This window comes from Amblyomma maculatum, chromosome 5, assembly GCF_055883805.1.
Source record: "Amblyomma maculatum isolate TAMU_Amacu chromosome 5, ASM5588380v1, whole genome shotgun sequence".
NCBI classification, from domain to species: domain Eukaryota; kingdom Metazoa; phylum Arthropoda; class Arachnida; order Ixodida; family Ixodidae; genus Amblyomma; species Amblyomma maculatum.
In genome coordinates this window covers 45,179,594-45,323,772 of record NC_139348.1, presented here as the reverse complement: position 1 = coordinate 45,323,772, position 144,179 = coordinate 45,179,594, and the positions used below count along the sequence as shown (strand labels likewise).

Here is a 144,179-nt window from a genome sequence, read left to right as displayed (position 1 = left end):
GCACAAAACCGCATTTTCGAAAGTAAATCCGGGCACCATAAATACTTTTAAAATACCCCTCAAAACCTCATACCTGTTGTATTCCCACAATGCCCTATGCTTCTTTATCCCGGCATTCCTTCGCCCTTTGGCCTTAAGTGATTGCTCATGCGTTCCAATGTATACCAATCCTTCGTTTACCCATACTCCCAGATATTTATAATCTGCTACTCTGGGTATTTCATGGCCTTGTATTTTAAGACGCTGATCAGTTGAGCCGTTGAAAATCATCAGACCCGACGTAACTGCGCTAAAACTGAAGCCTAGAGCGTCCCCTTTATCTCCGCAATATTTAACTAGAGTTTGCAATTCTTCCAGACTCTCAGATAGCAGCACAATATCGTCTGCATACTTCAAACCGGGGAGGCGCTGTTCTACCGCCTTTCCACCTAATCTATATGACAGGTTAAAACCTAGGTTACTGTCTTGTATCCTCCGTTCCAGGTTTATCATATAAAGCATGAACAGCAGCGGTGACAGAGGACAGCCTTGCCTTAATACTTTGCATACTTTGACATCTTCCGTATTTCTTATTCCTTCCCATGTAATTTCTACTGTGGTATCCCGGTATATTTCCCGTAGGAAATCTATTATCTCGTAATCGATACCTTCCACAGGAGTTCCCTAATTACGTTGTCGTACGCCCCGTTTATGCTCAGGAAGGCCAAATACAAAGGTATATTTTCCACTCTAAATATTTCAATGCATTGGGTAAGCACGAACAGGCTATCATCTAAGCGGCTACCATTTCTAAAGCCGTTCTGAAGTTCTCCGAGTATCTTGTTACTTTCTACCCACGCTTTTGCACCTTTAATTTCACGGCCTGCTTGGCCAACCTGTACCTAACAGATGTGATGGTAATCGGCCTGTAAGATTTTATGTGCATCCTTTCTCCTTTCTCTTTATAAATCAAATTCATTTTACTCTGCCACCAGCTATCCGGAATTTGCTTATTCGTTACGACTGCTTCCAGAGCTTTCAACAACATTTCCTACTTTTTGGACCAAGTTCATTAATCAGCTTGAGCGGAATTCCATCTATTCCTGTAGATGTGTTCTAGGAATATTTTTTCTGCCTTTTTCCAGTTTAGATTGGTCAGTTCTAAGCTGCTTTGTATTCTGCTACCTTGTGTTGCTTTCTGATTTGCGGAGATTACCCTATCGTCGCTTGTGCGATTACCCTATGTGCACTTGTGCGATTTTGTCTGCTTTTTAAATGAAAGCGTAGTGAGAACGACGTTATTATCGGGTTTCGTAAAGCGCTTAACGGCGCACACCGTCGCAAAGACCCTCTTCAAAAAAACGGCCCCGTCGCGTTTTGATGATGATGATGAAAACATTTATTGACATTGGCTTAGATTAAGGGAAGGCTGGTAGGGTCCCTAGTCCGGGACACCGTTGGTAAAAACCGCTACCCGTGCTCTTTCGACGAGGGCTCGTTGTTCCTCGAGGTCTGAGCTGTACAGCCAGCCCTCCAACATTGGCTGATTTATAATGTGTAAGCACTCAAAGTAAGGTGATTGAGAAATTAACGGTATATTTGGTATTTTTCACTAGTCACAAATTCAAATCAACTTTTCGGAAGACGGATCGATTAACAAGCATATTTCAATCGTATAGATGTTTTCGCAAAGCCTCTCTAAAACCAAAACCGCATATCTTGCAGTAAGTCATACGTCCCCATTTTCAATTCAGGGGTGTTACAGGCATGTGTTATACCTTGGGCCGCTGCTAAGCGCAAGTTTTTCTTTTAGTGCTTTTGCGGTCCGTTTTGTATACCGCTGGTAAATAGGTTTACAGGCAATGTCCTGAGTGACGGGCCTGTTCCAGTAGTTGGTAACGAGACTTTGTCGAAGAAAGGCTGTGGTGACGGCCCCAAAAATGGGAATGTGTGAGCGTGGCAGCTAGTGAGGCGCTTTCTAAAAACGGAATGATATTGAATATTGAAATGATATTGGTGAATGCGTGACCCGAGAGACTGGCGTCAACGTAAAATGCATGGCTGGTGAAAAACGCACGATCCGTGAATGAGCGACCTATAGAGATAACACGAAGAGTTTGAAATTTCGTGAGCCTTCCATAACGGCGTCTTTTGTCTCAAGATGATTTTAGGCCACATTTTCGGCGCACACAACCAAAATGGTAGTTGCAGTGCGAAGAGTGCACTAAAATTGTGGGGAACAACTCTAAGCTTTTCATAGCTGTTGCATTTTAATAGGACAGTGTCTAAATGTAACTGATCGATACCTATAATATGCCTCATTAGCGATTCAGCCGGCACTGACATCAGCACAATACTTGCCTTTGATGACTGCGGGTAATTAAAGCTCCCTAACAGTGCTGCTACGTAAAAGTCTGCTATCCACGGCCTGTCTGCCTATCCCCCTCCCCCTCACCTCACATACCAGTACCAGTACGCGCGCGTACTTACGCTGCTTACCCAAATGCATATAACCGCTGCCCTATGAGGCTCATTGAAGTCATCAAGAAAACGTGTGGTGGAAGGGTGTGGCGCGTTCCTGTAGGCATTTTATGAGAGAAAAAAAATTACCTACGCAGAGACATGGTAATTCAACAAAATGAGGCAAATGTTGAGAAAAGCTACGCGGATTAACATTTTCATTGTCATTGCTAGCATGGACATTTTGATTGCAAATGAAGCACGCACGACGGCGACGGTTTCTGATGCTTAAGACGCGAACGTAGCGTCATATACATGCGGAGTTAGACACTGCTTTAGGCAGCAACGATTGCAGCACGCTTTAATGTGCGCTCGCATCATGCCCCATAAGAAATTACACATGCATAAAAATTCTACTTCGGAGGCTGCCTTGCTTAGCTGCTCATCGCTAGAGTCCCAACAAGCCCTGGCCAACGGGCAGTGCTGACAGCTTTCTCCAGCGGCCTCCCATACTAGGCACTCCACTCATGCACAGGGCACTTGGCCTGCACTCTTTCGTTTTAGTTTTTTCATTAAACGTTTTCACCCTCACTATTCCGTGGCAGACTGAAAGCGCCGTCAGCTACCACGGCGCGCTCCTTAAGCTAGGGCCAAGATTTCCTATGTATAGGTACCAGCTGTCCTCAAGCTAGGCATCCACTGTCTCAATGTGTATGTTAAGACAACTCTGAACATGTTTGGTCTTAAACAAGTCTTGACTTACTAAAGGCACTGTTTAAGTCTAGACTTAGCTAGGACTTTATCGTGCAAGCGGGCACTGCTTTAGACGAAGTAATCTTAGAGCATAGGGCTGCGGTGTGCGTACAAACTGATCCCGACTTGCTATATGCAACAAATGCGGGCGGAACAGCGCCACCGGATGCGATCGCAAATGAAGAACAAGACACCACAGCTGATGTTTCAGTGAAGCGATTGCGAGAAGTAAAATTGCCGAGATCAGAGACTATGCGTTGACCGCATCTGTAGTCTCAGCAGCTCGCGAACCCCACACGCTTCATGATGCGATGAGTCCCTCTTTCGAATTCAAGCGTTAAGCATGCTGCATGTTTGCTGACCTACACGAGCCGCACGATGCGGCGCCCCTGCCTAGCTCTAACGAGTGTCGAGACAAAACAAATTATCCACTTGATAAGTACTATCTTCTGGGCGAGTTGGTTAATATTAACAAAAGGAAATAAACTTGAGCAAATAGTCACGTCCCTTTCTTCTTCTACTTTTTGCGCAAGTTTATTTCGTTCTCCACTTGAGCCTGAGCAGCGTTACGTCATCGGGCGTGAGCAGTCTCGCTCATCTGAGCACCGACGTGTGTGTGCTTGTTTACAACGATTGACCAGCAAGGTGTTCCAGCAACGCTGCGCCAGAAGCACCTCCGTGAAATGTACGGAGGGCAGAACGTCAAGAACTGACAGCTGTTGCGAGTGTGGTCCACACTGTGCAGTGACTGAGCACAATATATGTGCTTGTGAACTTTGTGTATAAAGACCAGCGACCTATCGTGAATGTGATCTGTGCCACCCAAGGACTGTGAACAGAAACTGTGCATGTAAATTGCGTTGTAGCGGACGGAAAGTCGCGGCCTTTTGTATGTATTCAGCTTGGCTGGTCAAAAAGGCCCAGCAATCCTCTTATCATGGGGCGTGTAAGGCCGCAGTTGCCTATTCTCTGCGGCGGCGCGCGCGCCGCAGAAAGCGGCGTTGGAAAGTTCGACCAGGGACCGAATTACAGACGGCTCACACTCACAATCACACTTAAACTCTTCCTATTGGCCAGCGGCAACACGGCTGGAGTGGCCGTCATTTACATCATCGACGTCTGCTGTTTACGCCATGAACACACTTCAAGTGATGACGTTGGGTACGGGCTAATTGTGAGCAAGGGTTGTGAGCGACGCGCGCCGCTCACAAAGGGAAAATGGCGGCGATCTTTGCGGCGGCCGTCGTTCTCGTGAGGCAGTAGCGGCGGCTCCCCGACGCGATCATTGGCGAAAGACGGTGTACGAAGACTGTTTGACGTGCCCGGCGAGATGTTTCGACGCATGTTGCTACTCGAGAAGGATATAGTACAGTGACTGTGCGACGCGATGGACTGAGATAGGTGTGTGCGGCCGAGTGCGCTGTCTGTGCGGCGGTAGATAATGTGTGCACCGCGCTTTTTCCGAACTGCTAGTGGCTTCCAAGCCGCTACTGGCAACGAAGCGAACATCGGCCTCGCGCAGCAGGCAGTTCGAAAGCGTTTGCGGCGGCGTGCAGCTAGGGTGGCGGAGAAGAAAGGCTTCCTTCGCCACGGCAGCATACCCGTCGTCGTCGGGTTTGTCGACGGCACATCGGTCGTCTACGAGTAGCCTTGTGATGTCCCTGTTTCAGATATGAGATGCCAACATGATTTTGGCCATGAACCTCCCTAACTGGGATCTTGGCATGATGCTTTCTTCTGGCGACACTCTCGGCTGCACACAGGCATGATACAGGTCGATGCCGGCCTGCTGCGAGACGTCGAATTCACGACACTGAGCCGCGCTGCTCTTTGCAAGATAAGTTACGGTAGGCACCACATGCCTCACATGTATTACCGTTCTTGGGCTTTTATAAAAGCTAGAACATAAGACACTAGTACATTGTTTAAATGCCTTCGTAAGAAACGAAGATGGGAATGTGTGTGTTTGATGCCTGTATTGAGTAGGAATGGGACATCATTTATACCTCTATGAAGTGCAAGGCTGTCCTTACAGCAGTGTTGCTGAAACGTTCAATCATTCATTGTCTGCACGCCCATGAATGTCATCGTCAGCAAAACCTGGCAATGAGCTACTTGATGCGCCTCTTCCATTGTGTCAGTAAGGCTGTTAGTTTATGAGGCTGTTGAGGTGGACAACGACGTGACGAAGAATTTGCTTAACAGCGTGCCATTTTCTGTTATGCTGGTCAGAGGGGCACCTGTTGGAGACATGGCTGCCAGTGCCATCGAATCCTGGTCCGGACTTTCCATAACGGTTATAGAACAACGTATACACATCCGCAAGGTTAATGGTGGATAACTGCATCGGCGTGCTCAAGACCCGCTTCCAGTGCTTGCAAAAATACTAGACGTTCCCCTACCAGCCAGAGCGTGTAGCATGTGCTTGTTGCATAACTTCTTTGGATGTCCTCCTGCCTGCCTGCAGACAAGGAGGGTGCTGCTGGCTTGGACAAGAAAGGGTCACACCTGTGCACTGGCTACTTGGAAGTGGGATCACTATTGTCATGCATACCTCTAGTGAAAAGCCATACAGAATCATGTTGTGATCCTGTTGCACAGAACCTACCACCAGAGGCTAGCACAGCTGCCCATGGTGCGGCAACCGCTTTGGCGTCAATTCCAGCACAGCAATCGGCCGTGATATACCACACGTACCTGATCAACTCATCACAGTCAGCCAGGTGCAGCGTCTTCTCGTTTCATGTCTGTGCCAGAAACCGGTTGTGATAAAGATGCATCTTCTCGAACCATGCGTTAAAATATCTCATCTGTCAAGTCAAATTTGGCTTCGTACACCCCCCTTCACTGTTGCTTGCAACCGTGTATGTTGGTGTTTGTGTGTGTGCATGTGTTTGAGTACATAATGAAAGTTTTTCACAACGAGGCAGCAATTGTGATGCCTATCGGAATGGGAAAGCCTCACAGAAGTATTTTTAGAAGCACGTGTATCCACTGTGCACCTTTATTTTCCTGCAGCATTTCACACGCTTGAATATGCAGCAGCGAAACCAATTGCCTGCAGTAGCATCGGCAGTTATTTGATGTGCTGCACAATTGTGCTACACAGAGAGGACACAAAAGAATAAATTTTAGAGCCTGTAAGCTGGCACAGTACTCATCGCAGGTGTGACATGCTTCAGAAGCAAGAAATGAAAGTATTGTGCATAAAACTGCGACACAGAGGCAAGACACAAAATATTAGTTGCTTAATGGTTACAGACTTGTATAGTAGTTGTCATAGGTTTGGCACATTTCAGGACCAGGAAACAAAGTATGGCACTTAGCAGTGCAGAAACATGACACAAGTAGTGCTATGTACACTGTTTGCATAGGGCAGTCTCCATTAGTGAGCCTTTCAGAACTATAGGCCTGCATATACCGTTAGGATGCATAGAACGCATTTGCTTAATGCTAAACAGTGTAAAGCTGACAAATTGAATGCATAATATTGCGAGTTTTAGTTCTCATAAGTAGAAACTTCCATAGGTATAGAAACAAAGCAAATGGTGTGTGGGCAGAAGGTATCGCTTAAAAGCAAAGCAACCCAGTCATGGAGAACAAAGAAAAAAATACAGAGCACACTAGAATGAACACTACATCGAAAGCCCTGTGACGGTGGCACTGCAGTGAATGAAGACTTCAGGTTCAGTCCCGGCAGATGTGGGAGCATTCCCATGATCATGTTCTTTTCTAAACTATGCATCTACATACAAACAGATGATCTTGCAACCACGGAGCTTCATTTTGGCCTACACTACATGCTTCACAGTCGTCTTGCATCTCCTAAAGAGAAACAAATAACCACACAGCTTGCACGTTACACTTTCAGCACTTTTCTCAGCGATACTAGTAGGCGCCGACCGAAAACACTTCCGCAAGTTTTCTTTTTCCATTTCTGTGTCAAGCGCTCTATGAAATTTTATCGCTGCAGGCTCCGAACTTCGACTGCATTCTATTAGATTTTCAACATGCTCACGGCACCCGCACGGTGCTTCGATTTCAGACGACGCTTAAAAAAAGCAGCACCTTCTCGGGCAGTCAGCTGTTTGCTTGCAGGCCGCCATGTGCGCGCCATGACGCCGCCGGCGCACCCTCGCGGCAGCCAAAAGTTACCTAATAGCACGCATAATTACAAAACTAAGAACGCTTCTACTTGAGCTTATTGTTATTCAATAATAAAAATAGTACCTTGCCAAAATAAACCTTTGTCTGTTTTATTTATTGCATAATAATTGCGTCGTGTTACAAAAAGTTAGGCGACGGTCCCTGCTCAGTTTTGTGCCACACTGTGGCAACAGCGTTTGCCGAGGATTCAGAACTACCGGGGCGGATCCACGCTAAAAGTCACTGGTAATTGGACGATTTCGTATACTCGTCACGATTGACGTTTTAAGGCTGCGTCACAGCTCCGTAATTTTGACTTCACGCTCACAAACTTGTGAACGGAGTCCGTAATTCGGCCCCAGCTTCCATACGGCGACACGACCGACTGCGCAATCTCGGCCACCGCGCTGCCCCTCTTCGCCGTCGTCGACATGGGCTGACTCACGCGTGCATTCCCCCACACGGACCTGGCCCTCCTCCTCACCCTCCTTCTCACTTCGCGCGGGAAGGCAGGAAGGCAGCACGTGCTGATGATGGCTTTCTACTAGCTTCCATTTCTTTCTAGAAAGCCGAGGGCGAAAGGCATATCTTTGGCAGCGCTAAGCTGTTTTCGCTCTTCCTACGCTTCCGGAGAATTCGGCGGCTGCTATTTAAGAGCGTGCCGTGTAGCCATCGGTGGTTCTAGTTCTGATTCTCGCTCGGAGAAGCTAGCGGTAGCAGCAGTCCCTGACTTAGCAGTCGTAAAAAGAGCAAAGAGGTCATGTTGCTGTCAGCGTGTCAGCTCGTTGTGCTACGCCTAGTCATCATTCAGTCAGCCTCTCTTGAAATGTATACAGTCGCCTCTCTGGTATATATGTTTTCGGTATCATGTGTTTGTGTCGTATAAAGCCAAGTTGCGTAGTGTTAGTTCAAGTGCGTCGTCGTACGTCTCATTGTGCCTGTGTGCGTGAACTACACGTCGCCGGCCGAATCAACGAGCACCTTGGAGACGTGCATAAGATTTGAAGACAACCAAGAACCTGGTAGTTTTACTGCAGGCGTCTGCAAAAATGCGTACTGTTGCATCGATATTGCTGCTAGGTTATTGATATATAGAAAGAAAAGAATTGTATCCAGCAGTGTGCCCTGTGGCAAGGCAGATAACACTTCTGCCAAATCCGACTGGCTGTTTTTGGGTAGAGAAATTGATGCCGACAGTTTAAATAAGCTTTCAACCAATTGATGATTGTTTCATTACCAAGAAGTCAAGCAACCTTTACAGCAGTTTGGAATAAAATATCTGGTCGAAGGCTTTTGATAAATCAAGAAATACCATATCTGTTAGCCTTCTTTTATCGATTGTAATCGGAAGGTCATGGAGCATTTCGAGCAATTGCGGTGTCGTAGACAAACCTTTTTGGAAGCCATGCTGATTGGAAATTATGAAATTCTGGTCTTCGGCAATCGTTGTAACATGCTTCAAAATTGATTTGGTTTGGTTTGTGGGGTTTAACGTCCCAAAGCGACTAAGGCTATGAGAGACGCGCGTAGTGGAGTGGAATTAAATGTTCTAGGATTCTAAAAGGCCTACACGTAAGACAAACAGGCCCATAGTTGGCAACATTGGCTGGGTCTCCCGATTTATGTATCGGGATCACTGTAAAAGAAGAGACATCTGGGCGAGTTGGTATGGTGACATGATAGAAAAACAGCGCAAAAGACGTGCACAGAGGTGAAGAACAGACAGGACGGGCGCTGACTCACAACTGAAGTTTATTGAAAAAAAAAAAAACACAGATATATAACCCAGCCAAGCAGCACCAAACCGCACATTAAACAAGAGAATCACGATGACCCCCCACACACAGCAAGTTCAAGAAACTCAACATCATTATCTGTTAAAGCGATTGACGGTTCACTAACGCAATTTGCACCCAATCGAATGATATGCCTGACCTCAATGATTTCCCGGTTAATCTGTGCCGGATGGGAATCAAAAATAACTGTCTTTGTTAGGAATGATGGCAGCCATCACATCCCTTACAATGTACAACTAGATTAGATCCTCTACCAATCTCTAATGATCTCTCGTGCTCTCGTAACGCGACATTGATACATCTGCCTGTTTGACCCACATACACTTTATCACAAGATAACGGAGTCTTATATATCAGTCCTACTTTACATGGAACATAGGAAAAGTTATGCTTCACCCGACACGTGTTTGTTTCCCGGACTTTTTTCGCTGCTTTGTTCTTAACAATGCTACATATTTTTGACAGTTTATTTTATTACGAGAAAACTAACACTAACATTAAACCTTCTGGCTACATTTTTCAAATTGTGTGAAAGGCCATGCACGTATGGCAGGGCCACAAATCTTTTTGTATCCCTCTGTCCAGCCCCTTCCTGCTCCTGTGAACCCGCGCACGACTGTTTTACTTTTGTGATTAATTTATCACAAACTCTTAATATGAAGTGAACAAGAAATCCTGCATTCGCTAGCCTCGACAGTTGTTCATTAAAGCTTATTCGCATATTATGAAAGCATTGCTTAGACAAGACCGCCCCCAGGCTGGACAAAGCAATGCCATTTTACTAGCTTAGAATGTTGCGATCCATAATCTAGCAGAGGCTTTGCACTCCTAGGCGAATACCGCCAACAAACATGATGGGCACAAAACTTCAAAGTGAGGTCTAGAAAACGCAGTTCGTTCTCTTGTGACATTCGTTCAAATGTAAATCTCAGTCCCAGCCCTTGCTCTTGAAAAACTTTAAGAACATTCATTGGTGTTGAGCCACTATTGCAACCTTTGTAAAAGACCAGGAAATCATCAACATACCGAAAGGTTCTTATTCCCAGCCCTTGCAAGTTATTGGCAATGAATTCGTCTACTCTGCTTAGAAAAATGTCACTTAGAACAGGAGCGACCTTTGAACCAATACAGATGCCTGATTTCTGGGTGTACACGGCACTGCCAAATTCAACAAACATACTTTTTAAGTAAAAAGAAGTCAATTCCAAAAAAGACCCAGTTGATATACCACAGCTGTTACCAAAAGCTATTTCATCATTTTGTTCCGAAATGCACATTCGCAGACTGGTCATGAGAACTTCATGAGAGATCGAATAAAATAGATCCTCAACATCGGTGCTAACTGCCGAGCACTCCCCTGGATTTTCTATTTTCAAGTACTCTACCACTTTCTCAGAGTTTTTTACGAGATACGGATCTTCAAAAATCAAAGTAGACAAGTGTTTCTGCAAATAGTTTGAAACGACACATTGCCAGGAGCCTTTCTCAGAAATTATTGCCCTAAAAGGTTCCCCGGGTTTATGAGTTTTCACAGAAAAGGATATGTCCAGACACCCTGATTTAGCGTCTCTTACATCAGTAGCCAATTTGCCTAAATTCATTTCTCCTAACAGGCGCAAAGCCTCTCTCTTGACCTTCGTAGTGTCCGTTGACACCACCCTAAAATTTCTCTCAACAGCCTCTAGCGCCTTCTGGTTGTACACATGCCCAGACAATATAACGAAACGACCGTCTTTATCTGAGAGAGCCACCTTAAGATTCCTGTTGACCATGTAATCAACCACATGCCTATACCCCGTCCTGTCATGTTCTTCACCTCCATGCACGTCTTTTGCGCTGTTTTTCTATCATATCGGGATCACTTTTTCTATTTTCCACATTTCTGGTAGTTTTGCAGTTTCTATTGATTTATTGCATATAACTAGCAAGTGTTTTGAAATTTATTGAGCATACCTTTTCAGAAATGGATTTGATATACTGTCTGACCAGTCAATTTCCTTGTTTGAATACAGAGTAGCAACGCCAATATTCCTTCTTCAATAAATGTTATTTCCTCGAGTATATTGCTGTTGTCATAACTTTGGGATTCTAGCACATGGATGATTTATCATCAAGCGAAAACACAGATGTAAAGTAAATGTTAAAGGGTGTGGCTGTGTTTGGTGCTACATTGGGATAATTTTTACTCTTTTCAGACCTTGAGTTCAGATACAACCAGAATTTATGAGGAGCTGTCCTGATAAAATTAGTTAATGTGACATTAAAATCTCATGCTTCGCTGCTTTCACGGCTTGTTTTAGTGCTTGGTAATGGCTGCGGATTTTACCAGCGTAACGTGGTATCTGAAGTCGATAATCGAGCTATGTTGCGTTTAAGATGTATATTTGATCTTGTTATTTATGCTTTGCTCGGTGTATTGGCTTCGTTTTCTTCGGTATATACCTAGATAAGCAATCTTGCACCATATTTACAAGTGTCAGCCATAACTAGTTTACAGACACTGTGGCAATTTGAGAACTGGAATAAAATGTGAGTATGAAAGTTCCAAATGGTCAAGTATACTGACATCGTCCGCTTTGGACCAGGCGAAAATCCATGCATTTCGTCTATGAACGGAACTCGGTTTGCTTAATGGCAGGGTGCATAATGTAGCCTTGTGATATGAAACACAGCATACTACCTCGCATGAATAGTTAGCTAAATGAACTTTGTCGCTAATAAACGTAAGGTCAAGAGTACTGGTGCTTGTATTCGTAACGAGCATTGGGTCCCGGATTACTTGAATAAGACCGAACTTAAAAAAGATATCAAGCAGCACTTTTGAGCGCAGTGCATCTATGTTACCATGGTGAAGGTTTTCCCAGTTGATGCAAGGAAGTTTAACCCTTTAACTGGCAAGACCAGATAGAGCGATGCTGTATTTTTTCCTTGGTTTGTATTAGTTTTTATTCGTCTAAATGTACATAAAAAAAAATGGGAATGCGTTTGAAAAATGGGAATGCGTTTGAACAAGGATTTCAAAAAATACAGTATGCCAACAATTTTGTTGATCTCCCAAGATAGGGAGCACAAAGCTGGCAAACTGACATGCATCAGTCATGTCCTACTTGAGGTGGAATTGAAGAAAACAGTTGTTGCCGCTTTTCAGGCACAAAAAGACGTCACATTTGGGGCACCTAAAGCCTGACACACCGTTATGGCAGAGAGCACAGCGCCCTCTGACCTGCTGTGTTCAATGCGACTTCCATAAAACAGCGTTGTTTCCATGGCTATAAGAAGATAAGTATGTTACTTGCCGGCAAAAGAAAACCAAAAGATAAGTGATGAAAAGCTAACGTTCCGCAGTGCTCATTTCACCTTTATATGAACACGAGTACTCAAATTCCCACCATAAACCCTTCCCTACAAAAACAAGTGACCTTGAGCAGCTCATATACAAGCGGCAATGCAGAGCTAGTTCTAAACAAAGTTTCTGTGTACATTTACGTGTCCTGTATCACGTTCAAACCAATTGTGGATATAAAAACAAACAGCCGACTGCACATCATTGACGGTAAATTTTTACCTTGTTCTGGCAGCTCAACAATTTTGTAGACTATATATTTTGTCCTGCACTGCCGCTTCTGTTGCAAACTAGGTTATACAATTCTGCAAGAGCCACGTTTAGAGACGCCTCTACAAAGAAATAAAATTGTCGCCACCCTTACCTTCGTATACCGGCTGCTGTTGAGGCCAGAACGCTGCCAACGTGGCGCGCGCGCAAAGAAGAAGACTGCACTTTGAGGTTGAACACGGTCATTACGGGCTATCTATTTACGACTCATACATCTTTATTTTAGAGCCTACTTCACAAAAAGGCTAAATTTAGATGATCAGCTTCTAAATTTTAGGGAGAGGCCTTTTGTGGCTGACTATAGTGGGTCAACAATATTGTTGGTCTGCTGGTTAAAGGGTTAAAATTGCCTCTGAGAACATCATTTTTTGATCACTTAAGTGATGTTCCATGTAGTCTGCCATCAGGCATAACGGTTCGGGTGGCCGATACATCGGCCTAAATAAATTACGCATTGTGTCCAACAGTGACTTTACACCACAGCGCTTCAACGCCGTCTACAGCTTGCATGGACGTCGCATGTGTACTAACATTGATCAAGATTGCCACTCTACTGCCGCGTGCACCTCCGTCTTTAAGCATGAATTATAGTCAGGAGGGAAAATATTCACATCAGATATACTTGGAGAAAGCCAAGTTTCTGTTATGGGGATAACGTCAGGGTTACGTTCGATAAAAAAGGCTTCGATTTCTGTTGCTTTATTGACGACACTTCTGGAATTTATATTGGCAGCTGTTTTGCTGCGTGTTGCATGTTTCTTTCCAAAAGCTACTTTCGTTTCATTATCATCTTAGGTGTACAGCACATCGTAAACTTTAATCTTGTCAAAGACCAAAGAAACTTTGCCGCCTTTATCTTTGTTTGGTTTTCAGCTGTCCTAAATCCTTGTTCGGGTGCTACGCAGTCGTGGCGAAAAAGCTTCGCTTGCTTATATTCCGGAATCCTTCAATCTATAGCAGTTTTGGGAGATTTTAGCTTTGTTACAAAAATTGAACAACTTCAGGATGACAGGTCGGATTTTGTTGGCTCTTGCTGCGCCTAGACAATGAATTCTTTCAACTCCCCTGATTGTCACACCTATGCTGGTAGCTATAACGCCCTCTATTACTTCAGTCTTGAGGTCCTGAGTAGTTTATTTCTTTATCCTGTAGACAAAATGCATTGCACCTCCTACTCATGTTGTGTAGGTAATCAACTTGAAGTAGTAATTTGTTCACGCTGCTTTCTAGACACCTCTCTTTATTCAATGCCAGATATTCTACATTCTAGAAGGGATAACGAGTCGAGCTTCGTGCGGATTGCTTGTAAGTACTCGTTAGTGGCCCTGTTTTTGTTTTTATTCTCATTTCCATCAGTAGCAATCTTGCGCACTTCACTCGGCACATCTTGCAAAGTATAGCCTGGATTAGATTCCAAATCGCCGGCAAACAGCAGCGGGCACATTAAAAAGGTGAGGCATTCAAACATGTTAGAGCAGGTGTGCCGTGGGAACGGGAGCACTAAAAGAAATAGGTTATTACTAGGAAACATTTACCGAAACGGTTTCTTGGGCTTCCTGGCGCTTTCGAGAAATTCAAGCTGGTTGAGCACCCTGTAGTAAGCTGTCCGATTCCACGGATCGATGTACTGCTGATCACGCAGCACAGTGGACTGCATCAGTACTCCTTAGGGGATCCGGACACCGTAGGCAAAAGTAAAGGGCCTGAAAAAAGAACGAGAGGGTTACTGCTCCTCATCTCAGCTGTGCTGCTGGCACGCTCAATGCTGAGGTAGGGCGGGTCCCCGTATCTATAGGCAGGTGACATCGATGCCGCTTTGCTTCATGGCGCGCTTCCGGGCGGCGCACTGCTAAGAAATTCCAGCTGGTTGAACATCCTGTAGTAAGCAGTCCGGATCCACGGATCAATGTTGCGCTGGTAACCCAGAAAAACGGACGGCGTCAGTACCCCGGAAGGGATCCGTACACCGTATAGGCACAGTCGTTGACATAAAGCCAAAAGCATAGGGTCTGAATGAAGAAAACGAGAGGGTTACTGCTCATCAACCCAACTGTGCTGTCTTGCCCAATAACTAAATAAAAAATTTCCGGGCACGTCGTCAGCGCCGAGGGAGCCCGGCGAGACCCGCAGAAAATTTCTTTCGTAGCGGACTTTGCGGTCCCCACTGATAAACAAAGCCATCTGAGATTTCGAGGCATTTGTTTGTACTACCACTTTTTATCAAAACGTTTGCTACGCTGGCTAGTTCTCTGACGCGCTCGACTGAAGATGAGGAGCCATTTTTGTAGGGCACTGATCAACAAGCTGTTTTTGACCATCTATGACGTCGGCTACAGTCACCGCCATTGCTTGACATTTCGACGACAATACTGCCAAGGACGCCAGCAATATCGGCCCTGGAGCGATCTAGTTGAGTGCCAGAAACACGCTGAAAAATTAATTGCTTATGGTAGCCACACACTTTCTACAACCAGAATGTAATTTTAGGCCTGCACAAAGATCCCCCTATCTGGACGGCTGGCAGTTTCAGGTTATAACAGACCGCCACTCGTTGTGCTGGTTGACGAATTTGAAGGAACCATGTGGTCGGCTAGATCATTCGGCCTTGCGTTTAGAGGAATATAATTTCACTATCTCTTACCCTACTGGCCGCAGACACACCGACGCTGACAGCGTGTCACGCGCATGCGTGCAGCTTTACCAAGACAACGCAGAAGAGAACGCGTTCCTTGATGCATTCACATCGTCTGAAATCATCGCAAAACAAATTGTGGACGGAGGATGGATTCTGCTCAGAAAGCACATAGAAGGTCACCATCGATCGGTATCCTCTCTCCTGGCGCGCGGACTTCCGTCCCTCTGCTTCGATCTGGTGTGTTTTACAATAAAAACTACGCCTCCACTGGTAAACATTACGTCCTGGTAATACCAGCCGCCCTCCGCGATGAGATCCTCCTCGCTTCTCATGACAAGTGACCTCCGGGCACCATGGATTCGCGCGAATATTTACTAGAGTGCGGCAGAAATACTACTGCCTCAAGCTTGCCTGGTGTATAAAGCGATACCTTGGATGTGCCATGAGTGCCAGCTTATACAACGACGTCACCTCTGAACCCGCCCGGCATATTACAGTCTATCAAGCACCCTTAACACCGTTTGAACCTGTCTCCATGGACCCTCTCGGACCATTTCTTATTTTTTTCTGGAGGAAAGAGGTGAACGGATGTTGCGACATATTACAGCTACATGTCTGAAAGAGGAGCTTCGTGCATAAGACATTGATGTCGTCCATCTGGTCCCGAAGAAAGAGAAAATACACCTAAAGATTGTTGTTAATTTCGTTTTCAGGGGCCGAATTGCGGACCTCTCTACAATTGAGAGCGCTCAAAAACGCCCGCTTTTATTGGTCGCTGTCGCCATCATGAAACGTTGCGTCACGGGATGCTGCGATTGTGTCGCGGAGGCAAGAAACAGATAACGTCGCACGTCTAAATATGCCCTTGGTTTTAGAGTACTCCTGTAGAGCGCAATGAGGCGGTGTAAAACGTTTTAGAGCGCAAATGGCGGCAGCATCTTTGGTGGAGTTGTGGCTGCAGTGTTGAAGCAGCAACGCTGGCGCGAGCAACAATGAAGGCCTGTGTGCGAGAATGCGTTCCACTTGTCCGGTGAGTTGTACCGAATCTTATTGTCACTTGAAAATGCGAAAGCTGAATGATCGTGCGACGAATTTACCGATGAAGTGTGATGAAGCTCACGATCGAACGCTCTGTCGGTGCGGCAGTAAGTGGCATACGTGGTCCGATTTTTTTTGCCTCCGGAGGATTTCAAGTCTCAGCATACTGTCGGCCTCTCATAACCGACGCTGAGCAAATGTGTGCTTCCAATGCCGGAACCTATCTACTGCATCATTGGTGCACTGAGGGGTACACTGAAGCAAAATGTGGCGGCGAAGGCCACATACAGTACAAAACGAATGAAAATGAGTGAGGTTGGTAGTGTACGCTCCACCGCGTTGCTTTTTTCCTGTGCTCATTTTAACTGAAGAATTCGTGTCTGAGACTTTCGTGTGGCCATAAAAAGTTTACCTTGGCCAATGGAACGTGCTCGATCCAGTCGATCTTCCTTTTGTTTGAATTCCCCCCCCCCCCCTAAAAAAAAAACATCCCCGATTACACTGCTTTCGATTAGGTTTCTCCGTGCATTTAGGACCACCACACAGTTCCTTGACTTCATGCTATGAAAATTGCGATTCATATATATCATATTTAGGCTAGCTAAATTACGTTTGATTCAGCCTATTTCAATTTCTAGATGAAAACAGAGCAGACATATTACCTGGCTGTCTGTTAGCTTCCATGATGCAGCATTTGCATTTCTCTTGAGGATTCTCTGGATTGGCCTCCTTCTACGCGTCACTTACGTAGATGCACGGAGAAGGCACATGTGAACTGCGAAGGTCTAAACCATTCTAACAATTTACCGCCTTTCCTATTTGCCAAGTATCTCATGTCCACATTCTTTCCTCAAGGGATTTCAGATGTGGCCTGCTAACTGTAGCTACAAATTCTGAAGCACTACATCGTGTTAGTAACGCTACAGGTAAAGCAACTAAAATAAGTTCTCAAAATACTGTTTATGTAACGTAGCGCAAGTAGCAAGTGGTGTCTCATGCATGCGAACTTGTTATTGGGGAGAAACACTATGCACAAATTTTAAATGTATCAATGCCAGCGCTTGTCGCACCCATTAAGTGACCACTGTCGTTAATAACAAGCTTACTTTACCCAGTATACATTTGATACCGTGATCGCTGGCTTCTGTCTCCATAACACACATACATATCATGGACTGATAACGCCGCTTCGGATGACGCAAAACGGAGTCTCGTTAACAATGCCTCGCTGTGTACGACCACAACTTCCCGCACTCGATACAAGGAATTCCCGCACACATCTAGAAGAGTTACGAGTAAGAGCGAGGCCCAAACTCGCGTCTCGCTTGAATGCACTAGGTATCATTATGTATTCGAAGCCAGCAAACCTGCTCTAGATACGTGCTCTCCTTTTTCGCGTATCCAAGGTCCAGCATTGGGCACAAATGTAGGGTGGTAGGTTTCCTATTAATAAAATGGACTGCACCGATCAGTAATAAACGAAAAAACTTGCGACGGCATCAGTGACGCGGTGGCTATCAGTGGTTACGGCACTCGACTACTGTTCCCAAGGATGCGGGATTAATTCCCGGCCTCGGTTGCCGCCCTTCGTTGGAGGCGGAAAGCAAGGTGATTGTTTGCTGTGCGATGTCTGTGCATATTAACGAACCCCAGGTGGTCGAAATTTTATTAAACGTCAGAAACTATAATCATCTTGTCGTTAAGGGCGATACCACACCTTTGAGGTGAGGCCGGAAATCTGTGCAACGATTACACACCGCACATACACGCTGATGATCGGTGCAATTTTTATCTATCTGAAGGTTGCGTTTACGTTGGCTTTTCGTGCAGCCAACGACGGCTTAATGTCGCCCGACGAGTAGCTCTTGTAAATGTTTGCACCTCACTAAAACTAATCATTAACGGCACAATCAAGCGCTACGCACAAATGAACACGCACGCGGTGTATTTTGAGACACGTTTCCCTCACATGTGCCCCTCTCTGGAAAACTTGTGCAACTCATACCAGGAGGTTGTTGCAGTTGCTGTTAAATGCCAAAAGCAAATGTTGTGGTAGTGCCTTTTTACGTCAGGCCAGCAGGTGGCTCTCCCTCACGTATTAATCTGGGCTGGTTGTGGACTGTGCGTAGGAAATACCCCAGTTTCCCGATTTTAGTGGGAGGCGAATTCAATCCTCCACACCAAGATTAGGGGTATACTACTCAAGCCCTCGTGGTAGGCGTGTGCGGAACGCCTTCGCTGAAGCGTTTTTTACACTTCTGAGCAATCCCGGCACAGCAACGCGGACTGTTTGCAACAGCAGCACTGCCACATATGCTCCTGATCTGACGTGGTAGTCTGGCCCTGGCCCTTCCTCGTGACGCATTGGACCTGACTGCTGCGGGAGTGACCATCACCCAATCATCATTGGTGTTCATCCATCACGAGCCGGCCGGTTATGCCGTAAATGCACGGTGGTCAACAGGGATAGCTTCCGCACTATTCAGCATGATCTTCCTGTGGATTCGTCACCACTGCTTGTTGACCGCATAAAATGCGCGTTAGACAAGGCTACAACTAGTGCATGGACAGATGTCGATCGACCGGTTCCTGACACCGGTCTGCTCAACTTGTGGGCGGCTTGACGACAAGCTGAGCTGGCAGCTTCACGAGACCCTAATGAGCTCAGGCACGCACAAGGGCGAACGATATTACAGCTAAGGCTCGCAAGTATGAACGGGATCTAGCACGATGGCAGTGGTATACTTGGTGTGAGCAGTTTAATACCAAATCATCAAATGCATCTCTCTGGTGAACTTTCCGGGAAATGGAACAAGGTCACCGTCGTCCCGAAACAGCGACTACCGCATGCTCCGCAGCTAACATGTCTTCGGACGATTTTGCCAGAGGAGGGGCACGGAAGGTTTTTCCAAAATATGATGTGCTGCCTCCCTCAAATACCATTTCTAACATTGTAGGGATTCCAGCACACATAGGCAGACTGCCAACAGCAGACAACACCGATGATTTTGCCAGTCCTTTCTTCATGCCTGAGTTGTTTGCGGCAATAGATGAGGCCTAACGGAAGACATCACCTAGTCCGGGTGCCATTCCATGTGAAGTTTACAAAAACCTGAGTAACGCTGTACTACCTCAACTTCTGGACATCATTAACAAGGTATGGCTAGACGGCTCTGTACCCGAGGCCTGCAATCAGTCATTGGGATCTCAATTCCCAAATAAGGCAAGCCACCATTGGATCTCGGCTGTATCGGACACCTGTAGTGACTGTTATCAGCGACGATGCGTATCAGTATTGCACAGTAGAGACAGCGCGCGTATTCGTGCCTTTATAAACTGTGCTGGCAATAAACGTCGTCATTCTTGCACCGACCGTGCTGCTGTACGCGTCGTCCCTTCAAGCGGCTACAAGGTGTCAGAAGTGGCCCTTTGAAGCCTGAAGGAAATCGTTCCCGAGTCCGGTGCGCCATGGCCCTGCTGAAGACACGGGAGCCTTTGCGGCTGACTGGTAATGTAACAGAAAATTGGAAGCGTTTTGAGCAGAAGTTTGAGTTATATCTGCAGGCGACGGCACCTACGGACCAGCCGAAAACAGAAGCAGCCAAGGCAGCACTCCTGTTGAGCGTTGCGGGCGACGACGCTTTGGACGTCTTCAACAACTTCCAGTTCGAGTTGAATGAAGAAAATGACTACAGCACCGTGGTGAGAAAATTTGATGCCTATTGTGCCGAAGTTAGCAACGAAGTGCAGGAGAGATACGTATTCCGTTCAAGAAAGCAAGCGGAGGACGAACCATTTGAAAAGTTTATTCGCGGCCTGAAAAAGCAAGCAGCACAGTGTAACTTTGGCACGTCGCAAGAATCAATGATAAGGGACCAGATAGTGTTCGGTACGCTTAATCATCGACTACGCGAGAAAATACTTCGAGATAACCAACTGACTTTGCAAAAAGCAGACGAAATGTGCCGAGCAGCAGAAACGGTAGCCCAGCGGAACGAAATATGGCGCAAAGCGGACGAATGTGTCGACACGATTTCGAAGCGCCCGGCTCCTGCAAATGAGCGGAAAGAAGTTAAACCATCTTTTCACTGTAGTAAGTGCAACCGCTGGCACAAGCCCAAACAATGCCCAGCCTTTGGAAAGAAGTGTCGCTTGTGTCACAAGGCGAACCATTTTGCAAGTGCCTGTGCGTCAGCAATGGTTAGCGAAGTAAGAGAACTGGAAGACGAGGACTTTGACATTTTAGAGGTCACCACCGCAAGACGAGAAAGGGATTGGATGGTCAAGGCTCAAGTTCGTAACTGCGAGGTTAGATTTAAAGTAGACACCGGATCGCAGGCAAGCCTGCTTCCCATGTCTGTTTACAAAAACTGCGGGGAGCAGAAGAGCTGTAGCCGGCTAATTCGGTCCTGCGGGCGTATAACGGTGGCACTATAACGGTGCAGAGGTGGCGTAGCGGTAGAACATCCGCCTCGCATGCAAGAGGACCGGGGTTCAAATCCCGGTGCCGCGCAATTCTCCACCGGATAAAAAAAAAAGTCCGCGTGTCGATGGAATTGCATAAACAGGTTTGGGGAGCGACCTGATGCCGGTGAACACCTCCGGCAACGCACTCCCTCAGCAGAACAGGAGTTGGCCACCCTGGTGCAGTAATTGGCCACAACCTCCTATGATAAGCTCCATAAAACCCCGGCCCACACTCACCAGCGGCTGCAGAACAACTGACCACGGCGGCGGTCAGACCTGTGACGCAGCAGGGGGTGCTAAGAAAGCCTGGCTCCGCTGGACAGGACGCCATTAGAAACTGACCCTGGCAACGTTTAATGCTAGAACCCTAGCTAGTGAAGCTAGTTTAGCAGTGCTGTTAGAGGAACTAGAGGGAATGAAATGGGATTTCATAGGGCTTAGTGAGGTTAGGAGGCCGAATGAGGCATATACTGTACTGGAGGATGGGCATGTACTGTGTTATCGAGGTTTACCGGAGAGGCGACAACTATGAGTAGGTTTCCTTGTCAATAAGTATATAGCTGGTAGTATAGATGAATTCTATAGTAATAATGAGAGGGTTGCAGGCATCGTAATTAGGCCTAATAAGCGGTATAAAGTGAAGGTTGTACAGGCCTATGCACCTACATGTATTTATGATGACCAGGCAGTTGAAAATTTCTATGAAGATGTAGAATCGGCAATGCGAAAAGTAAAAACTTAGTATAGTGTGCTAATGGGCGACTTCAATGCCAAGATAGGGAAACAACAGGCAGGAGACAAGGCAGTAGGTGACTATGGCATTGGTTCTAGGAATAGCAGGGGGGAGTTACTAGTTGAGTTTGCAGAGCGCAATAACTTACGAATCATGAATACCTTCTTCAGCAAACGGAAGAACCGGAAATGGACATGGAAAAGTCCTAACGGAGAGACTAAAAATGAAATCGACTTCATATTGTGTTCAACCCCCGCCATTGTGCAGGATGTAGAGGTAATCGGGAAAGTGCGATGCAGTGACCACAGGATGGTGATTTCCCGAATTAGCCTAAATCTGAAGAAGGAACGCAATATATTAGTAAGAAAGAAACCCATCGACGAATTAGCGGTGAGGGGGAGGGCAGAAGAGTTCAGGATCTCGCTACAGAATAGGGTTTCAGCTCTAACTGAGGATGGCGACATTACCCTAGAAGCAAGGAACAATAATTTCAGAAATATCTTTACTGAGTGCGCGGTAGAGGTAGGCGGTAGGATAGTTAGAGAGGATACCGGTAAGCTGTCTAAGGAGACGAAAGATTTGATTAAGAAACGCCAGAGTATGAAAGCTTCCAATCCAACAGACAAGATCGAATTGGCCGAGATATCAAAGCTAATCAATAAGCGCAAGGTGGCCGATATAAGGAAGTATAACATGGACAAAATTGAGCATGCTGTAAAAAACGGGGGAAGCCTTAAAGCGGTAAAGAAGAAATTGGGCATAGGCAAAAACCAGATGTATGCGATAAGGGAAAAGGCGGGCAACGTCATCACTAATATGGACAAGATAGTCAAAGTAGCCGAGGAGTTCTATACAGATCTCTACAGTAGCCAAAGTAGTCAGGACCGTAATGAGATTGGCGGTAGGGAAAAACAGTCAGACGTTCCACCAGTGACGAAGGACGAGGCCACGAAAGCACTAGAAACTATGAAAAGGGGGAAATCAGCTGGAGAGGATAAGATAACTACAGATTTGCTGAAGGAAGGGGGGATATCGTGCTAGAAAAACTGGCCACACTGTATACGCAGTGCCTGGTGTCATCGACGGTACCGGCACCATGGAAGAACGCAAACATTATCCTCATTCACAAGAAAGGGGACTCTAAGAACCTTAAAAATTACAAACCAATAAGCTTACTGTCTGTTACGTATAAGGTATTTACTAAGGTAATCACTAATAAAATCAGGACAACCTTAGACTGCAATCAAGCAAAGGATCAAGCAGGGTTTCGGAAACGGTACTCTACTATCGATCATATCCATACCATCAATCAGATGATAGAAAAATGCTCGGAATATAACCAGCCCTTACACATAGCATTCATTGATTACGAAAAAGCATTTGACTCCGTTGAAACCTCGGCGGTGATGCAGGCATTGCGAAATCAGGGGGTAGACGAGCCGTACGTGAAAGTGCTGGAAGATATATATAGTGGCTGCACAGCAACCATAGTTCTGCATAAAGAAAGTAACAAAATTCCCGTAAAGAAAGGTATTAGACAAGGAGACACAATCTCCCCGGTACTATTCACAGCTTGTTTAGAGGAAGTATTCAGAGACATGGAATGAGAGCAGTTAGGGATAAGGGTAGATGGAGAATACCTCAGTAATCTGCGATTTGCTGATGACATTGCCTTGCTTAGCAACTCGGGGGATGAACTGCAAATAATTATTGATGACTTTGACAAAAAAAGTAGAAAGGCAGGCTTGAAAACCAATATGCAGAAGACTAAGGTAATGTTCAACAGCCTCGGGAAGGAACAGCAGTTTACATTAGATAGCGAAATACTGGAAGTAGTAGGTGAATATGTCTACTTAGGACAGATAGTAACCGCAGATCCGGACCATGAAAAGGAATTAACAAGAAGAATAAGATTGGGATGGAGCGCTTTTGGCAAGCACTCGCAGATTATGACTAGCAGCTTACCGGTATCGCTCAAGAGGAAAGTATACAACAGTTGCATCTTGCCTGTACTCAGCTATGGGGCTGAAACGTGGAGGCTAACCAAAAGAGTTCTAGTTAAGTTGAGGACAATCCAGAGGGCTATGGAACGAAAAAAGGTAGGGGTAACATTAAGAGATAGAAAGCGTGCAGAGTGGGTCAGAGAAATAACTCGAGTTACCGACATTCTAGTGGAATTTAAGAAGAAATGGACATGGGCAGGACATGTAATGCGAAGAGAGGATAACCGATGGTCGCTGAGGGTAACAAACTGAATTCGAAGGGAAGGAAAGCGTAGCAGGGGGCGGCAGAAAGTTAGGTGGCCGGGTGAGATTAAGAAGTTCGCAGGGGTCAAGTGGATGCAGGTAGCACAGAACCGGGTTAAGTGGAGAAATATGGGAGAGGCCTTCGCCCTGCAGTGGGTATAATCAGGCTGAGGATGATGATGATGATGATGATAACGTGTTTTGGAACGTGTACGCTAGAAGTACACCAAACGAACACGTCTGCTACAGTGAAGTTTTTTGTGGTGAAAAACGAACGGCAGGCCATACTCGGAATAGAAGCAAGTGAAGCTCTTGGGCTAGTTCAGCGTAAAGTATGTGCCATAGACAAGACTTCATACGACGCCCTTCTAAACAATTTTAGGCACGTTTTTCATGGCCTCCGTTGTTTGAAGCAGTCGTACAGCATGGTTCTTTCATCTGATGTGGTTCCTGTAGTGCAACCAGCTCGACGAGTTCCAGTGGCGCTAGAAGAACCCCTAAAGAAGGAACTTGAAAAATGGTACGTGCTGGTATAATTGTCAGGATGGACGAACCTACGTACTCGGTCTGCCTTTTAGTGTTAGCAAAAAAAGAAAGAAGGCGCAATACGGGTTTGCATTGATCCCAGAGCTATAAACAAGTACATAAAGCGGCAGCATTTCCTGCTTCCTAGGCGAGAGGATTTGAAAGCCCGTTTAACCAATGCAAAGTACTTCAGCTGTCTTGACGCAAACTCTGGCTATCATCAGATACCGCTTGATGAGTGGACTTCTAAAATCGGCACTTTTTCTTCACCGTTTGGGAGATACCATTTTCTCCGTTTGCCCTTCGGCATTTCTTGCTCACCGGAAGCATTTCAACAAAGCATGATTGAAGTATTTGATGGCTTACCGGGCGTACTGATATATGTTGACGATATTTTAGTATGGGGTTGCAGTAAGCAAGAACACGATGAGTGGTTGATAGTAGTGCTTAAGGCTGCCGAGAAAGCAGGCTTAACTTTTAATGCCCAGAAATGTAAATTTGGGTTGAATGAAGTGAAATTCCTTGATGTCATAAGCCGAACCGGAATATCACCTGACCCAAAGCTAATCAAAAGCTTGATGAAAATGCCAACATCAACGTCCAAGAATGACATCCAGCGAATGTTGGGTGTGGTTATCTATTACAGCGAATCTGTGCCACATTTGTCCGAGCGGACAACTCTTCTGCGTGAGCTTGTCAAATCTCGGTCAGAGTTCCATTGGACCGAAAATCATGCGCTGGAGTGGAAAAAGTTAACTCAAATCTTGACCACCGCCCCCTACTTGCAATCTTTGATTCGCAGAAACAAACTGAGATTAGTTGCGATGCATCGAAGGATGGTGCAGCGTTACTGCAATGCTACCACGGTGAATGGAGGCCTGTAGCGTACGCATCTCGTGTCTTAACGCAAGCCGAAAAAAACTATTCACAAATCGAAAAATAAGCGCTTGGAATATGTTTTGGCTGCGAAAGGTTTCACGAGTTTGTGTACGGAAGAAAGGTGCTTATCGAAACTGATCACGAGCCGCTGGTGGCGATAGCACGGAAAGAAATTGCTAACATGCCACCACGAGTGCAACGATTCTTTTTGCGTTCGATAAAATATGACTTTATCTTGCAGTACATTCCAGGAAAGCAGCTGCTGCTCGCTGACATGTTGCCACGGTCAATGGTGGAACAGGGAGAAGACCAAGTTCGCACAACAAATGTTGAGGTTCAAGCGGTGCAGTCCTTGGGCTACATGGTCACCCCCGAAACACAACGGTCACTGCAGCTGGAAACTTGTCGAGATGCCTTCCTGCAGACAGTGATTGCATACTTGGTGAGCGGGCAGCCGGTGACAGGTGAACTCAAGCCATGTTCGACAGAACTATCTGTCGTTAATGGAGTTGTACTAAAGGGTGCAAAAGTTGAAAGGTGAAAGGGTGCAAAAGGGTGCAAGAGTATGCGACGACTCATGCTGGAAAGCATTCATGCGGGTCACCTCGGGTTGCAAAAGTCCAAGGAGAGGGCGCGAAAACTCTTATTTTGGCCTGGTATGAATGGAGACATCGCTACCCGTGTAGAAAGCTGCGCAACGTGCAGAAAATACGCGCACAGACAGCCACAGGAACCACTTCTGATGCGGCCAGTTCCGAAATGTGCTTGGTACAGGGTTGGAGTGGACATCTTTTCGTATGCGGGCAAGTCGTACGTGGTTGCTTATGATGCCTTTTCCAATTTTCCTGAGGTCGACATTCTAGAAGACACAACCGCGGAAACCACAATTGCAGCCCTTAGTGCCATGTTCGCCAGGCACGGCGTACCAGTAGAAGCCTGTACGGATAACGGACCCCAGTTCTCGAGCCGCGAATTTACCCTGTTTGCTAAAACGTACGACTTTCATCACATAACCTCGAGACCCCGTTATCCACAGTCCAACGGCTTGGCTGAAAAGGGTGTGCAGGTCGTCAAGCGTATCCTGAAAAATCATCGCATCATCATCGCATGTTGCGGCGAAACCGCCGGCATCTGATTACGACAAAGGAGCAGTATAGCAGTAGTAAAAGCGATGACGACGGGGAAAGTTGCACAGGCTCCCAGTCCCCGACACAGCAGCCTACAAGCGGAGCTGAACAAATTGCACAATCCTCGGGAGTCTCTTCACAAAACGGCGTGGGATCGACGCTACCAGCAAGTGGCCGTGATTCTCCGCCGAGCATCCCATCGCCACCTCCTGTGAGAAGGTCAACTCGTAGCACCCGGCCCCCAAAGAAGTTACACTATGACGGACAATTCAATCAAGTGCCATAGTTGTGCTCGCTGGTTATATTTTTACAAGTGTGCAAATGTCCTAAGGGAGGATGTATCGGACACGTGTAGTGACTGTTATCAGCGCCGATGCGTATCAGTGATGCACAGTAGAGACAGCGCGTTGTTCGTGCCTATATAAACTGTGCTGGCAATAAACGTCGTCATTCTTGCACTGACCGTGCTGCTGTACGCGTCGTCCCTTCAAGCGGCTACATCGGCAACGTTCGGCCGATTTCTTTAACATCGAAAACATGTTAGCCACACTAGCCACACGACTGTCCTGGTGGCTGGAGCAGCAGTTTCTACCCCCCCCCCCCCCCCGCACAAATTGGCTTCCGTTCATCCATAGGCACTGAAGATGGGCTGGCTGTTTTGGCCTCGCAAGTTCTGTCGCCAACTCGCAGCCGCAGTGTGCTCACCATTCTCGCGATGGATGCCGAAAAGGCGTATGATAACATTAGCCACGACGCCATTTTAAACTGACACGCTGCATTTCCCTCTTAGGGTACGCAGTTTCGTAAAATCCTTCCTTAAAAACCGAAGATTTGCAATACGGCTTAATGGCGATTGCATGGGATCATTTGTCCCTGTTCGCGGTGTACCCCAGGGCTCGGTACTGTCACCAACGCTGTTTAATATTGCCTTCATTTCCCTTACTTGGCGCTCACATAATGTCCCTGAGGTCACCTTTTGATCTATGCTGATGATATTACGGTGTGGAGTACACACCATGACATGTTTACTCAAGAGGCAGCCTTGCAGTCAGCCTTGAAGATTACTGCCAACTATGGTAAATCTGTCGGCCTGGAGCTTTCCAGGAGCAAAACTATGTTCACGTCGGTCACAAGCCGCTGCGGTCGCCTTAAACTCGCGGCGACGCCGATCCATCTGAAACTATCTGGAATCCCCCACCACGAATGTGACACATTAGAAATTTTGGGATTATCGATTCATCAGTCGGGAAAGGGCTTTCTCCTGGCTTTCTCAGGCTAAAAAGCAGGAGATGCAGACCTTGAGCCCAATAAGACGTATTGCTCCTAAATCCGGTGGCGCTCGCTCCCACGTCGCACGGCATCTGGTGACAGCGGTTCAGCAGCCACGCCTCATTTATCAAATTCAGATATGTGGCGCAAAAAACACAAACACAAGATAAGATACACAACACACGCGCACACTACCAACTGTAAATAGAATTTGAAAACACTTCCTCTTCACCACGCCGCCTCTTCTACACTCAGGCACAATTTCATCTTCCTCTTCTTCTCATCTTCCTATTCTTTGCCAAGGGGATAATGGCACTCTCTTCCTCGGAGACCTTAACATCGTCCAAACATGGTGATGACCAATCTCATCTTCCTCTTCTTCTCTTTTTCCTCTTCTTTATCAGGGAGATAGTGGCACTTTGTTCCTCGCAGACCATATACCTCGTCCAAACATGACAGTCACAAATTCTCACTGTCTTGTTACCGCACACCTCTGCTTTGCCCAGTAACTCATACCACGCTGGACAAGCAAATATCACCACATTGTCACATAGTCATACGCTAAACACCACCGCCACACAAATCCAGTAGGACATGTCCATCCACACCACATAACTTGTGTCCAAGAATAACAACTTTAGGCAAAGAATAACAGCTTGAGGCCCGATAGTAATCTCGTTCTTTGCATTACTCAGGAGGTTTGCTCAATAAAATTAAATTCTTTTATACGTAAACTCAACGAAGCTTCACTAATGCATCTCTCTTCTTTCTTCTGTATCCAATACGCCTCTAAAATTTCGCGTGCCATCTTATCCCGACTCTTGCCTAAAATGTTTAGCCTGCTAAAGTACGGCTCACACTTGCACTTTTGGCAGTGCAAGGCTAAATTTGACCATTTGCCATTTTCTATGGACTTCTCGTGTTCCCTCATTCTATCATTACCACATCTTTCTGTTTGCCCAATATATACTTTACCGCACGTCAGAGGAACCTTATAAATCACTCCCACCTGACATCCAATAAAACTCTTAACATGCTTCTTATCGCATTGGCCTTTCTTTTTCCTCCCTATTAATGCACACAACCCACCCAGGTTTTTGGGGGCAGAAAACACAACTGGCACCTCAAACCTACCAGCCACCTTTTTCAGGCAGTGTGCAACTCTATTTATATAGGAAATCACTTGTGGTCTTTTATTTCTCAACTTATCTGGCGATCTTCTTTTCCCTTTCATTTTCTGAAGCAAAGACTCTCCAACCCCACATATAATCATAACCAGGAAATCAGCCACCTGAAGCCTTCGTAATTGATTATTGAAGCTTTCCTCTGCCATATGTACACATGATTTTAACAAGGCCGACTCCAAACAAAGGGAAGCTATCCCTCTTTTTATAGTCTGAGAATGGGCTGATCCATATGGAAGTAGCTCTCTTTTAGCCCTGGGAAAATATTTCCAACACACTTCCCCATTACAAATTTTCATATTTAAAACAAGAAGCTGCAATTTGTTATCCACCGGTAGCTCATGATTAAATTAAGCCCTTTTCCTTGTAGCTTAAAAATAGAAAGCACACTTTCCACAATTAGACTCACTGCAGAGCCCTTATCCACAATGACAAAGAAATCGTCCACATATCTAAATATTTTAAAACCTGAACCAATAAGGGATATATAAATTGCTCTGTCAACACAGGATAAAAAGATGTTACATAGAACTGGGGCAACACATGACCCTATACAAATACCCCTTCTCTGCACCTACAAATCAGACCCAAGCGACACAACAGTGGACTTAAGGTAAAACTCGAGTAGGGCTAGAAAATTGTCCACATTGACACCAGCAGAGTTCTGAAAGTCTATAGTCCCATTACTTTCAATGCATTCCCGCACCGATTCAAACAATTCTAAATGTGGCACGGAATAGAACAAATCCTCTACATCAATAGAAAAAAAAGTACCCAAGATTGGTTTGATCTTTTAAAAAAATGATCCAGTTCTGCTTACCAAAGTGGCCCACTTGGCACTCTCATAGCAGCGGGAGGCCTCAACCCAGAAGGCCTCCCGTACACCCATTGAAAGTTTGAGAATAGGTTGAGGACGTTTCGACCCCAATGCCTCTAATCATTCGCTTTACCAGGTATGACTGCTCTCCCATCGAGCGCCAGCTATCCTGAGCGAAACTTCGGAGGGAACCAGCTACTAGATGGTTCGGTTGGTCTTTCGCCCATATACCCGGATCGGACGACCGATTTGCACGTCAGAATCGCTTCGGATCTCCACCAGAGTTTCCTCTGGCCTCGTCCTGCCCGGGCATAGTGTTTTCTGCCCCAAAAAAACTGGGTGGGTTATGTGCCTTAATAGGGAGGAAAAAGAAAGGCCAATGCGATAAAAAGCTTGTTAAGAGTTTTATTGGATGTCAGGTGGGAGTGATTTATGAGGTTCCTCTGGCGTGCGGTAAAGTATATATTGGGCAAACAGGAAGATGTGTTAATGATAGAATGAGGGAACACGAGAAGTCCATAGAAAATGGCAAAGGGTCAAATTTAGCCTTGCACTGCCAAAAGTGCAAGTGTGAGCCGTACTTTAGCAGGCTAAACATTTTAGGCAAGAGTCGGGATAAGATGGCACGCGAAATTTTAGAGGTGTATTGGATACAGAAGAAAGAAGAGAGATGCATTAGTGAAGCTTCGTTGAGTTTCCGTAGAAAAGAATTTAATTTTATGGAGCAAACCACCTGAGTAATGCAAAGAACGAGATTACTATCGGGCCCCAAGCTGTTATTCTTTGCCTAAAGTTGTTATTCTTGGACACAAGTTATGTGGTGTGGATGGACATGTCCTACTGGATTTGTGTGGCGGTGGTGTTAGGCGTATGACTATGTGACAATGTGGTGATATTTGCTTGTCCAGCGTATTATGAGTTACTGGGCAAAGCAGAGGTGTGCGGCAACAAGACAGTGAGAATTTGTGACGGTCATGTTTGAACGAGGTATATGGTCTGCGAGGAACAAAGTGCCACTATCTCCCTGATAAAGAAGAGGAAGATGAGATTGGTCAACACCATGTTTGGACGATGTTAAGGTCTCCGAGGAAGAGTGTGCCATTATCCCCTTGGCAAAGAGGAAGATGAGAAGAAGAGGAAGATGAAATTGTGCCTGAGTGTAGAAGAGGAGGCGTGGTGAAGAGGAAGTGTTTTGAAATTCTATTTACAGTTGGTAGTGTGCGCGTGTGTTGTGTATCTTATCTTTTGTTTGTGTTTTTTACGCCACATATCTGAATACGATGCAGCACCAACTAGCCCCGCAAGCCGTTATTTTAAGACTCATTTATCAAGCTCAGTTTTAGGACTTGACAAGAGCTCAATGGGATCGTCTAGAAGCAGTAAATTGAGAGACTATGAGACTCGCCCCTGCATCACACCGGTCGTAGCACTACAAGAGAACGCTCAGCTTAACACATTAGATGAACTAGTACAGCAACGCCGTGATTCTCGTAGCCTTGAGGCGACCCTCTTGCATTCACCGCGAGCTTTTCGGGCCTATGCTACATTGCACACCATATTGCCACCGACATCGCCAGTTCTACCACCATGGAATTTTGACCTTCATAGACCAACGACATCTTATTTGGCATCATCCCTTCGTGAAAGGATCGCAGAGCAACACACCAAGCTGCCGCAAGGCTCTATAAATGCATAAGTAGATGCCAGCATTGACGGATGGGAAACGACAACTGCAATTCATTGTACTTGTGTGCTCTAATAGCACATCCAGATATCTATTTGCAGAACCTCCTTCTATTTGTGCTCAACTGGTTGCTGTCAAAGAGGCTCTTCGCTCTCTCTCCGTCACGACCTTACTACCTACAGCCGAAATTGTCCGCACCAACACCCTACAAGCAATACGTCTTCTCCGACACGTCAGTCGCAGCCCAGAAATCTGCCAGAATATACATCGCCTGGCGACTCGCATTTCGCAAACCATTCAAGTTGAGTGGGTCCTACGTGACCTACTCAATTTGCAAATCTCTGCAGATTCTGCAACCCGCCAGGCGACTCTACCTTCATCAATGACACGCTTCCTCACTATGAATGGGGCCACTCTGCTTCTCACAAGACTGGAGAACCTCTGGCACCACACACATGTTCTTGTCCCACAATGTGCAGTAACCCTCCCCAGCGGTCTTACCTGCGCTGAGAAGGTTGCGCTCTACAGAGGATCCCGGTCGGGGTTGCCCTCACACCTGCAGTGACACGAACATGACCGCAATATTGATATTTATATCAACGTCCAGGATGTTCTGTCTGCAAGTCACCAGATCACGCGGCAGATATTCACCACTTGTGGGTTTACCCGGCACTGAAGCACACGAGAATTCAGCACCTTACGACTGTGGCACTTTCGCCGAACAACTCATCTTCATGCATTGCATGCATTCAAGGGCCTTAAGCTAACCTTTTTTCTTTCATTTATTATCCCTGTAAGGAAGAAGATGATACAGCGCCGAAGCTAACGACGATGAAGACGCTGATCATCTGGTGCGCGCACAGAGAGCTCAGACCGTCTTGTTCGGACGATATTGTGCTTCGCTCTAACTGAATCTAACTACACCGACACAGAAAAGGAGTGTCTTGCAATCGTGTGGGGCTTAACAAAGTTTCGCCCTTGCTTATATGGCCACCGCTTCAACGTCATTGCCGAGCACCATGCCCTCTGCTGGTTGGCTTCCCTGAAAGACCCTTCTGGGCGCCTTGGCCGCTGGGCTCTCCGCCTTCAAGACTGACTTTGACGTGATATACGATCGGGACGCAACTCAGACGCTGACGCCTTGTCGCGCTCGCCGCTGCCTCCTTCTGCACCCTCGCACTCGATATCCGAACCCTCCGTTGCAGCCCTCACTTCCGACGACCCGCCTTTTGAACAACGCCGGGATCCCTGGATATCTTCGCTCCTAGACGTCCTCACCGCGTCTTCAACGTCTTCATTCCCGCGAGCCCTTCGTCGCCAAGCTTCCCATTTTACGATCCGGGGTGGTCTGCTGTATCGCAAAAGCTATCGCCCGGATGGTCACAACTGGCTCTTGGCCATTCCTCGCCATCTTCGCACAGAAATTTGTACCCATCACCATGCCGACCCGCAAAGCGCACATGCTGGCCTGTTGAAGACATACGAGCGTCTTTGCTAGCGGTACTATACTGGCGGGGAATGTGCAACTTTGCGCGCCGCTATATTCGCTCCTGTACTGCTTGTCAGCAGCGGAAGTCGTCTCCGCGCCCTTCCGCCGGCCCTTTACAACCATTGCCTTGTCCAGAGCGACCGTTTGATCGTGTTGGCATCGACCTCTATGGCCCCCTTCCACCTTCGATATCAGGCAACCACTGGATAATAGTCGCCGTGGTTCACCTCACTCGCTACGCGGAGACTGCAGCCCTGTCTACGGCTAGTGCTCGTGACGTCGCCTCCTTCATCCTGCGTCACTTCGTTCTACGTCATGGGGCTCCTCGTGAACTTCTCAGTGACCGCGGCAGCGTCTTTCTATATCAAGTGGTCAACGAGCTGTTGGAAGCTTGCCAAACAATACATCGAAATAATACAGCTTACCATCCTCAAACCATGGCCTCACAGAAAGGTTTAACCGAACTCTTGGTGACATGCTCGCATGTACATTTCTTCTCACGCGTCTAATTGGGATCATGTGCTTCCGTACATCACCTATGCCTGTAAAACGGCATCTCAGGCAACGACTGGATTTTCCCCCTTCTTTCTCCTATACGGCCATGAGCCTTCCTGTCTACTGGATACCATACTTCCTTACCACCCCGACAGTTGAGAGTACACTTTTCTTTCTGCTGTTGCCCGTAATGCTGAGCAGTGCCGTCAGCTGGCTCGCTCATTCACGTCGGACATTCAAGATCTTCGCCGACATGAGAGCGGTCCCGGAAAGCCCGTACTGACTTTCCTACCAACACCCTCGTTTGGCTGTGTGCTCCGGCTGATTACAAATTCTCTGCAAAGTGTAATGGCCTTTATCGTGTATTTGAACCAGTTAACTACGTCGTGGAGCCGACAACGCCTTCTTCAGACCACCGTCGCCACGGGCGAGAAGTTATCCACGTCAGTCGACTTAAGCCGTACTACGACCCCCTTGTCATACCCTCGCCCTAAGTCGCCAGGATGGCTCCCTCTTTCCGCCGGGGCAATTGTAAGGAAGATGATACAGCGCCGAAGATAACGACGATGAAGATGCCTATCAGCTGGCGCGCTCACAGAGAGCTCGGACCGTCTTGTTCGGACGATATTGTGCGTCTTGTGTCACCGGTCGCCGTCTCCAGACCTCCGCATAACCCCCAATAAACCCCTCTTCACGCCATTTAATTTTTACATTATCCATTATGCCCTGAGTCAATAAACAATGTTGTTAAAAAATAAACACGCACACTCGTCAAGGCCATGCCTTGCTTCCCGCCGTCCACGCCGAGAGTGGCACCTGGGCGCGAGAGTAGGAGAGAACCGGCACTCTGCTTGCGAGGCTAAAATAATCTGGTCAATTCCAAAGAATCGAAAGAGAACGGAACACTGTTGCACTGTAGACAGCAGCGCGCGCGATAAACTGGATTCAAGTGCAGACGGCGCTGGGATCGATGAATGCCACCTTATTGTAAGCGTCATAAAGATCGTCTAGTAGGGCGTGCGTGTTGATATCGTTCGGTGCGAGGAAAGTTTTCAGCATATATGCTTGTGCCATTTGATTGACAGCATCGCGAGGAATGTAGCCTGCGTGGTCGCACGTTGCACCACACGAGAAGATTTTGAGACGTACCCAGCCAACACCCCCAAGACAGGCTAGGAGGTGTTGACAGAATGAATCGCTAGACTAGTGGTTGTACAACTGGCGTATTAGCACATACTTAAGGGATCTTTTCAAGACACAGTCGTCCTAGGGGACGTGTCATACTCCTCCACTTTCTTATTCAAAGTACTCAACAACTTTACTGACTGGCAGCCTTCATTTTTTCTTCTGTAAAATGAAAAATATGTTTTCGATTAATGTTGCCTGCGTACGTTTCTGTGGACAGCGCTCCTGACCCGTACTCGAAAGCGTTTCGCGGCTTTTTAAATATACTCCATCTTCAAAGTGAGGTTTCAGAGTTTTGCAATCTGTTCTAGTGCTTTTATTATTGCTCTGAAGTAAACGGCGACACCGCAGACTGACACTGAAATCAAAAAAGTGGTTTAAAAACTTTCGCTTCCATGCATCCATACGGGAACTAAGCACAATCCCCCCCTTCCCCATTCGGCTCAGGCCCTCCCCGCATTCTTGCTTATGTCACAGATCGGTGTCGATCTTAAAACGCATCAAGAACCGATTTATTTTCTATTCCGCTGAGTAATAGGCATGGCTCGTAACGTAGCCCTTAGTTACCAAGTGCTGTTTTTCAGATTCTATCATGCTACACTGATTCCACATAAATAACGTTTTCTCTACTGTCGAAGTATTTAACTGGAGCAAAAGCACGCGATTCCTCTCTTTTTATTTCATTATTCACTGAATAGGCTAAATTGGCGAACTATCCACGTTTTAGCTCCCTGCTGATGGAATGCCTGTTTCAGCACACGGTGTTTAAGGGGCGGTGTCAACCATAAAAACTCCCCCTTACATCCATTCTAGCTGTAGTGTACCTGGCGACGGGGCACGAAAGGAAAATTATCGATAAAGATAAATCTGGCTGAAGAAGAAAGGCAGTATGCAGTGTATACCTTTGTGGAAGTACACAAATTAGAGCGTGTTCAATCATCACGAAAAGGTCAATCGTACGCACTCGCTATCGAGACCGAAAGCTTCCCTTTTTGTGGCAGTGCCATAAAATATTGTTACGTGGTGGCATGACAAGCGATGGAACACGGTGATACAAAGGAAACAAAACGACGTGATGACAGGACGATGAAATATGCTTTAATGGCCAGCGGACCTGGCGCGAGCGCTCCGCGCCGCACCGCTGCCCGCTTCGTCGTCTTCGTAGCATTACTCAGGGCCACCGAAAGATCGTTCCGATCGATTGCTAGAAATCCAATGCATGACGTGACGATGAACACAGACACAGGATTAGGAAATGAAACGCTGGACACCACAATGAATGCGAAGATGAGAGGAATGCTTGCACCGGAGCATCAAGTCCATTCCTCACCGTTTGCCGAAGGCCAAGGCTCATGGACATGCCGAACGGCTTGGGCGGGGGTGCTGTCTTCGCTCTAGTGGTCGTGAGGTCGCTTCGTCGTGGGGTCGGTAGGGTCAGTAGGGTAGGCTTTGGGCTCTTCCTGGTCGTCGTGCGTTGTGCAAGGCGGTTGGCTTCGGCTGTGCAAAGCGAGAATGGGGATGAACCGCACCTCCAACCAAATGTTACGTTCATGATGGAAAATAGCGCGAAAGTGCACGAAGGACGGAAGGAAGTAAGACACGGACAAGCGCTAACACGCAACTGCAGGGTTTATTGCTGAAGCACGCGATAAATACAGGGGACATGAAAAAAATAACATAAAATCAAAAGGAGAGAGAAGCAGCCTCCCAAATGGGAAGATAGGTCATAACATAGGCAGTAACACACAGTAACACGTGCCACTCAATGCTGGGGAGGGAAGAAAAAAAAGGAAAATACACCTAAGTATAGATAAGTAAAGTCAATGTAAATTAGAGGCTAAGAAATCAAATTCGTCATCTACAAAGTTAACCGACGGCTCGCTGACACACAAACTTTGACATTTTTAATTATGGTAAGCCTCCATAATTTCAAGAACAAGCTTGTAACGATGTCTAAAAAGAACGGTGGCCATAGAAAAAAGCGGTGTGCAGTTTTGTTTCCCTTATGGGTCTTTTTAATGCTACAAGCGCGGCAATGCTCCGGAAGATTCCCAGACTGTTCTTTTAAGGAGTAGTGGTGTTCCCCTAACCTAATGTTGAGACACCACCCCGTTTGTCCTATGTAAACGCCTCAGCAAGACAAAGGCAGCTTATACACCACGCCGATCCCACAGGGTACAAACGGCGAGCGGTGTTTAACGGAGCAACCACGCCTCTTTTTCTTGTCGCCGCCAGTTTCCTGCCGATTTCGAATATGTCAGCACAAACTGTTCAATTTTGTCGGTCCAGAAAAAACACAGAAACACCATAGCGGCTTCCCACCTTCTTTAGTCCGTGTGCCATCCTATGGACATACGGCACGACGCCAACCTTTTGAAGCTGCCGTGTAACAAGTTTCGACTTATGGCTTGCCTCAATCCAATGCACCAGTTTTCCACAAGTCATCTTAATATCATGCATGGGATAGCCAGATTCCTTCAACCTGTTAACTTGTGTACAGACGCTCTTTTTTAAGGAATGAATGCAGGATTTTGTGATTGCTGCTTTGAGACAGGACGCCGCGATACAATTCTTAATAATTTTTGAATGTCCAGAGGCAAAATTAAGAAGTGCTTTGGCAGATCGGGGGCTCTAAGCCCAACAAACGTGATCCCGGCATACGGACAAGGATAAGTCGAGGAACCGTAAAGCCAAATCTTTACGGTGAACTTCAAGCCTGAGCTCCAATCTATAAAAACCTTCAAAATGTCAGGAATGATATGATTTAGATCAGAATGAACAGCAAACACTAGATAGTCATCCACATATCTGCAAATATTATAAACCAATCCAATTAAATTATGAAGAATGTTCCTGTCCACCTGCGCGAGAAAAATATTGCTTAGTACGGGGGCAACCCACGAACCAATACAAACACCAGTGTGTTGAATGTAGCAGCTACCTTCCCAACCGATAACTGTAGATGATAGATAAAAGGACAGAATTTCCATGAATATGTCTGTAAGGCCGCAGTGAAAAGCGACTCACACGTGGAGTCGAACTGGCGGTCGAACCCCCCACGCGCCGAGGCCAAGGGCGTGAGCGCTGTTGTTTTTTTTCTCCGTTTCTCCCCTCTTCTTGGGCGCGGGCTAGCGCGAAGCTTGGTTTGTTTTGTCCCTTCGCCCCGAGGCGTCGCCAAGAAGCGAACGGCAGACGCATCCAATTATCAGTCGAGAACAACAGCGGCACGCTTTTGCGAACCACTTTACGGCCGGCTCGTGCAGCGATGGCCCACCGTGGCGCCAAGCATGGGTGCAGGAAGATGCCGTTAATGAAGCTTTTTGCACTGCCACAAGCGCTCACTAAATGTCCTGCAGAAGGCGACAATAGGCGCGACCCTTGGCCTTTCCAAGTAGGCAATCAGCCCAGCGATCTCCCGCTGTGTCGCGAAACATCGGGGCACAGAGACCCCGATAATGAAGCCGTTTTGCCCTGCCCGAAGCGCTCACTAAACACCCTGTAGAAGGCGACAATAGGCGCGGCACTTGGCCCCCACGCAGCGGCTCATCGGGTCCGAGCAACGGCGACTGTACACTGCTCTGGGACAGTGCCCCCCCCCCCCTTTTCCTCGAACGGGACGGCGGGGTGGCCTCGTCCCGAGTTCCCCCGCGGCGTTTCTTTCACAAAGGCGCCAGCTGCAAGGTCGCGTCGCAAACACACTGAGGAGGGGAGGCAAAGACAGGTGCCGCGTGAGAGAGTTTGGGGACCAGTGAGTGGAAAGGGTGTCTTTTGAATGTTGTATTTTAATTTGACGTAATTAAGGACCTGGGTCCCAGATTATTCCCAACCCACTGGGGTTGTGGCATGTTTTTAAATAATTTGATTGGCTGCTTCATTTTCGGGGCGGATCACCTAAGGTGACCTCCCTTGGGTCTTTGTTGATGTCTGGTATCAAAAAGCGGTCCTCGGACCATGTTCGACAGTCAAGATTAAGGCTCCGTGCTTATCACGTATTTACACCCCCTAGGCGTTAACCGAAACGCTCGGTAGGAAAGTAGGCCTGTAAAGTGACTTCTCTGTGTGAGAGTCTTCCTTTTCTTTTAGGTTACAGTTGTCTGTGTGACTTGTTGCTGTAACTTTGCCTATGTATACTATTTTGCTTCCGTAAATATATAACTCCTCCTGACCATCATCAGATCGTCGTCTTCTGCTTCTTACCTGCCGAAGACGGTTAATCATCACTGGCGCAGCACGACAGGGTTCGGCAACCAGCGACCACGAGCATCACCCAGTGCACCCAGGCCCTGGGAACCCACTAGGCAACAAGCGTCCGCACGTCCAGCCAGAGGCAGCAAGGTGGTCCAGGCCCCGAACTAGAGGCAGCGTTCTGGGGAAGGACTCCGACGAGGCTGCGGCAGCAAGGGATGGAGGCCCCAACTGGCGCCCCCAGCACGGGTCAGGTGGGTTTCTTGCGCTTTGTTGAAGTGGCTATGGCTCAGGCGTATGGTTCTAACACGGAGCATGATGGCGAGCGTAGGCGAGAGAGAGACAGGGGGAGATATAACAGATGACAGCGAGCAGTCGCAGCAAGCGACAACTCAGCCTATAGCAGGAGCGCTACGTGAAGTAGCGGAGATGTCGGTATCCGATGCGGTTGCAATTCGCCGCATGGAACTAGATTTTGAGCTGAAAAAATTGAAAATTCTTTCACAGGAACGCCTAGAGTTACAGAAGCCTGGGCTAGATCCAGCGGTTGCAATGGCGATAGCGGGAAGCGGGCAGACGTGTGTAAGGTCAGACATTGACGATCAACGTCGAATGGGGCCCGATCCAGTCTCCCAATGCGCTAAAGTCCTTAAGGGACTGAAGCTGCCGTGTGGCGCGGACGTGCCGTAATGGTTCGAGAAAGTCGAGAGAATTTTCACGACGTACAAGGCGCCAAACGAAAGCCGCATTCACTTAATCACGCCGGCACTAGCTGAGCGTGTCAGGTACCTTCTCCGTAACCTCGGGGACGATGAGTGTGGCAGCTACGAGTCGGTAAAAACAGCCGTTTTAAAGGAGCTGAAGCTTAACCCCTCAGAATACCTCGAACGCTTTGAGCGCGCGACGAAACGCCGCGATGAAACTTGGGCGCAGTTCACCTCGCGCACTAAGACGTACTTTCAGTACTACCTTCGGTCACGGGACGTAGAAACCAAAGACGACCTGGTTTCATTGATCATCGCAGATCGCATAAAGGGTAGCTTGAGCCTTGAGGGCTTAGAGTATGTGCGTCTTCGTGAGGAGGAGAGGTGGCTAAAACCGGATGAAATATCGGACGTTCCCCAGACGTTCGAACAGGCTAAGGGCAAGGGGCGCGCAGCGAAACAAATTGTTGTGTATGCGGAAAAAGCGAAGGGACCCCCGCAAGCGGCGAACAATGATAGCAAACGGCCAATTCAGTGTTATGAGTGCCGCGCATCTGGCCACCGAGCCAAGGAATGCCCTCGCGCTTCCCAAAACGAGCAGAAGAAGGAGAAAGGCGCTCGAGCTCAAAAAGTAGCTGTAGCCAACGTAGAGGCATGCGAAACACCAGCGTCAGTAACCTCCCAGACAACCCTAGTAGCAGAGATGAAAACGCCTCAGTCATTCGACGGGGTACGCAAATCGAAGCTACAGCAGGTGGAGATTGAGTGCGCAGGGATACCGGCGACAGCTATAATTGATACCGGTAGTGAGATAACCGTGGTTAGGGAAGGCCTCGTGTCAAGTATATGTCGGGAGCCATCCGGCTCGATAAAGCTAGTTTCGGCTTTTGGGGAGACGGTTAACGCAAAACTGATCACTCTTGCGGTAAGCATCAGGCGGCCCACCGTACACATAGCAGGGCCCGAGGCAGCAGACATTGTATGCGCGCTTTCTGATAAGCTGGCGGAGGGAGTGGATTGTTTGCTCTCCAGGGAGGATTGGGAACTGCTTTCGGAGATAGACAGTCGTTACGAGGCACTTGTTATGAATAAGGCCTGCCCTCTCTCTGAAGCAGTTAACGCGTCTGTCACCATGGGGGAGCAGAGCGCAAAGCTGAGCCCTACATCACACGAGGAGCAAGCGGCGGGGCCTCAGGCAAACTAATGAATGGTGAGCAGGGTGTGGCGACGGAACAGCCCTGTGAAGTAGATCTGGAAGAAAGCGAGAAGGAAGATGTAACGTCGATCCAGGATGACGCGGACGCAGCCCTAAAACAGCGCCAGGTATTCAGATCCGACCAAGTATCAGACGAAACCTTAAAGAAAGCGTGGGCTGACGCAAAGGCAGGGAAGGCAGGCATGTTTGTTTCAGACGGCTTGTTGTATCACTGGGACTCGATCTCCGGTAGCAAAGTGAAGCAGCCTGTGCTCCCCCTTAGCAGGCGTGAAGAGGTACTCTGCCTTGCGCATGAGTGCCTTTGGGGAGGCTATTTGGGGCCACGGAAGACAAAGACCAGAATTAAGTACAGCTTTTTCTGGCCAGGCTTAGAAGGAGACGTAACGCGACACTGCAGGACATGTCAAGGCTGCCAAGTCCGCTCAGACAGGCAAATTAAAGATAGGGTTCCCATCACACCTCTCACCAGACCCGACCATCCGTTTCAGGTCGTAAATATCGATATAATGGGGCCGCTCGATGCTCCGTCGAGCAGGGGTCATAGGTACGCTCTCTGCCTCGTTGACTTGTGCGCGCGGTGGCCGGAGGTAGTCTGTTTGCGATCCCTAACCGCTAGGGCAACATGCGACGCCTTGCTTACGATTTTCAGCCGCACAGGCATACCTGAGGTAGTCTGTTCAGATTAGGGAACGAACTTCACGGCGCAGTTGACGCATGAGATGTTAGGAAGACTGGGATGCGCAGCGCGTTTTTCGACTCCTGAGCATCCGGAGAGCAACGGGACAGTGGAAACGTGGAACCGCGTTTTGAAGAACATGTTGTTCTAGGTTATTGAGAAAGATCCCAAGAACTGGGATAGACTGGTCCTGTTCGTTCTCTGGGCGTACAGGGACGTCCCCCATGACACTACAGGCGTGGGGCCTTTCCGGCTCTTATTCGGTAGAAACCCTATCGGACCGCTAGCAATTCTGCAGCGAACATGGACAGGCCAGCAACCCCTCCCGAACACACTCAGGGAAGAACCCGCGCAGTATTTGCGACAGCTACGCGAGCAGCTAGAAGTAGCAGCAGAAGTAGCGGGTTTGACGGCGAGCGCACGTCAGAGAAGATACGCGCAGGCGTATAACAGGCGCGCACGGAGCAAGACGTTTGTCGTCGGAGGCCAGGTATTACTCTTCGACACAGACCCTGGCAGTAAAACGGCCCCCAAATGGCTCGGTCCATTCGTCGTAACCGCGCAAGAGAGGCAGAACTCGTACAGAATCGACAAGGGAAGAAAGGCTACAGCGATAGTGCATGCGAACAGGCTGCGACCCTACTACTAACTTGTCAGCCATGTCGGAGTAGTTTTCGAGGAAGACGAGGAGCTTGGTGAAATCGAGTACACCCCTCGGTCTATGTCTGAGAGATGTGGTTGTCTGATAGACGCGGAGAAACACGCACACCTACCTCCTCAGGACCGCCTCGAGATCTCGGAGGTGTTTGCCGCTTACGCTGATTTGTTCAGCGAAACGCCGGGAGTCGCAGGAGTTGGGGCACATAAGATAGAGCTGCACGAAGCTCACCAGCTCAAACGCACTTTCCCATATCGCGTGCCGGAGTTATTAAGGAGTGAGGTGAGCCGCCAGGTAGACGAGTTGCTAGACCTCGGGCTGGTGTATCCGGTGGAAAGCGAGTGCGCCCATCCCGTTGCATGCGTGGGTAAGAAGGATGGATCGGTGCGCATGTGTGTTGACTATCGCGCTTTAAACGCAGCGACGCGCACGGATGCTTTTCCAATGTCACCCCTAAAGTGCTCATCATGAGGGTGGGCCGCGCTAGGTATATCACTCTCATCGACTTGAGACGCGGATACTAGCAGGTGCCGGTAGCTCCGGAGAGCCAACATCTGACCGCCTTCGTAACTCACGAGGGACAATATGCTTGGCGCGTCATGCCGTTCGGGCTAAAGAACGCCGCGGCCACCTTTCAGCGGATAATGAAAACCCTCCTCTCGAAACATCAGGCATATGCGGCCGCATACCTGGATGACATCGCCATTTTCTCTTCCTCGTGGACTGAACACTTGCGGTACTTAGAAATAATTTTTAATTATTTGCGCGACGCCAAGCTTAAAGTGAGCCGGGAAAAGTGTCAGGTCGCACAGGCCCACAATAAGTACCTAGGACACATAGTGGGAGGCGGAACCCATGGGCCCGACCCAGAAAAGATATCGGCCATTCGTGGGCTCATTCCCCCCGCAACAAAGAGACAGCTACGGAGTCTGCTAGGCTTATGGGGTTACTACCGCGATTACGTTGAAGGATACGCCGAGGTGGCCGCACTACTCACGTCTTTGACAAGGCGAGGTGTACCTAACACGATTCAGTGGAGCCAGGAAGCGCAAAACGCGCTCGACAGGCTCAAGTCAGCTCTGTGCGAAGCTTCATCGCTGAACATCTCCGACATTAAAAGGCCATATTGGCTGTTCACCGACACGTCCGACGTTGCAGCGGGGGCTTGTTTGGCGCAGATGGGTGACGAGGGACGGGAAAGCCGATAGCGTTTGCCAGTCACCGATTCACGCCAACGCAGACCCGCTGGTCTACGATCGAGCGGGAAGCATTCGCCATTATCTGGGCACTAAAGAAATTTGATCATTGGGTGTACGGGGCAGAAATTAACGTGGTGTCTGACCACAACCCCCTCTCCTATCTCACTACTAGTACGCTTCATAGGGAAAAACTCGCGCGATGGGCGCTGGCCCTACAGCGCTACAATATGACGGGGACCCACAGGAAAGGGTCAAGCAATGGTAACGCCGACGCGTTAACCCGTGTCCCCAATGTGACTTGGGGCATAGAGCAAGCTCACGCTTGAGCCATGGCCTTTCGGCGACGCGTGGATGTTCCCGCGTACCAGGTGCAATGCGTGATGTGAACGGTGAAGTGCGCGTGAACTTGGCGTGAGGATATCCAATTGCTCATGCGCGGGACTTTCACGAACACTGTCCGGTCCGCCGATGCGAATGTGTGATTTGTTTTGTGTTATACCCATCTTGTGTCGCGAGATTCATTTGGTGTTCCATTCACGTGCGAAGTGTCTTACATGTTTTGTTTTCTTCGCGGGTTGTTGCGGCCTTTGTTGTATTAGGCTAAAATGACCAGATTCCAAGCTCATTTACCCTCTTGGGAGTTACGTGTAAGGCCGCAGTGAAAAGCGACTCGCACGTGGAGTCGAGCTAGCGGTCGAACCCCTCACGCGCCGAGGCCAAGGAGCGACCGCTGTTGATTTTTTTTTCTCCGTTTCTTCCCTCTTCTTGGGCGCGGGCGCGCGCGAGGCTTCGTTTGTTTTGTCCCTTCGCCCCGAGGCGTCGCCAAGAAGCGAACGGCAGGCGCATCCAATTATCAGTCGGGAACAACAGCGGCACGCCTCTGCGAACCACTTTACGGCCGGCTCGTCCAGCGATGTCCCGCCGTGGCGCCAAGCATGGGTGCAGGGAGACGCCGTTAATGAAGCTTTTTGCACTGCCACAAGCGCTCACTAAATGTCCTGCAGAAGGCGACAATAGGCGCGACCTTGGCCCTCCCAAGTAGGCAATCAGCCCAGCGATGTCCCGCTGTGTCGCGAAACATCGGGGCAGAGAGACCCGATAATGAAGCCGTTTTGCCCTGTCCCAAGCGCTCACTAAACGCCCTGCAGAAGGCGACAATAGGCGCGGCACTTGGCCCCCACGCAGCGGCTCATCGGGTCCGAGCAACGGCGACTGTACACTGCTCTGGGACAGTGCCCCCCCCCCTTTCCCTCGAACGGGACGGCGGGGTAGCCTAGTCTCCAGATCCCCCGCGGCGTTCCTTTCACAAAGGCGCCAGCTGCAAGGTCACGTCGCAAACACGCTGAGGAGGGGAGGCAAAGACAGGCGCCGTGTGAGAGGGTTTGGGGACCAGCGAATGGAAAGGGTGTGTGTTTTGAATGTTGTATTTTAATTTGACGTAATTAAGGACCTGGGTCCGAGATTATTCCCAACCCACTGGGGTTGTGGCATGTTTTTATATAATTTGATTGGCTGCTTCATTTTCGGGGCGGATCACCTAAGGTGACCGCCCTTGGGTCTTTGCTGATGTCTGGTATCAAAAAGCGGTCCTCGGACCATGTTCGACAGTCAAGATTGAGGCTCCGTGCTTAGCACGTATTTACACCCCCTAGGCTTTAACCGAAACGCTCGGTAGGAAAGTAAGGGCCTGTAAAGTGACTTCTCTGTGCGAAAGTCTTCCTTTTCTTTTAAGTTATAGTTGTCTGTGTGACTTGTTGCTGTAACTTTGCCTATGTATACTATTTTGCTTCTGTAAATATATATCTCCTCCTGACCATCATCAGATCATCATCTTCTGCTTCTTACCTGCCGAAGACAGCTAAACATCACTGTGCCTACAGACACACCGCTACTGTTCACAAAGGCAAGTTCATCGTTATCATTCATGATACAACCCTTAACACTTTTCATTACCTCATCATGAGGCATAGAATAATACAAATCTTCAACATCAATGCTAAAACTACCACACTGCCCTGATTCTTGGTCCTCAGAAGGTCAACCAGTGCTTCCGAATTTGGGATGACGAATGGATCCAGCACGTTCAATGATGTCAGATGCTTCTGCAGGTAAAGGGAGACCGAGTGTTGCCAAGTGTGACGCTCAGAAACAATAGAACGGAAAAGCATGCCGGTTTTGTGGGACTTAGCTGTGAAAAACACCATCAACTGCCCAGCGTCTGCCTTCTTCACGGAGTTCGCCAGGTTTTCCAAGTTGTGGCTTCGGAGCAAGGAAACAGCGTTTTCTTGAACTCTCTGGCCCTTGAACACGATCCTTTTAAAGTTCTTCTCGATGGCATCGGCAGCCTTTTCCCTAAAAGTGCTATCTGGCATCACCACAAAACAACCCTCCTTGTCGGCGCGTACTACTCTCAGATCATTCGAGACAAGGAAATCGACGAGAGAACTGGTGCTCTTTACCTTTCTTTGCCTGCCTTTCGTCTTCTCGAGGACGCCGACGCATTCTTCCACGCACCTAGGGCGAACATCAACGCGCGCTAGACGGGAGAGAGACTTGGCTGCTGCCAACTTTTCGGCAGGCTTGAGGACGGTCTCAAAGCCGAATTTTGGTCCAAGTTCGAGCATGTCCCTGTGTTTTTTTTCTTCCCGCCCCAGCAATGAGTGGCGCGTGTTACTGTGGGTTACTGCCTATGTTATGACCTAGCTTCCCATGTAGGAGGCTGCTTCTCTCTCACTCTCTTCTCTCTCGTTTTGTTTTTTGTGTTATTTTTTTTCATGTGACCTGTATTTATTGCGTGCTTCAGCAATGAACCCTGCAGTTGCGAGTTAGCGCTTGTCCGTGTCTTACTTCCTTCCGTCCTTCGTGTACCTTCGCGCTATTTTCCATCATGAATGTTAACCAACTCGCCCAACTTTCGTCATTACCAAATGTTACGTGGTGGCATGACAAGCGATGGAACACAGCGGCACAACAGAAACAGAACGACGTGATGAAATGACGATGAAATATGCTTTAATGGCCAGCGGACATGGCGCGAGCGCTCCGCCCCGCGCCGCTGCCCGCTTCGTGATCTTCGTAGCAATATCATAACTTGAAATGCCCTGCGCGGAATTGTGCGTGTGCTGTTTCACTTTGAACAAACCGCACCCTGCGGAGGTGTCACCGTGATGTTGAACAAAAACAGCGAAGCCTTGTTACTAAACTGTTCGTTAAGTTAGCTATTTTTCACCAGCACTACACAATGCTTTATCATTGATGCTGACTACGTCTAATAAATACTGGTTTGGGGGATGCAGTTCTGATTATAGTGGCACGGTCGCAGCTAATAGAACCGATTTTAGTCAACTGCGGTAGTGCAAAATCAAATTGAAAGCACGTTATTTTACTCGTTTCATCACAAAACATAGAACTGTGCAATAGATTGGTTTCAGTTCAGCTGCCTGTTCAAACGCGCTGCGGTCATCTTGCCGTAGCGGGCATCGGGGTCAAAACATATTATTTTAATGTTAATGTACTTACCAAGCATTTGAGTACTCATAATTATGATCAGATAGTTGTTGAAAAATCAAGCAAAATATGCCATTGTGGACAGGTGTAACATCATTGGGACCTTGCATTTGTAGTCATTACGTCCAATGAATATGTGTTTTATTTTCAAGCTGGGACGCATTTTTCAATGTAAGCTATAGAATTGGTATAAATCATTAGACCACAGGGTTTACCATGAGGAACATAACTGAGCCATCACGGTTGGAATAAACACCTGCTGATAGTTTGTTATTGTGGTAGAGAAACACGATGTTTGCAGTCTGATCAGAGACTTCCGCTGAATGAAGCACAGGGACATTCATTCCGCTATACGTCGGCATTGTGGTCCCATGACATTCGGCGCTTGGTGAGCATCTTTTAAATATTTATTTTCCTGTTCCTTGCAACTGGCTGTTTATACCGATTTCAATCGTTTTCTAGGATTGTTCTCCTGAACCTCTGCGGAGCCGCACAAAAAAATTTGATGTGATAACCTAAGGCGAAAATAGCCGATTCTCAAGGACTGCTGATTGGTATTGAAATATTTTTAATGCTACGTACGTTGGCGAACCAACATTAATAAGAAAACCAAAGCAAAATAAACAAGACAAAAGCACAGCTCATGTTGCCTAGTCCACGCCAGCCGCGCCTTAACCGCATATGCGCATAGGAGAATATTCCCAACCGAAAAGCCTGATAACTACACAGCGAACCATGGCATAAATTATAACTACTCCGTCGTATTGTAAAACGCCTAGACTTATATTTCCCGATCTTGTGCGCATTCCGATCTTTTTGCACAACGCATGCAGTCAGGCAACACAATAATCGGGGGCCGAGAACAAGGGTCCTTGAAAATTTATGTCGATGGGAGGAATTCAACGTGATGAATGGCATGTTCGTTGCATCGATATATTGGTGATACATTGACAGTTGGTGTACTGGACGATTGTAGGCGAATTCTTGAAGCCGCGCCTACTCATAACAATTTCTGAAAATCTCAGTGAATACAACGTCTTCACAATTTTACCTTCACTCGAGATCCGCTTGAAGCAACCTGATGCTCCTTGCCAATAATGTTGGTTTGGCCTGTAAAAAAGGCGAGACAAAATTCCTTTCTCTTGTTACATACGCACTATTTCAAATTTGCATGCATCTGCCAGCCGGAGGCGTATCACAAACTCTATCTATATAAAGCCAAAATAAGGTAAATACGGGTAAATGCAAACGTACATACTACTCCAGGTAGTACCTTCCACGGTTTTGTACATAGTTATCATTCGCTTGGCTCTCATCGCTCTCTCAAACTGCCTAGGTGCCCACGAACATGAAACTTTCCGGTACCCTGAGGACCCCAGAACGACGTACTTTGCATCAAAGAAATGTCTTTCTTAGCTACGCACTCGGCTTCCACGAACAAGTATTGGAATTCAAGTCTTCACTGAGTTTTGAGGAATCATAACACTACGATCTTACACTTCTCTAAGTAAGACACCTTCCGATATACATGGGCTGAATTTTCCTGTGGATATCAATGAGCATTCGTTCCTCGCTCTATAGATTACGAATCACACTTCGTCGCTCATACGCTACAGCGGTGTCAAGCATAGAAGCTATCTTGAGCTACTGACAGTAGCACCGTGCTGTGGAGCTGCCGGCAGATCAAGAAAAATCAGTTTGAGAAACTCCACCGCTTGGAATGGATATGTTACTTCGCATTTTAAGCAGCAATTTAGCAAAAAAAAAACTAGGTTGAAACGCTTTTATTCGTCCTGGCTACTACGAAGAATTGATTTCGTCGAAAGCACGCTGCCATATTGTGCGAGCGTTGCTGTGGGTAAGGTTTTACTTCATTAGCATGTTTCATTAGCATTAAATTATGCACAGAAAACATAAAGAACTAAAGCAAAAAGTAGACGCACATTTTACATATCAGTACAGAAGCCGAATTTATATTCTGGCTAAAAACTGTTGTGCAATTACATCTTCTAGGCTGTAGCGCTGAAACTTCCCCAATTAGAGCGAGCTCATTTTATATCATGCGGCAAGCTTTACTGTTGGCACAATGTATGCCTGCTATTCAGTATACCAAGCTACACTCCGATGAATACCCTAACTGCGCTTGAATCCAGCTAACGTTCTCGCAATACTAATGACTGGATTAGGTGCCTATTTTATCGCAGCAGTTACCATGGTGTTGGCTATTAATTATGAAGATAACCAGGCCTACTTCATACATCAACGCGTCCGTGCCGTGAGTATGAAACCTACCCATTCTTTTATTTCTTTACGCATTAAGTGGTTCACTGCTGCATTTACCCGTCTGTGTTCTGTATCCAGTGAGACTCCGTACGTAATGTGTGAGTCGATGAACTTAGTTTCAGGATGATGTTGGCCATGGGGGCTTCGTTGTGGATGGATCTGTAGTAGTTTATGCTCTCTCATTAGCATCAGCTGCTTTTGTTCAATCTGTGTGTTCTTTACATCGTATATCAATCAAAACGCGGATGCGGTGGTCGTAATCGAATCCACATCCTCGTGCTAATCGTTCTCAAACACTCAAGTCTCCAAGGCTAGTTTTCATGCTTTTTTGGTGACTACGTACTGCAAAACGGATAGTTCTGAAATGACATTACCGGACATTAAAGAGAGAATGCGAGGTTTAGAGGTTTGGAGGAAAGACTCTGATGAAAGAACTCGTGTATCTCTGATGAATGCAATATCTAAAATCACTGTATTTCACTGCGCTATTTTGCAGACTTCGATGCCTAATGTCTCTTGCCTGAAACTTGCGAAATCCCCTGCCTTGCCTCTGCTATGAATGATAGGAAACTTAACTCATTTAAAAATATTTCTTTATACAAGACAGACTCGTGAGAAAGGAAGAAAAGCGGTTATACTGCGATTGCTCCTGGCAACGCTTGACCTACTACGTGGCTTCTCCTCTTCCCCAAGCCATATATGCACTTCTCTTACAACGACAGAAACACACTTAAGTTGGCATTACATCTGAACTTTATCAGCGCTTTGACTCAGACATGAGCTTTGCTCTTAAATGTCACCAGCTGCAAAGAAGCGCCCACAAGAAGCAATCTCCGTTTGTATTTTTAAAAAAGCTTTTGCAAAATCGCAACACATGGTTGATGTATTGAAATATTGCATGTTTGTACTGATTTTAATAACTGTATTGTTCTTTTTCATTATTGAAATAAACGGAGAAAATTTATCCTATCAAAGAATCAACTTTCGATCAGCTTTCGCAGTATTTTTTTCAAAGGCTGAATTTACGCTTCAATCTGACTTCGAAGGTGTTCAAAGAGTATTGTGTCATAAGATTCTACTTAAATTCAAGAAGGTGAGATACTAAAGATAGAGCGGTAGTTTCAGGAGAAAGCAAAATGTGATTCTGCTCCGCTATCTTCGAAGACGCAATCAGTGGTCTGGAAGAAGACCGACTTGAGTGACTCGTCGACAATGCTAAATCCACTGCCTCCACATCTATCAACCCCAACTCCCAGTGCATATGCCACACAGTTTGAAGAGGCATGAGCAATTACATATCTTACTCCAAACATCTCTAAGCCTCCAGCGGCATAAGTAATGTATACGCTGAGCGACCTAGCCCGTTAATAGAGATCAAAGCTAGAGAAATGTAGTAATCTAAGCACAAAATGAAAAGCAGGAAACAGCTAATGCGATAAAATAAGACGCGTCACTACAATGTTTTTATAATGTTTCAATTAAATAATCGCGATGATTTAAAAGAGGATTGTAACCATCTTTCGGTTGCTACCTGCTACTGGTAATAAGACGCCATACGAAACACTCGCTGTCAAATACACGAGCGGTCATATCATCTAATGCGACAAATCTTCATTAGCTCTACTGAATTTCTTTTCACCCATATTTTCGCTTGCACGGCAGTCGCTTTTCCATTATATTTTTGAATTTTACTTTGCTATATGTTTTGCAGCGAGAGCTATATTACCTGCAGTTTCGCCGTTTCGCTAATTTCGCTGCGGCTGTCGCTTCGCCAGTTCTACGCATGCGCGAGGAGCCGAGTGACATCAGAGCTGCACAGCTTGTGCCCTTCAGCAGCATCGTGAGTGACGTGCGACGTCAGAAAAAAGAGAATGCCTTGCCAAACGGAGACTCCAAGATACAGCCCCTAATATTAATAATAATACAATTTGTTGGTTCACAAAAAAGGGACTGGTCCAGTATCTGTCACACTTCCCGTGTGGACACCTGACTCGCGCTGTAAAGGAAATGATGAAGGTGGGAGAGAAAGTGGAAAGAAAAAAAGAGTAATCGTAGTCGCGGATTACGAAGTACTTTTAACCAACTGGGATCTTTAACGTGCACTGGCATCACCCAGCACACTGGCGCACCGCCAGTTCACCTCCACCGAAACGCAGCTGCTGGCAGAGCGTAAAAAGCGGCGCAAACCAGCAAAATAGAGAGAATGAGTGTAAAGATGATCAGATGGCAGCGGAGAAATCCGAACAGAGAAAGGAACGGTTTACCAAACGGCGATGACAGACTTCCGAGCGTGATAGACGGTGCATGCATAGCCTCCTCGCTAGGGCCTATGGAAGAGGTCAGTGAACGGAAACCTGCAGAAGCGGTTGAGAAGGTATGTCGTGTGACTGATCACTCAATTGGAGTTTCCAAAGCATATCTGCGACCCGGAAATTTTAAGCAGGCTCTGTAAGCAGCCCATTCGGACACATGTGTAGTGTGTGCGAGAGACTGTGGTACCAAATGGGCTTGACAACGGGCAGTAATCTAATGTATGAGACTTTGCGTTTGGAGACTACAAAAACGAAATACTGATAGACAAAATGGAGACCGCTGCATGCTAGTCCACAGATCATCTGGCAGTCTGCATCCCTGTCAAGCAAAATGAATAAAAGATGTGTATCCCAAATATCTCTCATTGCTAAACATTACCATCATCATCCGCCTGACTAAACCCACTGCAGGGCGAAGGCCTCTCCCATATGTCTCCAAATAACCCGGTTCTGTGCTAGCTGCATCCGCTTGACCCCTGCGAACTTCTTAACCTCATCCGCCCAACTAACTTTTTGCCGCCCCCTGCTACGCTTTCCTTCATTTGGAATCCAGTTACTTACTCTAAGCGACCATCGGTTATCCTCTCTTCGCACTACATGTCCTGCCTATGCCCATTTCTTCTTGATTTCCAGTAGAATACAGTAACCTAAGTTATTTCTCTCACCCACTATACACGCTTCCTATCTCTTAATGTTACCCCTACCATTTTTTGTATAGCCCTCTGCGTTGTCCTCAACTTAAGTAGAACCCTCTTGGTTAGCCTCCACGTTTTAGCCCCATAGGTGAGTACAGGCAAGACGCAACTGTTGTATACTTCCCTCTTGAGCGATACCGGTAAGCTGCTAGTCATAATCTGTGATTACTTGCCAAATGCGCTCCATCTCAATCTTATTCTTCTTATTTCCTTTTCATGGTCCTGACCTGCGGTTGGAGTTGGAATTAAAGTTTATTTCTTTCTACCTGTACCAAGTAGACACATTCGGCTACTACTTCCAGTACTTCGCTAGCTAATGTAAACTGCTGTTCCTTCCCGAGGCTTTTAAACGTTACCTTAGTCTTTTGCATATTGATTTTCAAGCCTGCCTTTTTACTTTTTCTGTCTAGGTCACCAATCATTGTTTGCAGTTCATGTCCTGAGTTACTTAGCAAGGCAATGTCATCAAAAAATTGCAGAATGCTGAGGTATTCTCCATCTACTCTTGTCTCTAACTGCTCCCATTCCAGATCTCTGAATGCGTCCTCTAAGAAAGCTGTGAATAGTACTGGGGAGATTGTGTCTCCTTGCCTAACACCTTTCTTTATGGTAATTTTGTTGCTTTCCTTATGAAGAATTATGGTTTCTTCCAGCACTTTCGCGTACGGCTCGTCTACCCCTTGATTTCGCAATGCCTGAATCACCGCGGAAATTTCTACTGAGTCAAATGCTTTTTCTTAGTCAATTAATGCTATTTAGTAAGGGCTGGTTATATTCCGACCATTTTTCTGTCACCTGGTTGATGCTATGGATATGATCGATAGTAGAGTACCGTTTGCGAAAACCTGCTTGATCATTTGCCTGATTGCAGTCTAAGGTTGTCCTGATTCTATTAGCGATTACCTTAGTAAATACCTTATACGTAACAGACTGTAGGCTGATTGGTCTGTAATTTTTAAGGTACTTAGCGTCCCCTTTCTTATAAATGAAGATAATGTTTGCATTCTTTCATGGTTCCGATACCGCCGAAGACACCAGGCACTACGTATACAGTGCGGCCAGTTTTTCGAGCACATCCACCCTTCCTTCCATCCATCCTTCAACAAATCTGTAGTTATCTGATCCTCTCCAGCTGATTTCCCCCTTTTAATAGTTTATAATGCTTTCTTGACCTCGTCCTTTGTCGCTGGTGGAACGTCTGACTGTTTTTCTCTACCGCCAATCTCATTACGGGCCTGACTACTTTGGCTACTGTAGAGATCTGTGTAGAACTTCACGGCTACTTTGACTATTTTGTCATGACATACAGGACCGCGCATGCTCAGGCAGGGAAAGGTACACCGTTTCTCAAAAGTTTACAGCTCAGGGGGGCTACTTCTGAGCCATACTATGTTGTTCGTAATGCATTCCTAGGTTTCCAAACTTGCTGAAGGTAAGATTACTTTTCGTCCTGCCGTCTACACTTGCTAAAACTTTAGCAATTATTAAGAATTCATAATATGGGGCTTAAAGGCAAACCCTAAAGGCTCTTAATATTTGACAAAGTTTGTACCTCGCGCTACGTATATCCTGGCTTAGCTAAGCTAAGCCATTGCCATTTTTTGTTGTTATGATTGCGAGCTCCTGTTGGGTGGTATTTTAGGGATGACGTACCTGCTCAAAACTAAGATAAAACACAAAAACGACCGGCGCAGGACAAGCGCTAACATCATCTGGCTTTATTCACTTCTAAGGAAGCAAAAATAAAAACCAAAAAACAAGGCATGCGCAGAATGCAAGAATACGTAGAGTCGTGGACAAAAGTGGTATACTCCACGCGAACCGTGCCGATTGCTTTTTTTTTTCAGTATAAAAATATATGCCACACAAAATTGCTTGGATAAAATAGAAAATATATCAAGGAGGGTACCATTATGCATATCTAAGAAATAACTGCTTCTTTGCCAGAAAAATTTGGCGGGCAGATTTCTCGGAGCGCTTGGAGTATACCCCTTTTCTCCGCGGGGGTACGTGACATCAACCAAATCGTCAAAGAAATAACTTCTCGCTTTTGAAAAGGCGTACAGAATTATAGCTACCCCACAATATTTTGCCTTTTATTTCACGTTGAATGCCTCCAAACCCTCCCGGGACTTCGTATCTCTGCTCCTGCCCAGAATATTTATCTCCTTAAGTCGTTGTTTACACTGCTTGTAGCACAAGCTTCATTTTTTTCTCTTCGCATGCTCTGCCGCTCGGTCACACACGAAGCATTCAGCACAATATTTCGAAAAATGCGCACCTCGCAGTTCTTTTAATGATCCTGTATGAACAATGGCACGATCATCATTTACGCACCGCCCCGTTTGTCCCGCATAGGCTTTTCCGCATGTCAGTGGTATCTCGTACACCACACCGGGGCAGCACTTCACGTAATGCTTTCCATGGTTTCTGTTACGTGAGCTCTTCTTATCTCCCGCAATGCGCACGGATAGCTGTGCACGATTTCCTGGGGCAAAAAACAGGACTGGCCCGCCGTATCAATTCAACACCTTTTTCATATTGTGGGCAACTCGGTGCACCACTTCTGGTTTCACGGTTCGCTTTCTTGGCTCGCACGACATCTGAAACTTAGCATAGTTGATGTTTCGTAGGTGGGCCTCAGCGACAGTAGTGATCGATCAACTTGCTTTCCAAAACTCGCCTGCATAGTATGGTGACATGACTTCACGAGAGCAGACTCGAGGCAAAGGCTAGCAATGGCTTCTATCACAGTTTTTGAATGCGCTAGGGATAAAGCAGTACTTCCTTTTGAGCTCGTGGTGAGCATCGCCAGCAAGCATGTTCCGTGGCCAAGGTAACATTTAGATCTAACAACTGCAGACAACCCCACATATGAAGTTCATGGGTGAACACCAGAACATGACCCTCTTCTTGGAAGTTGGCTCAAATTGTGCTTACAGCCTCTGTGTAGGCAGCGTCTTCCTGTTTCTTAAAAGCTAATAAAAATGATCAACTTGCCTGAATACATTTAGTACTCCCGTACCTCTTTAGCTTGGTTTTAGGGCGAGGTCAACAAATGCTAGACATAATGTTAGTAAGCATTGGGGCTACACAGGATCCGATGCAAATCACACAGGATCCAATGCTGTCATCACTGCTGTTGCTGAAGCCGCACCTGCTAAAAATCAAATGTGCCATGTTTCTAACGTCGTGCGAGCCAAGAAAGCAAATCATGAAACCAGAAGTGGTGCCTTATCTGCACCGGGCTGCCCATAATGTGAAAAAGGTGGCTAATCGATATTGCGTTCCAGTCGGGTTTTCTGCCCCACGAAAGCTTGCACAGCTATGCGTGCGCATTGCGGGAGATAAGAAGCGCTCATCCAACAACAAAAAAAAAACATGTAAAGCTGCATTAGTGCGGTGTACGAGATATCATTGACATGCGGGAAAGCCTATGTGTGCCAAACGGGGCGGTGCGTAGATGACCGTGCCGCTGAACACGCACGATCGTTAAAATAACTAGGATGCTGGCATCTCGAATTATTGTGCTGAATGCTTCGTGTGTAACCGAAAGGCAGAACATGCTCCGGGGGAGGAAAGATGCTGGCACTGCAAAAAGTGTGAACCATGACTTCAGGAGATAAAGATTCAAATCAGGAGTAGAAATACGAAGTTTTAGAAGATTTTGATAGCGTTCCCCGTAAAAAAAGAAGGGAAACGATTGTGTGCGCGATACGTTTGCCGTAATTTTCAAAAGCGAGATGTTATTACTCTAACGGATTGGTTTATTTCATGTACGTACCGTGTTCTTGCATCCTGCGCAAGCCTTGCATTTTCTTTATATTTGCTGCCTTTACAATGAGTACAGTCAGAGCAAGCTAGCGTTTGTCCTGTCTCGGTCTTACTTGTGTTCAATTGTCTTAGTTTTACACTGTTACGTTATCCCTCAGATAGTACGCATTATTTAGCCCAAAGGAAGGTTCTGGTTGGGGGTATACTAAAGCTAGAGGTTGAAAGAAGATTGTTGGGCACCAGCTAAAAGACGAGGTAGAAGCTTTGAATGCGATGTAGCCAGTGGACGCCACTCAATACATAAAGAGACATATCATTATGTTCCAATCACTTTGAAGCAAGGCGCTGAAGAAAACGACCCAGGAAAAGACGAACGGACGCTAAACTGCTATTCAAATTTTTATGCCCAGGGAAAGGAATATAGGGAAGCCGCACACTTTACAAAAATGCAGTCACAGAACGGCATTGTTAATTGTATGTTGTTTGTCATTACGGATATGCCTTTCAGTAGAAACAAGAATCTGTTTTCGAAAAAAAAATAATTTTGAGGTAATTTAAAGGTGATTAACATTTATTGTGAGCTCATTTTCAGTTCGACAGATGGAATTATTGCGACCAAAACATAGACTACACTTGCGAAAAGCCGTGCCTTTGGCTGCTGGCGACATTTGAAACAACGCACTACATCATTTTTGTAATCTCACAAAAATAATCCTCGTACCTCCCCGTTTGCAAAATGTGGGCATGTTTTAACGCGATGGGATGCATTCTTCAGAAAATGCGGCGTATGCATTGTCGGCGTTGACGTCGTGAGCAAAAAATGTCTGACGGCTTCAGCAGGGAGTATTATTATCAGGTGACATGTTCGCTCACTGACTGGTCGTCGAGAGGTGTTTCGTGACGAGACAATATCAAATAGCTGAATTGGAAGCCGCTTGCAACAAGCGCCTCGTATTTTGATCAAAATCGAGCCTTCGAAGTCCCTTCCATGTGAATCTAGAATCGCGGTCCTTAGGTCATTTAGGCAGGATCGTTAGGCTTCGATAAAGGGGGATTAATATCTTTGCGGGAAAATTTTTTATATAAGGGGCAACTTACGACTGTATTCTGACGCAGAGACATTGGATATTAAAGATAACAATGTTAGTAATTCTATAGAGGATGATTGATGGAGTGGAAGAGCAAGTGGACGAGAACGAGAGTTGACAAGAACAGCTGACAAACGGATGCCTTGTCATCAGGCTGCCGGGTCTTCAGGCTGAGCCTAAGTGTTACTCGCATTTTTTTTTGGCCCTATGCCAAGAGAATTCATAATATCTGGTAAGCAGTCGCTGAAGTCGTTCACCCCGACAGCGTTAGAAGCACTTTTGTCCAGAAGCTGCGGCATTGTAGCAGATGTCTCTTGGGCGTTTTGAACGTAAAATCACGAATGCGTGTTTGGGAGGTAGTATCTGGCAGCACACGGGGATTGATGTCTTCTTGTATAACAAAGACAAGTGCGAACGAGTAAGTTCAATCTAGCACCTTGTTAAATCAAGACGAACTAAAGTAGAGACCCGCACAGGTAGCTCTGCTCCAGAGCGCACTTCCTAGATCATGGCCTACACCACTAAGGATAAAACAATAAGAGCGACCTTGCGTTACTGGGCACCTGTTGATAGAAAGCACGTTTCTCATTACATCAAAGATGTGTTAGTTTCGTTATTTTTCTACGCCTCTATAGTTTATCTACCTATCCATGCTGTAATACATAAGCACCTATTACGCGCATGTCGGCAGGTAGCTCCAGTGCCTTCGGGCAAAGAGATATGCTGTGTTGCGAAAGAAAAATGATGTAGCAGAACACAAACTCTCGCTAAAAAATAACAATGTTCGGAGTATAAGCTGTACCAAATTCATTTTCTTTGCATATTGGTTAAAGGTTGCCTACTTCAATTATAGCATGTGATGATGACGATAATAATATCATTATTAACAGATGATGATGATGCTCATGTTGGGAACCCTTTGCAACAGGTGGTCACAGGTCAACTGAGCGCCCTCAATGGCTGCAAGGTAACGCATGTTGACACACGCGGCCCTATAAGACCCTGCTATCTGTGCAGTTCATTATTTCAGTCTGTCTTGGTTATGATATGCGATCTATTCGTCGCGTTCCTCTGCCCCGGCATTCTTCACTTCATTGTACTCCCATGGAACTGTCCATTCTTGTCTAATCTGAAATGTAGATGCACCAGCTCATCCCCCTTGTTGGCGGAAGACTTTTATTTTAAAGCGAAGTCTTTTTATAGCATTCGCCGTGTGCGCGTGTTTCATCTTGAGCTGAGGAGAAACCAGGTGGCAGCTATGACGCCACGTAGCCGTCGTCACCGTCGTTGGCGCCGCCGACGACGAAACCGAGGTAATAGGGCGCTCATCTCTGCCTAGCCATGTGAGAGCCATGACGTCACTCAACCGCCGCAGCTAGGCTGGAGCTCTGTTTACTCTGTGCAGATAGCCACCGCTGCTGTTGAAAATAAAGGCGAACCGCCGCCTTCAGCTAGCGCACTCGCGCATGGGCTTAGGTGGGAGCTTCCGTAAGTGGCATAGGCCGTTTTGCCATTTTATTCGTCCTCTCTAACTAAGCAAAAAACATAAAAGGAGAGGGAGCCCGGACTAGCAAAAGCTTTGCCAGTCTTAAAACCAGTTAAAAATAAATAAAAGGGAGCAGAAACTCGCGATAAAAAAAGCACTTGTTTAAAAGGCGAAAGAAGGTATATTTAAAAAAAAAAAAACGAGGTCCATGTCGCAAGGTGGTCAGGCTAGCTTAATAAGAATAAAAAGAAAAACCAAAAGGTAGCATTCAGGCCTGGAAATGAAACAAAAACAGTAACCAGAACCAGAAAAGAAGGGAACAGCAGCAAAGCAACAGCCAAAAAAAGGACAAATAACGTACAGAGAGAGAGGCCGACGCACAAAACCCAAAACATAAGAAAAAAGGGAGACTGAGGTAGAATAGTAAACAGGACAGTCCCTTACAAAGAAATAAAAATCGGGTGAACTATAGAGAATTGCAGTCTCCTACGGCATTGTAATCATTGGTCCACAAATTCACAACGAGAGAGAAAATACTAAATTAAGGAGCAGAAGAATCAAATAAACAAAATTGAGAAAGTGCCGACACTACAGACAAGAGGGAGGGGAAGAGAAATATTTGTAAAACCTAGACAAAACATTAGGAGAAAAAAACTGTTAAATCTAGTCTGATGCGAAAGACGTCCGTAACTAAATCAGATTATATTAACCGGAAAATCCACGGCTAAGAGGAACGGTGGAGGAAAATACCCCCAAAAAAACTACTGCACCACTATGCCGGGCTTGTGTGGCAACCGCAGCAGAAAAGGCAAAAAAGTATCATATCACAGAGGAATAAGAAAAGAATAACTCCACTCATTTCATAGCAGTATGCATGCTGCCCATCCGGTCCTGGCTCTGCAGGCAAGAGTGACTGCAATCACGGGCACATCCTGAAAACTGAAAGGCATGCCTTAAGCACTCTGCTCAACACAGGAGCACAGAGGCATAATGCCGTCTCCCCAAGGGTTGGGTCCCGCAACTTCTTTCTCCTCACTGGTTGCCTCTCAGTGGGTTAAACGGCGATAGTTACCGAAAGGTGTCTCTGAACGCAACTTGAAGGTAACATACACTCACCGAATGCAGGAAATGATTACAGTAATCAGTAAAGGTAATTGATTAGTGTTACCATTGTCATGCCATCACCTCGTGGCTCTGCTCACGGCTGGTTTTGCGGCTATTAAGAAATAAAAACACTACATATTGTAACCTACAGGGGAAAACTCTCAAGAAATGAGCTTGGCAGCTTATTTCAATGTTGCGGTAAAAAAAGAAAACAAAAGTTGCTATTACAGGATTCGAACAAATATTTTATTCGCTGAGGGCTGAGGGAAGTAGTGTCAATCTATTTCGCCACAATGGTTTTCTTTATTGCCTGACATTCGCAAGGCAACACAAACACACACAAGACAGTGATATTGTCACGGTGTTGGTGACTGGGCCTAGGTTAACAAAGCCGGTAAAGGTGGAATTGCACGGTCCTAGTTTTAGGTACGTCCTGCGAGTCGGGAGCCGATTCACTTCGTCGTTTTCACTCCGAGCGCCCCCTGGCATTCCTCCGTCCTTAAGCGTAACGCACACAGTCACACGTGCCCACAAGCGAACGAAATCAACCAAAAAAAAGTTTGCAAATGCCGTTTGTTAGTCACCGCGCAAAGTACGACTTCAGTCGCAAGACATGAACTCTGTCTGGACGAGGTAGCCGACGGCCTGTGTGCTCTGATCCATCCGGGAGCACCTCGTAATTGACGTTGCTAATGCGCCGCGCGATTTTATATGGTCCGAAGTAGCGGAAATTAGCTTGTCTGACAGGCCGCGGCGTCTAACAGGAATCCACACCCACACCTATTCCCCGGTGTTGTAGGAAGCTTGTCTGTGGCGGAGGTTGTACCGGCATGAATCCCTGTCCTGTTGCGGGGTGATGTGGACGCGTGCTAGTTGGCGTGCTTGCTCAGCATCTTGGGCAAATTGCTCGGCGCCAAAACAAAGTTTGGTATCTGTTTGGCAAGGGAGCATTGCGTCCAGCAACGTCCGAACCCCCTGCCGTAAACAAGGCGAAACGGCCTGAAACGTGTAGTCTCTTGAACTGCCTTATTGTATGCGAATATCACATATGGCACGATCGCATCCCAAGTCTTGTGCTGGGTGTCGACATACATCGCCAGCATATCCGCGATGGTCTTATTAAGCCGTTTCCGTCAGCCAATTGGTCTGCGGATGGTAAGCAGCTTTTGGGTGCGCCGTACCGCTGAGATGAAAGACTTCGACCATCATTTGTGAAGCAAAGGCAGCCCTTCTATCAGCAATAATACAGGTAGGAGCACCGTGCCGCAGTATAATCTGGTGTACAAAGAAATAGGCAACTTCAGATGCTGTACCACTAGGTAACGCTTTGGTCTCGGCATAACGAGTCAGATAGTCTGTGGCGATGATTATCCAGCGCTTGCTGCTGGAGGACCGAGGGAAAGGACCAGAAGGTCCATGCCGACTTGATAAAACGGTGCTCGTGGTGGTAGTATGGGCATGAGGAGGCCTGCAGGCATTGATTACGGAACGCTGACACTACCGACAGCTCTTGACATAGCGCTTAACAGTGGCAAGGCTGGGCCAGTAGAATGTCTGTCGTATTCTAGCAAGTGTGCGAGAATAGCCCAAGTGGCCAGAAGTTGGTTTATCGTGGCACGCGGAAAGAATTTCCTCTCTCAGAACTGTGGGTACAACGAGGAGGTAGGTTCTCGACTAGGATCTAGAGTGGTGCTTATAAAGCACACCACCTCTCAGGCAGAACCTTGAGAGGCTCCGAGAGAAGCACTTAGGTATGGTGGCTGGCTGACCTTCTAAATAATCAATCAGTGCTTGTAACTCTGGATCGGCACGCTGCCAATGAGACATATCTGAAGCATCAACAGCTCCGAAGAAACTACCAGCGTCATCCGTGTCTGGTGAAGCGAGCTCGACAGGCGCACGGGAGAGCGTGTCAGCATCTTCATGCTTATGTCCGGACTTATAGGCAAATGTGAGATTGAACTCCTGTAGGCGAAGGCTCCATCGCGCCAGGCGACCGCATGGGTCACGCAGGTTGGATGGTGGTCAGCGACCACTTTAAATGGGCTACCATAAAGCTAGGGGCTAAATTTCGCAGCATCCCAAATAATGGCGAGGCATTTCTTTTCAGTAGTTGAATAGTTCGTCTCGGCGCTGGCATAGGCTGGCATAGGCGATGACTCGTTCAACAATCTCTTGACGTTGCACAAGAACCGCCCCAAGGCCAATATTACTGTCGTCGGTGTGTATTTCTGTCTCCCCTTGCTCATCGAAATGGGCTAAAACAAGCAGCGATTGGAGACGGAGACGCCGAAAGGCGAAAGCAGCTTCTTGCTCGTGAGTCCAAACAAAAGAGGTATCTCCCCGGGTGAGCTGAGTAAGCGGTTCAGCGAGATCAGCGAATAAGTTATCGATAAAACGCCGGTAGTAACTGCAAAAACCGAGAAATCGGCGAACAGCTTTCTTGTCAAGTGGAATCGAGAATTCCGCAACAGCAGCAACCTTGTCAGGACCGGGCTTCACGCCGGTGGCGCTGACATCACCGAGAAATTTAAGCTCTCGGTAGCCAAAGTGGCAATTCTGTGGCTTAGGTGTCAGGTTAGCGGATCGACGGGCTTCGAGTACTGACCACAGGCGCTTAAGACATGGTGCAAATGATTCTGCGAAGGCCACCACGTCATCTAGAGAGACAAGGCAACGCAGCCATTTAAGGCCGGCGAGGACAGTGTGCATCATCCGCTAAAATGTGGCCGGCGCGGAACACAGACCGAACGGTAGAACTTTAAATTTGTAAAGGCCGTCGGGTGTCACGAAGACCGTCTTCTCACGATCTCGCTCATCGACCTCAATCTGCCAGTAGTCACTTTTTAAATCGATGGACGAAAAATACTTTTCCCGCCGGAGGCCGTCGAGAGAATCGTCAATCCGTGGCAAGCGGTAGACATCTTTCTTGGTTACGGCGTTCAGTTTTCAGTAATCGACGCAAAAACGTAACGTGCAGTTTTTCTTTTTAACTAGAACGACCGGGGAGGACCACTGGCTATTGGAGAGCTGGATAACCTCATCTTCGAGCATTTCCTTAACTTGTGACTTCGCGCTCGGTCGAAGGGACGCGTGAGGGGTGCAGGCGGATTAGGCGCACATCATCGAACGTCACAATCTGGTGCTTGGCGATAGCAGTTTGATTCACTTTTGACGAGAATGCAAAACACTCTGTGAATTTGAGTAACAATGAAAACAGCTGGTCACGCTGTCTGACCGATAGCTCAGAGCTGAAATCGAGTTTGTCGAGGGATGTGGGCGGTGGCACGGTTTTTGTGGACAAGCACTCGGAGGCACCAGAAATGCGTTCGGAGAAAGCTACGGAAGTGTCACGAAAAAGGTGCCGATACTCGTGCGAAAAATTGGTAGCAAGTACCTTGGAGTGATCACGGTGAAGATGGATCAAGCTGCGGGCCACGCAGACTCTTTGTGTCAACATCATCATCAAATATGGTGAGGCAACCAAAAAGAGAATAAAATAATATGCCTTTGCCCGTGCCACTCTAGGTATAACAGGCTCAATCCAATCGAATATAAAAGAATTGGTCCCGAAGGACAAGCTTAGTCTGTGTTTGCACCCGTAGGCGAAAGAACCCGAAGGTTCCAAAAAAATGCGGGAATCTCTACGCAGCGGCCCACAGCCGGAGAGCGGGCCCGGGGAGATCCCCCGTGATCTCCCCTGGGAAGTAGAGGGAAGGGATGGGACAAGGGAAAGGGAAATGGGATATAGGGAAAGGGTTATGGGACTGTAGGAGGGATCGGGGCAGCTTAAGGATTTTCTCAAATGATCCTGATTCGATTCGAGCAGCAATTCATTGGCCTCTGTTGAGGGCGAGCACTCGCTTTAGCCAATGCACGGCCCTCGGCCTTCAAGCGCATTCACATCCACATCACGTTCGCCGGGTCTCCGCCACATGACACAGGCTGCTGGGCCACATTGGGGTTCCCCGTCCCCCAAGTCAGGCTCCCTGGCCCGGCTGTACTAGGGCTACTGGAGGGGCGCATTTCGCCGTACTAAGATTCTTTCAGCCCTACTCCAAGGTACTAAGAGAAGTGCCCAGAGTCACCTGTTGTAGACAACCCTCCATTCACAATTTCTCTCCAACATAGTATCATCATCATCATCATCATCATCATCATCATCATCATCATCATCATCATCATCACCATCATCACCATCATCATCAGCCTGATTATACCCACTGCAGGGCGAAGGCCTCTCCCATATTTCTCCACTTAACCCGGTTCTGTGCTACCTGCATCCACTTGACCCCTGCGAACTTAATCTCATCCGCCCACCTAACTTTCTGCCGCCCCCTGCTACGCTTTCCTTCCCTTGGAATCCAGTTTGTTACCCTCAGCGACCATCGGTTATCCTCTCTTCGCACTACATGTCCTGCCCATGTCCATTTCTTCTTCTTAATTTCTACTAGAATGTCGGTAACGAGTTATTTCTCTGACCCACTCTGCACGCTTCCTATCTCTTAATGTTACCCCTACCATTTTTCGTTCCATAGCCCTCTGGGTTGTCCTCAACTTAAGTAGAACTCTCTTGGTTAGCCTCCACGTTTCAGCCCCATAGGTGAGTACAGGCAAGATGCAATTGTTGTATACTTTCCTCTTGAGCGATACCGGTAAGCTGCTAGTCATAATCTGCGAGTGCTTGCCAAATGCGCTCCATCCCAATCGTATTCTTCTTGTTATTTCCTTTTCGTGGTCCGGATCTGCGGTTACTACCTGTCCTAAGTAGACATATTCGCCTACTACTTCCAGTATTTCGCTACCTAATGTAAACTGCTGTTCCTTCCCGAGGCTGTTGAACATTACCTTAGTCTTCTGCATGTTGATTTTCAAGCCTACCTTTCTACTTTTCCAACATAGTATGTTGACGGCTAATTTCTGGTTGACCACTCCAGGTTCACCGTCTGAAAATGTCCGCAAAGATACTCGTGCACGCACCTACAAAGGTACGGCACTGAGGGGTCACCACTCCCCAAATTTGGCCCTGAGTCAGCGAGGCGCGGTTCCCTTAGTACTTCGCGAGCAGCGCCACCGGGCCCTTGGCAGCTGGCTGGGCTTTCCCTCGGCCAGCACTACCGCCCAGGACCAAGGGGTCTCGAACCCCCCGCTTCTTCCGCGGCTAGCAAGCCGCGGTTCCTTGCATACTGCGTGGGCAAAGCCACCTTTAGGTGGCCGGCTGGGCTTACCCATGGCCCCCCTACTAACCTCGGCTCTGCGGGGCGTTGCCCCCTGGAGGAGGTCCAAGTCAGCGAGCCGCGGTTCCTCTCGTACTACGCGAGCAGCGCCATTGTTCCCTTAATGGCCGGCTGAGTTTTCCCTCGGTCAGTCGTACCGACTCGGTTCCTCACAAGGGGACTTTACTTCCCCTTAATGCAAGCATATGAACCAGCCAGCCGCGGTTCCTCACGTACTGCGCGGCTGAGCCGTTGTCCCCTTACAGCCGGCTGGGCTTTCCCTCGGCCAGCCAACTGACTCATATTATTGCGGTGTCTGACTCTCCTGAGTAGTTCTGCGTGTCCGTTGAAGATACTGGCAGTGAGGGACACATGTGCTTTAGCACGTTGTGCGACCACCCTCTTTTCCCAAGTTTCTGGCTTACTAGAAACCATGTAGGCTACTTTGACACCGTCTTTTTCGCCTTTTCGAGCCTAAAGGCAAGTTCCCCAGAACCTGGACTTGGTTCGCCCCAGCCGTGGCCCCGCGAGGACCCGCTCCCCCTGGCAGCGGAAACCAACGTGTCTGCGGCTGGGAGATGCGCTCTCTCGCACGAGGGGTAATTTTGATCCAACATACGGAGTCAGCTAACTGCATTTCCTTTAGTACTCTGCAGCTACGCCACCGTTCCCTAGGCGGCGGGCAGGGCTTTCCCTCGGCCTACCGACCGCCCCGTACATTGGGAATTTTGTTCTGCTTTTAACCGGATTCCACGTGCCCAGTCCGAACCCCTTCAGACTTGCCCCCGTGTTAGGCGTCGGGATACGTGGGCGCGGCACGCTCACAATGCCGCAGGGAGTAAGCTGACAACCTCCCCGGGGATTCGCAACCCCTCAGTATGGGTTCCGGCTGCACCCATACTGACCGCTGGCCGTTGCAACTGGACAAAGCCTAGCAGCCTTAACCGCTCTGGCCCATCCAGCTGGCGGGAGGGACCGCGTGCAGGTCGCCGTAACGAGACGTTAGTTTCGGCTATTGCGTCACCACCGTGAAGAGCATTACATTTGACATTAACGAAGGTGCTAGTTCGGGGTGGCAGAGTGCCGCTGTCCTCATAAGCTCGTAGCACATTGAGTGGTCGCTTGCACCGCTGAGGGCCACTGCTTTCTCAGTTGAAAACGAGACCTTAGAATCCCGGAGGTCCATAATTGCGCCATATTCACGCAGAAAATCTACGCCCAAAATCAGGTCCCAAAAATAAACACCTTCCCAACAGGGAAGAAATACATGATCTATTGTTCCTGGCTGCTTACAAATTGCGCAATGTGCACCACACGCAGGAGATAAACCTTTTTCTTGGAAAAACACTGACTGGCAAAGTTCCAGTGTGCAAGTTAAAAAAGAAAGTTTTAGCCGCTGCCGGCACCTTCATTCTCTTTACCCTCGTCAGTACATTCCTTCCTTGCCTCCCCTGTATATGGCCCTATAGATGTGCTCCGGAAGAACAACGTCGCACAAATCTTTGTACAACTTTTTCTTTTTCACATTGATCAATATTCTTTTGAAAATCTTGCAGGAAGAAATCGCACACTTTGATCAACTTCTCTAAAGTAACCTTAAAAGTAAAGTTCACTCTCTGCCAAATTAGGCTTGGACGTGCACTGCCAAATTTTGTTGTGCCAACCGAATGTTACACTGAAGCAATAAGTGCGGCAAGTTTTAAACCCGCTATTATTTCTTTCTACAACATTTCCGCTATCTGGCGCCAGGCGACGCTGTTCAGAGGACCCAACCTGGGTGGAAGCTAGCACAATTGACTGGAAGATTGCTGGCTTAAAAGCAGAAATGTGACATAATGGTAGTAATGTAGAAACAAAAATTCAATAAATAGAATAGTTAATTATACTAAAACAATAATTAAGATATAGGAAGAAAAAATTGCCAGTGGCTTAGCTTGTTAAGCATGGTGATTGCGAAGCAATACGTGGTACTACTATTGTACCGCTTGTGGTGATGCTTGGCTGTGCTATATTCACCATGATGAAGCTCCGGTTATGTTTGCTGTTATGGCTATGGTGACGCCTGACTGTACTATGTTTAGCTATATAGTTTTACGGCGTTTTTTTTTTCGCTGTTCATTGTACATCTCTCGATACAGACGTTCCTTCTCTAGTCGCTGTTGTCGCTCTTCCGGTGTTTCTTGGGAATGTCGTTGTCGTCTGCTAGCGTTCCCTCGCTCCGAACTGGTAGTGCTGCGAGTGGATGCACGTTCCAAACTATCGGACGAATTCGCACCTTCCTCTCCTGCTTCTGTCGTCGATTCTGCTACCGAAGACATTGACCGCCTTTTCCGCCTAGCTGCTTCTTGCGCTCGTCGCTTGGAAAGCCGTTCTTCTCACTCTTGTTCTGTCTCTGTGGATCGCTTTTGCTTCCTCTTTGCAGCCTGCCTAAGCGCTTTTACTGTAGGCGGCATCTCATGGCTTGACGAGAGGAGCGGAATCAGGCCGTAACTGCCACCGTGCAAGGTAGCGGTGAGCACCCGCTCTTACACAGATGGTATGACGTCACGCAGCGCTCAGCGCCACTGGTGAGAGGAGCAGAAGTCAAGCTGTAACTTCCACCGCGCAAGGCGACGGCGCCAGTTGAGCCCCGCTCTTACACAGATGGTATGACGCCATGCAGCGCGCAGCGCCACTAGTGAGAGGAACGGAGTCAGGCCATAACTGCCACCGCGCAAGGCGATGGCGCTAGTTGAGCCCCCACTCTTACACAGATGGTATGACGTCACACAGCCAGGTCACGCTGCCACCGCCGCGCCTTTTGACGGGCTGAGGTGGCAGCTGAAGTAGTATTGCTTCGCGATAAAAATGAGCGTGATAGCTACTGTTGCCACACCGTTTTAAGGGGAGGCTCCTATATTCCATCCATCCATCCATCCATCCAACCGTCGAGGGAACGGAATCACGCAGCACGGAGCCCTCCCCTGTGCAGAGCGAGGTTGGGGGTCTGCAGGACCCTCCGACGAGACCCCAGCTCCCACCACCGTCAGGCTCAAGCACAGTATCAGCAGGTCATCCACTGGCGCTTGTAAAAACATACAGGGGCATACGCCAGACAGGTTAAACGTTTGCCAAATTTTTTTGTTTTTATGTCAACCCGACGGCCTCGGTGTGATCGAGCTGTTCTTCCCACTGTCCGACGCTGCCTTCGCTGCCGTCCCTTAGAGCTTTCTCTTCTGCTCTGGCTTTCTGCGGAGTCACGGGGATGTTGGTACCGGTAACTGTGGCATATATCTGTTTCGGTGGTCTCGTTGAGCGACGCTTCGTACCCGGGCGGGAATGCGCCAGCTGTGTATAACACTAACATCTTACTGTTTCCTCCTGCATGGTGGCCACCCAGGTTGCCGGCAAGATGAAGCCTTTCGACACCATCTAGTTGCAAATCCGCGGAGGTTGGGCTTGAACAACAAGGCTCTATTAGACGTCTGATAACTTACGCGTTTCTCAGGTCTTTGTCGCACTGCATTTCTGCAATTTTAATGCTTTTACGGATACGAGTAAAGAATGTGATATATATGGTAAGCACTACTCTGTATATCGGTTAGTGTACAAAGTTTCTGTTAGGTTTCGCATCATGCAGCAATTGTTTATATTCTTCATCCCGGCAGGTTACTGCACTACAAGAAATGCTTTTTGTAAAATTCAGGAATTTTCCTTCCAACTCTGTACTCCGCTGTTTCGCTCTGAAAAAAGACGAGTCTTTAGGAGGCAACAGTTTTCGATACATTGTGTTCAGGGCGCCCAATCCTCAACAAAATGCATTGTAAGTACAAATAGTTTTCTTCTAGAAACACATGTGGCAACATGTGAATCGTTTATTGCAATACATTTTCTTTTTGGGCGCATGCACAGGTCTGTATTTGTACCCTTTCAGCAATATCTTTCCCACAACACTGACTATTTCAACGATCCCTCCACATCGGATGCCAAACGGAGTAGCATTCAGGTTTGAACGAGGTAAGTGCACTATGTATCATTTAAAGCAGACATTTTTGCAAGCACAGGAACGGTGCTGTATATGCAAGTGACGCATTGCCTTTTGTATGCAACATCTCGTCATATAATGATATACAGATCTGTTCATCTTTGTCCCCTCAGTGATAGTCGCTTTACCTCTCGCGCACCATGCGTTCTTGTTTTCCTACGAGAAACAGATATTTGTTATACTTTTCTAATACTCCTATACCTATATTTCTCATTTCTCATTTTATATTTTATATTTACCCGTTTTAAGTGAACAGGACCATTTAAAACCACAGTAGCAATAAGCCATTATGCGAGAAGACTATTGACAAAGTGCCCGTACATAAAAGTCTCTTTTTGGAAAGCTACATAGTGCCTTGTTTTGAGCTACTGCACGAAACGTCATTTACAATTCAAGCAAACACCTTTGCTGTTGATCGCAGTTAAGTAATATACCAGAGTATGAGCCAAACAGCTTTCAGCGAAGGGCACAGCAGTTTTAAAGCAAAGCCCACTTAGAAAAGGCAAAAAAAAAAAAGACCGGAACAACTCTAAGCCCAGGGAAAAAATACCTTCGTAATCCAAATTCTTTATAGGGATACAATAGTCAGCCTCTTTCGCCAAGTTTAACTTCTGGCCGAAAACAAAACCATAAACTGCATGGAGGTGTAGAGGAAGCTATCAAGGTCAGAAACAGAAAGCATGTCATAGAAACCAGCGAAGGAACCAGTAAATGTAACAATTTCAGTTTCTTTAAATTCTCAACCTGAATCTAGACAAAAAGCTTGGGCGTGACGCGTGCAAACAAAGTATTAAGGGTAAAAGAAAATGCAAACATACCTAAAGCCTCTGAGAATATGGCCGAAGGAACACCTGTTGTCATCTTAAACGAGTTTATCGACCATTATCGGCCGACTCACTAGTTTCCTTACTTCGCAAATTGACAGAATTTTCTTGTTCCCGAACCAGTTGTGATCAGACTTATGGTGATAGTGACGCGTCTTATATAGCGCAGCTAAATAAAGTGTTCTGAGAAACCGTGGTGTGGGGTATAAGAGGGACTCGAGAAGAGCTGTTATGAGTTTTGTAATTTTTTTTCTATCTTTGTGTACCAATGTTCCTTGTATCAGCACTGGTTTCCTGCTTTCTTTCTTGTATTTTTGTGCTGTATTATATAACGTTCTTTTGCTTGTACAGAGAAACAGTACAGTATTACCCGTTTTTTTATGTATGAACGTGGTTAGCTATAAACATGTGAATTGATTTTTTCCTACTGTATGCTGCTCTGCCAACTTTGGAAGGAGGACAGGAAACCATCATGTTGTTTTTGCCGGCTTTAGTTCTGGCACCTCCTTTTCTCAAACCTTATTTAAGTCTTGTGCTCTGTTGATGCCTTTTTCTTGTTGGTGTTTAATACGTCATTTTATTACACAACATAAGCAGAACGTCCTATGCCTCCTTCTTGCACAATGCTCTCATGGATGTCTTTTGTGTCATGCTGCTGGCAACTTTAAGAAAGTCGATTACCTGAGGAATCTCGGCATTACTGCGTTGGTTACCGGCATAGTCGGCTGACCTGATTGCATTCAGAAATGCGTCATCGTCACCAGTGGCATCCAAAGCTGGTGGCAAAGGAGCACGGGAGAGGCAGTCCGCGTTTAAAGGTTTATAATCTGACTTTTACGTTACAGTAATGTCATACTCTTGAAGTCGTCGGCTGCATTTTGCGAGGCGTGCAGATCGCGATGGCGCCACACCCTTTGGAACGGGCGATCACAGCGTCACAGTCCTAGCTGAATCTGGCATAAACAAAAAAAAGAAAGATACAAAAGGTTTACAGGCTGTCCGCACACTCTACTTTCGTCCATCACTACCAGAATCACGCTACTCGTTCGTGCCTGCCTTGCCGCTCCGGCCTCTGCACCCACCAAACACTCCAGGCGTCTCTTTGTAACCTCCACCGCTGCTGCCATACCTGAGCCGACGAAGAAGTCCAGTGCATATGGCAGCGACGCCGCGCTCGAAATGGGATGATTGATGTCTTTACATCGGAGGATCACATGCTCCAAGGATTCGTCCTCCGCTCCACAGATGGCGCATGCTGTCTGGCACTAAAGCTACCACTTCCCTGTAAACGGCAATAAACCTACAGAGAACAAATTTCACCATTCAGTTAGGCACTTGCAATGCCGTAACCATGGGCCCTATGATATCAGGCACCTAGCCTAGTGACGCAGTGCTAGCAGCTGGTTATTTGTACACCAATAACTATGCTAACGACATGTATCCACCAATTAAGTATTGTTTTAGTCTGCCCTCAGAAAGCAGCATAGGGAATGAGTATGAATTGTGGTCAGTCTGGTGGCGTAAAAAAGTGTAATACGAGTGCCATTATCCAGTGCTGCCTGTGATTGCAGAAATTAAGCAGTCCACCCCATTTAACAAAGTTGGTGGGTGCGATTATTATGCGAGGAAAATCTCGAGCAAATGTTTTGGAGTGCTAAAACCAAATTTAAATATGTGCGAATAGGGATTCTTAGATCAGCTATTGTAAATATAACCATAACATTACTTTCAAGCAAAACTTACGCTTGTTGTAAAAGTACATGGTCGCCAAAAAACACAAATTGCTAAAGCACTATTCACCGCACGCAGCGTCATCATCCCTCCCCGCGTTCTGTGGTATAATGCTCACAGCTGACCATACAGTTCTACTCTCAATCAGAGACTTGATTGTGGTAGACGTAGCCGGTATAACAAGCAAAACTGTTTATTTATACATCAGGTAATGGCGCCCGGTTTCGCTCTGCTTGGCGCGGTCGCCCATCCGGGGTCTCCCTTCGGTCCGCCTGATTTTCCTGCCGCTTGGGGCGCTGTCGTGAGTGGCGCCCACAACACCCCCCTTTCTTGAAAGGTTTGATCTCACAGGTCTAGGCGTTCTGGTCACTTACAAACACGTCCACTTCTTGTGGTTCTCGTATCCTGAAAATGATGCAGGTGTCTTGCTGTACGTCTTTCTTGTCCTCTGCCGGTTTGTACAACATAGGACCTTTGTTCTGATGTTGGCTGTGGTACTACGCCGTGTGATGCAGCTCCAGCGAGGATGCGCACCGCTGTGCCTGGTGGTAAGCGCTCTTGGCTCCGTACCTTGTGCCGGTTGTCGTATGATAATTTTGCACGAGCTCTGTAGGCTTAATTATTTTGTCTGAATTCGGTGTCGTCCCACTTCGGGGCTAGCAGCTTCAAAGTGGTTGGTACTGTAGTGTTCAGACGATGGCCCATTAAGTGTTCTCCTGTTGAAAACCCTTCCACGCTGGGTGTGGCCCCGTAGGCAAGCAGCGCTTCGTGTATGTTGGAAGACTTCCTTAAAAGCCGCTTTGCTGTCTGCACAGCCCTCTCAGCCATACCGTTGCTCTGCGTCTAGTAAGGGCTAGAGGTTGTGTGTGAGGCTCCCCAGTGATGCACTAGTTCTTTGAACTCTGTGGAAGTGAACTGCGGCCGTTGTCTGTGCGTATTGTCAGTGGAACACTGTATCGTGCAAACATTGGCTCCAAGACTAGGGCAATGTTTTTTGGAGCTGTCCTCGGCAGCTGTTCTAGCTCGAAAATCGGGAGTCTACTACTACAACATACTCTTTCCCCTCCAGCATGAAGAGATCCATGCCGACTGTGTACCAAGGGTGTGCTGGCAATGGGGTTAGAAGCAGGGGTTCTGTTTCTAGTTTTCTGTGCTCTATGCAAGTTGGACACTTTTCCACGTAGTCTTCAATGTGCTTGCCTATGCCTGGCCGCCATATGCATTCTCTTGCCCTCGCTCGGCACCTCGTTGTGCCCAAGTGGCCTGCGTGGAGTTTTTCCAGAACCTCTATTCTGATGTCTGGCGGGATGATTATTCTGTCGCCTTTGAGTAGCAGACCATCAACGATCGAAATCTCACTAGACACGCCGACGTACCTTTTCAGGTCAGGTGACAGCCCATGCACAGTTGGCCATGATGTGTTGCAGAAGGTAGCCACCCTGGAAAGTGTTTCGTCTGACTGGATGCTTGCCCTAATTCTGTCCAGCATTTGGTTTAAGCAGGGAGCTGTTCAAGTGCTAATTCTTCAAACGCGCGCACTGCACTCTCGAGAGTTCTTTCTTTGTCTGCTGGTTTACCAGATGGCTTCCGGGACAGAAAGTCAGCTGTGTACAGCTTTTTGCCGGGTGTGTGGGACATGGTGTAGTCGTACTCCAAAAAGGCGCATCCTGAAACTTTGAAGGCGAGGACTCAGCTCGTCAAGTCGTTTAGTCGTAAGCAGCGGTATTAACGCCTTGTGGTCCGTTTCCACGTGAAAGGTTGATCCCAGCTGGTATTTGCGGAAATGTTCGCAAGTCCATGTGATTTCCAGTGCCTCCTTTTCGATTTGGGCATATCTTTGTTCTGTATCCGTAAGAGAGCGTGATGCATGTGCCACAGGTAGGAGCTTTTCGTGCGACTGCTGTAGAAGTACATCCCCAAGGCCGTATGAGGAAGCATCGCCAGACACTGTGTGAGGCGACGGAGCATCGCAGCGAGTGAAAATCGGCGTCCTGCTTAAAGCTTGCTTGAGTTTGTCAAAACTGCTGCTGAGTTGGGCCCCAGTGCCAGTCGGCGTCTTGGTCGAGCAAGTCTCTGAGAGGCTTTGTAAAGTCTGCTAGCTCTGGAAGAAATTTCGCTAGATGGTTTGCAGAGCCCAACAAAGACCTGACTTCTGACACATCACATGGTGGGTCGAGCTGGACTATGGCCCTGACCTCTTTCGGGTCGGCGCTGATCCTTGTTGAGTTTACGACGTGTCATAAGAACGTTACTTCTGTTTGTCTAAAGGAGCACTTGTCGATGTTGAGGGTAACACCTGCATCTTCCAGCTTCCTCAGCACCAGCAGTAGGTTGGTGTTGTGTTCCTCAGTTGTCTTCCATGAGACAATGCAGTCATCTTGTAGACAACTTTGTAGACAACTCACACCATCTAGTCATTCGAGCACACGGAGCATTTCACGTTGGTAGAACTGTGGCGCTTTGGAGAGTCCGAAGGGAATCTTCAGGAACTGGAACCTGCAAACTGGTGTGATGAAGGTTGCGTAATCGCGAGAGTCCTTGGACAGTGGAGCCTGCCAGTACCCCGCCGTGCATCTAGGCGGCTGAAAACTGTTGTAGTGTTAATTTTGCAAGACACTCGTCCACCATAGACATGAGCGCACGTTCGCGTATCATTTGTTGGTTGAGTTGACTATATTCCACGCACATGTGCAGCTCATTGTTCTTTTTTGTGCGACAACCATTGGAAAACGCCGCTCGGTTGCTCGCTCGACCTTCTGGATGACTCATAAGTCTTCCATCCTTTCTAGTTCTTTCTTCACAAGTGGAAGCAATGGAAGAGGCACGCGCCTACGATAACTGACTGCGTATGGTTTAGCATCCTTTTTGACTTTGATGCGGTACTCAGTCTTCATGACTCCAAGCCCAGACGTTAGCTTTGAGTATGATGCCACGAAGTTGGGGACATCAGTTTATTGTGCGAGGGTTTCGTCTAGCTCAAGAGGGCGCTGTAGAATCCCAAGTGATTCTATAGCTGGTCGACTGAGTAGCGGTTCTTTTAATCCTTTGATGATGAGGACTGCTTCCTGGGCTTCAGTGTTGCGCCAGCTGACTGTTACATCGATGTAGCCAACAATGGCTATCGCTGTCTGGCCTGCGCCTATCAACAGCTGTTGCGTTGACTAGATGGGTTCCATGACGGTTCTGTCGTACTGGTCGTGTGCGATTTCAGGCAGATCCGCGACGGTGTCGACCTTGAAGGTAAAAGGCAAGTTGTCCACGGTAGCAGTAATTCTGCACGGCGTGTTCACTCCCACTTTGATTTTGCCTAGATATAGCTCTCCGAGATCTTTTGGTCGTTGTCGGATACTCGAGGTCTCGTCCTTCGGCTTAGACATGCAGACGCGGGCGTAGTCGCCTTTTTTCCCACACTGGTTGCACGTCTTGTCTATCGTGGGAAATTGTCTTCGTGTGGTCACGCACACAACCACACCACTTGCAGCGTTCGTCTCCCGTGTTTTGTGTACGTTGAGGCCGCGACTTGAAAGGCACCTTCGCTTCGTTCCGGCGAGTTTTGACGTTTGTCTGGCCGCGAACGTCTCCCATGTCAAGAGCTGGCTGTTCGATGGAGCGAATTTCCTAGTGTTGAAGTTTCACGCTGAATTGCGGGCAGCTGTGATTGCTTTTTCGAGAGTGAGTTCTGCATTAAGCTGCAGGCTCTTGCCGAGTTTTAGGTCTCGCAAGCTGACCACGAGCCTGTCCCGAATCAGGTCGTCTTTGAGAGTTCCGTAATCGCATCGTTCGGCCATCTTGAACAGTTCAGTCGCAAATGCGTCGACGTCTTGATGCTGCTCTTGTTTCCGGGAGTTAAATCGCGCTCTCTCATAGATGACATTCTTTCGAAGTAGGAAATGCTTTTCAAAAGCACTCACCACGGCGTTGTATGATGCCATCAGTTCGTCTGTCAGCTTCAAAGCAGCGAGCACGTCCTCCGCTTCTTCGCCCATGACGTAGAGTAATGTGTTTATTTGCGCGTCTCGTTCTGTCTTGTCAGACCGGAGATGAGTCGGTAGCGTTCCCACCTGCGGTGCCATCGTGCCCAATTTTCGGGCTTGCGGAAATCGAGCTTTGCCGGCCGTTCTACGGCGAGCGGGTTCAACGTCATTCTCGCAGTGCCGCTCGCGCGCTCTTCGTTCGCGCCGCGAATGTCTGGTCTGGAATGACGATGCGGCCGCTTACGTTGGGCTCGCTGTCCTTCTGGGTGTCACGCTGCGTTGGTTATCCCGCCGCTGCCGCTATGTGGTAAACGTAGCCTGTATAACAAGCAAAACTGTTAATTCATACATCAGGTAATGGCGCCCGTTTTCGCTCTGCTTGGCGCGGGTCTCCTGGCGGTCCGCCTGGTTTGCTTGCCGCTTGGGGCGCTGTCGTCAGTGGCGCCCACAACACATGTGAATTGATTTTTTTTTCTACTCTATGCTGCTATGCCAACTTTGTTATGGGGCCAGGAACCCATCAAGTTGTTTCTGCAGGCTTTAGTTCTGGCCCCTAATTTTCTCGCTAAAAAGAAATGAACTTGAAACTTGATTTACTGCGAACCTTATTTAAGTCTCGTGCTCTGTTGATGCCTTTTTCTTGTTGGCGTTTAATACGTCATTTTATTGCCCAACATAAGCAGAACGTCATATGCCTCCTTCTGGCACAATGCTCTCATGGATGTCTTTTGTATCATGCTGCTGGCAACTTTAATAAAGTCGATTACCTGAGGAATCTCGGCATCGTTGCGTTGGTTACTGGCATAGTCGGCTGACCTAATTGCAGTCAGAAATGCGTCATCATCACCAGTGACGTCCAAAGCTGCTTGCAAAGGGCCACGGGAGAGGCAGTCCGCATCTAAATGTTTATAATCTGACTTGTACGTTACAGTGATGTCATACTCTTGAAGTCGTCGGCTGCATTTTGCGAGGCGTGCAGATGGCGATGGCGATTGGGCCGTACCCTTTGGAACGGGCGATCACAGCATCACAGTCCGAGCTGAATCTAGCACAAAAAAAAAGAAAGACACAAAGGGTTACGGGCTGCCCGCACACTCCACTTTCGTCCGTCACTACCGGAATCACGCTACTCGTTCATGCCTCCCTTGCCGCTCCGGCCGCTGCGCCCACCAACACTCCAGGCGTCTCTTTGTAACCTCCACCGCTGCTGCCGTACCCGCGCCGACGGAGAAGCCCAGTGCCTCTGGCAGCGACGCCGTGCTCGAACTGGGATGATTGATGTCTTTACATCGAAAGACCACATGCTCCAAGGATTCGTCCTCCGCTCTACAGATGGCGCATTCTGTCTGGCACTCAAGGTACCACTTCCCCGTAAATTGCAATAAACCTTCAGAGAACAAATTTCACCATTTAGCTAGGCACTTGCAATGCCGTAACCATGGGCCCTATGATATTAGGCACCTAGCCTATTGACGCAGTGTTACCAGCTGGCTATTTGTACACCAATAACTATGCTAACAACATGTATCCACCAAACACGTATTGTTTTAGTCCGCCCTCAGAAAGCAGCATAGGGAATGACTATGAATTGTGGCTAGTCTGGTGACGCAAAAGAAGTAATAATACGAGTGCCATTAGCCTGTGCTGCCTGTGATTGCATAAATTAAGCAGTCCACAACCCTGAAAAAAGTTGGTGGATGCGATAATTATGCGAGGAAAATCTCGAGCAAATGTTTTGGAGTGCTAAAACCTAATTCAAATAGGTGCGAATCGGGCTTCTTAGGTCAGCTATTGTAAATATAATCCATAACATTATTTTCAAGCAGAACTTATGCTTGTTATAAAAGTACAGGGTCGCCAAAAATACAAATTGCTAAAGCAGTTTATTTACTGCACGTAGCCTATTCATCACTCGCCGCGTTCTGGGGTATAATGCTCACAGCTGACCGTACAGTTCTACTCTCGATCAGAGAGTTGATCAGAGTCTGTATTGACACTGCAATCACTGTCTCCAGTAGCGCACTACGCAGAACTCGCTCACGCCGAAATGTCTGCTGGCATTGCGGTTTCTATGCTGTAGCCCGTACTCGAAAGCTTTCAGCTTATAAGAAGCTGTCTAACTTACATACCACCCCATTGCGATGCGGCACCGAGAACACGGTAGACGGTGGAAGAAAGCAATTAACATGGACGGAGTGAAGAAACAGTGACAAGATGCGGAGACACCTCGCAAAATGGCAACTATGAGCATCATGGAGGTAAAAAAAATGAGCATAATCGATGATGATGATATACTCGAGCACGTTATCGCCTCCTGGTAGCGCGTGCACACAACGAGGTCAGCTAGGTTCAGTAGCTCTCCAAAAGATGGCGCTTGTTACTACTAGCAGACCAATGCACCCAGAGGGCACTACCCTCCCACAGGTCTTGGGGTTGGCCACTGAAGACAGCGCCGCGCCGGCTAAGACGATGATGGCATCCAAAGAGCGTCTGCGTAAGTGGTGGTGGATGACTGTACAAACTAGCCCAAGAAATACTGCGGTTGACAGTGTGGACCGCAATGAGGCTGTTCCGCAGAGCGTGCCGTGACCAGTGCCGCCAGTCTAACCAACCTATCCTTCCTTACCCGCCCCCCCCCCATCGTTCCTCCTCTCAGTTTTCTATTCGTATTCTCCACCTCCCCCTTTTTTTCTTGTTTCTTTTCAAACAACGGCTAGAGTGCATTTGTGTGCCCACCCGATGCAAGGGGACAGCCACATCATCATAATTATCATCATTATCAGTTAACTTCGCTCTCCACTGTCGCGTTCTTAGGGCACCGCAGTGAGCCTCATCCAGCAGGCCGCTTCCCAGATAGTTCTCATATCATGGCTCCGGGCGGATCTTTAACTTCTGAGTACAGTAGAAGGCCAGGGATGACTTTATATCGACCGCAGCTTTCCACTGTGCTGTTTCAGCTGTTTTCTGTTCCTCCTTTAGTTTCTTTGCCCGACTACCGGCCAGTCTCTGGGTTCCCTTCGCATTCGCCAGGCACACGGCTGGCAACTTGTACCGTCGCTGCAGCTTCGCTGTGCTTTTAGTCCACCGTGTAGATATGCCTGTATAGACCAGTTGTGTCCACATCTTATGAGCCAAGCGACGGGCCGGAAGGCGCATTAGCCTCTCCTCAAAGGTTGTTTTGGCCGCCGCCTCTCTAGCCACGAATGATGACCATCCACCGCTGTGTGCCGTGGCACCCCCAACACCAATCGGCCCACTGCCCTCTGTTGGTACTGTGCCCGTCGAAAGGCACAGTACCGCATTGGCATATGTAAGGGCTGGTACCGCCACCATCTTCTAAAGCGCTCTTGTCACTTCGTACCGTACAAACGACCAAAGTGACTGGCGGCCTAGCATACCCCTGTAACGAGTAGGTTTACCCATTAGCTCTCGATCGTGTTATCGCAGATAGTCTGCTCCAGCGGACAATCTGACTCCGAGGTACTTTACGGATTCCACTCTAGCGACTGGTCTCCCTTGAATCTACCACGTGGATCCGCTGTAGTGGTCTCCCTAGCCCCAGGCCATCACCACGCATTTCGTGTCACTGAAGCTGAGACGACGTTCCGCCATTCCTGATGCGCAAGTGCCCATGAGCTTCTGTAGCTCTGCGGGTGACCCGGCGAGCACTGCGAAGTCATCCGCATACACCATGGCGGGTATGCGTCGCACAACCCTTCTCCTATCTTCGAAGTGCTCCAGATGAAAACCAAACCCCGAGGCCTCTAGCTGTGCTGTTACCCCTGCGACATATATCATTGTCACACGTTAATAATTGGAAGGAATAATAACGATGCGCCCTTAACGGTGCGCACACTCCCAGACACCCTTGAGTGAGTGGGGGTAGGTGTTCCGGTCGCAAAGGAAATGCCCTCGACCTGCGTGGCAAGCTCAGCCGGAATTCAACTACCTTGTAGTGACAGAAGGGGGTGGCCGTTTGGTGCTCAGCTGTCGTCGGTTCAAGCCAGAGTAGGGTCGGAGTCAGAAGTAACAAACAAAACGCAATTTATACACAACAAGAGACGATACAGAGGAATACACAAACACTAAAGTTGCAGCGACGAGATGTTCACAGAAACCCAAACGCTAAGAATGCAACTACAGAGGAATTCAATAACACAGTGGCTTTACAACACAGATCAAACACGAGAGAGACACATAAACCAACGCCAAATTGTCCTCCGGGCACTGTTGCAGTCCGACGCCTCGAGAGTCACGATGTGGCCGCCATGCAAGACGAGCGCTGCTCCCTCACAGGTCCGTGGGCTTGCCAGCAGTGGGTGATTTCCAGGAGTCCAGTTATCGCACTTGCGAACACGCCGCAACCAATGACTGACCGACTGCACGAGCGGCGCGGCCTCCATAAATAGGGCGTGCCGCCTCTCTCTGTTAAGGCGCACCAAGGCTAGCGCGCACACACACTTAGCTTTGGTGGTTAGAGCGCTCCCTTTTCCTCCCGCCGAGCCACGCGTCGTCATGGGCTAGATCCTATAGAATGTTCTGGAGACGTCTGGCTTTTTCCGGACTGATGAATCACTGTCATCGCCGGGTGTGAGAAAGAGTGTGACGACGACGCCTACATAGCTACGCGCTCTATCACGCGGGGAAGGAGGTTGTTCTAGAACCTGGTGGAAGCTTCGATGCGGCGACGTGCGGACCTCCCGCCGCGCCGGCTTAGTAAAAATGTGTGCCGATTTCGTGGCAATCATAAAGAGCAGTGGTGACAACGAGCATCCCTGACGCAGTCCCTTTGGAATATTCATGAACTTGTCTCCTGATCTACCCGCTCCACTCGCGACTTGACCCCGTAGTATAGTGCTCGAAGGAGGTCAACACTGCGTTCCTCCAAGCCATATTCTCGTGGAAGTCTCCATAGCCGTTCCCGGTCAACATTGTCGTAGGCCTTGGCTATATCCAGGTACGCAACATAGAGAGGCCTGCCTGCCTGCTGAGCAGCCTCAATGCATTGCGTAAGGACAAATAAGTTGTCTTCAATTCGTCTCCCTGACAAGGATTCCACCTCTCTCCGCCCAACCCTGAAGGTGAGCTTTCGCTACCTGAGCCGCCACTGTATAGGACCAGCGTCACTGCAATGCGTCTGTAGTTGTCCAGGCGTTCCTTATCCCCGGCTCCCTTAAAGAGGGGCTTGATCCGGGTCCTTCTCCAGTCATCTGAAATCTCGGCGTCCCTCAGCACTTTTGTCACGCATTCTCTAAGTCGTGACTGTCCCTTCGACACCGTAGTTGTCCAGGCGTTCCTTATCACCGGCTCCCTTAAAGAGGGGCTTGATCCGGGTCCTTCTCCAGTCATCTGGGATCTCGGCGTCGCTGAGCACTTTTGTCACGCATTCAATAAGTCGTGACTGTCCCTTCGACACCAGCCCTTTGATCAAGCCCACGGGGATGCCATCGCATCTAGTTGCTGCATCAGAATCAACTCTCTTAGTTGCCCTTTCCCATTCTCTCTCAGTGGGTGGCGCCTCCAGATCCGCTGCCTGCTCTTCCGGCCGCTGCCACTCGGCTCACTCTCCTCTTCAGCCGCATTTGCGCACCTTCTGGTGATCTCTGTGTCGCACGCCACTACCGCTCAAAAATTGAGATGCAGGCTGGCCCCTTCACTGCCTCACCTTCTGAGCCATCCTTCAATGCTATGGGCCTAGAGCTCTGCTTCCCCGCCTTCACCCATCGCCAGAAGCGCTGTGGTGCCTGTTGCCCCGCCATTCTCAGTTCTTCCATCAATCGCCTCTTAAAAGAGTGAAGCCGGGATTGCACCAATGCTGCTGCTTTCGGGGTCTATATTTATCCATGCACTGGCCGTGGCCGCCTGGTTCCGCTTTCTGGCCGCACGCCGGTGTACCCTGCCTAGCTTCCTGGCATCGCTTAATTGCAGCAGCCACCTCCTTACACCACCATGCTTTGCCCTTATGCCGGCATTCCTACGGCTTTCCCGTGCTCTAAGTTGCCCTCCTATTGCATCCATCAACTCCTCATAGAAGCCGATGTGGTCTACTAGCTCCTCTAGCGAGCTGTCAGTCTCTGGCAACTCAGCCTCGCTTAGTCGTCTTTGAAATGGTGCCTCGATTTGCTGTCGCCTCCGATGTTCCTGTCCAAACACCAGCCGGATCCGGTTATGGTCACTCCCAAGGTTCCCCTTGCCGCCTTCATCTATCACCATCTTCTCAAGCGCCTCGTACAACTCCTCTGTCATAAGGCAATAGTCAATAGAGGATTGCATCTCTCGAGCTGCCCACGTTATGCGCGCCTAACACTTGTCAGAGCCATTCACACATACTAACTTCTCTTCCTCTACCATTCTCATTAGCAGCCTGCCATTTGCGTCTGTGTGCCCGTCAAAGTCCTCAAGGTGGGCATTGATATCCCCAAGAACCAGAATCTTTGAACACTCCCGAGGTGTACGTATAAGCTTCCTATTGTGTTCTATTGCCCCTGCGCGTATAATCGATTGCCAAAGCCACTGACCGTCAACCTACTTTTCCAGTCATCCACATGTGCTCTTGCCACGAATGCCTAGTGCGACTCCATGGCCTCGACGCTGTCCACAAGCAACCAATCCCTCCGCCTTGTCGTTCGGACCCTCTCCGATTACACCCCTCCCAGTCATATCCCTCGACCCGCGGCGGCGTCTCTACATCTAGAAGATGGGTTTCTGCAACCGCAAACATCTCCATTTGTTGCCGTGTCAATTCCAAAGCCAACTCTCCCCAGTTTCGCATCGTCCTGCCTCCCTGCATATTAAGGAAAACGATAGACTCCCCCTTGTGCATTGACTGTTTACGGCGCTTGCCCCTTCGGGGGCGTGCTCTCCTCTGAGGTGCCCCACTCCATTCTACTATCTCTTTCATATGCCTATTCTCTAGCAACTTCCTAACTTCTATCCCCCTTTGGCTGCGAGCCACTATCTCGCCCCCGCCTGAAGTAGCAGGTGCGCTAGCGCCCGCATCATGCTCCGGGTACGCCCTTTGTCCAACCCCCCCCCCCCTCTCTCCTGGGCTTTGAGGGTTGACAGCCAACAAAGCGCGTGATAGTCGGTCACCACTTATATAGTTGAAATTTCTAAATAGACAATACGATGGCGAGGCATACTTTTTCTGCGGCACAGTTTGCTTTGGCCTGGTACAAAGCCCGACTAGCATAAGCAATTCGTTGGCCGGCTCCCTAATAATGTTATACATACATACATACATACATACATACATACATACATACATACATACATACATACATACATACATACATGCATGCATGCATGCATGCATGCATGCATACATACATACATACATACATACATACATGCATACATACATACATACATACATACATACATACATACATACATACATACATACATACATACATACATACATACATACATACATACATACATACATACATACATACATACATACATACATACATACATACATACATACATACATACATACATACATACATACATACATACATACATACATACATACATACATACATACATACATACATACATACATACATACATACATACATACATACACAAGTGGTTGCCTGTCCTGTATCTGTACTAGGACAGCGCCAAAAGCGACATTGCTAGCATCGCTGTGCAGTTCGGTGTCTTTCATCGAGATTTACTCGAAATGGAGGTGACTGTAGGCGCCGTTAAACCTCTTTAAATGCGTGCATTTGCGAGGCTCCCCACGGGAAATGCGTACCGCCTTAGAAGTTTAAGGGGGCGGCTATTTCCGAGACGTTTTTCGATTCTCGGCATGTCTTGATACTCATATAAATTATGGGATGGAATGAAAGCCAACTTTTCGCGGTCCCACTCATTGACCTCTACCTGTGTCCAGACTTGAGATCCATGGAGGAGAGTACCTTGTATTGAATGGGCTATCTAAATCGCCGTGTATTCTGAAAAAGGGGGAACATCGTTTTTCTAACGTAGTTCAGTCGATGGTAGTCAACGCAGAAACGGAGAGTGCAATCGTTTTTCTTCTCAAGTACCAGAGGTGAACCCCAGAGGATTCGGGAAGGCCAAATGACATCATTATTGAGAATTACTTTGACTTATACTCTTATGGGAGTACATTCTTTTCGGAAACTCGATAAGGAGACTCACGGCGTGGCCGAACTGCTTCGTCTGTAATGACGCGGTGCTCTGCAAGGGGCGTTCGAGTGACCCATGATGATCTGGCAAATGCATTAGAGTAGGTAATGAGCAGGTTGCGTAAATTTTCTTGATAATTTGGTTGGTTGGTTGGTTTGTGGGGTTTAACGTCCCAAAGCGACTCAGGCTATGAGAGACGCCGTAGTGGAGGACTCAGGAAATTTCGACCACCTGGGGTTCTTTAACGTGCACTGACATCGCACAGCACACGGGCGCCTTGCTTTTCGCCTCCATCGAAAAGCTGCCGCCGAGGCCGGGATTCGATCCCGCGTCCTTGGAAACAGTAGTCGAGGACGCGAGATCGAATCCCGGCCTCGGCGGCAGCTTTTCGATGGAGGCGAAAAGCAAGGCGCCCGTGTGCTGTGCGATGTCAGTGCACGTTAAAGAACCCCAGGTGGTCGAAATTTCTGGAGTCCTCCACTACGGCGTCTCTCATAGCCTGAGTTGCTTTGGGACGTTAAACCCCACAAACCAACCAACCAACCAAATTATCAAGAAAAATTATGCAACCTGCTGGAGGTAATATTAGGATTATATCGTACAGCGGTTCAGCGTTGTCCTAGGAATATGTTAGTAAAGCGCTGGTTAAATTGCGTGCTCAATTAGTGTCCGTTATGGCATCGAGATATGCCACAGTTGTCCCTACCTTTTATTTTGATGTTGGTCGCTGATGTTGGTGCAGAACATCAACTTTGCCATTTTAAAATAATACTGCCTTGGTAACTTTTATGCTCTTTGTATTAGCAGTTTTCGTTTGGTCTAAATGACATCTTCAGGGTCTGGAACTGGGAGGGAACGCACGGACATCATATTGCTCGAACGTGGGGCACATTCACAATGTCATCAATAATGTGAAGTGCAGCGAGGACCATGCTATTGGTTTCGAGGACATTATCAATTGCAAATCTTACTGAGTGGTCCTGCAGATCGATAAATGCACCGTTTCCCGGTAGAATATCCATACCGAAGATGGCGTCACAGGAATACTGGGCCAACACGATGACCATCGCCAATAAGGGTTGCCTTTGTACAGAAAGCATTGGCGTGCACACTCGCATGGGCAAATTAAATGTCCTCCAGCTGTGCGTACTTGCGGGCCATCCCATGCTGTTATGATCTTTCTGAGAGCTGCAGCAAACTGTCCATTCAGAACTGATTCATCGGAGACAATATCGGCAAGAGCAGTGACGTCTGTGCCATTAACGGAGGTCTGTAGGTCGGCAGTTTGTGGCGTCGGGTGGCGGAAGTTTCGAGGCGGCCAGTCTCTGCTTCGGTGCTCTGAAGAAGTGGTGAAGCGAAGGTCGGCGTCAGGCTTAAATTGAGGATCGCCAGGTGGTCTTTGCGGTGTCGGTTCGGCTAATGTACGTGGGCTATGGATCGTGGTGTGCGGCGGAGAACTGTCATGCACCTGTAGAGGATCTTGAAATTTTCGTAATTGAGCAGCGACATCCAGATGCTGATGCATCTAGATTGCCCTACGGGGTCTTTGGGGTCGCTCATGGTGCCCATGAGCGGTGTGTTTGCAAGGCGACATCTATCGGAAGCGGCTTGGGCCTGGGCCGACACGCGAAACGTATTCTGCAAATTCGCTTGGCCGCTGTCCAGGCAACGGACGACGGGCATTAAAAGGAAACCAACGGAAACGGACTTCCTTGTAGGGGCAGCGGCGACAGATGTGTCCAGCTTCCCCACAATAATACAATGGTTGGTAACGGGGGGTTGCCAGACATCGGTCCTAGGAAAACGCGGTAGCGTACGTTTGGCCGAAAAGATACACGGGTGACCTGTGCGCGTGGCTCGTAGGCTGATGTTGAAGGTAGCACGTAGCGGCTGGTGACAGCGGCATAACTCAAGGCCGGGCGACGACGTTATAGCTGCGGCTGGAACGGCCCCGCCCAGCACCTGTTGTACTTATTCGCGGATACTAGTATCAGAAACTGGTTATTTGTAGCTGTGATGGAATCGGCAGGTATTTGGCCACCTCTTCCAGGACTGTCACACGGATTGCATCACGCAAGGATTCCGTGGAAAATGGCATGGCTTCACCTGCACTGGCGGCGATCATGGACACAATAGCGTACTGGTATTGGCGGGCGCGTATGTCAAGTGCTTTTTCGATGGTGGTAGCTTCACTCATGAATTTTCTTACTGTCATTGGTGAACTTTGCACTAGGCCAGCAATCAACTGCTCTTTCTGCGCTACGAAAGAGTCGCTTCATCTCTTCGGCGTAGACCGTCACACTTTCATTCGAATGTGGTATTCGGCTATTCCTTTTAAAGTATGCTGCTGTTCATATGCAAGAATTTCACCCTAAATGTGATCCATAATCGGTGTCCAGTTTCGTTATTTTCAGGCCATGTCCTCGCAGAATCTTCCAGTGCTAAATAGACATGGCGCAGCTCGGAGCCAGCGTTCCAGGCGTTCAAGATAGTCACCCGGTCGAGCTGCTTCTGTCAGTCGTCGGCGTCCTTAATGGTGCAGGCCGTGTAAACGTGGTGGATCCCGCTAGTGGTGTTGTAGGACCAGAGTTTCCGATACCACCGGATTCATTGCGCTTATGTCAACGTTTCTTTTAGCTTGTGGTCGAAGAGAGGACCATACGCGGGAGGTAGACCTTGCAGTCGGCGACTGCTCTGATGTACTGGGCTCATTACCAGATGGGTGTGTCATGGGCTTTTAGGAGGTGTCCGGAGCATGAAAATTGCATCCGGCATCTCCACCAAATAAACGAGCACCTCACAACTGAGTCGAGAAGCAGGGCTAAGGATCCAGTCCCAGGACTCGAGCTCAATCATGGAGCTAGCGCACTTTTTTCTTCCCACCTGTGTGCGTCTTTGTCTTAAGCGCATGCTACATGATGACTCTTTTCGAAATGAAGCTGTGACGAGATTGCTGATTTGTTATGAATTACATATTTTTTACACAATCAGGTACTTGATATAGATATGATCTGGTTTTTGGGCTATCCCAGTGTCGGGTAGCCAACCGGAGGCCTTTCTGGTTAACACCCCTGCCTTCTATCCTCATCCCTGTCTATTTATTTTGTGGGCCCTTCGTGGCTCATTGCTTGTATTCAGATGTAAAAAACGTCTCAGTGAAGTAAATGCTCACAAGTTGACACCCCGTCTCACCCATCTCCATTCGATAGAGGTTATGAACACGAGTAGCTTAGTAATGTGGGAGTGTGAGATTGGAATCGAGTTTGATGACACTAGATGTAAAGTAAGGCCTTGGTCCTGCGTTTATGTTAAGCGTAGGTTTGTGCCTACGCGCAGTGGTATTACACATTGTTAATGAATGCGACTCTGTGGTAGCAGGAGATCATAGAAGAAAAAATTACTTGCTGGATTAGTACTTCATCGGGTTCAAAGGCTGAGGTGTAGCTGCAGTTTGTTTTTTAGTCCAAGAAAAAATGTATACTTCCTTGACGTACATCCCGACTTTAAAAGAGTAATGCATTCAATTTAATGGCCTTTTGGGGAGATCAGTTTCCCGAGTTTAGTGACCATACTGTTAATAGTCACCTCATTTTCGTCGCCTCTTGAATTGTCCATTGAGTCCTGGTGATAATTTTTTTTTCTTTTCCCCATCCCTACTGAAAAATCCTGTATAAAATTCGTACAGGAAATCGTATACAGGTTTATTGTACAGGATCTGGGATACAGGATTGGGGGCTATTTCAGCAAATTCCTGTACAGGCCTGGAAAGTCCAGAATGAAACCGCGCGGAGCTCTGATACGGGAATGGCGTGTATGGTTGATGACCCTCGTTTCCGGAAAGAAACGCGTCGCCAGGGTGGAAAAAGCATGCAACAATATAAAATAAAACGACTACATTCAAAATAATAAATAAAATAAAAAAAAATAATAAAAAAAAATTTACCACCGAATGAAGAATCGAACCTCGGTCCTTATGATCTTCAGACGAGCACCCTAACCACTACTCTACGGCGGATTATGTTTTGAGTGGTTATTATTCAGTATATATAGCTACTTTCGCTCTTTCGTACTTGTAGAATTTGTGGCCGTAATTCACCGATCGCCCTTTAAACACGCTGAATATCTTTGCAGGCTATCACGAGGGTTCACAAATGTGCCGTATCTTTATAAAGCGTCGCTTTATTGAAGGCAAACCTCGAGATATCATAATTTATTAGTGCTGATGTGTTTTCCATCGTCTACGAACGCTTGTAAGTTTTCCTACATACAGAGATATCCGGTGCACTAATACTTGTAATACTGGGCGTTTTAGCTTCACGTGCTACCAGCGGAGCATCGATGTCAATGAATACACTTCCGACTGAGCGGTTTCAATATGTAAACATTCGAGAACGCGTCGCCCGGTGTGTAGCTATCTGCGCATCTTTCGATGGTTAGCGATGTTTGTTTATTTTCTCTCGAACAGCTTTTTGTCGTCGCTAGCGAAACGATACGTTCGTGCTTCTACTTTCGTGTTGTAGGCGGCAGATCTTCAGTCGCAGATATGAAGACGCACCGCAAGATCGTACGAGCTGCAGCGACTGTTGTACGCGCAAAAGCGACGCGACGCGCGTATATGCTTGCTAGCGCACACTTCGTCGGCTTCGCATTTTCGAGGTATTTGGGAAACGAAGCGTGCCCTTTATATGCAGAACAGTTGTATAACATGTTTTGTATCATGCTTATTTAGTGCGCTGGCGTGTCCCGCATGGTCATCCTGGTGGAGCTTCGTCGATCGGCCCGGCTTCTGTTCAGAAGCGGAATACTCTGCCAGGTATCAGTTCCAGAAATGACGCGTTCGTCCGGTTTCTGGTTAATTTATACAGGCTGAGCCGATATGAAACCGCGCGGAGCTCTCATTTCGGAAATTCCTGTATGGTCCGTTGCCCTTGTTTCAGAAAAAAAACTAGACGCCAGGCTGTAAAAAGCATGCAGAGCTATAAAATAACACCACTACATTTGAAAAAGAAAAGAAAAAGAAAAAAAACAGAAACGACGCGTTCGTCGGGTTTCTGGTTAATTGATACAGGCTGAACAATACATAACACCACTACATGTGAAAAAGAAAAACAAGAAAAGAAAAAAAAAAGAAAAAGAAACAAAAAGAAAATAGAAAAGGAAAAAATTACATGTAATTCGAACTCCGGTCTTTTCAGCCAGCAAGCACGCACTTTAACCACTGCACAATGGCAGGACACGGTGATGGTGGTTATATATCTGCTTATGCAGTCGAGATTGCTCTTTTGTAGTTTGTGTATTTTTGTAGGGTGTAGAATTTGTGGTCGTAATTGAACGATCGCCCTTTACACATGCTGCATCTTTTTCCTGGCTATCACGAAGGGTTATCCGTGTCCCGCATCTTTACAATGTATCGCTTTCTTGCAGACAAACCTCAGAATGTCACAGTTTACTAGTGCTGATGTGTTTTGTCATCGTCTTCGAACGCATGCAATTTTTGCTACATATAGATATATGCGGTGCACCAACACTTGTAATACTGCTTGTTTTAGCTTCACCTGCTGCCAGCGGAGCCGCTACGTCAGTGAATTTACTTCTGACCAAGTGTTTTGCATGCGTAAACACTCGAGGAAGCGACTCCCGATGTTCGGCTGACCTGTGCATATTTCGATGGTCAGCGATGTTTCATTTATTCTCGAGCGTATTTTATCCGCGCTAACGAAACGCTACGTTCTTCCTTGCACTTTCGCGTTGAAGGTGGCAGATCTTCAGTCGCAGATTATGAAGATGCACCGCAAGATCGTACAAGCTGCAGCGACTGTTGCACACGCAAAAACAAACGCGATGCATGTATGTACTTGCGAACACACATCCACGGCTTCATATATTCTAGGTATGTACGAAACAACGCGTACTCCACATATACAGAAAAGTTTTAACGTATATTATGTATGGTTTCATGCTTATTTAGCGTGAAGGCATGTTCCGACGTGGTCATCCTGGCTGAGCTTCACGATCCGCCCGAGTTGTACTGAGAAGCGGAAATACTCTGTCCCGTATCAGTTTCATTCATATCGGATTTGTCCGGTTTCTGTTAAACCGGACATGACCTGTCCTGTATATGAGCTCAATACAGGACTGGTCCGCCCTGTTTCTATCCATACCGGACTGGGATGTCATGTATAAGATGCATACTAGAAATGGTCTGCCCTGTATTAACTCGATACCGGACTGGATCGTCCGATTTGAGATTCATACCAGACATGACCTATCCGATATAAACCCGTTTAATATTCATGCAGGACTGGTCCGCCCTGTTTCATATCCATACCGGACTGGGATGTCATGTATAAGATGCATACTGGAAATGGTCTGCCCTGTATTAACTCTATAGCGGGCTGGACCATCCGGATTGAGATTCATATCGGACATGACCTGTCCGATATAAACCCGTTTAAGCTTCATACAGGACTGGTCAAACCAGTATCAAATTTATACGGGATAATACAGGACCGGTTCAAACCCGTTTGTCGCGATACGGGATTTTTCACTAGGGATATCACTTGACAAAATAATAAGTACACTTCATACCATACATACATACGTATCAGTCATAATATAATAAGTATTGGTTTCGTCACAGATGTTCTAACCTACTTGATGTCTTTCATTTTCCTATCCAGTGCATTCCCGCAGAACTGAACAAAAGTAAAATTAGCCGAGTTTTTAAAAAACGTTTAATGCTTAATAAATTGCCGCCCAATTTCAATGCTTCCTGTTTTGGGTAAACGCATTCAAAAGCTATTTCAACTAACCCTGTCAAAGTATTTTGAAAATCGTTATTTCTACCTTCCAGAGCGGTTCGGTGTTAGAGACATGTACTCAACTATCTTCGCACATAACTACTTCAGTTATAAATGCAAGCTACAAATTAATAAAGGTTACTCCATTTACTAATTATCGGTTTATTTAATGCTTTTGCACGATTATTTGTGACATTTCATCTAAACATCGATATTATGATATTCTAGAAACCGCATCAGATTACTCATCCATCGCAGTTACTTAGCTGATCGTGAACGAATCGTTAATATGTTAGAATTCTTTATGTAAGTATGTTATCAGCATTGGTAAACCTCAGCTCAGTTCAGTCGTTTAGTCGTGTCCGACTTTTCGTTACCCTATGGACCATATCATGCCATGCTTTCTGGTCTCTCACTATCTTCCTAACATCACATAACTTCAACTGCAGCACCTGCAGCGCCTCGAGGATGCTTGGCAAACCTCAGGCTTCCATATTTAGCCCTTTAATATATTTAATAACATCAACGATCTACCGAACCGGTTAACGAGGGCTTCTGTCTGTAAATTGATTCCAGTCAATGGCAAATGTTCGAACTCATTTACCACAACACTCAACCAAGACATCAATAACATTGGCAGTCGGTATGCTAGAAACAGATTTCTGATAAATCCTTTTAAATCAAAGATTGTAATATCTAGCTCCCGGCCTCCAAATATTGCAAATATTTATCCATTATACGGATTCATTATTTATGCACTTGTCTCATTATTGTATATTTCTTGGTGCTATACTTGGCAGTTCCCTGATGTTGAGCACGTACTGTACTTTCAGGGAAAACATCACACGGTAAAAAAGTGCTGCTAAAGACGCGACATTTTGTAACACGTGCACATTGCTTGTATTTTACGATCAATTTATTCATAATCATTAGAAATATTTTGATAACATGGAGCATGACGTGTAATTGTCATATCTAAGTTTTTTAACAAATTAAGAATCAAGCCATAATAATGAGGACTGGCAAAAAATAATCACTATCTCATATCCTAACAAGACTATGACCTTCAAATATTTCGTGTACTTCATCTAGTAAGTATCAGAACTGGAGTACTGCTCTGCCAGATCATGAATAATTGCAATCCTTTACAATTTTTTCACATATGAATGGCATTACCAACCCTGATGTTACCCGCTTCTCGGTTCATGAAAAAACTTGCTACTGAAAGTTTCCACTAAATCTGGCGTGTAAACAGCAAGCTTTTTTTGCATCAAAGTCAAGAACGTGCCAAATATTATCAAACATGCAGCCTCTTTGTGATCTTTTAAACGCCAACTTGATGGCATACTTTTGATTCTTTGTATTTCACACTAATGTGAAATTTGTCCATTGCATTTGTTATTCTTATTCATCATCATCATCATCATTATCATCACCATCAGCCTCATTATACCCACTGCAGGGCGAAGACCTCTCCCATATTTCTCGAATTAACCCGGTTCTGTGCTAGCTGCACCCACTTGACCACTGAGAACGTCTTAACCTCATCCGCCCACCTAACTATCTGCCGCCCCCTGCTACGCTTTCCTTCCCTTTTAATACAGTTTGTTACCCTAAGTGACAATCGGTTATCCTCTTTTCTCACTACGTGTCCTGCCCATACCCATTTCTTCGTCTTGATTTCCACTAGACTGTCAGTAATTTGAGTTATTTCTCCGACTAACTCTGCACGCTTCCTATCTCTTAATGTTACACCTACCAATTTTCGTTCCCTAGCCCTCTGCGCTGTCCTCAACGTAAGTAGAACCCTCTTGGTTAGCCTCCATGTTTTAGCCCCATAGGTGAGTACAGGTAAGATGTAACTGTTGTATTCTTTTCTCTTGAGCGATACCGGTAAGCTGCTAGTCATAATCTGCGAGTGCTTGCCAGAAGCGCGCCATTCCAATCTTCTTCTTCTTGTTATTTCCTTTTCATGGTCCCGATCTGCGGTTACTACCTGTCCTAACTAGTCATATTCGCCTACTACTTCCAGTGCTTCGCTACCTAGCGTAAACTGCTGTTCCTTATCGAGGCTGCTGAATATTACCTTAGTCTTCTGCATATCGATTTTCAAGCCTACCTTTCTACTTTTCCTGTTTAGGTCATCAATCATTATTTGCAGTTCATCCCCGAGTTAGTTAGTAAGGCAATGTCATCAGCAAATCGCAGATTACTGATGTATTCTCCATCTACCCTTGTACCTTATTATGTTAATCTTATTATTCTGTTATTCTTATTATTTACGATTTTCGCTAAATAATATCTTGTTCCTTTAATATAGGTGTTGTCTAGCTTGTACACGTTGTCGCTAACAAATGTTAATTAGTTGTTCATGCTTTAGAAGGTCCCCTAGAGTATCCATACTCTTTTACCTCTTTCTGTAACATGAAACGTAATTGTGTTACTATGTGTATTTTTGAAATAAACTTGAAACTAAAATATTGGCGTGTATGGACGGCTGACGCGTCTAAACCTTCATCGCTGTCTCATTCACGTCTCATTCGCACGTGCGCAGCTCCAGTATACAGGTTTGTGCCACAAGGTAAAATAATTAGAGACGTTTATACTTGCGATAATGCCGAGTACTTTAAATTTATAAATGACGAAAATAAATTAATGTGCGGTATTTATTACCAAAAAACCCATCAAGCAGAACTGAATTAGACCGGACTAACGCGATGGTTAGATGGCATCCTCGAGGCACTGCAGATGAAGTTATGCGATGTTAAGAAGATAGTGAGAGACCGGAAAGCGTGGCGTGACATGGTCCATAGGGTCACGAAGAGTCGGACACGACTGAACGCCTGAACTGAAGAATGGTGGAACATTGTATAGATGTTTTAAACAAAGCTTACTAATCAGTTTGCAGGCCAGTGCCGAATAAGGCTCACAGACACCAAACGCCATGGTTACAGATAAGCAATGCTGTAATGGCGGCTAGTTGTGTTTTCATCATCATGTAGGCACGCACCAGTCTTGTCTTGTGTTAGTGAATCGTCTTGAGTTAAAGTTCAGTGCACCTACATGATTACAGATAAGGACTGCCTTAGCGGCAAAATATTGAGCAATAATAAAATACATTTCTCATATCTGATATACAGACGGCGAGCCCATTCAGTTCAAGCTAATGTTCATCAATCCCCAGCGAAGCTGCTTCATTCTGGTTCACACAGGCGGGGCGGACTTCAGAGGCAAGTGTGTAAGAAGCATATTGCCGCATAGAAGGCGACGCAAAAGATGACGACTATGGCAACACAAGCGCGAGCTGAAAGAAGAAGGAGGAAGCTTGATCGCAAGACTCGTTCTAGGCCAATAATCAAACCGTCTTATATTTCGACCCTCCTTGGCGTTCTGTCGAGACGTGACACTGGTGGAGCGCGCTGGGGTATGCATAAGACTCCTTCCGGCAGTCCACAGCGGATCCCAGACATCGACACTCCTGTCCATCGCACTAGCCGCCGCCTTCTAGGCCTAGCCCCGGAGTACAGCCATCTGCCGAACGACTCTTCTTCAAACGCCCAAGTTCGTCAGGTCCCCCAAGCCATGGCACATACCAACCTTACGCCGGTGACTCTTCAGAACACCAAGGTACCAGAGTGCTTTCGCGGGGACGCTTTTGAAGATGTCGAGGACTGGCTTGACCAGTTTGAGCGAGTGGCCAAAATCAATCAATGGAGCGCAGACCAGAAGCTGTCCAATGTTTATTTTGCCCTTCAGGATAATGCTAGAACGTGGTTTGAAAACCACGAGACCAGCTTATCCACATGGAATGACTTCCGCCGCCAGCTGGTAGATACTTTTGCGAGAACGGATCGACGAGACAATGCGCTGCGCCTGCTTGAAGTGCGCATCCAGAAGCCGAATGAGAGCGTGGCTATGTTTGCGGAAGACATGGCTCGCCTTTTTCGCCGTGCCGACCCTGATATGAGTGAACCAAAGAAGCTACGGCATCTCATGCATGGCGTCAAAGAACAGGTGTTTGCCGGCTTGGTCCGCAACCCCCCTAAAACCGTGAGTGAGTTCGTTAAGGACGCTACGGCTATCGAACGAGCCCTCCAAGACCGGTGCCGCCAGTACAACCGACCGGTCAACTGTGCCCCGACGACTGCGGCGGCGCTGACTGCAACAGATACGACCACTCTTCGAGACATCATTAGAGGCATTGTCCTTGAGGAGCTGCAGCGAATTACGACTACGAAGGCTCAGTCGTCAGGGGCCCTCATGGAAACAGTGAGGAATGAAATTCGATACGCCCTATCACCGTCTACACCATGCAACGAGTCTCATCCAGTCGACAACGCGGCACCCCTTTCCGAACCATACCACGCTCCAAAACCGATCAGCTGCACGGCCAACATTCCTGCAGCTTACCTCGAGCCGCAGCCCGAGAGCTATGCTGCGGTCCTTCGTCGCCCACCGCCAGACCACGCCCCACCGAGCTCACCGAACCGTCAGGAGATTCGGTTCCTCCAGGGGCCTCAGTGGGCGCCTCCCAGGCGCTCTCAACTGCGCCGAACTGACAGGTGGCGCAGTTATGACAGCCGACCACTTTGTTTCTACTGCGGACAACCTGGTCATGTGTATCGGTACTGCCGCCACCGCGAAGAGGGGCAGTCCTTTCCGCTTGCTTCTGCTCGCCGCCGCTTCGACACTGATTCTGCCCAAATCGACGACGACCCTCCGGTCAGCAGGGAAACCGAATCCCCGGGCTTCCGCCGCCGCTCCTCCCCATCGCCACAGCGTTATTCGCCGACGCGTCGCAACACTACTGGCGTTAGCGCACGGCGGTCTCCTAGCCCTCACCGGGGAAACTAAGAGCTGCAACCTCGCGAGGGGAGGTTGCAACCAGTCTAAAAGTGTCGAAACCCTCACCACCGCCGCAATTGCCGACAACCCGGGCTTCTGACGCCGCCGCTAACATTGGCATTTCCACACTACCGCCGAAAATGCCGTACCAGATGATCAGCCATGACGACGAAGCTGACAGCGCCGACCTTGCCGCGCTTCCGCCGCAAATGCCGAAAGGGACGATCAACCCAGATAATTTTGTTAGCGCTGACCTCGCCGTTTCCATTGATGGGCTGGCGGTACATGCTCTGGTGGATACCGGGGCAGATTTTTCAATTATTAGCCAGAAACTGGCCGACACCCTGCGCAAAGTAAAAACTGAATGGACTGGGCCAGTAATAAGAAGTGCTGGGGGTCAGCTACTGGCACCGACAGGGAAATGCACTGCCCGGATAGGAATAGGAAACGCGGTGTTTGTTGGCAGCTTCGTTATTCTCCCTGACTGCTGCAAAGACCTCATCTTGGGCATGGACTTTCTGCGTCTTCATGGGGCTGTAATCAGCATCCGTGACAGCATCGTTGCCTTCACCAATAACCATGAAGACCTTGGTTATGCGCAAGTACCACTATTGCCCTTACGCGTCGCCAATGAGACGTTGACATTACCTCCGAGATCATGTTCTCTTGTTGAAGTGAAATGCGACGTGGCGCATACAGGCGATGGCGTCGCCGAACGGGCAGTTACCCTGGTACTCAGCCGAGGTGTTTCTATAGCTCGAGGGCTGGTCAACTTGACCAATGGGCATACCGAACTGCTGCTGACAAACTTCAGCGACGAGCGTCAGCAAATTCCGAAAGGCACAACTGTTGCCTTTTTCGACAGCCTCCCAAATGCGCAGCACTGTTGCTTACTGCAACAGAGAGGATCAGTGTGCAAGACACCCGTAACCATCGTTGATGTGAGCCCAAATCTGTCTTCTTCAGAGCGGGACCGCCTTTTGGATCTCATAGATCAATTTCGAGACTGTTTTGCTTCAGAATCGCGGATCGGCCAAACGCCTTTGACAAAACATCGAATTATCACGGATGACTCGATTCGCCCGATTCGACAAAATCCTTACCGTGTGGCTCCGAAAGAACGTGAAGCCATTCAGCGCCAGGTGGCCGAAATGCTTAGAGACGACGTTATCCAGCCGTCACAGAGTCCCTGGGCTTCCCCCGTGGTACTTGTTAAAAAGAAAGACGGCAGCTTACGATTTTGCATAGACTATCGCAAGCTCAACCAAGTGACCAAAAAAGACGTGTACCCTCTCCCTCGCATCGACGACTCCTTGGATCGCCTACGAAATGCACGTTACTTCTCGTCGATGGACTTGAAAAGTGGATATTGGCAAATCGAAGTGGATGAGAGGGATCGGGAGAAGACAGCATTCATCACTCCCGACGGATTGTATGAGTTTAAAGTCCTTCCGTTCGGTTTATGCTCGGCGCCAGCAACATTTCAGAGACTGATGGACACTGTGCTTTCGGGACTTAAGTGGCAAACATGCTTGGTGTATCTTGACGACGTGATAGTGTTTTCGGCTACATTTGAAGAGCATCTACTCCGTTTGCTAGCTGTGTTTCAGGCCATACAATCTGCGGGCCTCACATTAAAACCCGAGAAGTGCCACTTCGGTTACGAGGAGCTGCAGTTCTTAGGCCACGTCGTCAGCCAAGAAGGTGTTCGGCCGGATCCTGAAAAGCTCTCCGCAGTCGCCAAGTTCCCAACACCTACGGACAAAAAGACATTGCGGCGCTTCTTGGGTCTTTGCGCCTATTACCGTCGGTTTATTGCTGGCTTCTCACGAATAGCCTGGCCATTAACTTCACTGACTCGTGACAACGCTGTCTTTCGCTGGGGTGAAGAACAGCAACAAGCTTTCAATGAGCTGAGGAGGCGTCTACAGACACCACCTGTCCTGGCGCACTTTGATGACGACGCCCCTACACTGCTTCATACGGATGCCAGCAACGTGGGCTTAGGTGCTGTGTTAGTGCAGCGCCAGGATGGTGTGGAAAAGGTAATTGCTTACGCCAGCAGGACCCTATCTAAAGCAGAAGCGAACTACTCGGCAACCGAAAAAGAATGCCTTGCAGTGGTATGGGCGGTTATGAAATTCCGCCCTTATTTGTACGCTCGCCCCTTTCAAGTCGTCAGCGACCATCACTCTCTCTGTTGGCTGACGAACTTAAAGGACCCTTCAGGGAGACTCGCGCGTTGGAGCCTTCGATTGCAAGAATTTGACATGGCAGTTATTTACAAATCTGGAAAGAAGCACACAGATGCAGATTGCCTTTCGCGAGCGCCGGTCGAACCATCCACTATGACCGATGAAGACACTGCGTTTTTAGGTGTCATAGATGACGCAACTCTTTCCCAACAGCAGCGAGAGGATCGGGAATTGCTCCCTCTTATTGATTTCTTGGAGAAGCGAACTACGGTTGTTCCGAAGATTTTCGCCCGAGTAATCTCTTCATTTTTTATTCGCAACAACGTCCTTTACAAGAAGAACTTCCGTCCTGGGGGAAACAGTCTTCTGCTCGTCGTCCCATCGGTTCTCCGCACTGAAGTTTTGCAAGCGTGCCACGACGAGCCAACCGCCGGTCACCTAGGCTACACCCGCACGTTGGCTAGAGTACAGCACGGATACTACTGGCCAAAACTGCCGGCGACAGTGAAACGCTATGTACGTACGTGCATTGACTGCCAGCGCCGTAAATCACCCCCTGTAAAACCAGCTGGCCTACTCCACCCTCTTCAAGTGCCAGCGACACCTTTTAAGCAAATTGGCATGGACCTCCTGGGACCATTTCCGACGTCTACAGCCGGGAATAAATGGATAATTGTCGCCACTGATTATCTGACCCGCTACGCGGAGACCAAGGCTCTGCCAAGGGGTACCGCCGCCGAAGCAGCTAGGTTCTTCGTTGAGAACATTGTCCTGAGGCATGGCGCTCCGGCACTTATTATAACTGACCGAGGAACTACATTTACGGCCGAACTTTTGGAAATCGTTCTTCGCCTCAGTGGTACCAGTCACCGTAAAACTACTGCCTATCACCCTCAAACCAATGGGTTGACGGAACGCCTCAATAAGACCCTCGCAGACATGCTTTGCATGTACGTCGACGTAAACCACAAGAATTGGGACGAAATACTTCCCTACGTTACGTTCGCCTACAATACGGCCCGCCAAGACACCACTCGCATGACACCATTCAGCCTCCTTCACGGGCGACCAGTAACAACTATGCTGGATGCAATGTTGCTCCCGAATGCCGACACCGATGATCTCGATCAGGACGCCGAGGAATTCGCTCAGCGTGCAGAGGAAGCTCGCCAACTAGCTCGTGTGCGGATTCAAAATCAGCAGGAGCACGATGCACAACGCTACAATCAGAGACACCGGCATGTAATGTACGAACCTGGCGACAAAGTGTGGGTCTGGACACCTATTCGCCGCCGTGGACTCTCCGAAAAACTATTGCGACGATACTTTGGACCCTATGTTGTTCAGCGACGTTTAACCGACGTCACTTATGAGGTGATCCCAGACGGGGTGTCGACATCAAAGCGACGCCAGCACCAAGCTGACGTCGTCCACGTCGTGCGTATGAAGCCATACCACTCAGCCTGACCTTAACCTCCTACTTCCTTTTTTTTTTTCACATCGGGACGATGCTTCCTAAGGAGGGGGGCAAATGCCGCATAGAAGGCGACGCAAAAGATGACGACTATGGCAACACAAGCGCGAGCTGAAAGAAGAAGGAGGAAGCTTGATCGCAAGACTCGTTCTAGGCCAATAATCAAACCGTCTTATATTTCGACCCTCCTTGGCGTTCTGTCGAGACGTGACAATATATTGAGTTATGAATAAGTGTAAGAACCAGTTACCTCAGTTAATATGGAACGTGCAGAAGCAGACTTTTACCTTTTGATTATGTATAGCTAATTCCACAGCGAATCGTTTTTAACATTGGTGCAGTTCGTTCCGGAATAAATGTTGTACAGCTGTGGCCTTCCTAGGGCGTTCATTTTTAATTAAAAAAAAAAAGATCTGAAATATGCAACCTCTCTGAACTTGCAGCGGTGTTTTTTTGACGATAGTATTTCTGCGAAATGGTTAGGAAACTTTTTCTACAGTCTCAGTTTTCTGTCACGGCAATAATTACACACTATGTCATTCCCCGCTTTCAGCTTTTATTGTTTTTGTTTATTCCCTCGATGGGAAAGTAAGGCCAAGAGGCCAGCAACAAGTTTATTGAGGTCGGCTGCCTCGCGCAAGAACAAAGTGACGGAACTTGTAAAACGGAATCAGAATGAGTGATGAACATCAGGCAATGAAATGTTAGCTCAAAAATTGCAAATAAAAATGTTTTGATCGTCCAGGATGCCTTTAAATATCAGAATGAGGTGCCCAAGGTGCTTCTAGAAGGCTATGATTTAGAAAGGGCTGATTTGTGAACAAGCTGAAATTTATAAATTGTAACTTTCTACGGTTATTTAACGTGCGTGTATCTGAAGAGTATGTATGCATACTGTAGAAGGAGGCACGTAGTAGAAAATGATTTCTGAATATGCTTTGTCACATGGAAAGCACGGATCATGAAGCTTTTCACAGCGTTCAGTTATGCTCAAACCTATACTCTTTTGGTGCTTCCGATTAATTCGCTATGCTTGTTTCCTCCTACAGCCTGCTTGCTCCTCCAACCAGTCCAGGCAATAGATGCGCCCACTCCGGCGGACTGCCTGTGGCTGTACTCCCAGGAATGCAGGGGTCAAAATTTCGTGGTGTACCACCCCAATTGCAAAAAACTTATTGAGCGCCGTCGTCGTTACGGCTCCACATAATTCATGGCTATTCTACATGTGCTACGTTCCATGTCTACTGGAAGCACGCGGAATTTAACAAACGTATAACTGGCAGTATGTTCAGAGCAGTTACGGCGAATACTTTATTAGCCGAAACTACGAACACCCAAGGAGCGGCCAGAATAAGTCAGTGCGAGATCGGCTCCAAATGAAAAGTACATTTCTCTATCGTCTGTATCCAAGAACAAACTACTTTTATGAGTAATTATTGGCGGTTTTGGTTTAGAGGAACTAATTATTGAGAACAAGGGAATAAACGTAATGAGAAATATTTTTACAAGAAAATAAAATGGTGGTAACAGCATTCAGAATTTAAACTTTCATTACGTTGCTGTCGGCAGGGAAGGTAAAGCTGATTCTTTTGAATAGGCCTAATAAATGTGCGGTATCGGCTCAAAAATCTAAATGTGCATGGAAAGTCCATTACTGCAATGGACGAGCGCTTCCACAATTCTACAAATTTCTCAACACTGGCAGCACCAAGCTCTGACAGTGCCTACAATGGTCCTACCTACCCTGCGATTTCGTAATACTAGCAGAACCACTTCATGACGCTTCTTACGATGATTCAAGTTAACAGTTTCTGCCACATTGGCAGAGTGAATACATGATACCTCCAGCGGGGAGGCCCGTTTTGCCCTGTTCTCCCATTTTGACAGTGCACTCCAACACTATTTACCATGATCCAAGATCCTTCAGCTTGACCAATGTTTACGCAGTATTGAGTGCACCATTTTGGAAAGGTTGAAATGTTACAGTATAAGTCCATAGTTTTTTGCTGATCGTTTGCCATTCACTTCTGTTATGTCGACATCAGCGTGTAATACACGCGGAATTTCAAATATGTAATTGTAGATAAAAGCGGCATGTTTCGGTAAGTGATGAGATGTTTCTTGGCTGATATATTTGTACGACCAATACATCCAAATACGAACTCAAGGCGCCAAGATGAGGTCATAACTATATTTTTTTAATTGTTTTTTTTTAAGCTGCCTAGATTCCAGGTGCTAATGATGGATGGGACTATACATACCATATGAGCGCAGTACGACCTATACGACGTGCTTATTAGAAATTAATTCTTTCTATGAACGGAGCCCGGTACATTGCTCATGCAAGTTTACTTGCCAAATTTCTGGTCGCAATAACATGCCTCGCTTATTAATTGTAAATCATTTGACTGAATTGATTTTTTCGCTTCGCTGGCAAGAACATTTTTGGTGAGCCTTAAGGCGTTAAATATAATAAATTACTTTCTACACTGGTCAGACGGCGTGTGCATACAAGGACTAATCTAAACCTAATAATGCGGTGCAAGAAAAACAAATCATCATTTGTGAACAGATCTCACTGGTACTCAAGTGAATGCATTGTCCTCATGGCCGGAATCACAAGCTGTACGCGCGGCAAATATGCGGCAGGCTGCATGAATGCAGGAAACCACATGATCCTCATTTCCGTAGTTCGCGTCATGTTCCAAAACCAATTTCTGAGTTCTTTCGTGCGGCGTTATTTTTCCAGTAAATTGTGAAATCGTGAATGCTCTCTTTAAGTTAATATCATTATGATGTTGCGTTATATTCATTCGGTAGCTCTTTTATATGTTTTTGTGAAATGTAGTTTCTTTTGCAACATTTCATTTATAGAATAAAAGCATCAAAATATAATTTCAATTCTATTTAATTCTTACTTATTTTCAAACTGCGTGAAGGTGCAGCACAAATGCGTAGACAATCAGCCTTTGTGCTTGGCGCTAGGACATACCGTGGCGCCACATCTTGAAAGCGCTGCGTGACGCAGAAAATGCGCGCTGAAATGCTGCTGTATTATGCTTTTCTAAGCAGTTTAGTTGCCCGTTATTGCAGAATTTATATATTTTTTCATTATATCGATTTCGACCTAGGCCTGTTACAGACTATTTCACGTATTAGGTCCGCACTATTCGGCAAGAAGGCATTTTACGGAGTTCGTGAGATGTCGAAGCGTAGCCCGGCGAGTTGAAGCTACTATGACGCCGCACAACTTCGGCGTTGTTGCCGCTGTTGTAAATAAAGTGAACATGTGACACATCCAGTAATAAATAAGCGGTCATAAATCATGGTAATCATTTTGAGACAATTACGCGCTGCGCCGCTACATCGTTGCTTTGTTCGGTAATTAAATTTCGCCGCTAGAGGATCGGAGCTGTCAGGCGGTGACAGATGCGGGGCCCTTCAAATAATGCCGGCAGAAGCGGCGCTATTCGGTTGCCACTTGGATAGTAAAGATTTGCAGTGCGAATGACGTGAAGAAATGTTAAAATCAACTGTGCAGTGCAGAGGTGCGTTCCTTCTATACGTACTGACCACGATCGTTGCAACTCGACCTTCGAGTGGGCCCGTGTTTTAGAGCGCGGCTCTTTGGCGCCCGTTCTTGGGTTTCTCGTCGGCGCCGGCGTCGTCAGCCTTCCGCCCCCCTTTCAGCCCCCAGTTCGAGCCGGCGCTTCGGCAACCGGAGCCTCGCAAGAAAAGGAGGGGGGGTACACTCAGCGGCGAACGATGGAGGCAGGAGCGCCCGCAGCAACCGGAGAACACGTTGCCGCCGACGCCGCTAGCTAGTCAAGGCAACGTGACTGCGTAGAACACCGTCGCCGCCATGCAGAAAGAGAAGGAGGGGGTCCCCCTCTCTTCCTGCGTGGCGGTGAGGGAGCTCTCCGATTACCGAAACGTCGGCTGGTCACGGTGCATCCCCCGGACACCAAGAGTGCCGCCGCGACATTAGGCCGGCATAACCCGTGTCCGGTATCCCCCCCCCCGTGAATATCCCAAAGTCCCCAAGAAGAAGATCCCGTTCTCAAATGTTTCACTCGCAAGCGGCATCAGCGGCATCACTTAGTCGATGCTATCTGTTCGTCGCGTCGCGCAAGGTTCCTATGGGCCCACGCGCTGCCTCCCGCAACCTCCTGATAACTTAATTCCTCTCTTCATTTCACCGACCACGAAGTTTCTTTTATGACAGCCAAGAACGATCAATGGAGTGTTTCTTGAAGGACTACGTGTGAAAAATAAAAAAAAGTTGTCTGTAATTGTAAATACGTGTCCTGCTCGAAATCTTTGCCTGAGTCCATCGAAAAGGTGAAACAACTGATGAGCTGCGCTCAGATTTCGCACTAGGGAGGAACGTAAACGTCGGGTTTTTTTTTTCCTTTTTTTTTACTTTAGCTGAGCAGATGATGATATCCATGGTAATTTGTTTTCTCGGTCGTTCGAAATTACTGCTGAAGTTGCCTAAGGCGGGTCACAACGCTTCCTGGCGCGCGTGACAGCAGAAACGTTTAGTTTCGGGCATCAGTGCCTTCACTGAGAAAGTTCACACCTACCCACTTCCAGACGACCATTCCTTGCTCTGCGTATTTACTGCTCGGCGAAGAAGTCAATATATTTTCTATCCCGCCAGCAATCAAACTTGGTTAGCTTCACAAATGGTGAGCTTGAAAGCATAAACTCTAGTATTAAAGTGTGAGTCCTTCGGCCGCACTAATAGAAACTCACTTCATTACACATTGGCAACTTGTTTAACCAAGCTTTCTTCGGCTAATGCTTCAGGTAGAAATGGAAGCTTGCGCCGACTTCCGTCACGTATATACAGAGCAGTAACAGACAGTGTCAACAGCTTGAATAAACTAAAGCAACCGCGACAACGCAAGATGAAAGTGTGTGATGCTGGCACACATCAGAAAGCAAACTTGCAGATAAAACCGCGACTTTTCGCTTCTAAAAAAGACAAATTAAACTCAGCGTCTGCTTCAGCAGCACGAAGCGGCGTCACGTGCTCCCACTTGCTCTTCTAGGTGAACACTAGGACCGCCCGCTCCAGTGATGGAGCTCGCGACAACTAGTACGTAGCCCAATTTGTGGATGTATAATCATGCATATTCGGGTAATTGGGCCACCTAATCATAGCTTCGGCAGAGTAGCGCTCATTCTTGTCTAAAAAATGTTAAGGATTCTTCGCGTTTCTAAAACAATGGTCGAAGCACATTCCTTCCGAACAGGCCAAAACTGAATACTAATGGGGAGCGTTCCTTGCACCACAAAAACATAGCGCACGGCACTGAGGAAAACTGTGACCTTTGGCGTGTTATGCAGGCGGGAATTTGCAGACAATGGCCCAAAACATCTAATTGTCGTGAAGACATTTTTTGGCGAAAAGGTTCGATGTCTGCAATTTTAAAAAGAGGGGCTTTGCAGCAGATTGAAGACAATTCCGCTTAACGTACATTAAAACGCCAGTGTGAAGGAAGTCCTGATAAGGCTGTCCATACAAATGTATAAGGTACAAAGACTCAGCGAAGTCGTGGATCATCTGCCTTCCGGATGGGCTTACAGGTAATCTGTATAAAAGCGCGCCCAGGAAATGAAGATGCCCGCAACCTCCTTAAGGAATCGCCACAAAGTCCCTTCAAGCACCTGGCCAGTAGATGCGAATAAATAAGTCTAATGAGCAGTATAACGCCTAATAAGTGCCATTACCAAAAAGAATGGTTTCGTAATTTGAAAAAGAGGAAAACGGAGAACAGACTGCTGCACCAGACAAGGGAACAAGGCCTATTCCGCCAGACCCTATAAGAAGAAACAAATTGTCACGAGGCATGTACCTTTATACAGAGCACTACGTTAAGATTACGAGAGTTCTGTGTACTACCTACACCTTTTTGTCGCACAATTTAGAACCTGCAGTATTTACACAAGCTTTCCAAACAAGTAGGTTTACAGAGTTGTGACCCAGCAAACAACGAGAGTTCCAGATCAGTGCAACACTGGGTTTGCGATATCATAATCAAGATTTGTGTATCCCAATATGCTGCATTGGTGTGAACCTGGTGCACAGAAATACTAATGTAGTTAAAAGAGATACAATCCCAGCTGGTGCCACCAGAAAGGCGCGTTCTGGTAACCTATTCAGGCGAAAGCCTTTAATAGTTCACCATTGTCAGCACAAGCTGTCGGCATAGGGTGTCACATTCTCGAGGCAGTAGTGAAAAATAAATAAACCTTCTATCTACCGGGAGTCTAACCTCCCTCCTTTCGATCACCAGCCGAGCGCTTTAAAACTGCGCGACTCCCCGGATCGTAAAACGTTCATCATAATTCCCCTCGTCTGCCGTGAGGATAGCGGGATTCCGAGCGTGACAGATATTGCGCTTTTAATTTCCTGTAAATCAATTATAGAACGCCGGTGAACTTCCATGCGTTCAATGGAATGCTGGTTGTTTGCGACAAGGGGCGCGCAACTGACCGTCACGACTGCTCATAACGTCACCAGGAGATGCATGCATAAACGAAGCTGACCCTGCCCGGCGTCCGACAGATGCCTTTCAATTGGCGCTTCCTCGTAAGCCGCACTAAACAGCAAACAGAAGCAGACCCAAATATCTAGGAGGCGTTAGTACAGCAGGCATCATCGGAATTTCCAATTGATTTACAGGATAGAAAAGGCGCAGTATCTGTCACAATTCTCCGTGGACACATCTACCACGGCGTAAAGGAAGGGAGGAAGGTGGGAGTAAAAGATTGATTGATTAATTGATTGAATGTCCTTTATTGAATAGGAAGGCTCATGGCCATGGATGGGGATAAAGGGGAGTAGACAGAATCTTCATTGTTTAGGTCGTCACTCAATTCACATTGCTCTAATCAGGCCACTAAGCGAGCCATACTTGGCAAATATCATCTGTGTATTAGCATCAGTTTCTAGAAGGGAACGGTAGTTCAGGCGGTAGGGTTAGATCTCGGAGCGTCCAGTAGAAAAAGCATGGCAGTCCCAGAGCAGATGAGATATGCCGCTGCGAGTTAGAGTCGTACAGTGGGGGCAAGTAATCATTTTCTCCGTATACTGACGCCAGCGGGCCATAATACGTGGCGTGTAAGCCGCATGGGCAATAAGCTTATTCAAAAAGACTTCTTGACTTCGGGTAAGGTGGGTGTTTCTTGTAAAAGGTGGGTCTGGTGTGGCCACTTGCATGCGATGCTTACTGAGGCTACGAAGACTGGTCCGAGTATAGTGCATAAGGGCAAGCAAAAGAAGGCAGGGAGGTAGAGGTGCCGTAGTGGAGGGCTATGATCCACCGCGCTATAATGGCTTTCGCCTCATCGCACTAAAGTGGTCCAAAGTGCCCTCTAAATTGTTTTTTTTTCGACTCAAGCAAAATCATTTCAACTTCTCGTAATTAAGAACCGCGACTAATATCTGCAAAAACCATTAGGGTAAAAATTAAACCTTGAGAGGACTCTTTTTGTCAGGATAAAAAAGGCAACGCTTTCAGCATAGATAAAATACTTTTCATTAAACAGAAGGAAAGCATCAATAACTGCGATATTAATATTGCCGAGACAAAGAGGTCGAAGATATAGACAAAATAAGGGGCTCTAAACAAATTTCCTGAAGAGATGATTGCCATAGAATAGCTTTGATTATTTCTTGATTCATGATTAGCCTTGTATAAGACGCCTTATAGCATATCCATATGTTCTTGAGCAAAAAATCACCTATATTTGCATGCTCAAATATTTTCAACCATGAAATGGTGACATGCTTTATTGAATGCTTTCACGAATTTATTCTACATTAGTGCTACTTGTGCAGTTTCACCTGATGCAGCCTCCAATAGCGAAGCTTCAGTATGAATAATGGTTTGGATACTGCGGCCTTCAATGCCAGGTACCCGTTACGATCCTATTATGTTTGCGTGTACTAGCTGCATACAGCAGAGAAAAAAACATAGCAAGGCGTTCGTAGCCTATTTTATCGCGAGAAATTGGACATCTTACAACACCGTTGATTTAATAGTGCCAGTACTTTTTTATATCATTATAACTTGCCAATAATAGAAGGTTTCAGGCAGAAAGCTAGCATTATCAGGTGCTAGTAAAACTTCAAGCAAAAAAGGTTCTGTGCCAGGCGAAAGTGTTTCGTTCAGCTGGCTACTAATGCCATTTGGGTAGGGAATTCCTGACCCTGCAGTTCAGAAGTACAGTGATAGGTTCATCGATCCCAGCACGCCGCTCATTATCAATTCAAAAAAATGTTCGAGGAATAAACTTAAATTATGATGTCCTATTGTGGCCCCCACAGTGACCCTAAAATTTCCTTTAATGGTCAAAGAAGGGATAAATAATACTTGGTGGATTGCTGTACGGGAACCGCCATACTGAATTTCCAATCTTTTCTTCGCAAAACCAGTCTGCCTTTCATTTCTCAGAGCCTATCAAAGTGGGTTTTCGTCTAGAAACCTGTTGAATCTACCCCTTATAAACGCCCCCTTATAACTCTCCATCCTAAACTGCTGACGCTTCGCTTTAGCGTTATTTATTTCCCCATGATACACACCAGAGCTACGTTTCTCGTGCTTATGCGGAAAATTAAAGTGCGACTTAGCTCACGATGGTGATGCGCCTTCAGGAATCCAATTCTTGGTTAGGCTTCAATAGCGATATTCTTTGTATTCTCTTTACCCCTCCCTCCTTCCTCCCCCCCCCCCTCCCTTCTTTTGAAGAACAAAGAGATCAGTGCGTGTCTACGTATCTTCGAGAAAGTAAATATAGCATGCTGAAAGATTCCATTAGAAAGGAGGCAGTTTTTCATTTCAGTTTGCACTACTCCCTTCAAGGTAACAGTTTGCACTGACTGTAGCTCACGATCTGAACAGACACTATTCAGTGATTACTCAAGAATGTGGGTTGCACTTTGTCAACCGAAACCGAGGCTGACACATCCGGTGAAACGAAAAGTCTGTCAAGTGGAACACAAAGAAATATCTAAGATTAGTAGAATGAGAATTGTTACCCTCAATTTGTATACATCCAAAAGGCTGTATTCAAATACCAGATCACTAAGTAAAACCGGCATATGGTCGTACTGCTTACTTAATACTGCTCGGTCTACATCCCTACAAACACAATTGAAATCTCGCAAAATCATAATTGCATGAAACATTTGCAAGTAACCACCTAGTGTCCTAAAAATGAGACTCCTATCTCACTACTTTACTCGAAAATAAACGCAAACAATTTCCGATTGAACTCCAGAAATTGCTAGGTCAAAGTATAAAATAGGCCCGTGTGTAGTATATCCAATACGACATTGGACTTATATTTAGTTTTTTGGTAAGGAATACCATGCATGTAGCCTCCATATGCAGCCTCCGGAGTTGCTAATGGTAGCATTTAAAGCGCCAAAACTTGGCTCGTGAGCCGCTTTTGTATCCTTATTGGGAGACAGATTAGTTTATTGAATGACTGCCACAATAATACATTTTTTTAGGACAGACTGTAGTTAACAAACAATTTGTTGATTCCTCGAACTCCTAAACAGTAAGGTAGCACTAGAAATTCCGCGACGCCCACATGTTTATTGCCTTTTTACTGAACACCGCGTGGTGGAATGGGCTGGTCTGCCTGTAAATCAGCGGAGTATGGGGTGTATGTTTCCCTGATTTTTGAAATTCATCCATGATCATCATCATCATCAGCCTGACTATGCCCACTGCAGGGCGAAGGCCTCTCCCATATTTCTCCAATTAGCCCTGTTTTGTGATAGCTGCATCCACTTGACCCCTGCGAACTTCTTAACCCCATCCGCCCATCTAAATTTCTGCCTCCCCCTGCTACGCTTTCCTTCCCTTCGAATCCAGTTTGTTACCCTAAGCAACCATCGGTTATCGTCTCTTTGCACTACATGTCCCGCCCATGCCCATTTCTTCTTCCTAATTTCCACTAGAATGTCAGTAACTTGAGTTATTTCTCTGACCCACTCTGCACGCTTCCTATCTCTTAATGTTACCCCTACCATTTTTCCTTCCATAGCCCTCTGGGTCGTCCTCAACTTAAGTAGAACCCTCTTGGTTAGCCTCCACGTTTCAGCGCCATAGGTGAGTACAGGTAAGCTGCAACTGTTGTATACTTTCCTCTTGAGCGATACCGGTAAGCTGCTAGCCATAATATGCGAGTGCTTGCCAAATGCGCTCCATCCCAATCTTATTCTTCTTGTTATTTCCTTTTCATGGTCCGGATCTGCGGTTACTACCTGTCCTAAATCCGCCAACTACTTCCAGTGCCTCGCTACTTAACGTAAACTGCAGTTCCTTCCCGAGGCTGTTGAACATTACCTTAGTCTTCTGCATATTGATTTTTAAGCCTACCTTTCTACTTTTTCTGTCTAGGTCATCAATCATCATTTACAGTTCATCTCCTGAGTTACTTAGCAAGGCAATGTCATCAGCGAATCGCAGATTACTGAGGTATTCTCCATCTACCCTTATCCCTAACTGCTCCCATTCCAAGTTTCTGAATACTTCCTCTAAGCAAGCTGTGAACAGCACTGGGGAGATCGTGTCTCCTTGCCTAACACCTTTCTTTGTGGGAATTTTGTTACTTTCTTTATGCAGAACTATGGTTGCTGCAGTCCCTATATATATCTTCCAGCACTTTCACGTACGGCTCGTCTACCCCCTGATTCTGGAATGCCTGCATCACCGCCGAAGTTTAATACTGAGTCAAATGCTTTTTCGTAATCAATGAATGCTATGTATAAGGGCTTTTATATTTCGAGCATTTTTCTATCACCTGGTTGATGGTATGGATATGATCGATAGTAGAGTACCGTTTCCGAAAACCTGCTTGATCCTTTGCTTGATTGTAGTCTAAGGTTGTCCTTAGACTGCAAATTTGAAATTTGAAATTACCGTTCCCGTAGTCATCACGCAGGATGCCTTTCGCTCATAACAAACGATGCACTACCTACTCATCAGCTGGAAGCCATAAGAGGGCGCTGTTGTCCAAGCTTTTACATGTTCCGGTACTGCCAAAGCATTTGTCCATAAAACCAGGGGGTCTGGTAGCTGGTAGCCGACTTCCCGCTTACGCGTTCACAATGCTCATTGTCTAGCGGGATAAAAACACTGGAGGGCGTTAAATAAAATAAAGGACTTTTAATTAAAATGTTGTTACGACCGTGCATCATCTGCACTTGCGCGCTCTATTGTTCGCCTGTGGGCATGGATAAGTGCTGTGGATATGTGCTGTTGGTACAAGGGCGCTAAGTGAGCCTATTTCCAGGAATCCTTTTGTGTAAGCCTGTTTTGCTTGTGCAGGCCCTGCAAATGCCAAATTGGCTCTGTCAAAGGAACGTCTAGAAAAATACAAAGAAATGTCCCCCTGCGGGAAATAGCCGGAAGTGCTTTCGTTCAATTGTTCACCCTTCCCGTCGAGAAGCGCTATCGTCCAGTGAGGAATGCCTACTGTCCAAAGGAGACGACAGAGTGACACGTCCGCTGACGTACAGGACAAGGAAAGAGCAAGGTGATTACGGCCATTAGAGTATTTCCCGGGAATGCAGGAAAGATTTGCAATTGTTGGAAAGGGACAATGCTGGGAGAAGTATGCGGCGCGCATGTGCACTTGGGTTTCTGAGAAGGAAATCCACTTACCGGAACCAGCATATCGAATCTTTGCTCCTCCTCGCCGTTCCCCAGCTCTTCCCGCCAACAAGTGACCACGCCCAACGAAACAGTGCCGGACCAGTCAGTGCATCAGACCATCAGTGCAGTGATGTGTTCGATTGGATGCCGATATCTGAGGGGCGTGCCCTGGAACTGGTTGGTCAGCATCTTCAGAGAGGGGCTGGACATAGGGGGTTTTAAGGACATTGCAGAGCACGAAAAGACGCTCTGAGACCTGGGTAAACGGCTCATCCAGACGCTTCTCGCTATGAACTCTTTACGCTTGCCATTTTGTTAATATACCCTTCTTTTTCATGTAAATAATCATATAAATAAGTTTTCTCAAGTGCCATTAAACCTGCTTGTATATATTTTACCAACTTCGAAGATTCAATCCTTCATGAACCCAGAGTCTCTGCACGCTACCAAGTGAAGGCCGGGTCGACTTCGCCCCAGCGTCACGACAACTGGTGACCAGTGTTGGGATCTGAATCTACAAGCCCCAACATCTGGTGATTGGAGGTGGGATCTGAATCTACAAGCCACAACATCTGGTGGTTGGAGGTGGATCAGAATCTACAAGCCACAACATCTGGTGATCGGAGGTGGCATCTCAAGCAACAAGCAGGAGCAACAATCGGCCAACAAGAGAGCAGCTCGGAACATCGATCGCATGTGTGGGTGAGTGCTTGGCTTTTCTTCTGATGTGGACCAGGTTCTAGAACAGGGTTAGATTTTAGAACTGGTAAAAAGTGCGGAACCCCTTCATGGATCACTGCCTTGTCGTGGCGGAGGGGCTTGCGAAACTCGATGAAGTCGTGAGCTCTGCTGTGTAGGGCCACCCAAGATACACAGGTCACGGCAGAGAGTTCTGACAAAATGTGATTCACTGGAGAAGGTAATGGCAACCCACTCCAGTATTTCCTGCCAAGAAAACCCTATGGCCAGTCACAATACCATTATCGATATGGCGACGGAAAATGAGCCCCCCAGGTTGGAAGGCGTCCCACATGTTACTGGGGATGAACAAAGGGCGATTCCTAGTAGCTCCAGGACGAATGAAGCGGCTGGGCTAAAACCAAAAGGACGCTCAGTTGTGGATGTGTCGGGAAGCGACCGGAAAGCCCGATGTTGCAAAGAGATATATCACATAGCAACATGGAATGTAAGATCTATGACGCAAGGTAAACTGGAGATCGTCAAGCGAGAAATGGACAGATTGAACATTGATATCTTGGGTATCAGCGAGCTCAATGGACCGGAATGGGAGAATTTAACTCCGGCGACCATTATGTCTTTTATTGTGGGCACGAATCCAAGAGAAGGAATGGGGTCGCTCTCATAGTAAACAGAAGAATGGGCAAAGCAGTGCTAGGGTACAACCCCAAAAATGACCGAAGGATTTCACTTCGGATCCAAGGTCACCCTTTCAACATAACAGTTATCCAAGTCTATGCTCCGACCACTACTGCTAAAAAAGCTGACGTTGAGAGATTTTATGCGGACCTACAATGCCTTTTAGACCGCACCCCATCATCAGACGTCGTTTTTCTCATAGGAGACTGGAATGCTAAGGTCGGGAGTGAAGAAATATCCGGAATTACAGGCAAGTTCGGTCTTGGTGAGCCAAATGAAGCTGGGCAGAGGCTAGTAGAGTTCTGTCAAGAAAACAACCTGACCATAGCGAATACTCATTTTCAACAGCACAAGAGGCGCCTGTACACATGGATTTCACCGGACGGTCTGTACAGGAATCAGATCGATTATATTATTTGCCGGCAGAGATGGAGAAGCGCTATACAAGCAGTAAAAACAAGGCCTGGGGCCGATTGTGGCACCGATCATCAGCTTCTTGTTGCCAAAATTAAGCTTCGATTGAGGAAAACGCAGAAAACTAGAAGGCCTTTCAGGTATGATCTGGATCAGATTCCATTAGAATATGCTGTGGAAGTGAGCAATCGATTTCAAGAATTAGATCTAGAAGACAAAGAGCCCGAAGAGATGTGGACTGATGTTCGTGATATAATACAAGAAGTTGCTACTAAGGGAGTTCCAAAGCAAAAGAAATGCAAAAAAGCAAACTGGTTATCTGAAGAGGCTTTGCAAATAGCTGAGGAAAGGAGGATGGCAAAAGGTATGGGGGAAAGAGAAAGATACAAGGTTCTCAATGCGGATTTTCAGAAAATAGCAAGGAGAGATAAGAATGCCTTCTTGAACATACAGTGTCAAGCAGTTGAGGACAACAGCCAATTAAGGAACACAAGAGCTCTGTATAAGACAATCAAAGATATCAAAGGAAGCTTCTGTGCTAAGCTGGGCGGGATAAAGGACAAACGAGGCAAGGACCTCACTGAAGCCTCAGAGATAAAGAGGTGGCAGGAATACACAGAAGAACTGTACAAGAAGGACCCGGATGTGCAAACCCAACATAGGACGGTTGTGATTACTGATCTCGAGCCGGGCATCCTGAAGAGTGAAGTTGAACGGGCCTTAGCCAGCCTTGCTAAGAACAAAGCTAGCGGAATTGATGGTATTCCAGCTGAGTTGCTTCAAAACCTCAACCACGACGCTGTTAACACACTGCATACATTATGTCAAAAGATTTGGACAACCCTGCAGTGGCCACAGGATTGGAGGAGGTCAGTTTACATCCCCATTCCAAAGAAAGGCAGTGCCAAAGATTGTTCCAACTACCGCACGATCGCGCTTATTTCGCATGCTAGTAAGGTGATGTTAAAAATCCTGCAAGGTAGGCTGCAGTAGTATGTGGATCTGGAGCTTCCGGACGTGCAAGCTGGGTTTCGCAAGGGCAGAGGAACTAGAGACCAAATTGCCAACCTTCGCTGGATCATGGAAAAAGCAAGAGAGTTCCAGAAACCCATTTACTTCTGCTTTATTGATTATGCGAAAGCGTTTGACTGCGTAGATCACAGCAGATTGTGGCAAGCTCTCCAAGAGATGGGAGTTCCAATTCACCTCATCTGTCTCCTCAGGAACCTTTATGAAGGGCAAGAGGCCACAGTCAGAACTGGGCATGGTCTTACTGATTGGTTTCCGATTGAGAAAGGGGTGAGGCAGGGCTGCATACTGTCGCCCTGCCTATTTAACCTATATGCATAGTGCATCATGAGGAAGGCCGGTCTGGACGAGTCATCACCTGGAGTGAAGATCGCTGGAAAACGCATCAACAACCTTAGATATGCGGATGATACTACTTTAATGGCAGAAAGTGAATTGGATCTCAAGAGACTTCTGATGCGCGTACAAGAAGAGAGTGAGAAGTTTGGGCTTAAACTGAACATTAAAAAGACGAAGATCATGGCGTCTTGCCCTATCAAGTCCTGGAGCATCAATAGGCAAGTGGAAGCTGTGACAGATTTTCTGTTCTTGGGCTCCAAGATTACCTCGGAAGGAGACTGCAGCCATGAAATTAGGAGACGCCTGCTTTTGGGAAAGAGAGCAATGGTTAGCCTTGACCGCCTAGTAAAGAGCAGAGACATTAGTCTGCCAACCAAGATCCGTATAACCCGTGCTATGGTCTTTCCAGTTGTGATGTATGGATGCGAGAGTTGGACTGTGAAAAAGGCTGATCGCCGAAGAATTGACGCGTTTGAATTGTGGTGCTGGCGAAGACTCTTAAGAGTTCCTTGGACTGCCAGAAGATCAAATCAGTCGATATTGTCGACCATAAACCCTGACTGCTCATTGGAGGGTCAAATTCTAAAGTTAAAGCTCAGCTACTTTGGTCATCTGATGAGAAGAGAGGAGTCGCTGGAGAAAGATTTGATGTTGGGAAAGGTTGAGGGTCGCCGGAGAAGGGGTAGGCAGCGAACGCGATGGTTAGATGGCATTCTCGAGGCATTGCAGATGAAGCTATGTGATGTTAAGAAGATAGTGAGAGACCGGAAAGCGTGGCGTGACATGGTCCATAGGGTCACGAAGAGTCGGACACCACTGAACGCCTGAACTGAAAAAGTGTGGAAACGCCTTTTGGTTTGGTAGTTTGCAGTGTTGTTTTGGAAGTAGCCGACACTCGGAGCGATCATGGACCTACAAAAGCTGCAGAAACCGGAACTATTGCAATTGTGTGAGGAATTGGGAATTGATACAAGTGGTTTGGCACGAAAACCCTTGATTATAAAGGCAATCACTGATCTGGGAACCGATGATGAGGAGCTCAGTGAAGCATGGAACCTCATCGGTTAAAAAAAGGAACAGCTCAGACAGCAGAAAGAGCGGGAAAAAGAGGAAAAGAGGCGTGAGCGTGAAATTGAAAGAGAAGCAAAAAGGCTGGAGCTAGAAACTGAGCTCCGGAAATTAGAAGTAGAGTTGAGGAAAAGGTCGGGCAATTGTCCCCAGCTAGCTATACCTCTTCTCAACAAGGAGACAGATTTCAAGATGTCAAAGTACGCCATATGTGATATCAGGGGATATCGGTCTGTATCTGGCTAACTTTGAGCGAACCTGCGAAAAACTGTCCTTCCAGCGAGACACTTGGTCTCAGAGATTATTGACGGTTCTGCCCTGCGAGGCAGCGGAGGTTGTAGCGCGGCTAAGCAAGGAGGACGCGGACAACTACGAGAAGGTCAAAGCTTGCCTTCTGAGAAAGTATAGGCTTAGCGCCGAGGCGTTCAGACAACGTTTTCGGAACGCTACTAAGTCCAGGGACGAGAGTTACCGTGAATTCCTGTACAATTTATGAGTCAATTTGGGCGAGTGGCTAAAGAGCACAGATTCCTACAGTGATAGGGACGCTGTAGTCGAGCGAATTCTTTTGGAGCAGTTTTATAACTGCCTCCCAGAAAAAGAAAGAAATTGGTTACAGGACCGAGGCGACATTAAATCGGCAACTGAAGCTGCCGAACTCATTGAGGAGTATGTTTCGCGCCGACAATTCAGCAACCCAGCAGTGGATAGGCCCCGCAATCCCAAGTTGAGTGTGAATAACCGTCAGGAAAGGCACTTTGCTAGAGTTGCAAACGAAGAAAGGAAGGTTTCTTCAGGTAAACTCCCTAGAAAGGACGGCAGTGAGAAAAGTGGGAAAGTGACCAACGCGCAGAACATACAGAATAAGCTTGAGGCTAGGAAGCCGCTCACATGCTTTAGGTGTAAGGAGCAGAGTCACATTGCCGTCAACTGCCGGAAAGAAAAGATTGCTTTCTCGTATGTCAGTGACTGCGATGAAAATATGCAGCTTTTGGAACCCTACATGCATGACCTAGTAGTCAACGGGAAGCCTTGCAAGGTACTGCGCGATTCGGCCGCAACAATGGATGTTGTCCATCCGGCATATGTGTCGCCTTCCGACTATACAGGACAGTGTGCATGGATCCGCCAGGTAGTGGAGGAACAGAGTGTGTGCTTGCCAATCGCGAACGTGGTCATCGAGGGCCCTTTCGGCGAGTTAACAACCGAGGCTGCCGTTTCAGGAAAGCTTCCTAAGTGCTATCCGTATTTGTTTTCTAACAAATCGGACATGCTACTGCGAAAGAGGGGTATCCTTTTCGGAGAGAGAGTTGTGCAAGCCTTAACACGTTCAAAGGCGCGAGAACTAGCTACACTGCTCATTCCAGAAAAATCCACAGCGGAGGAAACGGCAGTTAAAACAGTGGTCGATGCGGAAGATAGCAGGTCAGAAAACTTTGAGAGCGAGGCATATCAGATAAGTCAACTTGAAAGTGAGCTTGATGAGACGCGGAATGAGGACGTTCTTGAGAGTAACCTCTTGCCGCCAGTGTCTAGTAATCTCACGAGACTTTTAAGTGGAACCCGAGAGGACTTAGCTATGGAGCAAGCCAATTATCCCAAGATACAGGAGATAAGCGAGCGCCACCGCGCCACCAAGACAGCAAAGAATATTTCTTTTGAGAATGGAAAGGGAGTGCTGTATTGCTTATTCAAGGATAAGCGCGGAGTAGAGCGGGACCAATTAGTCGTTCCCCAAAAGTACCGCGAAGACTTACTGCGACTTTCCCATGGCAGCTCGTGGTCATGTCACCTTGGAATAAGGAAAACAAAGCGGAGACTGTTGCAAGAATACTATTGGCCTGGATGTTTTAAGGACAAGGAAAATTTTGTACGGTCATGCGACACGTGTCAGCGGGTTGGAAAGGCGCAAGATAAGTGGAAAGCTCCGATGGTGTTAGTACCAATCATTACCGAGCCGTTTCACCGGTTAGTAATAGATGTAGTTGGGCCACTTCCTGTGACAGAGTCAGGGTACCGTTATATCCTCACTATGTTATGCCCAGCCACAAAGTTTCCAGAAGCTGTTCCGCTGCGCGAGGTGACGTCCGAGAGTGTAGTGGATTCGCTGCAGTCAGTGTTTGCACGAGTTGGATTCCCTTCCGAGGTCCAAAGTGATCAGGGTAGCGTTTTCACAAGTGTCCTCACCACCTCATTTCTCGAGCGATGCGGCATTAAGGTAGTGCATAGCTCGATCCACCATCCGCAGAGCAACAGCGTAGAAAGATGGCATTCTGTTCTCAAACGAGTCCTGAGGTGACTGTGCTATGAAAACAAGCGCGAATGGGATACCTGCCTGCCTGCAGCACTTTTCGCTTTGCGGTCAGTGCCGCACGAATCCACTGGATTTAGCCCAGCTGAGTGGGTGTACGGAAGGTCACTGCGCTCACCTTTGCGAATGGTGCGCGAAGCCTGGGAGGGGCGCGGAGAAGACCCAACAGTAGTAGAATTCATTCTGAACCTCTTGAATCGCTTACATAACACTAAGGAACTCGTTGAGGCCAGCATGAAGTAAGCCCAGGCTCGTTCCAAAGTGTACTATGATAAGTCAGCCCGTCAAAGGACGTTTCGTATCGAGGACAAGGTGATGTTGCTGAGAGGTTCAAGGCAGAATAAGCTCGAAGTACAGTGGGAAGGACCTGCTGAAGTCGTTGCAAAGCTTTTTAACACTAACTACGCAGTGAAAATCCCCGGTAGGCGTAAAGAAGTGCGCATTTATCATTGCAATCTTATGAAGCCTTATGTGCAGAGGGAAGCCGTGGTAAATCTAACGTTAAACCCTCCCGAGAAGATGGGGGACAACTTGATTTGCCTCAGCGGAAAAGGAAGCAACGCTCAGGAGCTTCTCAAAAAGACGGAGCAGAGAGGAGAACTAAAGAAATCCCAGCTGTCCGATCTGGGCGAGATAATAACAGAGTTTAAAGCCTGCTTCGTGGACAGGCCAGGCAGGACTGATTTGACTGAGCACGATATTGAGCTGACTTCAGACGTGCCAGTGTGATCAAGGTGCTACCGATTCTCTCCAAGGCAAAGAGAAATTCTGGATAGGGTAGTAACTCGCATGCTGGAATTGGGAGTAATAAAACCCTCGGAAAGCAATTATGCTTCGCCTGTGATCTTAGTAGAAGCTCCAGGTAAAAACCCTAGGCCTGTGGTAGACTACTGAAAGCTACATTCTCTCACCAGGGATCAAGTGTATCCTATTCCGAATATTGAGGAGAGAGTAGAACAGGTCAGTAGAGCGGCATATGTGACTACGCTGGACCTTACTCGAGGATACTGGCAAGTGCCACTCACTGAACGCGCCAGCAGATACGCGGCTTTCGTCACTCCGACGGGCAGCTACGAGCCAATGATGAGTTTCGGGCTCAAAAATACTCCATTTTGTTTTCCCCGACTCATGGATAGGGTTTTAAAGGGGTGTGAAACATTCGCGGCGCCTTATTTAGATGACATTGCGGTTTTTTCCGACTCATGGGCGGACCATATGATACATCTAAGAGCTGTACTGAGCCTTTTGCGTCAAGCTGGACTAACCATAAAGGCCGAGAAATGTTGCCTGACAAGGGCGACCGTGGACTACTTGGGTCACAATGTAGGTCAATGTTTCAGGAAACCCAGCGAGATTAAGATTTCTGCGGTAGCAGACTACCCGCGGCCGAGCACGAAGACGGAAATTCGGGCATTCCTGGGGCTGACAGGATACTACAATCACTACATCCCTAACTATTCAGCTTTGGCTAGCCCTCTGACCGACGCTCTCCGCAAGACAGAACCGACAAATGTAGTCTGGGACGAACAAAAGGAAGCCTCCTTCGTAAACCTGAAGGCTGTGCTGATTAGCCGTCCGGTATTGCGAGCTCCAGACTATGAACGAGAATTCACGGTCCAGTGTGATGCCAGTGATCGAGGGCTAGGTGCTGTTCTCTGCCAGAGAGATGACGACGGTAATGAGCACCCTGTGCTCTACCTGAGCAGAAAACTGAGTTCTAGAGAGAGGGCTTATTGCGCGTCAGAGAAAGAGTGCGCTTGCATTGTATGGGCCATTTAAAAATTGCAGTGCTATCTTGGAGGGGCCGAATTCACCGTAGAGACGGACCATTGTCCCCTGGCTTGGCTGCAAACTGCGACATCGAAGAACAGTCGCCTTCTGAGGTGGAGCTTGATTTTACAGATTTTACAGCAGTACAATTTTGAAATAAGATACAAAAAGGGGAAGTTAAATGGGAATGCGGACCCGCTTAGCCGCTGTTTCTAAGCGGTCCGAGGTGTTCCTCACCATGTATCCAAATTGATAATCAGGTTTTTTCTTTTCGTGCGCTTGTATATGTGTGAATATGTAAAGCAGCACGTTTGGTTTTCTAGGCATACGTTGGTCCTGAGCGTCTTGAGTGTGGGCTTTTCTCGAACAACGATGGCAGTTTTCTTTTAACCTGGTCTCTTCAGAAGGGAGCCGAGTGCTTGTTTAGACATGTGGTTGAGTTTCAGAGACAGCTCAAGCACTTTGGCCTATAACAATCAAGACAACGCGACAAGAAACAGCGAGCTTCAAGCGTTCATGTGCAGGCCATTAAGTCGTCTCTTCATGCAGCAGCTGCGACTGCTGCCCTCCGAGACTCTTCTGAAGGGGGAGGAGGCTGTTACGACCGTGCATCATCCGCACTTGCGCGCTCTATTGTTCGCCTGTGGGCATGGATAAGTGCTGTGGATATGTGCTGTTGGTACAAGGGCGCTAAGTGAGCCTATTTCCAGGAATCCTTTTGTGCAAGCCTGTTTTGCTTTGTGGAGACCCTGCAAATGCCAAATTGGCCCTGTCAAGGGAACGTCTAGAAAAATACAAAGAAATGCCCCCCTGCGGCAAATAGCCGGAAGTGCTTTCGTTCAATTGTTCACCCTTCCCGTCGAGAAACGCTATCGTCTAGTGAGGAATGCCTACTGTCCAAAGGAGACGACAGAGTGACACGTCCGCTGACGTACAGGACAAGAAAGGAGCAAGGTGATTACGGCCATTAGAGTGTTTCCCGGGAATGCAGGAAAGATTTGCAACTGTTGGAAAGGGGCAATGCTGGGAGCAGTATGCGATGCGCACGTGCACTTGGGTTTCTGAGAAGAAAATCCACTTACCGGAACCAGCATATCGAATCTTTGCTGAAGAATAGAAATGTACCTCCTCGCCGTTCCCAAGCTCTTCCCGCCAACAAGTGACCACGCCCAACGAAACAATGCCGGACCAGTCAGTGCATCAGACCATCAGTGCAGTGATGTGTTCGATTGGATGCCGATATCTGAGGGGCGTGCCCTGGAACTGGTTGGTCAGCATCTTCAGAGAGGGGCTGGACATAGGGGGTTTTAAGGACATTGCAGAGCACGAAAAGGCGCTCTGAGCCCTGGGTAAACGGCTCATCCAGACGCTTCTCGCTATGAACTCTTTACGCTTGCCATTTTATTAATATACCCTTCTTTTTCATGTAAATAATCATGTAAATAAGTTTTCTCAAGTGCCATTAAACCTGCTTGTGTATATTTTACCAACTTCGAAGATTCAATCCTTCATGAACCCGGAGTCTCTGCACGCTACCAAGTGAAGGCCGGGTCGACTTAGCCCCAGCGTCACGACAATGTTTAAAAACAAAATGAGGAATCACCTAATACCATAACGAAAACAGCAATAACCTTCTCGCTTTTCCTTTTATCCAGTGCGGGGTCTGCATTGGTCTCATTTTTGCTGCCAGAAGCAAAATTTACATAATTAGTCTCCATCTTTTTAATTGACGCAACAAATGAAATAGCGCGTACTAGGACACGTGACTCTTTACCGTTAGTTAGCTTCACTGGTTTGACCGGTCGGTCCTTTTAAAAATCTGATTATCTTTTAAAAGAACTGGACACAAGAGTTGGGTCAAGTTATTCAATAAAGATTCTTCTTTCAAAAGCCAGGAATCATACGTCAGTGGCGTGTGTTCACACGGGTTTAAGGTGAGGTGCCTATTTGCACGGTAGGTTCTGCAATGACAGGAATCCATTTACGCAATTTTTTATTTTTTATTGAGGTCGCAACACAAAATGCTAACTTTAAGGTGTCCAGAGCGAATGTGATTCTAGTTAATTGCTTACTAGCAACTTTGCTTAGATATATCGAACTTTGGAAAACATGGATTTGCCGTAATTCACAATGCTATAACAGCATCCCTCTGAGAAGTATGGTCCTTAAAATCTCTAAACAGCTGCTGAGTCATAAAAGACTCAAACACTAATTTCATTGAAAGGCTATAAATTAGAAATATAATCGTACAATAGATGCTAAAATTAAACAGAAAAAATTGATTTCGTCTTTGTCTCCGGAGCCATCGCCTCCTCAATTGAGTTTTGTATCGTGAGGCCAAGTATACGAATGTTGAATAAAGTTCAGTTCATCAACCGTCTTTATTTGTACTCTGCGACATAAAATAATGTCTGGCCTACTGAACAATGACTCTGATATGACTTTACTCAGTTGCTCAGGCACGGTATAAAACAAATCTGTATTAACCGGTTTGAAGCAATGCTGCGTAATAATAACATAACATCATTCGATGGTGTCCACGCGCCACTGGTAACACCGAATGTATACTATATTTGCCATTTGCGATCGCACAGAAGCTGGCGTCCAACTCTGGTCATGTCAGATAAGTCTATTTTCTTTAAATGAAAGCAGTCGGTAAAGTTTCACCTCTACCCAATTACCGACAAGATATCAGTCATGTTTTAATGGAGCTCTATGCGTACCCGTTCCTCGGTTGTGCATCGTCACCGCTGACTTAGCGTTTACGTAATATTCTGTTCAGTCGGTACAAGCAGACATGTACTACAGATTAATTTTGTTTTGATGCCTTGGCGCCGCCATCGTTATTTGATGATGGCCGGCCGTATGAGCCTAGCCAGTCTCTCCGGTTGCACTTCATGAAGCCAGCGTTTGTCGTGCGACCATCTTTGGTGTTGCGGTAGCTACAGTGTAAAAGAGCTACTGTGCGGTGCTCCTGAAAGCCGTCCGCCATTGCGGCGCATTATTGTGTTTGGTTTGAGCGCGCCAGAAGACCGTACCACGGTTGTTTTATCGCAGAAATTATTGGCAGTAGCTTCATATATCACAGAATCTCCGAAGGAGTTCGTTCCTCTTCCACAGGCCAAGCCTTCAATACTGGTGAGTACCACATTTAACTTGTAGGACCCCTTCCCTGCAGTCTTCAGTGCATGAGTGCCCCGTCACCGGGAAGAGACGACTGAAAGCAAAAGCTGAACGATCATCCAACGCTTTATTCCACTGTATGCAAATTACACGCACTTCTGTGCACGAAATAAAACAGCGCGCAGCATACTTGTGGCCGCACGCAATACGCAACTCCGGCACAACCCCATTCGTCTATCCTCGACACTAACATGCCAACTGGCAAATACGCTTTACTCACAGCGCACGACACCATGCATAACACGCAATACGTTCCTGCGCTGGGCCCAGATGCTACTCGAGCTTGTTTTTGTTTTTTGGCGATGTTTGTGTTTTGGTGTCAGGGCATAAAAAGAATGTTATGACAGATGGAGGGTGTGGTCAAATAAATGAATAAAGGTTTATTGATGCAATGAAGTCGAGGAGTGAACGATGATGCGGTCCCTGTGTCCTAACGGCTTATGACTGCGGATTATGGGGGGAGAGGCCAGCTGCCAACAGCTGCCGGATCTCCATCGACTTCAGCGCTGGACATATGGTTGTCTATATTGTCACCCTACCGCCACGCCATCTACCTAAATGTTTTTTCTACGTAATTAATCCTTCAGATAATACATAGCTCCTTATCTGCGAAAAAAGCACCTTTTGCGCGTAGCGGGTACTTTCAACATCGCCATGGTCTTATTCACGACCATTACGGGCCGAAGCCCACAACCTATAGACGCATGCCTTTTCGATTATATTTTATAACCATAATAGTAAAAGTGGTCACAGGCACACGTATGGGCAAGTTTTAAACGAAGGATGAAAATTCACTGCGGGAAGATACTTTATATTCATTACTACGCGGAGCAGCCCATTTCTGGTCGCGTATTTTCTCTATGCAAGCCCTATCAGTATTGAATATTGCGATGAATTTACAACGCATAAAAGGACTTAAAGTAGAATTATCACATCATGCGGACCCGCTGCAGTGCACATAGGGTGCTAAACTCATAGACAGGAGGGCCTGAGCTCAACACCGGCACCGGCGACCTCTTTCGATGCAACTGAAACATACAATGCTCCTGTAATACATTGTTACTTAGGAATGATTCACCGCGCTAACTGCTGTTACCGCGAACCGAGCTTGGCGACATCGGTTTATGTAGTTAACCAAGGAACTTCAGGCGTGTTTGGCGAGGCTGCGGCCTAGTACAAAAAGCGCACGATTGGTCTGGGCCTTGGCAACAGCGTACAGGTGAGGAAAGAAGTTAACGGAGCCCGCTGCCCAAGATAGAACTAGTAGTATAAAACTTTTGCCTTTATAGTAACTATTTATGTATGTGCATGTATGTATGTATGCATGCATGCATGCATGTATGTATGTATGTATGTATGTATGTATGTATGTATGTATGTATGTATGTATGTATGTATGTATGTATGTATGTATGTATGTATGTATGTATGTATGTATGTATGTATGTATGTATGTATGTATGTATGTATGTATGTATGTATGTGTGTGTGTGTGTGTGTGCCTGTGTGTGTGTGTGTGTGTGTGTGTGTGTGTGTGTGTGTGTGTGTGTGTGTGTGTGTGTGTGTGTGTGTGTGTGTGTGTGTGTGTGTGTGTGTGTGTGTGTGTGTGTGTGTGTGTGTGTGTGTGTGTGTGTGTGTGTGTGTGTGTGTGTGTGTGTGTGTGTGTGTGTGTGTGTGTGTGTGTGTGTGTGTGTGTGTGTGTGTGTGTGTGTGTGTGTGTGTGTGTGTGTGTGTGTGTGTGTGTGTGTGTGTGTGTGTGTGTGTGTGTGTGTGTGTGTGTGTGTGTGTGTGTGTGTGTGTGTGTGTGTGTGTGTGTGTGTGTGTGTGTGTGTGTGTGTGTGTGTGTGTGTGTGTGTGTGTGTGTGTGTGTGTGTGTGTGTGTGTGTGTGTGTGTGTGTGTGTGTGTGTGTGTGTGTGTGTGTGTGTGTGTGTGTGTGTGTGTGTGTGTGTGTGTGTGTGTGTGTGTGTGTGTGTGTGTGTGTATGCATGCATGCATGTATGTATGTATGCATGCATGTATGTATGTATGCATGCATGTATGTATGTATGTATGTATGTATGTATGTATGTATGTATGTATGTATGTATGTATGTATGTATGTATGTATGTATGTATGTATGTATGTATGTATGTATGTATGTATGTATGTATGTATGTATGTATGTATGTATGTATGTATGTTAGGAGCATCCCCTTTGAAACTGGGGGCTGACACTCATCACCATGCTCAACCTGTCCCTGCCTTTTTTATGCTTTTAGACTTAGATAATCTTTCAACGTCAACGTTACTTTTAGACCCGGGTATCGGTAAATACCCCGCGCTTAATTTCGATTTAGGTTACATGAGTTCCTTCTCTGCTATTTATCCACCAATCGTTCAAACGTGTCTTGCTAACCTCACTATCCAATTTGTTCATGCTTCCTTTATTACCTCTAAACCCCAGGGACTCGGCTACGGTGACTACATCCGCATCAACATCTGGATGGATACTGCCACACTCCTGTATAATGCGTACAATTATTCCTGAGCAACTACCACACATGGCACAAGATTCATCTTCTGGATAATACTTTCTTTTGTAGCTTCGTGTTCTAGGACATCGGGTTCTTTTAAGCTGGAGTTAAGAGGGAATTTGCCACTGCCTTTTGAGTTCACATTAAAGAATTCCTTCCTAATCTGAGTTTTCCATTTCCTATATATTTCTACGGCCGCCTTCTTTTTCATTGATTTATTTCAGTTTTAGCCTGTGTGTTCATTACCTGTCGCTTAACGTTCTTTATTTCTCCATCCTGCCTTTCTAAATACCTACTGATTAGTTTTCTGATCCTTTTCCGCCACTATAAGTCAATTCCCTTTCGGTATAACTATTTAAATTCTTTAGCTGCTCACATCTTGCCCATTGTCCTGAGGCGTTCATCATACAATGTTTTGCTCTGAGCCTCTCGCGCCTCGCAGGACACCCAGCCCATGTATCCATGTATTGTTCGTTTGTAAATATGCAGCAAGCTACAAGTGCTAACCTTCTCACCGATATCTGATTTATTGCTAACACCCCTGTACGTTTTCCCTTACGCACAAAACAGCGTTCCCGAAAAAAGGTTCCCTGGCACCAATATTCCTTTCCAAATCCCTTTAAGTATTTCATAATTGTTGTACCCCCATAATGCCCTGTGCTTCATTATATCAGGCATCCCTTCCTCCCTTCGCCCTGGTGGCCTGTTCACGCTTTTTAGTTTGTATCACTCCTTTTTTTTATAGCCTGAGATATTTATATTCTGCAAGTCTTGTTATCTCACTCCCTTGTGTTGTCAGCTTTTTATCACTAAAATCGTTGAGTACCATCAGACCCGAATTAAGTGCTCTGAAAGTAGAGCCGATCGCACCTCCTTCGTATTGACATTTATTAACCAATGCTTGCAAATCTTCCTGGCTATTGGATAATAGAACACTGTCGTCCGCGTATATTAATCCTCGAAGCGCACGTTCTATGTCTGTGCCACCTAGCTTGAATTTCCAACTGTGCCAACTACCTTGAATTTCATTGGCCTAAAGGAGCGCAACGGAGTCATAGGGAGTTTCTCAAAGGACTCGTAGCCGTATGACGCGGCTTGCAACGAGCGTCTCCGAGAATCTGCCGGGGAATCATTAGGTGCTGTTTACTTTTCACAAACTCATATAAATATAACATCCAAAAGAACTAATATATTTTACGCTTCCTTTTCTACGCAAAATGCAATTATCTGGACATAGCATTGCAAAACAGCCACTTTTCCTAAAACAACCAGCGTGTTTTAGACACAGCTCTTTTGCACGCTCTGCTGGACATCATGCCCCCCCCCCCCCCCCCTATCGCCGCCGCTCTTTTTCGTCCTTCCTTTATCAATGGTTGTCGGCGTGCTCATGTTTTGGTGCATTTTGGGCTAATAACGAGTGACAACCATACCGTCCGACTGTTCTGCACGTCGTGGTCTTACAGTGTAAGCGTTTTGAACTTTTTGTGCACGTGTTTGCTGTCCCAACATGAGTAAGAGAGGGAGCACGTGAGGTAGAAGTGCGAAATTGCCTTTACTATGGCGGCGATTTCGTCCATGGAAATCGAGATTCAAGCTCCTCCCAACCTACCAATTTCGCCAACGAATTTTGGAATACAGGATCATTACCAGAAACGTAGACGCACGCCAAAGAAGCTTTTATTCCTAAACCAGGGAAAAAACTTTCAATAGAAAACTTGAGACCGATCTCCCTCACCTCGTGCCTAGGTAAATTATTCGAGCACGTAGCCTTGGCAAGGCTAAAATCATACATGACCGAGTGGGATCTGCACCCTCCCACTATGTTGGGATCAAACCCCTTTTATCCACACAGGACACAATGTTAAGGATTAAAGATGAAATCTTGGCACCTGAGATGCATAACAGGCTAAGAGCCATATTAGCTCTTGACCTTACAAAAGCTTTTGACAACGTAAAGCACAAAGCTATCTTGGCTGCCCTATCCGAGCTGCAGTTTGGCGTCAGGATGTATAATTATATAAAGGCCTTCTTAGGTAGGACAGCAGAAATTAAATAGTATCTATTCATTCTGACAAATTCCCGCTACGAGACAGGAGCACACTGCAAGGCTTAGTACCGTCCCCATTTTTCTTTAATATCACTTTAATGAAATTGGCACGCAAACTAGAAAAACTCCCAGATCTAGAACACTCTTTATATGCCGACGATATTACCCTATGGACAATCAAGGGTCATGCCGGCTGCCGGCCCAATTAAGGACAGCAGAAATTAAATAGTATCCATTCATTCTGACAAATTCCCGCTGCAAGCAGCAGATGCGGTGGTGGAGACGAATAAAATTGGCTTGGAATGCTCATCTGAAAAATCGGAGCTTTTACTTATTAAACAAAAAAGATATACAAAAAACATCAACACAAGCCTCAGTATATACATGGATGGTTTCACCATCCCGAAAGTAGAAAAGTTACACATACTGGACGTGTACATTCAATCACATGGCAAAAACACCGATTTAATCCAAAACCTCCGAACGATCAGTAATCAAACATCTCGCCTTATACGGAGAATATCAAACAATCAGAAAGGAATGAAAGAAGAGGAGACACTAAAACTTGTGCAAGTCTTTGTTCTCTGCCGCATTATACATTCCACGCTCTACTTATTCCTGCAGGCCAAGAAAAGAGAAGCGATCGACTCCATTATTCGGCAGTCCTTCAAAACGGCACTCGGTCTTCCCATTAGCATTCCAATTAGTCTTCCCATTCGCATAGCATTGTGGTGTGTGCCTTCTTTGTTCTTGTCTTGCGTTTGTATTCGCTGGTTCCCTTTCTATGCACCAAGTAAATCTTCCACAGTGGCCTCATGAACAACACGGAGAAAGCGCACGCGCGCGCGCGGAACACCTTTCTTCGACGTGCAGACGCATGCAAGTCAGTGGGAAAGCGCGTCGGCCTGCCCGATAGGTTAGGCGGAGGCGCTCGGAGATGGCGCTGTTCGCTGCCGTCCGCAGCGCAACGCTACAATGCTCGAGTGTCCTATTTGCAGGAACCTCCACAGCACGCACGTCTGCACCCCACCCAAAACGCATGTACAGCTTTTGGATCATGCTAGTTGGGAAAACTCGCTTCCAATAGTGACTAGTTTTTTCGGGTGCCCATGAATTGTCGCGCCATCTAAAAGCAGTCAATGGAAGCTTTATGCTATTGCCGTCATTGCTTTTTGGAAATTACTTGTTGCTTTTTTCTTTTCCATCGGATTTAACTCTGCGGCTGTTATCTCTAAAAACTTTCGCTATACTGCGTGCCTTCAATTAAATCTATTTTCAAGGCTGGGTATTCATAAGAAATCTCAATGTTTGCAACTTAAACGTCGTTTTGTTTAATGGCCGCCACTCTTTATATACATGCGAATTTTGATAAATTAAAACCGCCGTTTTTTGATACATGAGCCCTATGGGAAATTTTAGAACTGGTAGTATTGAAGAGCTCTGAGCATAATCTACTACGCCCACCTCGTCCCCTTTACACATCTTGTCAGGTTGTAGACCTGCAATAAGCGAGTTGGCATGCTGTCAAGTTCACCGAATAGAACACTGCCAGCACTTTGCCCAACTTAGCAAGGCGTAGGCTCACAGTACCTTGACCCACGCTGACGGCGCGAAACTAAGAAACTAGAAAAGAAAACGTAATGCACTAAAATACGTTTAACAGAACTAGGCACTGCGCATGCTCCTCACGCGCGGCAACCCCACTCCTTATTTATATTTGTCGGATTCATTTATTTCATTTATTTATGTGCGCAATCATATATTATAATCATCTCTATTAAATGTAACCTTATACCCGCATTATTAACTAGCATCAGTGACCACATTACGTTTAACGAGGTCCCTACTGTGCTATATCTCTCTGTTATTAACGCATTTAATATGCTGCTTTCGTGCAATACATTATATTAATCTTTTAGCATTATTATTACAGCTTTAAAAAAATTGTAATCCATCATTTTTACCTCTTATGTGCTGTATTCAATAATTATCCTTGTCATTCTTTTTTTTTTACAACTTCTCGATCTCTGTAATGCACTCTGTACCTTGGAAATAAAAGGAACGAAGAAAGAGAAAAATGAAAACGAAGCAAAGAAAAAGGAATATTTGGTATAGAGGAAGTTAGAGTGGGAAAGGCAGTTCAATGGAACCTCCCACAAAAGACTTGAATCACGCGCGAGAAAATCTTCGCCTTCTATGTTTTTATTGAGCATTCAAAATGCCACTGATTCACAAAGCTTCGACAAGTGAACCTACAAAAAATACCGCGACAAAAACATTCTCCTTCAACAATCAGTCACAGTTTCCGAGAAACGAGTATTCAAAGAACGCGTATTCCTCATATAAAAGTGTTGCAGCCCTCTATGACCAGGCCACTTATTAAACTGCCATCCCGTATGGTTTAGACAAACGAGGAAACTTTATTCACGGCCGCCTCGATCGGCGCGCGCGGCGGGGCTTGCTCCGGCCATCCCAATCGTACGGAAGAGTGTAATTGCGGTGTGGCCTGTCCGCTCCTTTCGTCACACCGCGTCGTGCGCTCCTCACCCTTCGCTCCCGCTCGAACGGCTGCGCGCAATGCTTTTAGTGGCGCCTGGGAAGCATTGCTTGGCATGCAGTGGGGGAAAACCATGATTAAAAAAACGTACACAAGAGCAACAACACCTCCTGCAGCTAGATGCTCATTTTTTAGTGAGCTTCAAATGCTGAGGCTGCATGTTGTCCGAAACGGGCAGCCTCGACACTACGTTATCGAAATGAGTGTTCCCGGCAAACAATCACATCTTTTAATTGGCGCGCCCCGCCGCGCCAAGCCCCGCCGCGCGAACTCTGATCGAGGCGGCCGTGCTTTATCTGACACCGGAGCGGTCCGCTGTGTCCCTACCTATATTTCACCGTGATCTAAACGCAGCCGCCTGCAATCGAGTTTACATCCGGGTACTCCGGCACAGTAGTGAGGCATCTTAACCACTCCGCCACTGTGGCGGGGCCTGAGAGGCGCAGAGTGACTGATGTTTGCACAGAATGGCTCTGAAAGATTCACTAAATACTGTCAGGGTTTCAGTTAAGGTTAAAATCAGATGTGCGAAAGCGCGGTATATTTCGGTTTAACTTTTGGTTGGTAGTTTCTTTTTTCTAAATTTGGATTTCGTTAAACTCTAACATATAGAGCTTATTCACGTGACGTCATTGTAGCTCTGCTGGCAACCATGGCATGCACGACGCAACATCAGAGAGCGTGATAGAAAGAAAGAAGAAGGAAAGAAAGAAAGAAATATGAAGGAAAGAAAGGAAGAAAGAAGGACAGAAAGAATGAAAGAAACTGAAAGAAGAGAAGAAAGACTGAAAAGAAAAGAAAGAAAGAGGTAAAGAGAGCGAGAGAGCGTACGAACGTTTGAGCATACGGCGTTTGTTGACATGGGTGTGCGGGGAAATCCGAGCTCTGGGGCCCTATTCTGGAAATTCACCTTCACATGGCGGCGCCATGTTGTCTTTCTGATTGGCTCTGAAAAGTGTCACGTGCTTCAAACTTGTGGCGTGAAACTGTCAGTTGGGGGAAGCACTTTTTGCGGAGACATCAAATGAAGTAGCTTTAAAAATTGATCTTAACCGGAGTTTTCTTTGTTGCCTAAGTGGCAAATATGAGTAATTTGTGGGTGGAGACAAAAATTACTGATGGCAGTTTGGAGAACACGCTCGATTAACCAGTGTGACGAAAATAATTGCACACTGCGAAGAGCACAGTCACAAATTTGATTGGCTGGAGCTATGTTACGTGAAACACGCAGTAGGCGAGCACTATAGAGCTTATGGGAAATTCCTGCCATCTATCGGACCTTCGGCTAACCGCCGACTCGGACGCCATGTTCAAGGTTTGGCTTGGTTTGTGGGGTTTAACGTCCCAAAGCAACTCGGGCTATGAGAGAGGCCGTAGTGGAGGACTCGGAAATTTCGACCACCGGGGGTTCATTAACGTGCACTGACATCGCACAGCACACGGGCGCCTTGCTTTTCGCCTCCATAGAAAAGCTAACGCCGAGGCCGGGATTCGATCCCGCGTTCTTGGGAACAGTAGTCGAGCGCCGTAACCACTGCGCCACACCGGCGGGGTGGCGCAGTGGTTCAGTCAGTTGAGTCTGCTGCGGTCTTCTGTGCTCCTGTCGTCGCGCTAGCTGCGTCTGTATTTTTTTTTTTTTGCTGTTTGTAGGCAGGCCGGCGGTCCGATAACAAAAGCCTTTTATTCATGGGAAAGAGCGATATAAGTACACTTGGAATGGGTGACGTAGACGTCACGTGTTAGCAGTCGGGGCGCTATCAGGATGACAGCGTGATATGGTCACACTGTTCTTTTCGCGTTGTTTGCTTGCATGCAAAGAAAAAAAATGCCAGAAGAATGAACGATGGATTTGTCTATACTGCCAAAACGCCTACGAAAGCCGCCAGCCACGAGGGCTGTAGTGACGTCACGTGCTGCCCAGGCTACATAAGCATCCCCTCTTCGGATCTGCCGTCCAGTCGGCGGTGGCACGTTGTGCAGACAAATAACTGCTTCCCATGCTATTTATTTGTGCTTCATAGGGCTTCTACAGCCGTACCAGGAAATTGCGCCAGAAGACACGTGCGGAAGAGCAACGTATCTACAACGCCTACGAGAGCCGCCAGCCACGAGGGCCGTAGTGACGTCACGTGCTGCCCAGGCTACATAAGCATCCCCTCTTCGGATCTGCCGTCCAGTCGGCGGTGGCACGTTGTGCAGACAACTGCTTCCCATGCTATTTATTTGTGCTTCATAGGTGAGTGCGCCAGCATTGTATTTACCTATACTCGACCAAATTTTCCACTGTCTGCCACTGCCGACTGGTTGCCGTGTGATTTTTGTTGACGATGTCGACTGCCACTGCTGAAGTCATGAAAGCCATTGAAGATTTCAAACGCGAAATGCGTGTCGAAATACGCTCAATGAATCAGAGCATAACATTTTGTTCTGACGCTGCTGATGATTTCAAAAATGCTCTATCTGAACTGAAAACTCTGACTGCAGAGGTCAAGAGGACAAAGGAGGAATGTGCTGCCTTAAGGCAGGAAAATAAGGACCTAACTGAGAGGTTAACTAAAGCTGAAGGGAGAATTGTTGAACTGGAGCAATACAGCCGGTTGAATATAGTGGAGATAAAGGGCTTGCCACTCACCGCTAAAGACAGAGCGGCTGAAATAGCCTTGCAAATCGCACAAACCACCAGCATTCCTCTCGACCTTGCAGACATTGGCATCGCGCACAGCGTTAAAACCAGAAACAACAAAGACATTAATCTCGTTGTAAGATTCACGACCCGTACGAAAAGCAACCAGTTTCTTGAGGCAGCAAAGAAAGCAACCCTGTCAACCCCTGATATTGGTTTCACTGGCCCTGCTCAACGAATTTACGTCAATGAACATTTGACACCTGACAACAAACGCCTTCTTGGTGCCACTATTGCAAGGAAAGGGGAAGTGTCTTGGAAGTTCGTGTGGACAAAAAACGGTAGCATACTCGCGCGAAAAACAGAGACTTCTGATACCGTTGGGATTAACAGTCATGACGATTTGCTAAAAATGACTTAAGACGACGTCATTACTCATCACACTGATGTTGTTCTTGCTTGCTTGCCTCTGGAAAATGTATCGAGCACTGCACCTCTTTTCACACCTTCACAATTTAATAAACATGTTAGCCTAGATGAAAATAACCAACTCATGTTAATACATTTAAATATGCAATCTGTCATGAACAAAGCTGACCAATTGACAAAATTTTTGGCAGGCTTAAGGATATCGTTTGATATCATCTGTTTAACCGAAACATGGTATCGTCGTGACACCGATGTTCTGCGAATACCGGGGTATAACTCTTTTTATGTTAACCGTGCTACAAAACGTGGGGGAGGCGTTGCGCTGCTAGTGAAAAACACGTACGCCTGTGAACTGTTATCTGATCACTGCTTCTGTAATGGTGATATCGAAATGCTCACTGTGAAGTCCGCCCGCCAAACGTTTTCTGTTCTTTACCGGCCCCCCCAGGGAAACTTAGCCACGTTTTCTGACCGCTTTGAGCGCGAATTATTCTTTTTTAACACAGAAACCTTTATTTCCTGTATAGCGGGAGACTTTAACATAGATATTAACAGAGTAAGTCCTGCACAGCAAAAGCTTTCTGCGCTTCTCGGAGCGACTGGATTCCACAACGCTATCAGTAGTCCCACACGCATCACTGCTACCTGTTCTTCGGCGCTAGACCTTATAGTAACAAAGAGTCCCAGTACACTCTTTTCGGGCCGGATCGCAATAGATATCAGTGATCATTTACCTGTTTTCTCGCGCCTAGACAAACAAATCCGTACGAAGGCAAACGCACAGGCTCAAGAAAGGCTTGAGCAATTTAGGAGACGCATTGCTTTAGTGAACTGGGATCCCGTATACCGAGAAAATACAGCCGAGGGCGCTTACTGCAAATTTCAGCAAATTTTTCTCTTATTGTACAATGACTGCTTCCCTGTGGTTGACATAATGCCATGCAAAAATGCTCGTAAGCCGTGGATGAACCGTCGCCTCACGCGACTCGTGAAAAAGAAACACAAGATGTTTGCACAGTTCATTAAAACGAGAGATGCGGGCGTACTAGCGAGACTTAAATCATTGCGCAATCAGCTGAATAAAGAAATTAGGATAGCTAGAGCCGCTTACTATAACAACTTGTTTGATATCCAGCTTTCTAGAAATCCCAAAGAAAAATGGAGGCGCTTAAACTTAGTTTTAAATAGAAACACACACAGCAGGAACATAACGAGCTTAATAATCGATGGTAAAGAGACCTCAGGTTCATGCCTTGCAAATGCATTTAATAAATTCTTTTCCGAAGTAGGTTATAGCCAATTCAATGCTGGAATCGCGAATTTCTTGAGTGACAAGATAGAGGCATTTCTCTTCTTAAGACCAACGGACGAAAGTGAAGTTTTTGCAATATGCCGAAAATTAAGACACCTGCAGTCTTGATGCACATGATATACAGAGCCGACCAGTTAAGTACATTCTTGACATAATTACGCCATGCCTAACCTATATATACAACACCGCACTTATTACAGCTCATTTCCCTACTGACATGCAGCTAGCCAGGGTAGCCGTGATATATAAAAAAGGCGATGCGAACAAGTTGGGAAACTATAGGCCAGTGTCTGTACTTCCGTACTTTTCTAAGGGTTTAGAACAACTGATTCGCATCCGTTTGCAACATTTTCTGCAGAAACATTCCGTAATAACCGACTGTCAGTATGGCTTTACACAAAATAGGTCCACGGAGCATGCGCTACTCGTCCAAAAAAAAATACATTTTAAATAATTTTGAGTCACAGCTTCTAACTCTCGGTGTTTTCGTTGATTTCAGTAAAGCCTTCGATTGCCTAAACCACGATATTCTTTTTGCAAAACTAGAGAACTATGGCATACGCGGACATGCTCTCAGCCTAATAAAATCTTATCTGAATTCACGGTCTCAGTATGTGGTGATTAATCATTCCTCTTCGCAGATTCTAGGAATTTCGAATGGCGTCCCTCAAGGCAGCATTTTAGGGCCACTCCTGTTTAATATATATATAAATGACATCCCTAATATCAGTAACCACGCAAAATACATTATATATGCAGATGACACCAGCCTATTTTTTCTTCCAAAGACGTACAAAGCTTAGCAGACACCGCGAATCGCACGCTCTTATCGCTTGCCACATGGTCATCAGCCAACTCATTAAAGATAAACAAAGAAAAAACTAAAGCAGTACTCTTCCTTCCTAAAGGAAAACAAGTACTTTACCGCCCCTCGTTATACCTCAATGGCAGTGAAATCGAGTACGTGGACACATTGAAATCATGAGGTGCAACGTTTAGCAGTACGATGACATGGGATGCCCATGTTAATAATATTGTGTTAACGCTTTCTAGAATTGTCGGAATTACTTCACGTAACAGGCATATTCTACCTATCAAAACTAAAATTACTTTATATTATGCATTTTTTTATTCGCACCTTAGCTATTGCCTTCTTGTCTGGGGCCATACAACGGTATCCAATGTCAATAAACTGCAAACATTACAAAAGAAAATGCTTCGCGCAATTGTCAACGGGACGTATGATTCGCCTACTAAACACATTTACCTACATTATAATATTCTACCTTTCAACAAATTATTTGACTACAGATTTACATGTCTCTATAAATCAACGATAAAAAAGGGTGATTCATTTTTTTTCTGAAATTGTTCCTATTACATGTCGCCACTCATCATACGACATCAGACTGCAGAGTAGGTTTGCATTACCAAAGTGCAGAACTAACTATGGGTTTTGTATGTTGAGATTTATTGTGCCAAAGTTCCTAAATACCCCTTTGAGTGACCAAGTGAATATTATGTCTTTTTCTTCCATTCGTAAAAGCTTTATTCTGCAATCTATGCTACAGTGATGTCAATTGTGTTTGAACGTACTGTGCCACTCTGTGTTATAGCCTCACGGTCTTCTGCGTCTATTATTGCTGCCAGTTATAAGATATGTTCTGTCAACCGTGTTCTGTAGATGCACTTGTATTCATTTTTTTTTTACCAGTGGTTGTTCTTGCCTTGTGCCTACTGCTGACTTGTAGGGGTGGTGAGGCCCGTCAAGCGGTGCATAATTCACTGCTTTTTTCTCACCATCCCCAGTTTGTATGTACAAACTGAAATAAAGATTGATTGATTGATTGATTGATTGAATTACCCGTCGATTTCGTAGAGCAGTACTGCGCTACCAAAGCATCCTCCGAAGGCCGAAAGCAGTGCAGTTGTAAACTTGGTGCAACCGACGCTCAAGACAAAGAAATGCAACGGGTGAGTGAACTTCGTTTATTACTATTTCATGCACTGCATCATACATCTTTAGTCGCTACTTTACAGTCAGATGTTAAAAAAAGCGCTTATTGCGTGACAGTCGTCGACTATCACGAACGCGTAAAAAGGGACAGCTTTGTTGATTCATAGCGCAAAGCCTTCCAAGGAAGGGTGGGAACTAGTGGAAAGGAGGTTTGCAGTTTTTTGTTTCTGTATACTTGCGAAACAGTGATTGCTCTGTTCTCAAGGCGCAAGCAACCGTTTTCGTTATCCTCAGTTCTGCGTTCTTGTTTTCGGCGAAGTCATAGGTGAGAAAAGAATGCGTAGCCGTGTTTCTGTCATTTACCGCTCCCGTTAACAGGAATTTACCGTACGTCACGAAACTTTAAGGAATTTCAGCCATTTTGAGGTGGTGGTGTCAATGCCGTCGTGGCATGCACAGCGAAAATTGTGGGGTTTATCCCTTAACATAAATTTTTCGATGCAGCGGGCGCTGTTTGGAAGCCATTCGATACATTATGGTACCACAATGCCTAAGATGTGATAGGGAAATTGGTGCTTTGTTGAATATCTCCATTATTATATAGTTTCCTGCCAGACAGGCGCGCATTCTTTTTCTGATGCTTGTCGTCTGGGAATATGGGTCTAAAGATAACATAAATAACATGCGCAGCGACCTAATGTGCAATAAGCAGTAGTTATTAATTATTGAAACCTCCAATTTTTTGCAGTGTAAGTGTACCTGCAGAGGATGTGCAATGTGTGTGCTGCAGAAGCAGGATGAACACTGCAGAGCCATTTACTGTGCAAATGGGGCTTGCCTGGGGCTGTGTTGTTGAAAAAGGAAATTGTGGTTGCCCTGCTGGAAGTTTTGGTTACTGTAGCCATCTGATAGCTCTGCTGAAGCAGCTCATGCTGCTTCAACAACCGGGCTACAAGTAGCCTCCCGTAGAACTCGCGCCCGCAGAACTGCCTCAACAGTGGAGAAGGCCAAGGAAAGTTTTGGAGCCTGAAGACGTAATGAAAGTAAATTGGCGTCAGGTTGCTGAAGGGCGGCCGGCTTGATTATGGATACCAGATGCCCTCCATGTAAGAACAGATCAAGGCGACAGAGGAGCTGGCAGAAGGCCTAAAATACACACACAGCTGCTTTGCAGCAATTCTGGCGCCGGCCGCATCTTATGACCATTTCGCAACATGCGCTGGGCCATCTTTTATTGGCTTAGCAAAGTCAATCCATTTGCCCATTTTGCTAAATGCCTTTGATTGCTTTATACCGTGCAGTGAGGTCGTCACATCACGCGCCATTCTGCAGAAAAGCGTTAAGCCATAGTTTTATGCTCTTGATCACAGCTGGTGCCCACCTGCAGAACTGGCAAACAACCCAATTATTCAGGTAACACTTTTTATAATTTTGAAAGTATGCTTGTTGCATGTCATGCAGTGTTTTCATCAATAAAACACTGTAGTCGAGCAATGCACCAATGAATAATATTTTTTGTAGTATGTTTTATCTGGGCTGCAAATTTGTAGTGCAGATGCTACAGCACGTGAACTGAACACAAGGCAACAAGTGCTCATTGTAAAAATAAAGAATGAACTGACTAACAGCATCGAAATTTTGGGCTGTTTTAGCAAGAAATGCTGCCTGCACGGAACGTGTCGTCGCAAATATTATGAGGTCAAAGAGGTTCTCGAAACCTATAGTGTGGTAAGTCAGTTTTAATCTTGATTCCTTGTCTACTTAAGCCCCTGTTGGGATGGTTCAGTGATTAGGGCACTCGATTGGTAATCCCAAGGATCTGTGCTCAATCCCAGACATGCTGGCTGCTTTTCAATGAAAGCAATAAGCACCGTTTATTGTGTGATCCGAGTGCAAGGAGAGAATCCAAGGGGGCTGAAATCTCTGGAACCCTCTACTGCTGTCCCTCTCACAGCCCGAGCCCTTTTGGGGTGGTAAACTGTATGAATCATGTGTACTAAATTAGCGCTTAAGAATTTGTTTTGTGCCGTGAAGACTTGTTCTTTGTCATTCCGGAGCTGTTGCAATATATTGTTACAAAGCGGCAAGCCGATGAAGACACGAGACAGAACATGACCGAGGAGGAGGAGGTAAACTTTATTAAAGAAGAGGTCGTAGGCGTGGGGTGGGTTGGCGTTCCCGTCCCCGCGGTGGGCTCCTCTTCTAGGCCGGACGCCAGGTGGCCGACCGACGATGTCGTTCGGCGACCTCTTCGGCTCGCTCCGTGACTCGGAGTTGAACCTCCGGGTCGGAGCTGAGCAGCGCGGCCCCCCACTGAGATTGGGTAGAGAGCTGCAGACTCTGTGATGGCTTGTCTTGATTACATGAGTATAGGATGTGTGGTGTGTCTGCCTTTTGATGTCCACAGAGAGAACAGACAGGGCTGAACTGCTCTGGGAACCATATGGAGTACATGTACGGATTAAAGAAAGTGTCTGTTTGAAGCTGGCGCCAGGTGACTTGTTGTGTTTTACTTAGTGATCGATGTGGTTCTGGGAAGATTTGTCTTTCTTTCTTGAAGTGGGTAGTAATTTCTTTGTAGGTTGTCATCCGCTCCCTAGCCGACCTGAGCTCAGGGCAGCGCACCTCCCGGTTAACTACGAATCCTCGGGCAAATTGGTGCGCTGCCTCGTTCCCAGGATGGTCCGAATGGGCAGGGACCCAGATCAATGTGATAAGGCGGGTATGGGAGATTTTTTGTAAGATTTTGATGGCTGCGGAGTGGGCCCTTCCTTTTGCAAAATTTCGAATTGCAGTTTTAGAGTCGCTAAGGATGTATTTGGCAGTGGTGGAGGTAATGGCTAAAGCTATGGCAGCCTCTTCGGCCTCCTCCGGAAATTTTGTTTTATTGATTGTCGCCGATGCGAGGGGAGAACCTCGATGATCGACAACTGCCAGGGAAAAGGCATCTCTGTCCGCATGTTCTGCCACGTCCACGTGCGCCGTGTCTTTCTGTACTGAAAATCTTTCGTGTAATTTTTGTGCTCTAGCCCTTCTTCTGTCCGTATCATATTCTGGATGCATGTTTTTAGGCAGAGGACGGACTATTAATTGCTCGTGCACGTGTCTTGGAATCGGCAAAGTGTGGGCCCGGGTCCCTTCATATTGTATTCCTGCTTTTTTTAGGATGAAACGTCCCGTTTCAGTGCTTGACAGTCGTTCGTACTGTGCGGTGAGGTGTGCTTCCACCATTTCCGCTAAGGTGTTATGAATTCCTAACTTTAGTAGTGTTTCATTTGGGGTATGACGAAGGAGGTTTAGCGCAATTTTATAGGACTGCCTAATTAGTGAATCCAGGTCGTCTCTTTCTCTAACTGTGAGGGTGACGTATGGTGTAGAGTAGATAACTCTGCTAAGAACGAAGGCTTCTACTAGTTTCCTGGTCTCAGCTTCTTTAACTCCTCCACGCCTATTCGCGATTCGTCTGAGGAGGAGGGAAATTTGGTTGACGGTGTTTTTCCGTTTCTTAATTAGTGTGTCATTTTTTTGGTTTGACTGTATGAGCATTCCCAAGATTCTTAGTGTTTCCACTTCTTGGATGGCTGCACCTTCCGCGTAGATTTTTATCGCAGGCGCTTTATTCTTTCTTTGACGCTTTGGGTGTAGAATGAGTAACTCAGATTTCTGAGGGGAACACGCGAGTCCCGCGGCTTGCGCCTCCTCTACGACTACGTCTACCGCTTGTTGTAGCGTATCTTGTATCGTGCCAATACTCCCCTTGGTGGTCCAAAGGGTGATATCGTCCGCGTACAAAGAGTGTTCTAGGTCTGGGATTCTTGCGAGTTCGTGTGCCATTTTGATTAGGGTTATGTTGAATAAAAAGGGGGAGAGGACCGATCCTTGCGGAGTTCCTCTATCTCCTAAAGTGAAGGTGTCGGATTTGATAGTGCCAATTTGAATTTTAGCCGTCCTATCGGAGAGAAAGTCTTTGATGTAGTTAAACGTTCTTGCGCCTACATTCAGCAGTGAAAGAGATTCTAGGATTGCTTTGTGCTTAACTTTATCAAAGGCTTTGGTTAAATTTAGGGCTAGGATTGCCCTGGTACTCCTTTCTTGCTCATGAGATAGGACTTCGTTTGCTAGTCTTAGCATCGTATCCTGTGTTGATAAATGTGGTCTAAAGCCGACCATAGTGTTTGGATATAAATTCTCTTTTTGCATGTGGGACTGGAGTCTGTCTAGTATGACGTGCTCTATCAGTTTTCCTATGCAAGAAGTAAGCGAAATAGGTCTGAGGTTTTCGAGCGCGAGCTTTTTGCCAGGTTTTGGGATAAATTTAACGATGGCATGTTTCCAAGACGCTGGGAGTTTTCCCTCCCTCCAGCACTCGTTCGCAAAGTCCGCGAGGGCTGTGATAGAAGCGTCGTATAAATTTCTGAGTGTCTTATTGTTAATGCCGTCCTCTCCTGGGGCGGATGTTGTACGTACCTTAAAGAGGGCTGCTCTTATTTCCGCCAATGTTATGTCAGCATCCAGGATGGAGTTAGGCTCTTCTTTATAATTGGGCAGGGACTTCGTCTCACGGGTTGTGCAGAAGTATTTCTGCTGTAGCATGTCTATAATATCTTGATCCGTGCCTGGGTCTATGTTTAAAATTTTGGTGATTTCCTTTTGAGTGGTAGCTTTGTTGGATTCCGGATCAAGGAGATGCCGCAGAAGATTCCACGTCTGCCTCGTGCCTAGATTGCCATTCACATTTTCACAAATATGGCTCCACTGCTGTCTCGCTAGTTCTGCGGTGTAGTGTTGAATTTCTTTCGTGAGTGTGACGATCCTGTTTCTAAGCTTTTTGTTATATTTTTGCTTAAGCCATCTTTTTTCTAGGCTCTGCCTTGCCTCCCACATGTGCGTAAGTCGGCTGTAAACCGTATTTACGCCTAAGTCATGTACTAGTTCCTTAGTGGCCTTTCCCACATCCGATAGGAGGGTCTGTGTCCAGTGTTCTAAGTCTATGATTGGTTCGTTGTTTTGGTCGCGGATAGTCCTAAGTTTGTCTTAGTCGGTGATTTTGTTTTTTCTGGGTTGGGGTTTGAGATTGGCAATGGTGATTTTAGACATTATGATATAATGGTCACTTCCCAGATTTTGTCTGGTGTTGCTCCAGCTTAAGTCTGGGAGATTTTTGCCTATCGTTAGGTCCGGGCACGTGTCCCTGGTCACGCTGTTTCCTATCCTAGTAGGTTGCATGGGGTCCGTGTATTAGGTGAGCCCTCTTTGCTGGATAAAATCCATTAGGGCCGTTCCTTTCCTGGACATGGTTGCGTGTCCCCATTGCACGTGTTGAGCGTTGAAGTCGCCCACAATTAGGGTTGGGTTTTGGCCTGCGATTTGGAGGGTTTTGAGTATAGCGGCTTTCGCTGGTCCAGCCGGTGCCCTGGGGTGGCTGTATGCGTTTAGTACGAACAGAGAAGAGGAGTTTCTTCTGCTAGGCAGAATTTCAATTAATGTACAATCGAGCTCTACGTTTTCAATCTCGTGGTTAACCACGGTAAGATTTGTATGTACCAACGTAGTGGTTAAAGGCTTTTCTTTGATGTGACATGGCAGAACCGCCCGGTACCCTGGCAGTTTTAGTCGAGACATTCTGGGTTCTTGAATCGCTATAATGTCAGGTTTTTCGGATTGCGATTGAATGTGTAACTGCAGATCTGTTTTTTTGTTGCGCATAGACCTGCAGTTCCACTGCCAAATTGTTACGGTTTTAGGATTGGCCATTTTGCTGGGATAGATCGATTGGCGCCCCTTGAGCTAAAGGGGGAAGCCGGTGTAAAATTTCCTGTAAAACGGTGTCAATTACTCCGAATTTGTGATTTACATCCTGTATGTGTTGTTCGAGTCTTTGTGTTAAATTATCAACTCTTTGGGTTAGACTATCGAGTTTCTGGCTGTGCTCCTCCACTTTTTGTTCGAGTTTTGGGACTCTATCCTCCACTGAGGTATTTCTTACGTCAGCTGCTACTGCTCGTTTTTTGCGAGGTGTTTCTTCCTTGCTAACTACGCTTACTGGGGTTTTGACTGAGGCGGTCACAGTAGTTTCCATTTCTGCGACTTCCGGCAATGGGAGTGGTTTCGGAGGTGGGTCCTTTGATATGGCGGGTGCTTTTAGTTTACTATTTTCCTCCTCCAAGTGTTTGATTCTATCCGCGAGAATTTGAATGTGATGGAGTGCCTGATCTAGTTTAGACTGTAATGTCTGCAGCTCCATCCCCTTTCCATGAGAGGCCACTCCTGCCCAGCTCACCTGTTTCGGCCCGGGGCTCTGAGTCCGGCTGCTAGTGCTGGCGCCTCCTCCATTGCTGCTGCTTCCGTTTCGTCCGCCGCTGCTGCTCCGTCCGCTACGGCTGCTGCTGCGTCCGCTGTCCAAGGACGGGAAGGAGCTCGAGCGGTCCTTCCTTTCGGTAGATGTTGGGTCGTCACATGTCCGTGATTTGGGTCTTGATTGGTGCTCCGACATTTTCTTTTGGTGTCGTTGAAATCGCTTCTTGCAGCTGTTATCGCCTGTGCGGTGCCCTCCTCCGCAGATAATGCAGACCGGGTCGCAGACTTCTTCTTTCAGGTGTTGGTTTCCGCAGTACGGGCACCGTTGTTTCGGTGGCTCCGGACATACGTCTCTTCTGTGACCGACTCTTCTGCAGTTTGTGCACGCCTCTACTTTAGGAATGAAGGGGTAAACTGGGTACAGGACTCCGAAGTAGACGATGCTATCTGGGAGTTCGTCCGCGTCGAAGTGAAGCAGGAGGGACTTTGATGTTCTTCCCATGGTGCGTGCTTGAACGATGTCCGGGTTTCTTTTTCTGAATTCGGTCATCATTTCTTGGTGCGTTTCGCCATCGTAAGCCCTATAGATAATGCCTTGCAGGGCCCTGTCCGGAGGGGCGACGTACGACGTCATAACAATGTCTTTGCCTTCTATTTTGATTTGCTTGACTGCGACGTAGCGTAGTGCGTTTGCCTGCACCGGCGTCGATATGGTGATCACATTTTTTGCAGAGTTGGTTCTAGATTGGTCGTTTTCGGCCGCGGACGCGGTGACGCCGCTCGCTGTTGCGATCGCTTGTCTGATAGATTTCTCGGTGTAGAGCGTGATGTCTACGCCACCCGTTGGTCTGTAGATGATTTTATAGTCCTTTTCCGGGAGTCGGGGTAGCGGTTTCTTCGGATGTAGCGGAGGGAGAGGTTTCGCCTTCGGTTTCTCGGACTGCTCATTTTTCCTCTGAGGTGTTAATGACTCAGATTTGGGGTTCTTGGTACGGTAAGAAACAATTGTCTTCCAGTCTGGTGTTTCGAATTCGGCTGGAGAAGCGTTCGTCCCAACTACGGCGTATTCCATGACTGCCGCCGTGGCGTTCGCGCCGCACTAGGCCTGGCGTTCGGGTAAGCAAGGGCGCCGGAGCGACGCTGGATTTAGACAGTCGGAGCTCGGTCTCCCGAGCTCCGATTTGCGTAAAAAAGGTCTTGAAATGTGCCTTGTACACTCACGGTTCTTGTCCGTGTGTCGCAGTCAACGTATCTGGGTGTTGTCCCTTGTAGCAGGTGCTCGAAACGCGGAGCCCACACGAAGCACATGCGCCTCCGTTGGCCCCCTAGCGGAGAATCCTCGAACATGACCGATGACGATGGTAGATGACGTTTAATGAATGTTCGCGGGCCTAGCGCGAGCGCTCCTGCCCGCGCCACTGCCCGCTTCTTCTTCCTTGTCGTCCGTAACATGACTCGGGGCCACCGAGCGGTCGTCCCGATCGTGGACGAGAAAGCTTAGCGATGTTAATGATTTTATGGCATGATCATGGGCGTCTCTAGATGCTTGAAGAAGAAGAGGAGGAAGGAAGAATAGAACGGCTTGCCGGTACGATGTCTGATGCGTGGGTGATCCGCCTCCCTTGGAGCTGTCAACCATCCGTCACCAGAGTCCATGGGACCGATGGCTCGAGGTCACGTCGGGCAGCTTGGGCGAGGGTTGCGTGTTCGTGTCCATCGGTTCCTTCAGGTCATTCGGGTCTTTCGGGTCCTTCGTCTCGGTTCTGATTGGTATGTCTGTTCTCCTTGTCTTCAGGTCCGGGCTGGGGGCTGGGCGGTAGTAGTTGTTCAGGTCTGGGCTTGAAGGGCTGGGGCGAAGCTGCTCGGCGATGTCCTTGAGCCCTCGGTGATGGTCCCGGCTTGAAGATGGCGTCGATGCTCCAAAACGAGGATGGGGATGCCGTACGCCGCACCTCCAACCAAATGTTACGAAGCGGCAAGCCGATGAAGACACGAGACAGAACATGACCGATGACGATGGTAGATGACGTTTAATGAATGTTCGTGGGCCTAGCGCGAGCGCTCCTGCCTGCGCCACTGTCCGCTTCTTCTTCCTTGTCGTTCGTAACAATATGTATGTTAGCAAACATTGCCCCTGGCAGACATTTTAATCGTGCAAGTCTTAACATTAGCGCCCAACCATAAACATAGATGGTGATTGTAGATGTTCTGAAATTATAATAGATGGAACCATTAAGAAGAGGACATGTAGCCTCAAAGAGGGTTTCAAAAGTGCGGAGTGTTTTCAGGCTTTAGGGCAACACGTCTTTGTTTGTTTACATACATACACATACAGGAAATACAGTTTTTATATCCTAGGGTCTTTGCCCTTAGTCCAGTTATAGAAATCTAAACATTGATCTCAACATTTCTCCTAGAGGGAGATTTAAAACCCAAGTACTCTTTCTGGTGCTTTTCCTACCTAGTTAAAACGTGAGCAGCCTAGAAATTATGCTGCTTATAAATGAACTTGTCTGGAGTGCAGGCTGTTTCAAAACAAATTTTAATTAGCTTTTGGAACGCTTCAAGAGTATATAAGAACACAATAATGAAATAATTTTGAAAGAAGTTCCACTAT

General features: G+C 46.9%; 1 protein-coding gene and 1 pseudogene across 2 annotated transcripts; both read left to right on the top strand.

Moving 5' to 3' along the window:
• Positions 1 to 48,630: 48,630 nt before the first annotated feature.
• On the top strand, positions 48,631 to 99,944 carry LOC146188219 (uncharacterized). Of its 2 annotated transcripts, none has more exons than XM_084603692.1 (5): positions 48,631 to 48,940; positions 68,271 to 68,425; positions 68,537 to 68,619; positions 93,277 to 93,374; positions 99,700 to 99,944. In XM_084603692.1, exons 1-5 carry the CDS (start codon positions 48,839 to 48,841, stop codon positions 99,730 to 99,732), a joined length of 471 nt encoding a protein of 156 aa, XP_084459818.1. In that variant the 5' UTR covers positions 48,631 to 48,838; the 3' UTR covers positions 99,733 to 99,944. The 2 variants fall into 2 exon arrangements, with proteins under 2 accessions (XP_084459818.1, XP_084459817.1); XM_084603691.1 differs by having other exon boundaries at positions 48,632 to 48,940; positions 93,277 to 93,366.
• Positions 99,945 to 136,886: 36,942 nt separating this feature from the next.
• LOC146188218 (uncharacterized) overlaps positions 136,887 to 144,179 on the top strand; it is an 11,375-nt pseudogene continuing 4,082 nt past the window's right edge.

Coding starts and splice junctions, on each gene's coding strand:
- LOC146188219 (XM_084603691.1), top strand. CDS start 48,839: ATGACTGGATTAGGTGCCTATTTTATCGCAGCAGTTACCATGGTGTTG. Junction 68,426..68,536: donor AATCCTCAACAAAATGCATT/GTAAGTACAAAT, acceptor GTACCCTTTCAG/CAATATCTTTCCCACAACAC. Junction 68,620..93,276: donor AGCATTCAGGTTTGAACGAG/GTAAGTGCACTA, acceptor TCTGATATACAG/ACGGCGAGCCCATTCAGTTC.